Source organism: Argopecten irradians, chromosome 11 (assembly GCF_041381155.1).
Source record: "Argopecten irradians isolate NY chromosome 11, Ai_NY, whole genome shotgun sequence".
In the NCBI taxonomy this organism is placed as follows: Eukaryota; Metazoa; Mollusca; class Bivalvia; order Pectinida; family Pectinidae; genus Argopecten; species Argopecten irradians.
Window position 1 is genome coordinate 10,071,784 of NC_091144.1, and position 135,744 is coordinate 10,207,527.

Sequence of the window (135,744 nt, forward strand, 5' to 3'; positions counted from 1 at the left end):
TGTCCTGGCCTTGTACCAAACATATGGTAGGTAATTGTCCTGGCCTTGTACCAAACGTATGGTAGGTAATTGTCCTGGCCTTGTACCAAACGTACGGTAGATAATGGTCCTGGCCTTGTACCAAACGTACGGTAGATAATGGCCCTGGCCTTGTACCAAACATATGGTAGGTAATTGTCCTGGCCTTGTACCAAACATATGGTAGGTAATTGTCCTGGCCTTGTACCAAACATATGGTAGGTAATTGTCCCGGCCTTGTACCAAACATATGGTAGGTAATTGTCCTGGCCTTGTACCAAACATATGGTAGGTAATTGTCCTGGCCTTGTACCAAACATATGGTAGGTAATTGTTCCGGCCTTATACCAAACATATGGCAGGTAATTGGCCCGGCCTTGTACCAAAGATATGGTAGGTAATTGTAATGGCCTTGTACCAAACATATGGTAGGTAATTGTCCTGGCCTTGTACCAAACATATGGCAGGTAATTGTCCCGGCCTTGTACCAAACATATGGCAGGTAATTGTCCTGGCCTTGTACCAAACATATGGTAGGTAATTGTCCTGGCCTTGTACCAAACATATGGTAGGTAATTGTCCTGGCCTTGTACCAAACGTATGTTAGGTAATTGTCCCGGCCTTGTACCAAACATATGCTAGGTAATTGGCCCGGTATTGTACCAAACATATGCTAGGTAATTGTCCCGGTATTGTACCAAATGTATGGTAGGTATTTGTCCTGGCATTGTACCGAACATATGGTAGGTAATTGTCCTGGTCTTGTACCAAACATATGGTAGGTAATTTTCCCGGTATTGTACCAAACATATTGTAGGTAATTGTCCCGGTATTGTTCCAAACATATGGTAGGTAATTGTCCCGGTATTGTACCAAACATATAGTAGGTAATTGTCCCGGTATTGTACCAAACATATTGTAGGTAATTGTCCCGGTATTGTTCCAAACATATGGTAGGTAATTGTCCCGGCCTTTTACCAAACATATGGTAGGTAATTGTCCCGGCCTTGTACCAAACATATGATAGGTAATTGTCCCGGCCTTGTACCAAACGTATGCTAGGTAATTGTCCTGGTCTTGTACCAAACGTATGCTAGGTAATTGTCCTGGTCTTGTATCAACGTATGCTAGGTAATTGTCCCGGTCTTGTACCAAACGTATGCTAGGTAATTGTACTGGTCTTGTATCAACGTATGCTAGGTAATTGTTCCGGTATTGTACCAAACGTACGGTAGATAATGGCCATGTCCTTGTACCAAACGTATGGTAGGTAATTGCCCTGGCCTTGTACTAATCGTATGGCAGGTTACCTATCTCCAAACCATGTTCATACTATTATGCCGTCTTTGGTAAGGATTTTGTTTTATCATTGGTAAAAACGATGTCCTGTGATATAAAGTTAAAAGATGCACGTATTCGTTTTTGTTTTTGCTCCTAGAATTAACAAGATGGCGGACAAAAATGTTTCGCTCAGACTAAACTCCAGAGAGACGGAAACAAACTTTAACGCTTAACCAATGGGAAATCGGCAAAATGTTTAATTATCTTTCTGGTAATGTAAAATGGTTAAATTTTCATAATTATAACGTTATAAAGTTGTATGAGTGTTACCTCTTAGGGAACTAATACGATAGTGTCTTTTCGACCTAACAGTTATCGTTTTAGGTCAAACTGTTACTCATATTATCACTGAACGCAACGGCATCAATAATGACGTCATGAATAGATAATAATGTAAATCTCATCTGCTTTGACATACGATTTTAATTTACGTGATACAAAATTGTAAATGCCATGTGCATTTGACATTTTCTTGTATATTTGATATTTGGTAGATAAATCAACTTAAATGATATTTATCTAAGGGGCTTAGATGTAATCATCCCAACGGACGCGAATATTGGTAGTATAAGACAGGCATTTACAACAGTGTATAGAACGTATAACATATCCACAAGTTTATTTTATGTGTGTTAGGTTTCCTGGACAGTAGTTGTGGTCTACAATTTTATTTTACATTTAATAGTCATATTAGTTATTATGAAGTGACTTCTTCAGATATAGTTTCATCTAACTATACTTAATGCTAAAAAAACTATCACAGTGCATAAATAGTCTTTTTGCAAATGCTCATAAAGCAAAACAATATAAAATAAAATAGATAAGTAAACAAGAGTTGTATCACAATGCGTTTATGAAAGAAATAGTAAGAAGAGTGGAGTTTGTCACTACAAAGGAATATAGCCATCAACCTATACAAGAAACTATTCACTATATAAACCTACCTTAGTTCCAAATTGCAAAATAAAAACCTATACATAACGGTGCTGTTAATGTCAAATAACGCAACAGAAGACGTAAGCATGAATCTGCACGTCACCTAATGTAATCAGCTGGGCGTTGCCGACTCGTTAAACAGTCTGACAGGCCAAATTATTCATACACTGGGGACAGGAAACTAATTTTATAATAGTTATCATTGTAATCGTAGCACACGTGATCAACCTTAATAGCACACAAGAGACAATAGCCAATCACGATCGTAGTGTTGAGAGAACAGTCTGGTCTCGGCCAGTGCATCGCCTCATGACACGTAATATCAGACTTTTTATGTGCTATAGTTTTCGCTAGATGTCCTTTCATACCAATATCATGTGTTCTCCGGGACCCTACCTAGAATGCAATAGCGTAAATATGGCAGTCTTACGAGCAACTCAGACATTATTCGACAGTTGTAAATTTGTAGCTAGTACAGAGAACAATTATATGGTGCTATACATATATATGACAGTTAACTATATTTCCGTTCAGTCGACGATGGCTAAGTGTTGAAGTTTGAAGAAGAAGGTAGTATTGCATTATCATTGTTTTTGTTTATGATTAAAGATGCTCCACCGCTGACAAATGGTATTTTTTCTCTATCAAAAACAGTAGCAGACGATTTAGTATTTTTCTTCGGTTACCAAAGTTGTTATTTTACGTAATTACAACCATTGAAAAGTTTGAGTTAAAAAAAAAAGTTAAAAAGTTAAAAACATTAAAAATAATTAATTGCATCCGGAAAATTTATTGGCACTATATCCAATATGGAATGAAGTACTGATTGCGCTAGCACAAAAGGCGAAATAAATTATTTTGTATTATTTTTGGTCTTAATTAGACATATATATACATGATTTAAAACCAATTATTGTTCAAAAAATGAATATCATTTATGCTCTGTCGGCGGTGGAGCATCTTTAAAGGCCCATTTAGGCTCCAAATAATTAAGATTAAAACACAGTTGTAGAATTGATTAAACAGTAAAGAAAAATAATATTAAGATTCCAAATACAAATAACAATACGGTAAAATAAAACATATATCGATTTATATCAGTCTAATATAACGAGGCAAAAACTCAAATTATCTTTCTGTTACTTTGACGAACGGACTGTGAAATACTAAATACACGTACAAGCCTGTATAAGATATGATTTTCTAAGTGGTCGTTCCAAGAAATGATGTAGTTTGAGCAAATATTATCGGAATTAAATTACGTTTTGTGTTCAGCTTAATATCTATCAGGTATTCGACGAGTTCGAATTTATTTTTCGACATAAAATTAAGGCTTTGTTTTCCATGATAACTTGAGTAAATATTTACTGAACCTCATAGCATTTTGTAGGTAGGGCGTTAGAATTGTACCTGCTGCCCCTATTGCATCATCGTAAAAGGCGACTAAATTTAGGATCTTATCTTTTCTCTTCATCCTAATTGACTTTATCTTTCCTAATGCCTACCTTGGCACCGCCGCCTCACTTTTGGCCTTGAGTTGAGCGTTCGCCCCTGTGAGGAAGGCTCTTGGTTCTGTCCCCTGGCCGAGACGCACCAAAGTCTATAAAAGTGGCAGTTTCTGCTCCTGCTTAGCGTTCAGCACACAGGGAGTGGGACGACTGGTTCGCCCGTTGTCAGTATAATGTGACCGGGTGGGGTGTGTTGCTTGGTGTCTTCGGCGACATGCTTCAGTGATATAGCACTATAAAAAGGGCAACAGTTCCACTATACAAGAAGACACAACACGAACATACCGCAGTCTCCCAGTACACTCACCTCGCACAACATACACACCGCATACATGGGAGGCCGTCCTTACACATGACCATAGCTGTTAATAGGACGTTGATAAATCAAAGAAAAAGTATGTACGTTATTTGTAGCCTTGCAACCGTCACATCTTTGGGGAGTTGGATCATCAAACTTCTTTTCAACATTCGTTCAAGGAGTTATTTTTGTCCTTTAAAACAATAATACTTTTTGAATTTGTGAACTCAATATTTAAAGTACATATTCACGAACATGAATGTTAATGAGTCTGTTTGCAGCCTAATAACAATAAGATCTTCGGTGACTTTAAACATTGAAATATTCGATTGAATTATGGAGTTATTTCCCTTTGCAATAAACCGTTTATATACAATATTTTACTTCATGAAACTTGGTTTGCAGTCTAAGGAATCGGACCAGGTTGAACAAAGGGATTTTCTAACTAACTAAAGTATTGCCTTTGGTGATGATCATTTTGCTGGACTTATTAACACATTGACTTCAGTAAATGTTCATTATGATCCATGTAGCGCCATTTTGTTACGTATGTCATAATCATGGGTCCAAAGGCCTCTTGTTCACACCCATACATATATCAAATTTTTAAACGATTTATATTCGATACCTGTGAGATCTAGCAGAATGCTGGAATGGAAGGCGTTCTTTTAAAAGGTCACAGGGAGGTCGGATATATGAATGGCCTTTTACAACTTCTAGTATGAAAGCAAAGAAAACAATTAAAAGTTTGTTTTGAACCAATTTTATATGTATATTCAGAGTTTATCTTTTAAACAACTCTAGAAGCAAAATGGATTTTGACACGGTAATAAATGCGATATCTGACTGATAATGCGATAATAATAAGAGTAGTCTTCCCAAAGTGTTTATGACACATTTGTACACTTAGAGTAGGCTGATGTATATTTACATTTCTTCTAATACAAACAAATTGTATAGTATTACAGTGTTACAGCCCATTATACATGTATATAGCAAATGTATCATCCAACATTTACCTTACTTTTTGTAAGGGAGGTAACTCGTACGGATATTATCACATTCAAGTAAAATAGGATTATCTGACCTCAACTTATTTTGATGAGGTTATTTTAATATCAAATCACTTTGATGTCGTTGTCTGTCATCCTAGAAGTTTTAAAGATTGCGGATGGTAAACTAGTTTTATATCATCATATCTACGTGTTGTTTACTAAAACCCAGTATCCGTATATCTGTTGGCTATAGTTTACATTGCATGTCTTATTTTACAGCGCTTTTAATGTGATTAAGATAAAGGTTCTTATTAACACTGTTTGATACAGGATATGAATATATCTCATGGAGATTACGGTCTTGTGATTTTTTTTAATCTGCGAATCAAATTTTAGTTTCCAGAATTATCCAGATATGAATTTCAGGAAACGAAATACTTTGAAAACTGTAGTCATCTCGACAAAATGGCACAATATAGCTACATGTACATGTATACTTGGACGAAATGTTGTTTTCAATTAATGTTGGTGGAACCTCTCCACCGTGACAAGTGTGAGAGAATTAGGTGAATAAGCGTAGGCAGGATACAATTTGGGTGCAAAATCAAAATTCACTATATACAAAAGGCAATAAATATATTATAGTACCATATAATATTTCTCTCCGAGAATATGAACCCTTAGCATTATTAAACATCTAGTTCATTTTTATTTCTCATAAATTATTATGTCGCAAAATGTAATATGTCATCATTTTTTTTTATTTTGTGGTGTATTTTTACAAACAATATTGCTACATACATCTCATTTTCGTTTTGATTGAAAAACGTTTCTGCGTGGGATTTGTTTATTTTTGGTTTTCTTTTCAATCAAACGTATTTAAAATACTACCGATTAAGACCACAATATGCAAAATACAAGGTTAGACAATGCATAACAAATACTTAACGGTGTGATTAAGTTCATAGAAATATGTCAAAGAAACTGCTATCTTACACAAAATGTAGGTATTTTTTTCTGAATTGTATGATATCCAAGGTTTGCATATATGTCATGTTTTTAGTCACTAATGATGCTAAAACTATAATAAAAATGCGTAGAAAACTTGTGTTTTACATGTAATTCCAATTACTAGACAAAGAAAAGAGAAGTGAAGCCCTCCACAGCTCCATTGTAATTTGTCTACAGGAGACAGCCTGGGTATGCCATTAAAGAAAGAGATGCATTCCAAACACCAGTCATCGCCCGAAGGCTATTCACACAATGAGGCCAGCTCATAGAGAAATTTCCCCCTAGTTTGTTAACATACATAACAAGTGTAGTTTCCATTTCATACGTCTTACCAGGGCAACACATAACTTCCTGTTATGTTATTTACTTTTTAGTTACATCGTCTGACTGTAGAGTGTATTTATGTACGATGGAGCATTTCTTTCTCTTTCTTTCTTTATTTTTTTCTTTGATTAGATTAACGTCCTATTAACAGGCAGGGTGTTGTATATGAAGTACGAGGTGCGTTGTTTTTGGAGACTGTGGTAAATTCGTGCTTTGCCTCTGTATGTAGTGGAATGTATATATAATATAGGATAAGAAACTATAGGAACCATCATCAAGAGAGACTATTTAGACAGTGTTCCGTGATGGGATCATAAAATCCGGCTCTGTCAGAAACTCATTTTTCATGTAAATTAATGAATGTGCGCAATTAGGAACAATTCGATTGTAAACTGGTGTGTGACTGTAATTGGTTAATCAAATACAAGCACGATCATACTGTATGTAGAACGCGTTGTTAGTAAAGTCTGAAAAAATCATATGGGTTACATTCTTTGTCAAAGGACAGTACATATCGATGTGGTGCGATTTGTTTGCAAAGCAAGTACGCTTATTTGTTTGGGAGTGTTCTCTGTTGGCTATGTTGATTCTTTTGCAAGTTAAGGTAGTTTTGAGGATGGTTCAAGTTTCATTTCACTAGAAAAGTCCAAACAGCTTGTGATTTCTCACAGTAAAATTCCTCTCTGGAGACGATAGAACCTTTATTTATATATCCCAATACGGTCGTGCTGTCGTGTCATATCTGGTGTGAACGTGTATCTAACTGGTTTATGTTACCTATAGGTAATATTTGTATGTAGCTGTTTCTCGAAAAGGACGCGACTCTTCTGTCGGCGGCGAAGGTAATGGGTTTGAGGATAATAAAAGATCTATTTCAGTAGAAATAGAGCTTTGTTCAAAGCCTAATGAAAGTAGGGCCTACTCTATTCTGTCAATTATCTCGTTAACAACAACTATAATTTGTTATCTTGATAAACTGTGAATGTGTTCGCGGAATGGAATGCTGTTTGAATGTAATATAACTCAAAGTAAATATTTTGTTTCTATTTATAAGTCTAACTTGGTATCTCTAAATAATTACACTAAAAAATGAAATTATAATCAAAGTATATTTGGTTTTATAAATTATTTTAACATACATAACCTAACCCAAACCTATATCCTTATGAATGTGACCACCTTACAATCTCTATTATAGCTTGAGCAATGTTTGTAAGCCTGCATTTCCCATTCCGTTCAGATGACATTCAAATATATATATAGAAATCGTTCGTAAGTTGACATGAATGATTAAGTCAAAGTAATCTCGTTGTAGAAGGAAAACCTCATGAATATGTACAATGTATTTATATGGCTCTTTGATTGAAGCCATAGAAGGGTTTTCGGTATAACAACTACCGTTTGAATAAATATTGAACCATGACAACTGGATATGTAACAGCAAAGATAATGATACACCACATGTAAAATCCACCTCAGAATTACATTTAATATGGAACCGGAACCTCAATTGGAAAGCCGGATAAAAACACTGTCAACAGACCATCAAAGGTTTCGGGATGGCAGGGTCGTATTTTATTTGATCGTCAATCAGTTACAACGTAAAAATACAAATAATGAAATAAAACAACACATTTTAATGGTTTGAGAAAATTCCATGTACAGAGCGAAGGTCACATAAAATAGAAATGTGACGAAGGACACTCGGTGCGTTGACCGATGAATGTATTCGCGTAACAGCAAATGCAATTGTATAAGACATATCATCTTCACATGTCAAGGCAAGATTATAAGACTCTTTCATATGTGGATATGAAGGATAGGGAGGTCACAAAATGTAGTGAAACCTGAGGCTTGCAGAGGGTTTTGCAACAATTTGTGATCCCGAGGGTAGAATATCCCTATCCTTCATATTCACTTTTGAAAGAGTATTTTTTCTTTCATACCTCGACGTTTTATTGCAATTTTACAACTATAATCTACCGCAATTTTGAAATAAATTCGAAGAAATCCACGGCTGAAAAAACAATTTTTCATATAACGTGATATTTTCAACAAAAATTACGTCGTTTGCATCTTTGATAGTAAACCATTCAAGATTGTGAAAAAATGTTAAAATTTTACCGAAGAAATATGATTTTTGTTGACGTCACGAGGCTTTATTGCATGGGTAGCCATGCAATAAAGCCTCAGGCGGCATGAGTGTATTGCCCTAGACCAGCCAGTATTACACCCGTAGGTATGAAAGAAAATATATTACATTCCTTTAATAGCCTTGACAGAATCTAGCGCTTTTACGGTGCTTTACTACTGCTGCCAATACGATGGCAAAACAATTCACTACAGTCCCGTTACTGGTCGATGGCGTAAATTCTGACGAAACAGAACGATCGTTTCTTTCTGGGTTTCGGTCGACACACCACAACATTAAAACAAGATGGCGGTTAGCAGTTGATTGAATACTCGAAAGGTCCCTGCAAAAATCATTTTCCTGTTCTTTTTGTCCAAAATCGAATGGCAACATCTACAAACCTCGCACGCCATTTCTGCGTGTTCTTGTTTTTGTATCTTTACGCGGTATTCGATGATGGCTATCGAAGTATTCCGGATATTTTCGCTAATTTTAGCGCTACTTTCGTTTTTTTGAGCATTGTAAAAATTAACAAGAGGCCCATGGGCCTTAACGGTCACCTGAGTTAGAATATGTAATGAAACAAATAATGAAACAAATTAAAGACATATAAACACTATATGCTGGGCCTTGAAGTTGGTTAGTGATTTATAAATTTGACTTTTTAGACTATGAAGAGTATTTGCTTCCATCAAACCTGTGAACTTAGAGGTATTTTGTTTTTTTTAATTTTAATCATTTTGACCCTGTTTGGTCCTGCCCCTCTGGTCCACCAGGGGGTTATAGAGGACGGATATGGATGTTAAAATGCTATATCTTAGGCTAATAATTCTAATCAAGTTTGACTAATTTCCTATGAAAATTGGGCAGATAATGTTCACAAATATGTTTTTCCTAAACTAAAGTAAACTTGACCGGTACCCCTCCCTAGGGGGTAACGTGAGACCCCAAGGTCATATAATTCACAATTTTTTAAAACACCTTAAGACCTTTCCATCTATAATTATTTGATTCTACTATTTCCAGAATTTTAGAAGATTTTTGAGGTTTTAGCCTATTTGACCCTTTTTTAGCCCCGCCCCTCTGCCCCCAGGATGTCGGCCAGGACCAATGTGGATATGATTTTAAAATGCTATCTCAGGCTAATAATTCTAACCAAGTTTGACTCATTTCTTATGAAAATTAAGCAAAAAATGCTCATTAATGTGTTTTTTCCTATATAAACTATAGTAAACTTGACCCCCTCCCCAAGGGGAAACATGAGACCCCATGGTCATATAATTTACAATTTTTATAAAAAAAACTTTAAGACCTTTTCATCTATAAAGCGTATTTGATTCTACCATTTCCAGAATTTTAGAAGAACATTTTTGAAGTTTTAGCCTATTTGACCTTTTTTGGCCCTGCCCCTCTCCCCCCAAGGGGTCGGCCTGGACCAATATGGATATGATGTTAAAATGCTATCTCAGGCTAATAATTCTAACCAAGTTTGACTCGTTTCCAATGAAAATTGAGCAAAAAATTCTCATAAATGTTTTCCCTATATAAACTATAGTAAATTTGACCCCCTCCCCAGGGGGAAACGTGTGACCCCAGGGTCATATAATTCACAAGATTTGTAAAGGACCTTAAGATCTTTCTATTTATGAAAAGTATTTGATTCTACCATTTCCAGAATTTCAGAAGAAGATTTTTGAAGTTTTAGCCTATTTGACCCCTTTTGACCCCGCCCCTAAGGCCCCTGGGGGTCAGTTATAGAAAATTTAATAATAGGATTAAATGGCCATCTCATACTGATAATTCTGACAACTTTTGACTCATTTCCTATTACAAATGACCAAATAATGCTCAAAAATGTGTTTTCCCAATATAAACTATAGTAAACTTAACCTCCTCCCCAGAGGGAAACTAGAGACCCCAGGGTCATATAATTCACAATTTTTGTAAAGGACCTTAAGACCTTTCTATCTATGAAGAGTATTTGATTCTACCACATCTGTGAGTAGAGAAGAAGATTTTTGAAATTTTACTCAATTTTACCCCTTTTGGCCCCTCCCACAGCCCCCTGGGGGGTGGGGACCATATAATTCACAATTTTGATTGGCCTTATGCCTTAGAAGGTTTCAGCAAAATTTCATTGAAATTGCTTCAGCAGTTTTGGAGAAGAAGTCGAAAATGTAAATTGTTTACGGACATACGACGCGCGACGGACGACGCACGACGGACGACGACGGACAAAAGGCAATTAGAATAGGTCACTTGAGACTTCGTCTCAGGTGACCTAAAAATCTTTAGTTTTATAAGATATCATATGAAATTAATATATTTTTGTTTGATCCATTGATTAATACGCGTCCTGTTAACAGACAGTGTCCTGTGAGGACGGCCTGACATGTATGCTTTTTCAGCGTGTAAGAAGTGTGTGGTGTGTATTTCGGGAGACAACGGTATATTGGCGTTGTGTCTTCTTGTATAGTGGTACTCTTGCCCTTTTATATCACTGAAGCATTCCGCCGAAGACACCAAGCAAAACATCCCACCCAGTCACATTATACTGACAACAGACGAACCAGTCGTCCCACTCTCTTAATGCTTAGCGCTAAGTAGGGGCAGAAACTACCATATTTGTAGAATTTGTTGTGTCTCGTTCAGGAGACAGAACCCAGAGTCTATTTCACAGGGACGTGCGTTCAACAGAAAGCCAAAACGCGAAGCGGTGTCATGGATCATGCAATAGGGAAAACAGGTACAATTGTCACGCCCTACATGCAAGGCAGAAGTTGACGTACAGTGAAGGCACGTTTGAGTTGCATAAATACATCCTACATTTCAAAGAATTCTAAAATATGCTGCAAAATGCCCGCGGAGGCAGCAATTTTTTCTGTCGTTCTCGAAATCCTGGCATAATCTTATTGTTTCCGTCATGACATAACAATATACTCCCTACCCGCCACAACCAATTAAATCGCTCCAGATTAAACAAAATACTTCATTATGTCGTCACATTAATTTATATGTATACACATAATTCCCTTAAATGTCCTTATATCAAATTATTCATTACATTTTATATATCCATTTTAGCAACGTCCTCAATAAATGGTGTCATGTGACTCATGTCACCATACAATATTTGAATATTATATCTTATATACTACTGAATTGGAATGTAGTTAAAGTTTCAAAGGTATACAATTTAGGATCTCTATGTATAGTTTTAACTTGGAGATATCTACGTTTGTGCCTCGCTTTCGATGCCATTTTCTAGCGGCTTCAACTCTCCGATCGATATATATTATGTTCTGCAAATATATTGAATTTGTTTTTAATCATAGAAAGTACCTTGAGAATAAATGTAAGACTAATAGGTATTGCTGTTTGTTGTAATGTGACACCTGACAGGGCTAACGTTAATTGCGGTGTGGATCTGACCAGATGGGGTCCGCCGTTTAGACGATTAGACGCCGTAATGCAATACTCCAAGATCACGTTTGCATTGTTCGCTTATACTCTTCCCTCTATTCCATTTCAGTTCTGATCAATTCTTACCTCGTATATCCATTTTCAAGTAGATATCGGTATGCGAACCTTATTCTAAGCAATCAAGTCAGTTGGTATACTATTGGATCGTTAGAATGCCCTACATAAAGTCATTTATTCAAGGCATGATCCGTGTCTTATACTCTGACCCCAATGAAAACATGCGCGTTTTAAAGCATTTTCACATCTGATAAATGGATGACGACCCCAAAACAACAATAATTGAGGTTCGGTATCATATCTCAGCACAATGTATGTTAATACCATATTTACCTACATTTAATTGATAGTCCGCGTTATTATACCAGACACAAGTCAAACTCATCCCTACATCTATATTACAAAATTGTGTGACAATTGAATTCGTAAAACGTGATTTTATTATTATTTTTACCAAACACAAGTCATGCGAACTCATAATTACACAAAGCATATGTCTAGTTGATAAGCTCCGAAAACAAACTCCAAATCATTTTTCTTTTTCCTCTTGACAATGTCTTCGTTCGTAATCTCGGATCAGAATTGCTAGTAGACAAACGTGTCTAGTTCACTTGCATCAATTCAATCGTATCTTTTATAACAAGATAATGTCAGATTTCTTGAATTATTCCTATTTTGAGGTTTATGGGGATAAACACAGTTTTTATTTATTTACGCGTATGTTCAAAGCAAGGTTACATTCATCATTCTAACTCATCTACTAATTTAATATTCGTCCGTTTTTCCTTTCTAGCTTCATATTGTGAACGATATACAATACCACTGATCTCCAAACCATATTTTAGCAGCGTTGATTTTACATACGGAAATATTTGAACTACTTATTGGTAAGGATATTAAAGTCACGTCTCAACACTCCAAACTTATCACAATTCATTCATGATATTTTAAATGACTCTTGTGTGTTGTATGTTTACTATACCGGGGATGCAAACAACTTCATATTCGCGATTACATTATTATTAAATGTATGTAAACACACTACGTACATTGCCATTCAATGTGAATGTTTGAATTACTTCCTATGATGTGTTTAGTGCATGTTAAGTTTTGGAGAGCTGTGGTATGCTGTGTTGGCCTTATAGTGAAGTGATAGTTTTATGGAGAGCCTTATATCTCTTTGGTTCACGACAGAAAGCAATGGCTGTGAATATTACAGTAATTCGACATATCATCGCTACAAAACACATATATTCATATAATATAGGTTTTGTAAATAGTTTCATATTGCATTCCGAAAATTAATTTACCTGCATTAATGGATAGGGGAATATACTTCTACCGCTGCAGGGTCATCTGATGTTTCATCAAAAATTATATACAGTAAAATAGCAGACGTTTTCCCTTTAGCCATAATATTTATATTCATATTTCAAAATTCCGAGAGACAAATTAAACTTCCCGATGGCTATGAATTGGGTTTCATAAATTTTGCGTCAGGCATTTGACATTTTCAATGTAATTTTACAGTCTAGAGTGATATTACTGAATAGACAACGTATTGTGTTCCTTGGGCCATACATGGCCTTCGTCTCAAGAAGCAATTACATGCCGGATGTCCACTCAATGTAGTCAGCATGACTATTCTATAGAAAAAGCTCATCCGCTTGGATTTGACGCGTTAGTGAATATTGCGTTTCTTTGTGTATTCAGACAACTTCCTCTTACAATTAGAAACCAGACCCCGGTTTCACAAACATTCCTCAAAGAAACTAAAACATTAAAATGCTCCACCGCCGACAGAACATAAATAATATTTACCCTTTGAACAATAATTGATGTTTAATCGCGCATATATATATATATATATATATATTAAAAGAAAAAATACACATAAAATAATTTTTTGACTTTTGTTGCCTGTGCAATCAGTACCTCTTTTCTTGAAGAGCATAATGTCATGGACTTTTTTGAGATGCAATTAATTATTTTGAATACTGTTATATAAAAGTCTAAACTTTTTATATTAAATTGCGTGCTACTTTATGTGCCTAATATACACAAAGATACGTATCAAATAATTTATTTTGCTTTTGGTGCAAGTGCAATCAGTACCAAATTCCATCTAGGACATAGTTCCACGGTGTATTTTGGATGCAATTAATTATTTTGATATTTCGTCTACTGCTGTTTTTGATAATAAAAATAGCATTCGTCAGCTTTGTAGAATCATTAAGTATCAATAAAGTTGTTCAATTAGTGTTAATTTTTGCATAATGAAATGTGCATTTGACATGTTATTGTAAATATGAAAACATATAAAAAGGAAACGACCTAGTAGAAACAATTCTCTTGACCATGTGCTTTGCCGGGAAAAGTCCGACACAAGTGAAATGTGATAGCAGTCTAATTTTAAAACGGGAACACTGGTAAAAATGAATTAAAAAGCTACTCTGTTAAAGCAATTCGCATATCTGAATTCGACGGTATGCATCAATGATCAGGACCTTAACGGTCATCTGACTAACTTGACAGTAGTCGTATAGGAAATTAATTAGATATAGTATCACGGTAGCAATTTACGATTTGGGATCAACCAAAGATGTAACAACATTTTGTAAAGATCATATCAGGATCTTTTCAACCAGGTTTCAGCCAAATCCCAGAGTTAGAATTTGAGAAGAATTTCAAAATGTGTAATCAAGGTGGCGACTGTGGTAGCCATCTTTGAATCGGATCTACTCGAAAAATAAAACTTTGTTGGAATCATGAAAGAATCATCTCATGCACGTTTTCAGCCCAATCGCAATGGTAGATTTTTAGAAGAATTTTAAAATGTGTTTTCAAAATGGCAGCCATCTTGGATTTCGGATAGTCCCGAAAGATAACATTTTTTATTTGGTCAAATGAAGTAAAGTAAGCAGTGTATTCAATAGCAAAGTTCAGCACTGTTTTCATTGCAGTTTATCATAGATGTATACCTAAACTTATGAATCAAGCGATAATGATAATTATTTCAATCTTATGTTCTACAAAAATAACGTAATAATGTAATTTCATTTCCGTACATACATATACATACATGTATGTAATTTGTCCCGAAGAATTCATATGCGTGAAATATCATCTATTTTTACATTGAAGATGAATATCGATTCCTTTAAATTCAGAGCAGTGTTAACCAAGCAAGCATCTCGCATACGGATGATAATTTGTTTATGTTTGAAAAAATAGCTCTCTGTAGAGATAAATGTGCCTACATGTTTCCCTAGTAAATTGGTTAGTCTTACGTTCATATACATAACGAGTGTCCTCCCTTAAATGAGAGCAATAGAACAATATTCAAACATACGTCTTTGCCTACTTTCATGTGGTCATGTGGCATGTATGTGTATTTGGAATCTTTTAATGGCAACGTTAAAGTTATTTGCACCATAACTGCTTTTCTGAAATGTGTTGAACCTTAAGATTGAATTAGATCTGATGTAAAATAGTTTCATTTTAACGCATTTCATATACGGTATGGTCCAACGTGTTATGAATTTCAATAGCATGTATACTTAACCAAATAAGGTATCTCTTCAACCTACATTGTAGTGAAACCTATGTCAATATGTTAATTTCAATTGTTTTGCGACTAAAGGTATATATTTATATCACTTTCTTAACAACTATTCAATACGGTTTTAATATTATACTGCCTGTGGGGAATTTGATTATTTAGTAAAGTTATTCTTGGCTCTTTGAAGTAAGGATAATACTCTACCACAACATGCCGAAGAATCTCTTTAGTGATTACGAACTATATATATATGTTAGCGTTAGGATTGCCAGCAATCTAATATCAACGTTGACACAGAATAGTTTGTATTTATAGACGACTTTCTTCAAAGACACGAGTTGTGGCTGAAATAACCTGCTTCAATTGAAAGGAAGTGTTATGAATTTACTCCAGATAGATAATGATTTAGAGCAAACGAATTACATTCAACAAAAGTGCTTTAGAAATGCAATTGTTCTACGTAACGGAAGGTCAAGATATCTTGTCGTTCTCAGTGGATAACACGCCTTATCTCGCTGATGAAAGGAATTATTGTCAATGTTTTTCAAATCTTATGGAGAGAGACCATGGGTCATCTTACAAATAAGTTAAACAATGTGTTTATATCGTAAATAAGAAAGAGATCCCCAAGCCAGTAAGGATACTCTCCCATACGTGCAATGTGATAGGGAGTCTAAATATCTGTATATGTTTTGTGTCCTTTTATATACAATATGTATAATAGTGAAACGAACTCTAGCTCGTTTTATAGTGCTACCTCACTATCGCCAATCACACTGAACAAGCACACCCTACGTGTTCATATTATACTGACCAGACGTCCCGTCCCTTTATGCTGAGCACTAATTTTCGCTAAGCAGCTGCGAGCGGTCAATTCCAGACCAAAAGTAAGAAGACGCCAAGGAAAACGTTAAGAAAAGACAAGAAAAATAAGATATTTATGTTAGAGATAATATTTGTGTGTACACCGCTCTTCTAGAGACACTTTAATGTTGAAGTAAAGACTGATTCTTTGGAGATAACGTTGATCGTGGTAAGCGCTCCCTAATAGTAATAATCGTAAACGTTATCGTATACTATAACCATATTGTGATTTTACATATGTTTTGTACTTTTTAAAATTGTTAAATGTACATGAATTCCTTTGCTTTCACTCAGGTCTGTAAAAGCACTACTAACCAAGTGAAGATATCGGGGGGAAAAAAGAATTCCACAAATTTGTAACAAAAACATCCTATTATTAAGAGAGGCAGCAGGTGCAGTCATAGCACCCTCCTTTGGGGGTGTAGATACCGTTATGTTATACGACTTCCCAAAGGGCAATATTCTTACCATTACAAGGGGACACAATTCAAATATACCGCAGGATAACGAAACCCATATCCACAGACCACAACACATTGCACACATTGGAGGCCGTCCTTAAATGACACTGGCTGTTAATATAACGTTAATCAAATTAACCTAGCCAAGACCATTCCCAAAATCCTGCACGCTAAGCACAATCCGCCACTGTTACTGTTAGACACTGGTCTACCTCGGACAAAGAACACTTCCGAGGCGAACATTCAATAGAAGACAGACACAGGCAGTTTCAATAGAGTTAAAGAGAACGGAAGCGAAGGGAAAATCCAGATTTAGCCGTCTTTATAATTTTGAGAGGCAATCTTTTATTTTTGGAATACGTCATTCAAACGATATATAACATTTATCGACAAACCTGACACTGTAGGTCAGGCAACCTATATTAATCGAATCCCGGTCCACTGAACCCTGTCTGCTATAGATGGCAATAGATTCGTGTTATAAATTTGATACACTGGTTTTTTTTTACCTTTTTTATGTTTTGATATTACCCTGAAACAACGATACAGACAGGTGCTTTTGAAAAGATTATATTACTACACCAATAAAATGTATTCTATGAGAACCGATTTGACATTTAAAACACACTTCAGCTACCGGTTGACGTCTGGAGTGAAAGCAAAGGGCAGTTTACCTTTCGGTTTGATGAGGGAATAATGTTCCCAGGCTTAATCGACAGGCAATTCTCTTCTGTCTGAGATACAAATAGCATTCTCCTTCGAGGCAAATGTATAAAATATAGAAAAATACATCTTATTATCAAAATTACAGCTTGGACAGGTGTTTCCCTCTCTTTTTGAGATATTTTGGATGATTTTTCCCAATATAAAAATGTGTTTGAGACGAAAATGATCGTGTGTCGATTTTTCACTTACTGACACACAGCTGGTTCTCCTATTCAGGTCAGCATACTAGACCATCTGCATCAGATATTGGTAAGAAAAATAAAAACCTCATATTCAGGTCATCACACAAGACCAGCTGCATCAGATATAGGTAAGGGAAATAAAAACCTCACATTCAGGTCAGCACACTAGACCAGCGGCATCAGATATAGGTAAGGGAAATAAAAACCTCACATTCAGGTCAGCACACTAGACCAGCTACATCAGATATAGGTAAGGGAAATAAAAACCTCACATTCAGGTCAGCACACTAGACCAGCTACATCAGATATAGGTAAGGGAAATAAAAACCTCACATTCAGGTCAGCACACTAGACCAGCTGCATCAGATATAGGTAAGGGAAATAAAAACCTCACATTTAGGTCAGCACACTAGACCAGCTGCATCAGATATAGGTAAGGGAAATAAAAACCTCACATTCAGGTCAGCACACTAGACCAGCTACATCAGATATAGGTAAGGGAAATAAAAACCTCACATTCAGGTCAGCACACTAGACCAGCTGCATCAGATATAGGTAAGGGAAATAAAAACCTCACATTCAGGTCAGCACACTAGACCAGCGGCATCAGATATAGGTAAGGGAAATAAAAACCTCACATTCAGGTCAGCACACTAGACCAGCTACATCAGATATAGGTAAGGGAAATAAAAACCTCACATTTAGGTCAGCACACTAGACCAGCTACATCAGATAAGGTAAGGGAAATAAAAACCTCACATTCAGGTCAGCACACTAGTACAGCTACATCAGATATAGGTAAGGGAAATAAAAACCTCACATTCAGGTCAGCACACTAGACCAGCTGCATCAGATATAGGTAAGGGAAATAAAAACCTCACATTCAGGTCAGCACACTAGACCAGCGGCATCAGATATAGGTAAGGGAAATAAAAACCTCACATTCAGGTCAGCACACTAGACCAGCGGCATCAGATATAGGTAAGGGAAATAAAAACCTCACATTCAGGTCAGCACACTAGACCAGCGGCATCAGATATAGGTAAGGGAAATAAAAACATCACATTTAGGTCAGCACACTAGAACAGCTACATCAGATATAGGTAAGGGAAATAAAAACCACACATTCAGGTCAGCACACTAGACCAGCTACATCAGATATAGGTAAGGGAAATAAAAACCTCACATTCAGGTCAGCACACTAGACCAGCTACATCAGATATAGGTAAGGGAAATAAAAACCTCACATTCAGGTCAGCACACTAGACCAGCTGCATCAGATATGTAAGGAATAAACACATTAGGTCAGCACACTAGACAGCTCATCAGATAAAGGAAATAAAAACCTCACATTCAGGTCAGCACACTAACCAGCTACATCAGATATAGGTAAGGGAAATAAAAACCTCACATTCAGGTCAGCACACTAGACCAGCTACATCAGATATAGGTAAGGGAAATAAAAACCTCACATTCAGGTCAGCACACTAGACCAGCGGCATCAGATATAGGTAAGGGAAATAAAAACCTCACATTCAGGTCAGCACACTAGACCAGCTGCATCAGATATAGGTAAGGGAAATAAAAACCTCACATTCAGGTCAGCACACTAGACCAGCTGCATCAGATATAGGTAAGGGAAATAAAAACCTCACATTCAGGTCAGCACACTAGACCAGCTGCATCAGATATAGGTAAGGGAAATAAAAACCTCACATTCAGGTCAGCACACTAGACCAGCTACATCAGATATAGGTAATGGAAATAAAAAACCTCACATTCAGGTCAGCACACTAGACCAGCTGCATCAGATATAGGTAAGGGAAATAAAAACCTCACATTCAGGTCAGCACACTAGACCAGCTGCATCAGATATAGGTAAGGGAAATAAAAACCTCACATTCAGGTCAGCACACTAGACCAGCTGCATCAGATATAGGTAAGGGAAATAAAACCTCTTGCTTAAGCATGCTTCAGTGATATAGCACTATAAACAGGCCAAAGTTCGCGAAATTAGCTATAGTAAATCGTATGCGAATGAAAAGTGGTGTAAAATAATCATAGGACTCCTTTAAATACCTTTATCCGAGACTTCATTGCACAAAACACATGTACGATCCGTAATGTTAACCAGAAACAAACGGTAATTCGTGACTTTATCTTGAATAGGTCTTTACGATTGGATCATATTGGCTGTCTGCCATTTTGTTCACATTTGGCCATCTTTAGAGGATCTGTATCAACGTTTTTGAGTGAAGAACGGTAATAGATTTGGCACGGCCCTGGAGCAAATGCTTTTTTGTAGTATCGTGATATGACAATAGTCTGAAGTTTTGTTTCATGTTAAATTGATTCAATGTAGTTTTGCATTAGTTAGGTACATATCAGACATGCTTGGATAATCTTCTCTCAGAACATTTGTCACAGGTCTTACCGCCCTAATATATTATATTATGTATACATTAATTCTTTTGTAAACTGTTTTACGTTCGCCATGGCTATCGTGATTGTACCATTTCTATGAAATCACAAAACAAATCTATCACAACTGTTCTAATAAAATATATTCGACATGACAACGGAAGGAGTGCCAATGCAGAACAGACCTTATACAGCATAGCATAGTATGTTTTCTGAAGAAATTCCAGACTGAGACATTGTACAGAGAGGTACATAATTGAATTTATTCCATAAACATATAGTTCAATGGCGTTGTGCAGAGTTCGGTATTCATTATAAGTCATGATGTTACTTACAGGCTGTGATTTTGTCTCCAAAATCGTTACTCAGCGGATAACATTGGGTATGATGTTGTGAAGCAACGGGTTTGATGATATGTACGATGTTGTAGACTGGTTTGATGATATGTACGATGATGTAGACTGGTTTGATAATATGTACAATGTTGTAGACGGGTTTGATGATATGTACGATGTTGTAGTTTACGGGTTTGGTGATATGTACGATGATGTAGACAGGTTTGGTGATATGAACGATGATGTAGACAGGTTTGATGATATGTACAATGATGTAGACAGGTTTGATGATATGTACAATGATGTAGACAGGTTTGATGATATGTAAGATAATGTGGACAGGTTTGATGATATGTACGATGATGTAGACAGGTTTGATGATATGTTAGATGATGTAGACGGGTTTGATGATATGTAAGATGATGTAGACGGGGTTGATGAAATGTACGATAATGTAGACAGGTTTGATGATATGTACGATGATGTAGACAGGTTTGATGATATGTACAATGATGTAGACAGGTTTGATGATATGTAAGATAATGTGGACAGGTTTGATGATATGTACGATGATGTAGACAGGTTTGATGATATGTATGATGATGTACGATGATATGTGATGATGTAGACAGGTTTGATGATATGTACGATGATGTAGACGGGTTTGATGATATGTAAGATGATGTAGACGGGTTGATGATATGTACGAAATGTAGACGGTTTGATGATATGTACGATGATGTAGACAGGTTTGATGATATGTACGATGATGTAGACAGGTTTGATGATATGTACGATGATGTAGACAGGTTTGATGATATGTACGATGATGTAGACAGGTTTGATGATATGTACGATGATGTAGACAGGTTGATGATGTAGTAGATGATGTAGACAGGTTTGATGATATGTACGATGATGTAGACAGGTTTGATGATATGTACAATGATGTAGACAGGTTTGATGATATGTACGATGATGTAGACAGGTTTGATGATATGTACGATGATGTAGACAGGTTTGATGATATGTACAATGATGTAGACAGGTTTGATGATATGTACGATGATGTAGACAGGTTTGATGATATGTACAATGATGTAGACAGGTTTGATGATATGTACGATGATGTAGACAGGTTTGATGATATGTACGATGATGTAGAGGTTGATATGAATGGATATGAATACGATGATGTAGACAGGTTTGATGATATGACGATGATGATGTAGACTGGTTTGGTGATATGTACGATGATGTAGACAGGTTTGATGATATGTACGATGATGTAGACAGGTTTGATGATATGTACGATGATGTAGACAGGTTTGATGATATGTACAATGATGTAGACAGGTTTGATGATATGTACGATGATGTAGACAGGTTTGATGATATGTACGATGATGTAGACAGGTTTTGATGATATGTTGTGATGATGTAGACAGGTTTGATGATATGTACAATGATGTAGACAGGTTTGATGATATGTACGATGATGTAGACGGGTTTGATGATATGTACAATGATGTAGACAGGTTTGATGATATGTACGATGATGTAGACAGGTTTGATGATATGTACGATGATGTAGACAGGTTTGATGATATGTACGATGATGTAGACAGGTTTGATGATATGTACGATGATGTAGACAGGTTTGATGATATGTACGATGATGTAGACAGGTTTGATGATATGTGATGATGTAGACAGTTTGATGATATGTACGATGATGTAGACAGGTTTGATGATATGTACGATGATGTAGACAGGTTTGATGATATGTACGATGATGTAGACAGGTTTGATGATATGTACGATGATGTAGACAGGTTTGATGATATGTACGATGATGTAGACAGGTTTGATGATATGTACGATGATGTAGACAGGTTTGATGATATGTACGATGATGTAGACAGGTTTGATGATATGTACGATGATGTAGACAGGTTTGATGATATTAGATGATGTACAGGTTTGATGATGTAGATACGATGATGTAGACAGGTTTGATGATATGTACGATGATGTAGACAGGTTTGATGATATGTACGATGATGTAGACAGGTTTGATGATATGTACGATGATGTATGACAGACGGGTTTGATGATATGTACGATGATGTAGACGGGTTTGATGATATGTAAGATGATGTAGACGGGTTTGATGATATGTACAATGATGTAGACAGGTTTGATGATATGTAAGATGATGTAGACAGGTTTGATGATATGTACAATGATGTAGACAGGTTTGATGATATGTACAATGATGTAGACAGGTTTTGATGATATGTTAGATGATGTAGACGGGTTTGATGATATGTAAGATGATGTAGACAGGTTTGATGATATGTACAATGATGTAGACAGGTTTGATGATATGTACAATGATGTAGACAGGTTTGATGATATGTACAATGATGTAGACGGGGTTGATGAAATGTACGATAATGTAGACTGGTTTGATGATATGTATGATATGATGTAGACGGGTTTGATGATATATACAATGATGTAGACAGGTTTGGTGATATGTATGATGATGTAGACTGGTTTGATGATATGTACAATGATGTTGGCTGTCAGTGTGTACATAATAACTGAGAGTGGTATCTGACCAATCATTAGACACTTGTGTTAGAAAGGTTTGGTAGTGTTATTTTCTCCGCCGTGACACTCAAATAGTTTGTTGTTAGTTCCCGGGACTTTAATCTGTTGTGAAATGTTTATCTTGTGTCTGAATCTGAAGTAGTAATGGTAGTTTAAGCCGTTACATTTCTCTCGCTTTCTCAGCATGTAATTCTTTCTCTGCACGGCAATGGGCAATAAAGAATCTTTTGGGTATTAATTTTGAATCATTGTTTGTAATGTCGTCAACACCATGATTCCATAGAGAGAACATTCAAACACAGACATTTTATTGCCGTCACGAATGCCTACTTAGTTTTGTGAAGTAGAAACTCTTTGATCATTTCGTTCTCATAAACCTTCAAATAAGATACTGTAACAGTTCCAATAGCATGTTTTGATTCACCATCGAGTCATTTCCCTCATTAAACGTTATTTTATGTCTTAATTGATCTTCCCTGGTTTATAACATAACCACTTTTTATAATTATTACTGAGAAAATATTCTATCAAAAACACTTTCGATTAGAATGCGGTCGGTTATTCGGTCACATTTCAAATGGAGAGTAAGCACGCGGCTAAATATGAGTAATAACCAAATTTTATCTTTGTGCTAAATTCACCAGGACACTCAATTTTGATCATATTTTATCAGCGATACGTGTAATCAAATTCTGTAATGTGTGTAATGTGCTATGCCCTTAACTGACCCTTCTTTGACTGTTACTGCATGACCGTACATCTAAATATATTTGCATATTCAGGTCATGCAATTTGAATACAATGTTGCTCGAATGTGCGACATTTGTCGCGCCCTGCAGACATGCTGTCTGTTGCTTAGTCGCTCGGTGAAATAGAGCAATATTCCAATGTGGACTATGTAATTAAAGAGGGTGGGGTCAGTCATGGATCAGGTTGTATCATTCTATCCTTCAATATATTTTCCTTGTATATCGATAATTATAGTAGTATTAAGAAAACTATATAGTAATTTTAGTTTCTTATATTAAAGGCATAAAATACAGAATTAAATTTATTCCAATGCATTTCGATGTTGTATAAACTGTTGTTTTATTACAAGCTAGACCCTGGCTGTTAATAAGACGTTCATCTAATCAAACAAACATTTACATATGTTTGAAAGCAAAATCTTTACTATGATTATCGAATTCGTTCAAAGCCACCAAAAGGGAGATAACTCTAGTATCTGCGAGTCGGTGCAGAACATGATTTTACTGCTATATTTAACTTATAAATTGCCACTGTATAGTTTGTATTTCATTTGCATGAGTTGGTGTCTGCTGTAATGAATACTATTTTTAAATCTGGACCAGCCTCAATCTCTCATCGGTTAACACCTGCCAGCTTTGTTAAAGATGTCGAAGTCTAACATCATGGACATTAACACAAATCTTTACTCTTCTGTTGGTGCCACGCTGCACGCGCGACTTTAGATAATTATATCCACGTAGAGATGTGGACAAGTAGAGACTATACAGGATGAATATATCAGACATTCCGCTGGCACAGTACACTAAGAAACCCCCAATGTCCTCCTCACCAGACGCTTTGATGGTTTCCCATGTATATATAGGTTTAACCAAGCAGAAATTTATCCTGATTGGAATAAATTGTCTGAAAGACTACATGACATGAGAGGAGTCTTTGATTGACATTTCCGTGTCCAGGAACGCATGACAATGCACGAGCTGGTCTCAATATATCACAGGCATCATTAGAAAGCATCTGCTGGAGGCCTATCGCTCGTCCTGAGCTGTGCTATGCCACGGTAAAATGTAGGCTTAGCGCTCTGCTGTTCTTTATTGAGTAAGGAATTTACAATGCCGAATCACAATAAGTTCTTTTTGCTCCGAATATTTGGATGTTGTGGTCTGATGCTACAGTATGATCTTACAGCACTGAGCAAATGGTTCGTGGTACGACAGCTAACGTAAATGAAATCAACAACCATGAATTAACGATGTTTGTGTTCTAGTAAAGTTCATAAAATATTGATATTTTTCAAAGTTCATTTTTGTACGTAACATGAAATTAAGAACATTTTCAGAAATTGTCTTATATCTATCATTGAGAACGTTTATCCTGAGATAGTTGTATAACTATTTTCTCTCTAGGATATTAAGATTTAATTTAGATATTCATACAAGTTTTTAGCCATACCAGGGCTGTCTGATCTGGTGTTGTGCCATCATCTTGCACGCTCATGCGTCTTGCACAAACACTAGACTCTTTATAATTAATCCTAATGACTTGTAAACAAGTTTGTGAGAAATGCTTTGTTCAATAACTGTTACAACTAGGTCAGTAGCAACCTGATTTGGTAAACGTGCATGTTGCTTATGGCAAAGTGATTGATTTTTCATTTTTATTTCATTATGACTGTTTTTACTGTCATACTACCCTTCATCAGTATGATGGTTTCTTCTATCTCATAGCAACAATGAAATGTCAATTGTTCTGACAATCTTTCTCAGAACTTCAGATTCACAACATTTCTATATAGTACAAAGCAATACCGGGTACAGAATGAATCGTTTAAAGAGGTTTGTTTAATGTATTTGTAGAAGGAAACGTATCTCAAGTGGCTTCTTAATACTTCCTTTGACGATAATGACACAAACTGGCTGAAATAGACAACGATATATTCCTCTTTTGTAACAACAATATGGCGGTTTTATTCCTTCCTTATACCATTAACAGTATATATATACAATTCTCAAAATACTCATAACCATTATTTAAAAGAAATATAAAATACTGATGCCAAGTTATATACATATATGATTCCAATAATTTATATTTTACACCCAGAAAAGGAGCGGTTGTTTCTATACTGACAGACGAAATAGCCTATATTTACTTGTCAAACGCGACATGACCTTTTACAAGGCGATCGATACACGGCTTCGTGGTGATGAAGATTTCAAACATGAACAAAAAACGAATAAAGTTGTCAATATTTCTGTCAATTTGGTAGTCTTGGGGTCTTGTAAATGTCAATCCCAAGGTCATTTTCCGAATCATTCTTTACCGCTTGAGAGTTCAAGGCTCGCAACACTAAATAAATAAGTATAATAATGTTGCTTGAATGTATAACAAATCATACTTCATTTTCAACTAGGAATGAACAGCTAAACTACTTGTGTATCTTAATTAATTCTTAATTGGCAGAATTAATTACATCTATATAATGTAACGCCCTCTGGAGGACGATTTGTTTTAAAATAATCTAAATAGTTGTGATGTCGTATGTGTCATCATCAATACCTTAGTGCTAAGATTCCAGAAAAATCCCATTAATCATTTTATGAATACTATTATACGGAATACAATTCGAACAAAACAACACTAGATTTCATAACCAAAAACAGCACCTGGTGCATGTTTCTTCAAAGTATTTTACTGGTTCAGGGATAATGGCGTGCCAGAATAACATGACGCCTGCTTCCTTGAGGCAAAGGGAGCAGACGGGCTATACATCACTAACCATCACGAGAAGCTGTATCCAGGGAATCGGTCAATGTAAAAATCTCGTCACTCCCAGTCGTGAAGGGATAAATCATATGTTCCATAAATGAGATAGTAATGAGGTAGACCCTGTATGGCTATGTTAAAAATGTGTGACCCCTTCTAGCGCTGTTGAACATCTCTGCATTGTTAGTGTTGCAAGAAGGTTTTGAAGACCATCTGCCATACCGGATGGCGATGGAAGACAGATGAAAGGCGCTAACTAGCTTTATCCATACAACTTATAGGAAATATTAAGTGCAGAATATATTTAAAGACACCGTTTTATACCATATATTAAATCAAAGCCACATAGGCAAAAGTGTCCGACTGTATTATTAGATGTTTTGTACGCTTAGAGCTGAACTGTGATTAGATTCATGACAGCTACAATAGGTACAAACATCTAATAGACATTTCAGATATGACAAAATATATTGCAACAACAAATAACATCCGTAACGACTTACAATAGACATATACAATGAAGGTTTCATGTACCAGACATATCTGATCACTTACAAAAAATTATTCTGAAGATATACAAACAAATAAAAAACTACAAAAAATAAATCATTCTTTTGTGCATCACACACAGAGCAGACTAACCCCTACTTCCATCCTCTCATGGAGTATCCACGTAACTAGACTTCTGATTTCTCAATCTGACCCGCTTTAATCAATCTTTATAGTCAAAGTTTACGTTAGGGGTTGACTGACGGTTTGGTTTAAGCTAGTATTTATTTAACTATTATCCCCGCGAAACGCGTTTGCTGTAGATATTTTTTGGCTCCGTCCGTCCGTCCCTCTCCGAGATCATTTCCGGGCTATCACTCATAAACCGTTCAACGCAACTCCTTGAAACTTTCTGTATACATCAGACAAGTACCTTAGTTGTACCTTTGCTGCTGGGGACCTTCAATTTTTGAATTTTTTTTCACAGTTTTTCATTACTCGCATACATTTAAAGTTATACTTGAATAATTGTTACTTTGACCTTGATGTATTTGGGTTTTATTCCAACTGCGGGGCGCGAGGAATTATACCATGCTTTGCGGCTCCTTGTTTTTGTTTGTTTGTTTGTTTCGAGATATCGAGGTCTACGATAATACATTGTTCATTTGACGGAGCTACACATCGGCTATCTTTGACTCACCATAACCCCTCTTATTAGTCTAAATGGAGACCTCAAACGTGCCTCTATGTCACTTAGTTCCAATACTAAGACTTAACTAGAAAATAATACCTTATAATGGCGGCAATTTTGGATTTTTAATCCAAAATAATATTTTTCTATAGAGAGATCCGGTTGGACTTTTTCATGTGACAAGAGGTATCAGTTTCAGTTGAGAAACTTTTGTTTACATTTTTGTCAACGTCTAATGGGAAACATATTCATTTCCTGGCCTACTTGTGTGTGTGTTCAAAGCAACGGTGAATCCATTATGATTTCTGAAAACATTGATAACATCGGGAATAACACAAAAATAATGTTGGTTTCGGGATTTTGTTAATCGTAACGTGACGCTACCCAGTAGAGAGCTTTGAAGCCTCTCCGGTACAGTGTTTCGGCAGGTTAGAGTACCCAAAATGGTACATCTGCTACATATGGTTTGATTTATAAATTTCTAGACAGGAAAAAAATTGTTTGAATTCATTTCAAAAAAGTTTTTAAAGTCACGTTTTTTTATCAAAAGTATCCCATTCAGCAATTATTTTCCTTGTTTTGAAATATGTGGTTGTTTTAGGGTTTGCGCATCACGTAGTTTCCCGAGTTTTTTTCACCATTTCAATATTTTCATGTTTATATTGAGAAACATAATTGAAACAATATGACACCTTTATTTTTGTTCGAGACAGTTTCTGCAAGTTTAGATTGTGAATTGAAATTCTGCTTTACATATATTGTAAGTGTACCATTGTGAATTGAAATTCTGCTTTACATATATTGTAAGTGTACCATTGTGAATTGAAATTCTGCTTTACTTTTATTGTAAGTGTACCATTGTGAATTGAAATTCTGCTTTACTTATTATTGTAAGTGTACCATTGTGAATTGAAATTCTGCTTTACTTTTATTGTAAGTGTACCATTGTGAATTGAAATTCTGCTTTACTTTTATTGTAAGTGTACCATTGTGAATTGAAATTCTGCTTTACTTTTATTGTAAGTGTACCATTGTGAATTGAAATTCTGCTTTACTTTTATTGTAAGTGTACCATTGTGAATTGAAATTCTGCTTTACTTATATTGTAAGTGTACCATTGTGAATTGAAATTCTGCTTTACTAATATTGTAAGTGTAATAAAACACGTGGTATTTCAGTGTATGACATTTTTATTAAAAAGTTAGCTGTTAAAAAGAATTATCAAGAAAAATGGTCATATGATCTTGATCTTCAGGCGGATCATTCCTGGTGGAAGAAGGCATGCTCCATTTTACTTAAATCTTCCTCTGATTCTAAACTTCGGTGGTTTCAATACCGAATTGTACATAGAATAATATCTACAAATAAATATTTATATACAATAAAAATAATAAACTCTCCTCTTTGTTCCTTCTGCAAAGGAATTTCTGAAACTTTAATGCATCTTTTTTGTGAATGCCGTATTGTCTCAAACTTTTGGGAAGTCTTTTCCTTGTGGGTTGAGACCAAGACAGGAATTGCTTTAGGACTTACCAATATCGGAATAATATTGGGTTTTCAAAGTCACAAATTTACAAATGTAATTTTTTTAGTTCTTTTAGCCAAATTTCATATATATAAGCTCAAATATACTAATGATCCCCCATCTGTCATAAGTTTTAAAAGAGATCTTGAATATTATTTCAGGTAAGATGAGTATACCAATAAAAAAAATCTAACTCTAAATGTTTTCAATAAAAGGTGGGAACACTTAAAATTACTTATTTCATGACTATCATAGCACTTTAATTCGATGCAGCTCATGTGTGGAAGTGTGAGTGAATGTTGTACATTCAGATTTTATATTTTCTCCTTTATAACTCAACAATTTGTTGTTTTTTTTTCATAAAGAAATATATAATTATAATATCTTTTATGAATGACTGTACATTCCATCCATTCATATGTTTTCTTCACTGTTAAATTTGTGTATTGTTTCTAATGATGTTTTTGGAGAATAAAAAAATTTGAAAGAGAAAAAAAAAATATTGTAAGTGTACCATTGTGAATTGAAATTCTGCTTTACTAATATTGTAAGTGTACCATTGTGAATTGAAATTCTGCTTTACTAATATTGTAAGTGTACCATTGTGAATTGAAATTCTGAAAAAACTAATATTGTAAGTGTACCATTGTGAATTGAAATTCTGCTTTACTAATATTGTAAGTGTACCATTGTGAATTGAAATTCTGCTTTACTAATATTGTAAGTGTACCATTGTGAATTGAAATTCTGCTTTACTAATATTGTAAGTGTACCATTGTGAATTGAAATTCTGCTTTACTAATATTGTAAGTGTACCATTGTGAATTGAAATTCTGCTTTACTAATATTGTAAGTGTACCATTGTGAATTGAAATTCTGCTTTACTTTTATTGTAAGTGTACCATTGTGAATTGAAATTCTGCTTTACTTTTATTGTAAGTGTACCATTGTGAATTGAAATTCTGCTTTACTTTTATTGTAAGTGTACCATTGTGAATTGAAATTCTGCTTTACTAATATTGTAAGTGTACCATTGTGAATTGAAATTCTGCTTTACTAATATTGTAAGTGTACCATTGTGAATTGAAATTCTGCTTTACATATATTGTAAGTGTACCATTGTGAATTGATATTCTGCTTTACTTTTATTGTAAGTGTACCATTGTGAATTGAAATTCTGCTTTACTTTTATTGTAAGTGTACCATTGTGAATTGAAATTCTGCTTTACTAATATTGTAAGTGTACCATTGTGAATTGAAATTCTGCTTTACTTTTATTGTAAGTGTACCATTGTGAATTGAAATTCTGCTTTACTTTTATTGTAAGTGTACCATTGTGAATTGAAATTCTGCTTTACTTTTATTGTAAGTGTACCATTGTGAATTGAAATTCTGCTTTACTAATATTGTAAGTGTACCATTGTGAATTGAAATTCTGCTTTACTAATATTGTAAGTGTACCATTGTGAATTGAAATTCTGCTTTACATATATTGTAAGTGTACCATTGTGAATTGAAATTCTGCTTTACTAATATTGTAAGTGTACCATTGTGAATTGAAATTCTGCTTTACATATATTGTAAGTGTACCATTGTGAATTGAAATTCTGCTTTACATATATTGTAAGTGTACCATTGTGAATTGAAATTCTGCTTTACTTATATTGTAAGTGTACCATTGTGAATTGAAATTCTGCTTTATATATATTGTAAGTGTACCATTGTGAACTGAAATTCTGCTTTACATATATTGTAAGTGTACCATTGTGAACTGAAATTCTGCTTTACTTATATTGTAAGTGTACCATTGTGAATTGAAATTCTGCTTTACTTATATTGTAAGTGTACCATTTTGGGTACCGCCATGCCATGTTAACCTTTTCTAGACTGACCTCTATAAAGACTGATGTACAGGTTTCATATCACTAAATGTTGGCTAGAAACAACTGTTTTACTGCAGTTCATTTTATAGAGTTACAGCTACGAGATAAACAGCGAATAACCGTTACATGTGTTTATCTAAACTCTCGCATTTAATTTTAAAATCTTTCGATTGACTAGCTCGAGTATAATGAAAACCTGTTGCAGATCCTCCATTTTACCAGGAAACGGGATCGATACATTGCAAAAGCTACATATACAGATTCATTTCTTTGGAATATACTTTTTTACACAAAGAGTTGTATATTACTTTTAATATGTTACCTGATTTTTTAAAACTTAGCCAATGTTTTCATCTCTGTTAGGTCAATTTTTTTAAACTTTTGAAAGCTCATCTGTGTCAACAGTAATGGCTGCCACATTGGTAGCATTTAACTTTGACCTGGCGGTCTAAAAAAAGTTTTACTTTTGTGTTTGATAACTCCTGCATTGTTTTTGTGATCCAAATTCAACACAATAAACATAGGTCATTGTTTATGGAAACAAAGGAAGAGAGCACAATGGCTACGACATTATTCAGATAACCCCATGAATAAATCCAATACTGAAATCCAGCCTACTAGTGCATACTGTATATGGTACATAGTGTTTCATGCTATTCGCGGCGAAATCTTAAAGGATTAGTCGGAATTGTTTGGCAGCGTAACGATCTAAGGCTCATTTATCACTGTCCATACTTTGCTCAAACTGACCAGGTTCATTAGTTCAGAGTTATGCCTGCCAATGGTACAACCAGCCAAACGTACATCATATTCTATAATAGGGCTTCCTGTCGAGGGGTACACAGTGTGCTTATCAATGGACTGATGGACATAAGTAATGAACAAAAAAGACCACCGTCGGTCATATGTTAATATAGGTTATGATGCTGCCCTAGTTTCATAACTATCTCGGTTGGGAATGTCCCGTTAACTTTTTGTACAATGTGGAATTTCAAGCCTTTTTGCAAAGACATTCTTGAAAAGACTAGGTCTGTTGGGTTGACCAGTTGCTAAAAGTATTAAGTGGTGGTTGCACCCCTAAATATTGTTCATTTGTTCTTGCATTCATTTTATTTGTTTGAGTGTGTGTGACAGTTTAGTGGTATTACCTCGATTCGTTTTGATCATTTTGTCGGGAGTGTATTTATGCGACAGTTTTGATCAATGATTAAAGGAACGACTGCAGACATAGTGAAATCTGATGTTTTGCAACTCCATAAATACGCAGCAAAATTATAGCACTTGTGTTTTTGACGACCGCTAGCGAGGATTGTGGGTATCACGCCGTTGACATACAGACGTGTTGAATGACAAGTTGAGCACCATCAATCTCCATCTACCTCGGGCCCGAGTCTAGGTAATTACTCCATCAGCACTAATCTCCCTTTGTTACCATCACGTGATTAGGTGGTTTACGTGGATCTAGCAGATTATTACGTATCTTCAGTAGAGTAATTATATTTAATCAGAGAAATCAGCATTATCGTCTTTCAATTGAATAAAAACAAGGATACTGAACACGGATGTTAATACAATGTTTGCCCCGTCCCGATAGTTATAAATAGTTAAAAACGCTTTGGGCTTTCTGGAGCCTTAAATTGAAGTATTGGTTCTCGTGTGTAGAAATTGTTATATTGGAATATTTAAAATGGTGTTTATCACAATTTGACATCTAATGATAGCTAAAACCATCTTGTGGAATGGTCTAATTCAAAAAGTATTCGAGTTCATCAGATAATACCACCTATTTACATCTAATGGGAGGCTCTGAAGTGTACTTCTTCCTCCAAAGCTAAACCCATTTTCACCTTTTCCGGTTGCCCTGTACCTATATTATGTTTCACTAACAAGTTTTATCCATAGATTCATATGGGGATATAAACCTGATAAAATAAAACGTAACACTCTGATTCTGGATTATGAGGAGGGTGAATTAAGGATGATTCACATTGAAAGTTTTATGAAATATTTAAAAATTAAGTGGATTAAAAGAATTTATAATGAAGATGGGGATTGGCAATCTCTAGCCAAGAGAACTTTTAATAAGTTTGGAGGTGAAAGGATGTGGAACTTAGGGAAAGAGAAACTTGAAGAAATAGCAAAGAATATTACAAATAAGTTTTGGAAAGATGTTACACTAGCATGGGCAGAATACAAAGGTAATGATTTATCCCCTATTCTTGAAACTGATCTTCTTAACTATGTTCCTGTGCCACTCTTTAGACAATTTATTTTATATGAAAGAGAAGGGATTACAACAGTGAAAGATATTTTAAATAACAACTTAGAATTCCTATCTTTTAATGATATTAAAATAAAATGTAATCAGCTAAATTTTTTTGCAGTATTTCTCATTAGTGGGTAAGATACCTAAAGATAAATTAGATAAGGTGAGAAGAGAAAATGCAACAGGTAACAATGTAATTATAAACTTATTTCAGAATATTTTAAATTAACAGATTTGAAATATGTATATAAATCTCTTCTGAGAAGTTATAAACACTTCCCTATTGAAAAGCAACACAAATGGATTGGAAAACTTCATATAGACCCAAATGAGGAATTAGACTGGAGGAAAATTTATACACTTAGTTTTAATATGACTATGGATACAAGAATTCAAAATCTACAATATAAAATTCTCCATAGAATTCTAACTACAAATACTTTTTTACACCAAATTAATGTAATTGATAATGATTTATGTACCTTCTGTAAGAACTCTCCAGAGACTATTGAACACTTACTGTTTTATTGTGGCAAAGTAGACAAAATATGGAAAGAATTCAAAAGTTGGTTAAATAATATAAGCCAAAACAACATTCATACGGTAGGTGAAGATTTGGGAATAAGAGATATACTATTTATTTGTGAAAACGGACCACCTGTTATTAATCATTTGATATTAATAATCAAATACCATATTTATAACTGTCGCTTCAGGAAGACCCAACCAAATTTTGAGAGCTGTAAGAAACAGTTTTGTAAAATAAAACAAATTGAAAAAATAGTGGCCACTGAAAATAACACTGTTAATGAATTTAACCAAAAATGGTTCCCCTTAACTATTTAACTACTTTATTATTATTTTTTAAAATTTTTTTTAAATAAAAAATATCTGAAAAACAAACATTTTTTTTTTTTTATATTATGGGCAACTAGATATTTTTCTTGTGCTAAAAAAGGTGTTGTTTATGTTTGTGTTATTTTTGTTGTTGTTTTGTTGTCTCCTATACATGTGACATATGTGGAACTATCTATGTACCAATTATGATTACAACAAAATTAACTCTTCAAGAAGGTCAATATCTCATACTACCCTAGCCAACAAATTGTAAAAAAATATCTAAATAAATATAAATATAAATATCTAAATATCTAATATCTAAAGAAAATGTGCTTATGATATATATGAACCTTCTTATGTATGAAATCTTATAAGGATTAATTCATTGGCTTTTATTAAAATTACACATATACAATGCATGTATGTATATATGGTATGTGTGAATATATGTATATGAGTTAATTTAATTTCCCAAGATTGCATATGCAGGATTGTTTTACTTCTTATTTTTTATTAACCAGTTTCAACTGACCCTTGTGGAAACACAATGGACTTTTATGGGTCATGTTGCTGCTGAAGATAAATAATGAGTTACTGCTATTGTGAAAAATTTATACATGTATGTGTTAAGTCTGTATTAGGGCACAACAGTGCGAACAAGTATATGTATAAATACATGTAATATATGTGTGCTGGTATAGGAAAATGAGAAATGGAACAATTGTTTTAGTTGCACATATGTCGAGTGCTATGGATATATATGTAGTGTTTGTTTTTTGGCTACTTTTTGTTTGTTTTTCGTAATGTCTAAAGTCATGTAGTTCATAATGTAAGTGTGCCATACATATATGTATTTTTGAGGTTCCCAATTGATGATTGATACTGTACCTAGCGTCTCTTGTACACATACATGTAAGCAGTTGTATCAATTGATCCTATCTACAAATGTTACAAACTTGTCTGATTCTTTTTCAGTGCTCAGTTCTATGTCACTAAAATTTTAACAATTGTGATATCAAAATCAAGGAATATGTGACATAGCATATATATAAATGATTACCTGTATGAATAACAGAGAAATCTCTCACTTATTTTAAATTTGTAGATATATATTTGTGCTCAACTTTATGCCACAAGAATTTTAAAAAATATGATGTCATAATTAACAAATAGGTGACATAACATAAATAATATAAATGATTACATGTATGAATACAAGAGAAACCCTTTCACTTAATTTAAAGTTATATATCTACTGTATATTTGTATTTGTATGAATGAGTTTGGAGAATGAATGGAGCAAATCAAATGTGATGAATGAAAGCGATCGAGTAAAAGGAGTGAAAGAGACCTCCTGTGAGAGGCTATATGTTGTAAGAGGGATGAACCCAGGGTCCCAACCCTGGCATCCCTCAAATTTGCTGGGGAATAAAATCGATTTTGAAACCTTAAAAAAAAAAAAAAAAAAAAAAACAAGTTTTATCCAGATCGAACTAGAAATATGACAAAGTTCAAACAACTTAACATCCTAAAGCAATTCCTTTGCCTACATTGAGAGCCATATCACAATGCATGACCAGAACATAATAAGAACAAACCGTACGTGTACTATTTATTAAAACCTTTATTGACCTTCATGGTTAGGTAGATCACGCAGATTCGATAAACAGATTATATGAAACAACAAACAAGGGAGATAACACATTGGATACTTGAGCAAAGTCGTGTCCTAGATGTAATAGCATGGAAATCAAAAACGATCTTAAAAAACGCATTGTTCTTTAATCCAAAATGTTACATATGAATATATCCTTTTAAATTAAAAAATGGAAAATAATAATTTCAAAGCATCCATTTTGTTCTCAGTTCTTTTCGGGTTTTTTTTAAAGGGACATGAACCTAAATAAACCATGTAAATTTAAATGAAATACATATTTAAGACGTGTCAGATACCTTACTAAGTAATATATATCAGTTATTGTGCAAATGTGTCAAATAACATTATTATAATGGAAATTCCATCTTTTTGTATTTTGAACCGGCCCCGTCGAATTTTGTAACGATAGTGTAGTTGTGTTGAACTTTAGTGACCTCCCACAATGCTCTGCATATGGAAACCAAATGGTGTGTCAAAAACGTGGGTGAAGCGAACACAAACGAATTCCTATAGAAAATAGTGTACGTCAAGAGTCAGTAACGTGCGCGATTGGGAAAGTAGGAAAATATAAATGGATCGCTGAAATGCAAGAGACGGGAGCAACTCCCCACATTATACTTGCGTGATGTACATACAATGTATGTGCAATAAGTCAGGAAACTCCCTTCACTTTGCCCTGTCGAATGAAAAGTCTCGTTTGATTTTTGACTTATCATTCTTACGCTAAATAAAAAAAAATTTATAACAAATATGTCTTAAACATTTGTCAACCATCGTAAATTAGAAAATAATCTTAAGATGTGGAAAACTAATATTCCTTGTCATGTCAGCAAGTTTGTTGTTCATTATAACCTCGATTTCGGTCAGCTTTCGTTTTGTGTTCCAAAAATAGAATATGACTGTCTATTTTTATCATTTTTGAGGTAGGTATTCCCCATGTTTTCCTGTCGTTTTAGATAAACAATCTTTGTAATAAAATATTCAATAAACATCTGTTAACCATATCTAAGCATACAGAACAAATTATATAAGGTTCATGTCCCTCTAACATTTTTTTCTTTCGTCCAATTTGTCCATTTTGGCCAGAATATAAAGAAATATTTGTAACTAATTACTATACAGTTAGTATCACGTTTTAGTAGAAAAGTTAACTTTAAAAAAATTAATTCCGAAAGATAATTTTTTTTTTCTGAAAATAAATCTGAAGACAAAAAAATGGCATCAAATCAGCATTCTTAATAAAATCAATAAGTATAAAAATTAATAATAAACATGGTAAACAAAATAATACAAAACACTAAATAAATAGATATATTTACATTACAATGTTAGGCTAACAAATCAATGTTAGGGAAAATAAAAAAATGTAATTTGAATTATAATATTTGAATATAAACAATCAACGTGAAAATATCTTAACAAATTTGATAATTAAAAAGAATACAATAGTTAATGAAAATATTGTCAACAAAAAACATCAGCAGTTGATGTGTTGCAGCTATACAAAATCCTTACATCAAACGGAGATTTAATGAAAGACTGGATATAAGATCAGGTGAAATACTGTCAAGTGAGATACAGTTACATATCTGGTATCATCATCGTGAGGAAAGAATAACCGACTGCCGAGTACAAAGATGCTAATTCTCGTTTAGTCTAATTTTCGTCGAAAGCTTCAAGACAAACCTACTGATAGTATTGGCAACTATTAAAACCGTGCCATATTTTTACTGACACATTACATTAGTCTTTATTATATTGTTATAAACTTTGGTACAGCAAGCAGGCATGTCATGTATTCATTTTAAACATTTAATTTGTTGGTAAGACTTGTATATTTTACCCAGGCCCAATGGTTTTACCAAGTAGTCGTATTTCGGCAGTCAGCGTGTGACAGTAATTGAATTGAAATAATATATTGTTTGTCGTTAACATTAATGTGAAGGATGCTATGTGGAAGACTCTGACTGTCTGGTCCTTTGATGGTGCAGGTTGACAGATATTGGTAATCATGTAACCGGGGTGAAAAATTCCCTCTTCACCTGTCAGTCTGATGTTTCTTTTAAAGCCATGTTCAGAGAACATTACGTAGTCTAATATACCAAATATCACTCAAACACTTTCTTATTATATAAGTGGTAATTGTTAGCGTTTAATGTAAAAAGGTCGAGTGAGTGAGATTCGGAAGCCTATCGGCTCATTTTAGTAAAGCTAACAAGTGTTTTTCGACCAAAGATTAGACCCCCGACATAATGAAGAACTCTTGTCTCATATACCTATCGGAAGAAGGGGTAATCCCGTTGTGACAGGGGTAATGGTTTGCTGTACAGAAACGTCGGTGAAACGAATACTAATACATCCCCATTTGTAGCTGACAGGAGAGACAGGTATTTTGGTTTTCAATAAAGCTGTCACTTACTGAGAGACGTAACAGTTACAAAGCACAAGAAATCCAATTTCAAAACGTCGAAGAATACCGACTATAGCATGTTGTCTACCTAATAGGATCTTTGATAAATGTCAGGAGAATATCGAACTGTTAACGCCGCCTCGCCTGTCTGGTCATTAGTTGTGTTTCACTTCAAAAGACATTGGCGTTACGTTTGAACAATCTGCATGGGTCCCAAAAGGAAGTGTTTTTATAATGTGGGGAAGTGTTTTCATTTTGTCAAGCCATGCATGTGATCGAGGAGTTAAAATACTACTACAAACTTCTTAGCAGTGCATCAATTACTAAGTATCTAGCAAAACAATGTGCAACGTTCTATCTTGAAAAATTTAGTAGAAATTTCTTTCAGTAGAACATTTTTCAAATTATAAAATATACATGTTGGTTTAATAACGTATACATTTTAAAATGGCATGCATATCACAGATTTTGGCTTTGAAAACCTCAGCGGTATGTAGAAGACAAATGCATAAACACAAACAATTTATGTAAAACCTCGTAGAAGAAAATGTGAGGTTCGCTTTCTTTATATTCACATTTTGTCATTTCTTTTTTGAAAAAGAAGTATCGTACAATCGCGTCAAGGGACAGTGACAAACGTCTTTTGAAAAATTAAACTTAGAAATGTAACCATTGTAATTTGCTATTCAGTATTCTATTCCACATCGTTCTCGAATCGAAATACATGTTCCAACACCCATGATTATAAACATTAATATGTCCCTTTACTGTAAGTTAACTTTATTTCATCAGTGTAATTAAAAACCTTCTAAAGAGTTTGTATTGAAATGAAAGGCTAGTAACAAAACTGGAAAATGGCAAGACGTGCAAGAAGGTCAGGCACTTGGAATGTTTATCACAGTATAATAATTATATATGATATACCTATTCAGTATGTCATAGGAAGGACCTAAGATTACCAAATACCACCTGGTGAAGAATTGTATATAACATACATAGTCGTCTTAGCAAATTCGCAATGTAAAATCACAAATTCAAATATTCCATTTGTTATAGAACTGTTAAAACTACAAAGTACTGAACAGATGAAGGACCAACGTTAGTATTCTGATAATAGATTTATGCACAATACAATAAAAAGGAAACAATAAACTCAATAAAATGTAATACTTGTTTCCAATCACAATATTGTATAAAAACACTCTTTTTTAAAGCTTAGCTGTTTGGTTAATTTACATATAATAAATAAAAAAAATAGTCTAATTACAACCAAGAACCGAGTATCTTAACTGGTAAAAAAATCTTTTTTTTTCAAATGATATAAATGTAAACCAAGATGAAATAATAAAATAATGATCTTTCTATATCCTCTAATACTTCTAAAAGGACTTAATCAACACAATTGTTTTAACATGTATAAAATAAATATATTTTACTTAACAAATTAACAATAGAATGGACAACACGGCAAAACATCGACATAATTATATTTCTCTGCACGATCGTCCATCACGAAATGAATAATACAGCAACAGCAGTCAATGTGTTTCTATATTACTGACGTTTTGTTTGATTGTTTATCTCGCTTCGTAAATTTGTGTTCACAATACCACAAGGAATGTGTATGAAGCATGCATATACATATATAGCTGCAAATATTGAAAATCCGCTACCATGTAGGTACAGTATATCAAACAGACCTTAACAAACAAGACTTGTAATGACTTCATTGCGATTCTACTCATGTTGCAGAATCTGACGCATCTTTTCGTTCCTATGGTTACGATGCAGGGAAGAAGATAGAAAACACCACGTAAGCAGGCTTGTCCAATTTTTCAAGCTTAATTACCTGGAACAAATACGAAGACATATAGGTACAGTCTAAAATCAAAGTTAACGCTATTTTATACATACGATATAATGTTTAATTAGTCTGGACTAAATCAAGCTATATAATGACTTGTCGGCTTTACTCTGAAAACACAATTTACATTACAGTTGATTTGATTACAATGACAGTTGTTAGTTATTGTGGGTTGTCTTAGTGTACTCCTATGACAATCGAACGGTATATTCTGGTCACCCAATCAATAGGCAATTAACTCGAATGTTTAATACTACAAGGTAGCAAGCGATAACAAGCTTCTATCTCCAAGCTCATCACACCATACATGACACATGGGAGGTTTACTTTCCCATGAAAAGGCAAAGACTATATCACGACTAGCCTGGATTTTCCGTTTGATCCCGACATGTTTCTCTGCATTGAAGTATTGAACACGACGGATTTGTCTGGGTTTAATGATGGTATGAATCTAAACACGTCTAGAAATATACATGTCTGGCTTGGAAACATTTAACGTAATAATAAATCACATTCAGGTTCTGTGGTGAGTCTAATGTATGGGTAAGGTGATGTTTGAAATGCTGAAATAAAAGGCTTAACTGTCTTTCCATGATAAATGTAATTGAACTACAGTTTAAATCAACGTCTATTGAACTTTCACCATTCAATGAGTAGGAAGCGATGTCGAGTAAAATTACACAAATGTAATAATGTAGCAAACGGATGTACTGATCACTTGTAAGTAGATAGTCTATCATGACATTATATGTTTAAGCAAGCATACGGCTTCCAGAAACTATGATATCAGTTTCGTGCCATATCAGTTTCGTCAAAATACCTATGTTAAACAAATTAACTTTACAAAATGATACGTAACTGCGGTGTCATCTGATTTCAAATAAAAACCTATTTAGAAAGCGTCAACAAAAGTGATTCCGTTAAAATAGCAGGTGATGGATAAAACTGATAGAAAAAGTAGAGCAGATATGCAGTCTCAAACTTCATTAGTTGTATTGGACTTCCAAATGTTTTAAATTGCTATCACTTCCATGTCGTTAAACTACAGTATCATTTGCCCTGTCACCAATTGTATAGCTATATATTTTACAGATAAGAGTATGGGCTGTTCATCATTACTATCAACTCAAGAGTTAAAATGACTCAACAGGATAGTGAATTCATTTAGTTTCAGTTCATTTCCGCAATTGAAAATGAAATGTCAAAAGCGTTTTCTAAAATTCGATAATAACATAGATTGCTAAACAAGTAAGCTTCATTGATATACTTTTATACACTCGTGCGACTGGTTCCAAATCTAAAACTGATCGTATCAATTAGAGTTATTGAGGTTTACGAAAGGTTTTTGATGTTTATTTGTTTTCATATTGATATAAAAATAAATGGAAAATTGTGGAAGATATTATACTAAAGTTATGGCAACGTATTACTGAAATGAAAAGACAAATAACTTTAGACCCATTAAACATCTGCCATCAGGTGCCAAATGGCTTATTACCAATTAATGTATAATTATGGCGATTTTCCCAGATTAACAAAAGAAGTAATTTAGAAAAGTTACACGGTCAGACGGTAATTGGAACCTATAAATCGAACAATTATCTAAGGAAAGCTAAGACATTATTTCCAGTTCCAGTGTTGCTAATAAAACTAGCACTAGATCGCAGTTTCTTCATGCGTTTCCTCCATAACAGTACTGAACAAGTCAGCTTGTGATATCAAATGGATAACATTCAACGATTTCACTAATGGTCGAATTTGTTCAATTATAATTCAACAACTAGTGACAGGATGCACACTTTTTAAAAAATCAATCATAACCGCACAGCTTTCATATTAAATACAATATTGATTACGGCATAAGTGTTCATACAATGTAAATATGCAATGTTTGAGATATCGCTCTGACCCAAATAATGTTCTTTTAATTACTACCCTAGAGCATAGAATTTTGATTTGTTATTTTTTCATTGTTTTTTTTTTTTTTTTTTTTGTAATATTCATATAAAGATTCTTTCTTTTGTCACGTATGCAAACCAACCCTTACGAGTTATTTGTGTGCTTAAGTGATAAAGATAAAATGAATCGATAGTATTGACACGCACGAAATCAACCTAGGTCAAAATGCCACTACCTAAATACCGATACTGGGGCAGATGTACTAAACAACATTGCTTATTAAAAATATGTTAGAAGAAGACATATTATGTTGCCGTTTTAAATACGCTTATTGATATGTAAAAAAGTTCCAACTTCATAAGCCACCTAATGATGATGAAAAAGAGCACGTAAATGGTGAACGAGTATTTGTGTCACTATTAAAGCGAATAGTCGGGTAACAAACCAGTCTAAATCCGTTTGTTGGCCTTCCAAAAGTCCTAACATTGTTCAGATTTGACCATTAAAATTTTGGTGTTGTATTCTTAAGCATGGACGTAAACTGTCTTGCTGTTTAACATGATAACATGGACGATATGTCTTTTAGTTCAGTGAAGTTTACCTTTAAAATCCACTAATTATATTAATTTTATCATGTGCGCTTTTGCAGGTAGTTCATTTGTAACAACAACCTGTAAACTATGAAACCTTATATGATAATTTGCCCTTGCCGGTCATAATAGATAAGAATGTACTCGGAACAATATGAATGTCCTACTTTATCGGTGACTTAATTGCAAATCTATAATCTTTTAGAAAGCGGTTGTCACACTTTTGCTTATTTGTGTACATGTTGCCAACTGTCGGACCACATTATGTAACAAAGCAAACGCAGGTTTGATTACGTCTGGTCATAAACATCATAGAGCTACCTACATGTACAATGTAAGCTTAATGAGATCGTGTAGATCTAAAAGGAAATGTATCCTGTCATTTGTTTTGCGCTTTAAACTAATTTTACAGTCTACCATTGGTGGAAATGGCCGACCAGGAAGAAGTTTCTGCAAGCAATCTGATAGGCCTAGACGCAGTAGTTAAGTAATAGTCGCCGGACACAAAGATTACTTTATTTTTTTAATCCATACAATGATCTTGCGAACAGGTAATTTCCGGTCTGCTATCAAAGCTCATTACTGTTTTCAAAGCATCGCTTAGCAAACCACTTTGGATTAAGAATTTGTCAGAGATGCTCTTCTCTTTATGTTATTACATCACTGAAGCATGTCGCCGAGGACATCAAGCAACACACACCAACCCGGCCACATTATACTGACAATGGGCGAACCAGTCGTTCCACTCCTTTCATGCTGAGCGCTAAGTATGAGCAGAAGCTACCACTTTTATAGACTATAGTGTGTCTCAGCCAGGTGATAGAACCCAGAGCCTACCTCTCAGGAGTGAGCGCTCAACAGAAGGCTAAATGAGAAGCGGTGTCAAGAGAGACGTTAAGAACAATACAATTAGTTAGAGAAAGGATACTATCCTTTAGTCACCTTTTACAAGATATTTTAATGTAGTGCAATACGTGCTATAAGGGGCCCTACCTGCACGACCTAGAAATTAACAATATATGTTACTATACAAGCTATAGCACGTGAATGTTTTCTTGACATAAAAAAAAAAAAAATATATATTTGCAAAAGAACATGAAAACTTTTATCCCGTTTTCATTTTTAAATAACGAGCTTATTCAAAAGAATGGCAGTAGAAATGAAATCCAATCCATCTGTTTTAAGTCCAAAATAAAGACGTAGCAATACAAATAAAATCTATTACCGTGGGGCCTTAGTGGAAGAATGGCGGGAAATGTTCCAATATTTAAAAATCCTTGTGGGGCCTTAGTGGAAGAATGGCGGGAAATGTTCCAATATTTAAAAATCCTTGTAAATATTTCTGACAGACCTTGGTATTTAAATGGTTAGTTAGATAAAATTGATACTATAATTTATATTATTATTTCCGATATGAAACAGATAATTTAATCTTAATATATTGCAAATTGATAAGTCATTGCAATTTCAAGTATTTTCTATCAGTCGTTTATTTATAGACAATGACATGTTTCTGTGCGTGGGAAATGAAGACTTTGATACTTATATAAATCCAGTGTATCTAGCTGTATTGCTGTCTTTTTCCTTTTTGTTTTCTAAGCATTTGACAAATAGATTTTTTTTATTTAACAAGATAAATCTTTCTTGTAACCATTTATTCAGTTTATCGATTTTCAATTATTTTGACACAGAACTCAACAATGGTAATGAGACGTCGAAAGAATGCCGTTCCTCACTCTGGAAGATAGTCACAGTTAGCCGGCGCCCTCATTAATGGTAAACTAGTTTTATGTGAATGTTGGCCTAGGTTATCCAAATCGAGGTGATTTGACCACGATTTGGGTGAAATATGGTATTAAGCTTGTTCTTTATGGTATTACATGGGTATTATTATTAGTTCGTGCTCATTTTACCTTACATGATACTGTGCGTTTACGAGTTGTGATTATTTGCCAATTTAGGTACATGTATTTCTGCGGTAAAGAATCCATTTTGACTCACCAATTAACCGACAATTTACCACAAAATATCATCAAACAACATCTACCTCGCTTCTGCTGGTCTTTTCGCCAAGGCCAAATTTCTGAGTGACCACTCCGGTGGTCTTCATGTTATGATCGCCACTGTCAAGTTGCTGTACCGTGATACAGTACCGGACCTCCCTGTCAGCACGCATGGAAAATGTGTGGCGCTCACACTGTCGGAAACTCAGGATAGGGTCTCCAGGCCGTAGGCGCTATAAACAAAAGGATATAACTCAACTTATGGAAACAATATCACGACTGTTTTTGAAAAATGTTTAAAAAATGTAGTTTAAGCTTGCGTACTTGCTAAACGATGCGTTACAATATATATAATGTATACAATTATATGCCTTTAAAGTAAATTTTTTCATTTTCATTAATTTCAAGTCATAATAGCAAGATATCTTACAAAAGTATTTCCATGTATAACAAAATGTATATGAAACATGTTCTTTCTACAAAATTGCGAAAATCCGACTATGCATACGAAACAAATTAAGGAACGCCAAGCAAAATCAAAGCGTGCTAATGAACCAATGCAATTTTTCTTCATTTCAACTATATCATTGTTTAATTGAAAATATTAAATACAATATGTCATCAATTGATATTGATATACTACATGTCTTTATACTTAATTATTTTCGCATTAAGATACAAGATTTAACGCAGCAAAATAAAAGTAAAATGTTTAAAAAAAATCATAATTTATTAAGTTTGTCTTCCGCTTCGATCGTGCCTAGAACAGCGGACGACACTGGACCAAAACCACAGCGACTGGAGTACATTAGTGCCATAGCCAATGTGGACATAACAGTAATGTCAGAGACACAGTTCGGCAACAAGATATCACGCGGTCTTGGAGTTGTTGCCAAAATTAGCTGTACTTTTAGACGACGCGTTTGCATGCTAACAAATAGAAAGTTTAACGGATTTTTTTTCAATACAATGCAATTTCTGGTGTTGTAGTTCTGTTGAAACATGCCATGCAGAGTTTCACTGTTGGAAGATTCCATTGCAATGTTCTATCTCAATTATCGCCATAACTTTTAATAGGTACATTTAGAATCAAATGCATATTTCAACGTGATTTAATGAGTATTTTATGGGTTGCAAGGCTAATAAATCGCTATAAATACGGCATGCAGCAAATCATGAAAAAGATTGAAACCTACGATCTACAACTTCAGTTGAACCATCTTACGTCCTATGTGTGAAAGATTGCTTTATCTTCGAAGTATTTTTAATATTGTTTCTCACTGTTCGACACAAGTTCATATGGATGTTCGGCTTTAAACCTCTCTCATAACCTCATCCACGTCGTCTTGTATACAAGTGTGTATGTTATAATAGATATTGTCAAAATAATTAACTTGACAGTAAAAGAACATGTTTTTTAATCTACCAATGATTCTATATACAAACCATACCTGCATAAAGACGGCAATCTGGTCTTTATTATTTCTTACAGCTTTCAACTCGAAATGGAATCCGTGAAGTGAGAACACTTCGGAATGGTAGTGGGGCTCCTGTAAAAGAATTAAATACATTCTATGACTTTAACGCATGTTACATGCAATTATTATCTAAAGTGAACTTTGACGCAATACTGGTATTTTTTTCAAATCTACATTATATATCTTTTGGGGAACTACGTGTATGTGCTAAATGTATTTTCTATCAAACCTAAGGAAACGATATTATTAAATTAAATCCACATAATTTTCATAGTGTATAACATGTATTATGTCAGTGGTAAATTCGATTCGAATCTTTAACTAATTTCTTGAATACAAATGACCATCATTAACCACTGGCTCAACCATTTACTGTGAAAGCGGAAATTTCCGTTAACTACGCAAATGCTGCTTTTTCGCGAAATTCTACCCACACTTTGTTTGTTTGTTTGATTATTTTAACGTCCTATTAACAGCAAGGGTCATGTAAGGACGGCCTTCCATGTATGCAGTGTGTAGCGTGTGTGAAGTGCGAGTACGTGTTTTTGGAGACTGCGGTATGTTCGTTTTGTGTCTTCTTGTATAATGGAACTGTTGCCCTTTTTATAGTGCTATATCACTGAAGCATGCCACCGAAGACACCTACAAAATGCAGCAACACACCCCACCCGGTCACATTATACTGACAACGATCGAACCAGTCGTTCCACTCCCTGTTTGCTGAGCGCTAAGCAGGAGCAGAAACTACCACTATTATAGACTTTGGTGGGTCTCGGCCAGAGGACAGAATCCAGAGCCTTCCTCACAGGGGCGAACGCTCAACTTAAGGCCAAAAGTGAGCCGGTGCCAAGGGAGGTATTTGGAAACATAAAGTCAGTAAAGAAGAAGAGAAAAGATAAGATCCTAAATATAGTCGCCTTTTATGATCATTCAATAGGGGAAGTAGGCACAATTAAATTCTAGCGTTATATTTTTGGATACATGATATCAGTAACGTTTATGCGCGAAAATGTCCATTTTTATAATGAATAATGCATAAAACAAATTTTGATGTATTTCTGACATTCTTCATCGATCACGACAACGGACAATTTATGATACAAAATGGCTAAGTAAAATATTTTAAGTTTAAACTCCTATCCTGAAGTTTTTACACGGCCTATACTTCTGTGACATGACGTGAACTTTGAGGACGCTTGGCTGTGTCAGTTTCTTTATTGATAAACGGACTTTGAGTGAAACGCTAAATTACTTTATCTATAATTAGGCTAGAAATGTTGTTTCTAGCTCCTACAAAATACTGCTCCTACAAAATACTGCCTACAAAATACTGCTCCTACAAAATACTGCTATGTAAAGTTGATACCAATCACTGCATCTGTAAACAATAACCAAACCAGAAGTCAGTATTTCTGTACAGATTGGATTGCACTGGTGTATCTTACACTTGTTTACGATATATAGAATGGCAATCAGTGGTTTAATTTCTCATAGTAATTAGGTGAACACGTGTGAAACTATATTTCGACTTCTTTCCGCTCAAGGTTATCCGACGAGCTGTATATATGAGCTGTTATTCTCGACTTTTTTCTTTCAAAGAGCTAACTCCCATATATCTTGCGTTGCTGTTTCTGTCTCCTCTCAGATATCCATGGTGGTATTTATTGACGGAAGAAATAATTAACTGTGTACGATGTCATTACTCAACTCCAGCAGAACGGTGTCGCCAAGTGCATGCAACAAAATGGTGCATTATAACAACTTTGTGTAACACTAGTTCCCTAGAGTAAATAGCTACTACGCGCATGTAGTGAAATTAAACACGATTTATGGAAGTTATCTTTTATATTTGAATCTTCAACTCTTATTTCTTTCATAAACCATTTGGAATCACGCTATCAACTGAAGAGGAAATTTAGGAAACTAGATGATGCGTGAACACGTCTGATGTATAATTGTGCGAACAGAAGGTATGGAGTCTCAATGACCCTCTCCCTTTCAGTGGCAAATGAAACCTGCATAGCTATTAAAGCAAACAAAGTGATGAAGTCACTAACGTTTAAAAAATACAAACAATCATCTAGGATATAGCTTAATACAGATCAAATTCCTGATATATAGCTGTCTATATTTTTACACAAGTCATAAACTCATTACGCCTCTTGAACATTTGCGATTGTTTTCATTACCATGAGCCTAGGTGCAATCATGCACGTATTACACGAAAATAATCTAAAAATGCATCTACATAAATGCACAATGCATAGTTCATTAACTAGATATAACTAAATGTAACCGGGGACAGTTTCGCGTGCGTGTATTCATTGCTGTTCATGACTTGAATTTATGATAATTGGTCATATAAAATTTGATATGTCATCATCTAAGATATTCAATATCAGACAATATTTGCTTCATTGGTATGTCAAACAAAAGAAAAGCTCTACGTGCAACGACAATACATTAAAGAGGTTTGTAACAAAGTGTGCAAGCGTTACCGTAGGTTACCATGGCTATACTCTATAACAATCACTGTTGTTATAACATCAATCATGGCCGAACATACCTCTAATCCCAGCAGTACGATTACATGTATGACGAATACAGATTTATCGTATTCGGGCTGGTGAGCTTCCAATATGGAATTGGATGTGTCAGCATTTTAATATTTCTCGGCATTAATCATTGTGAAACAGTAAAAACAAGTTTTCACTCTATTTCTCCCCTTCCATATTTTATTTTTTTATAATAGGTCCCATGAAATCACACCGAAGAAGTATTGCATGCATACATGTATGCTAGGAGTTGCTTTTTGGAGGTTAACTATCAATTTGAAGGTTGTCTTTGTTAACATCAAGTCAAATCCTTTTCTATATAATGCAAATGTGACTTGACAGCTGGATTCGTATAGGACACAAAAGCGCAGTTTGAGTGTCTGATCTAAATTCTAGTCAATAGCAAAAGGAAAAAAATAGCTTCATTTTCTAGACCAAAATGCATCCATTCAACAGCTCATGTGTCTGCTAAGTCAATATAATCTTTCACAAGAACGAGCGTGTTAAGAGTATTGCCAATAAACAATGTGATGGATGTATATACATATACTGTGTCAAATGTACTGTAAATACGAGTTCCTGATGCTGTCTCTCAGAAATGAATATGAATAACCTACGAATATGAAATGATATTCCATTACCGCATCCGATACCGACAACAATACACGGACTAATACACTCCATCAGTATGATATTAGATGAAATACATTTTTAGACTATTACGGGTTTTTTTTTTGTAATCAATGGACGATAAGTTGGAAACAGGAGAGAGATGAAAAGGGCAAAATCTCCAGTGGTGCTTTTTCATTTCGCTGGTCACTAGAAGAAGTGAAGTGTGAAAACGAAATAGCCATGTACAGTACTTACGTCATCCACGACAAAGCCTTGTCTGATGGCTCCGGTGGTAAAATGTCGGAGAGCTGCCATGTCTCCGCCTCCTTGTAGCTACAATGACAAATATATCATGTTGGTATACAAATTGTGTAATAATTTTAACCAAAGAGATTTTAGGAGTTCCAGACTCATAATGAATCATATGTATAAAATACTGTTCAGTTCACTGATAAATTAAATATAAATGTGTGACTTCTATGAAATAGGAATATAATGCGACAGATAAGTGCAGCCTTATTACATGCAATCCATAGAGGTGACATTCATATCATGATTGTACACTTGCGTTGCAATGTAAACACAAACTAGATGTAATGAAAATAATATCTTTTGGCATATCTACAGGGATTTGTACCCATGAAAGCAAGGAACACTAAACAATTTTAAGTACATTGACGCGAAGTAAAGGCGAGAGGTTATTTTTTTAACAGAATCGTGTTGAACTTGAAAGACATTATGACAATATCGTTTGAAACAGTATGATAATTCACTCGTCCACATCGTTTGATATTACTGACTTTATCTACTAATTCACCTATTCATAGTATACACGGTAAGCTAGGTGTGGTGAACGGAAAGCAAACCAAACTGAGAAAACCAATACCACTCCTTGTCTTCTCTCAAAGATTACAATTAGTATGACATCAAAATTGCGATATATGGTAAGTGGGGAAAACACAAAGAAAAATACATCTAATATCACAGGGAAAAATCGAGGAAATCCATCTAAATGTCAAATTAATTTGTATGTAAAGTTGCGTCAGACGTATTGTTCTATGGATGGGGTGAACAACCTCTGGAACTTGACTTCAGAGACAGACTATTAGATTTATTGGTTGTGTTGTTCGTCATTTTAACGGTTATGGTGCCGGAGTACTAATGTGGATGAAACTGAAACCAATAAGCGGACCGAAAAGTAGGTAGGCCGTATTCCGGTAAGCCTCAAGAGTCGCTCAATATACAGGAGGTTTGTGAATATTTCACAAATCTTAATCAAATTTTGAAAAAAAAATCCGCTGGCATTTCACAAATCTTAATCAAATTTTGAAAAAAAAATCCGCTGGCATTCCGTATAGCACTGATAGGAATATCCATAAAAAGTAACCATACCACAATTATACAGTGAATGATTAAAGATTAAGACATATTGTTTTACACTTAATATATTGAACACTTTCTAAGTTTGTGCTCAGTCTAATGTAGAGAGAAGATATGTTTTCGTGCTGATTGTTGAACCTTAAAGGTGATTAAGCACATTCGAATTTCTCTTAGTTTATTTCAATAAACCGTTCTGCACTTTTCATTTGTTTTCATGGAGTGAAACCATTCGAATCCAAAGTTGATGCTTGGAAAGCAACAAAACCATTTCTTAAATTTCTACGTCACTAAGTAGATTTAATCTGTGTTCAACGACCTCGATTAACACTGTCCATCTTTTTGAGTGCAAATAAAAATGGTTAGTACAAACCTTCTTTCCATAAAATAACTCAATGACATGTTAAAGAATTATTTGACGTTTAAATATACCTTCAGAATTACCAAAATTCTACTCATATGATCCATTTTATAATTGTCTCTTGATGAAGATAATATCAGCATATTGTACACTGTTCTTCTACCAAACATCTATATATTTCTATTACTAAAGCGGTTGGAAGAAATTACCAATAACATAACTCCGCCGTAGCCGGTCTTAAGCCTGAGTTGAAAAGGGAGGAGATCACATGGTTATGAACAAGTTTCCATAAGAAGCTGGAACGTAAACTTTGACTTAACCACAATAAGCCAACATTTGTTTGTTTGCTTATCTTAACGTCCTATTAACAGCCAGGGTCATGTAAGGACGGCCTCCCATGTATGCAGTGTGTAGCGTGTGTGAAGTGCGAGGTGCGTGTTTTGGAAGACTGCATTGTTCGTGTTGTGTCTTGTATAGTGGAACTGTTGCCCTTTTTATAGTACTTTATCACTGAAGCATGACACCGAAGACACCAAGCAACACACCCCACCCGGTCACATTATACTGATAACGGGCGAACCAGTCGTCCCACTCCCTGTTTGCTGAGCGCTAAACAGGAGCAGAAACTATCACTTTTTATAGACTTTAGTGTGTCTCGGCCAGAGGACAAAACCCAGAGCCTTCATCACAGGGGCGAACGCTCAACTCAAGGCCAAAAGTGTGGCGGTGCCAAGGGAGGCATTAGGAAAAACCAAATACTCTCCATAGATTGGAAGGTCTTAAAGCCCTTTACAAAAATTGTGAATAGTCAGTTATGAAGAAGAGAAAAGATAAGATCCTAAATTTAGTCGCCTTTCACAATTATGCAATAGGGGCAGCAGGTACAATTCTAACGCCCTACCTGCAGGGCCAGCATCGCCTTTTTTCCCCTTCATCGGCAAAAAGAAAGGTTTTGGCCGAACGCAACTAGTACCAGACAAAGCCACTTTTTTGTTCTTAAAAATATTTTCATACTCCTCTACATATTCCTCCCTATTTTTCATGGCCATAACAAGGTTATTATTTTTTCAGTGTAACACTTGAAATGAGAAATGTACATATGGTTTTGATAGCTCAGATCTTAAAGGGACAATTCAGTCTAAGAGAACATTAAAATTTGTATATATATCAGATAAAACAAGTTCTAATGGAAATTAGATCAGTCAGTTTTACTGTGATATGCCTGAAACGCCTATGGTGGTGACACGTGTGTGAAATATTCAAACTTGCTCGCTGTCCGCCATTACACACTGTGGTCGAACTTCTTGTATGCCGAACCCTGTCCCTTGCTCGTAAAGTAATACAACTTTTGTCTAGAACTGCTCAAATCGCTCTGACAGTAGTGTGTTTACCTTATTATGTGAATTGTCTTGCCTAAAAATCATTTTATCACCTTCTCAGTGGTTATGTAGTTCATTTGTTTAACGTGTGTGACTTTGGCTCGTGTATGGGTACAGAGTTAATATTGTACCTGCTTAATCGTATTGATCAACGATTTGATATTTCAATGATATTAATTAAAATACTTAACAATGTCGTGGAATTTGTCAATGTTTTACGTTATATGTTTCATAAGAAATGTAGAACAATACATTTATGCTATATTTTGCTTATTGGTTATGTAAAAGAATTTGCCTGAGTGAATTGTCTCTTTAAGAATGGACTAAAAATAAAATTACAAATATATTCTTTCTAAAGAAAAAAATGCATAAATAATAATTTTTAATTCAGCAATTAGTGTCTAATATTTTCCAAATGCCAAAAATGCAGTCCATAGAGTGAGCAAAGATTTGGGATTCCAATCAAAAGTAAAATTAATTGGTAAGAGTTTTTGGGCTTTGTATGATGAATGTCTCTACCTCCTTATTCCAGATTTGATTTTTGATTTTTTGATTTGTTGATTTTTCGCCCTGTTCATCATACGACATATATTACAGTTAATTTCATATAATCTTTCGTAAAGATTTACATTCTGTCATCGATCTACCTATCTTCTTAGCGAAATTGTATTTCTGTTTTTATCAGTAAGTTAATCCAGATGTAATTTAAACCTTCATTCACAATATCCCAAGGCTGTTGCAATATTCAATGACAACATTAAGCAATTATTTATCTTTCAGTCGCCCCACAGGTACGCTTCAAATGTGCCAAAAGACATAGCAAATCCATTTTTTTCAAATTAAAAATACGTAATTCGGTATAGCATTAACCCTAAAGAAACCCTATAGCTGCAAAATGGTATTAAGCCTTTGAACATTATTAAGAGTTATTATCAAGTATCCCAGATCAATTCTTAAAACCATAAATATCTTCTTCGCCCACGGGAAATATGAATTTTCGGGAGCTGACAACCATATATATACAACTCAGTAAAAATGAAATTAATTGCGTATCATTCAAAAAATACCAAGCCAATAAAGTAAAGGTTTTGATAAAAAAAAAAAACATTTTAAAAAGATTTTTGATTATAAAACATTTCACAGCTGTGGTTTTCTTCATGTTCTCTGAATGTTTTGCAATGTTTTGAGCTATTTCGAAAACAATAACAATGTCAAAGCAATGGTTTCCCGCGCATTGCTACTTGCATTGTGCGTGAGGTTTTAAGAATGGCAAAGCGAGAATGTTTTCTGAACGGCAATATACACTAGTTTTAAGACCGACAATGTGCACCATAGTTTTAAAGGAAAGCAATGTGCGCGAACTTTTTTTTAAACGGCAATGTGCGCGAATGTTTTTAAGAATGGCGATGTGCACGAGTTTCCCGAAGAATGGCAATGTGCGCGAGTTTCCCAAAGAACGGCAATGTGCGCGAGTTCCCGAGGATATGGCAGAGACACAACATTTTGTTCCTGATCACATGATCTGATGAACCAATGAAACTTGTGGGTAAATAGAATGAGACATAATAATGACCATACAATCTCAAAATTGTTCTTTTTAGAGGAATATCAAGCAGTATTGAAGGAAAACATTTTATCAACGGAAAACTTTTTTATCTCCGTCCTTAAGTTGTATTGTCTACCAGTGGTGGAGTATTGTTTTTTTCTTATTGATTAAAAGTTATTATCCATTGCGGCAGTACATTAATTTTGATGACATTTGTTTCAGAATAGGGACACTACAAACGCGTGACGGTCATAATCACTGGTCAGTGAATAAAATGACCATAAATCTGAAGCAACGAAGACAGGTTGCTTTCGCCTTTCAAATACACTCAAACTTTCGTTATTATGACCGTATGTTTTTAATTCTATGCAGGCTGAGGAAATGATGTTTAAATAACAGCGTTTCATTCTTAAATAAAGACTCATTTGAAAGCAATTAGGAAAATCAGGAGTTTGTTTAATACACTTCCAAATTTCATGAAGACGATAAAGATTAATTAAACGTTATGCATTTACAAATATTTTCCGATGATTATGCAAACAATATTTTTAAAAAATATCTCGAAGATATACAGGATGGAGTGCCCAAGCTTTAATTAGTTGAATGAATGCCCAGGGCAAAGATAGCCTGAATTTATGTTCCACTGTCGTTTGTATTAATTTTTTATTGCTATTATAATGTATTTTATTTGTATTTATTTTTTATTGTGATTCAATTACTTTTATTTTAATTTTATTTTCTGTTGCTTTTCAAGTTGTAAATATTGCTGACGTCTAAATTAGTACTTGACGGTTACTACTCTATAAAATGTTGCCTTTACTTCCCCAATGTTTCTACGTCCTATCTTCTCTAGTGTGTAAGTGGCACTCATAAATCTTCACTTGTTTTTCCACGCTTCAACCTTTCAGTAACATCAAGTGAACTTTAAATCTCATTTGAGCCATTTCCAATGTCAAAACTTTCCGTTGGTAATTTCATTTGAATTTCAAAATGTAACAAACTTTCAATTAAAAGTGATATGACCATTAATCATGAGATGACATTCTAGATTGGAAGAGAAACAAATTAAATAAAAGACAATTAACAGCATGACAATTATAACAGACGTAGAAAACATCAAACAATATTGATAAAGTGATAAAACACACCACTCACAATTTCAGACAATAACACAATACGACTCAAATTGTCAAACTGACCTGTTATAACCACTGTAAAATGCTTATTGTCAAACTCAACAGTTTTTGGTATCTGAGGGACTACGTGTGTTGATACAAAACATTTCATCTGTATAAAAGTCATCATTGCATGCTATATTTTCCACAAGATCACTCCTAAACTTTCGTGGAAGTACATACAGGTTGAGGATAAAATAAAATTACAGTTTTTGGATAAAGTTTTTTCATACCACCCAAAACGAAGACATGGCAGAGAATTAACTAACAGCTTGTCGTAATCGATGTGCATTGAAGCAAAGGAACAAGGAAACTATAATCTAGATTATAACGCACATAAGACAAATATACGAAAAATATATTTGTCAGTCGGTCTACTTGCAACTCATCGCTGTAGTGATCCATTAGAAATACTGATGCATAACATTGTTTCTCCTTATCATTTTATTTGTCCCTTTTTTGGTATATACTAGATTGATTTGTCACCAGAATGTGAATTACGTTTAGAAAAATTATATAATTTTGAGGTTTGAATTAAATTGATTTGTCACCAGAATGTGAATTACGTTTAGAAAAATTATATAATTTTGAGGCTTGAATTTATTGAATTGTAGAAAAGATGTTGAGCAAACTGCTACATTCTGACATCAAACACACAGATATATTTAAGCTCTAAACTCTTCATGTTTTTATTCTGATAGCTAGGGACTTATAATGCTAGATCGAGTCAGCTTCAGTGCATTTCTAACCTAGGGCAATGAAATACCAGCTCTCTGTAGAAATGAGAGACTGCAAAATCAATTTAAAGATGGCAGGCGACCATGAGAAATAATTCAACAGGACTGTGTCTTTCAATGAAAAATGCCCCTAAAAAGCAAAATAGATTACATTTGTCAAAATAGCATGACAGTTCCCGGTCATTGATTTCTTCCATCATACTAAACAAGGACCGAAAGAAGCCATCCTACATGATTGGGCTTTCAAATTTCTTTCTTGATTTTTTAAACATTTAAAACGTGAGTGTCATGAATACCAACATGGGAATAGAAGATATTGCATGCTTGAGACTAGCGGTGCATACATCACCTTCATGTTTGTGCAGGAATAGAGACCAATTGTTGTGTTTCAGCATGTTATGACCCAATATTTATGGATTCCTTTCTGCCAGACCTGATTCCATGAATGGAAGCATGTGCCACATGACTTGCCAGTGATGATCTTCCCAATTAATTATATAGATAAATATCTATACAGAACAGGCAAAATCTAGTGCAATGGACAATATTTGACACCAAGATCAGTTTTCATTCTTACTAGCATCAACGATCGACCAAATTGATAATGATTTTCCCCATGATCAGTTCTAATCCGCTTTATTTTCTACAAATAAAAATGCTGCTCATGAAGCCAATTTGTTTGATTCTATTACATGTCTCATTAGCATTAATCCAGAATCCATGATTGTGTCAAGAGAAGGACTCCTTCTATATCAAAATTGTAAAATGCTAATTACGGCCATTAATGAATAAAAAAAAAATGGCATTATTCTCATAAATCAATTAAGAAGCCAATGGATTTCACAACAAAATCAGCCAGGTTACAAATGACAGTTGTGAGATGGTTTGTTTGAAGAGTTCCTGCGCCATCATGCACATATTCTAGTCTTTTGACTACAGAAAATGATTGATTTCATTCAGACATGGTAAAATTGCAATATCTATTAAAAGATTCCAGTCATCGGTTAGAAAGTGCACATAGTGATAGTGCTTTTAAATGTTAAAGGTTTATTGATGTCATACCTTATAATGAGGGTATTTACTGATATCAGGGTCACTTATTACAGTGAATGGTTACCTGTTATACCTACATTAAGGTAATGTTGTGATTCAGATTACAGTGAGAGAGTTGTTATATTTACACCAAGGTAATGTTGTGATACAGATTACAGTGAGTGGGTTGTTATACTTACAGCGAGGTAATGTTGTGATACAGATTACAGTGAGTGAGTTGTTATATTTACAGCAAGGTAATGTTGTGATACAGATTACAGTGAGTGGGCTGTTATACTTACATTAAGGTAATGTTGTGATTCAGAGTACAGTGAGTGAGTTGTTATACTTACATTTAGGTAATGTTGTGATTCAGAGTACAGTGAGTGAGTTGTTATACTTACATTTAGGTAATGTTGTGATACAGATTACAGTGAGTGAGTTGTTATATTTACACCAAGGTAATGTTGTGATACAGATTACAGTGAGAGGGTTGTTATACTTACAGGAAGGTAATTTTGTGATACAGATTACAGTGAGTGAGTTGTTATATTTACAGCAAGGTAATGCTGTGATACAGATTACATTCAGTGAGTGGTTTTGCTTACATCAAGGCAATGTTGTGATACAGATTGCAGTGAGTGGGTTGTTATACTTACAGCGTGGCAATGTTGTGATACAGATTACAGTGAGCAAGTTGTTATACTTACAGCGAGGTAATGTTGTGATACAGATTACAGTGAGTGGGTTGTTATACTTACAGCAAGGTAATGTTGTGATACAGATTACAGTGAGTGGGTTGTTATACTTACATAAAGGTAATGTTGTGATACAGATTACAGTGAGTGGGTTGTTATACTTACATTAAGGTAATGTTGTGATACAGATTACAGTGAGTGAGTTGTTGTTTATACTTACAGCAAGGTAATGCTGTGATACAGATTACAGTCAGTTAGTGGTTTTGCTTACGGCAAGGTAATGTTGTGATACAGATTGCAGTGAGTGGGTTGTTGTATACTTACAGTGTGGTAATGTTGTGATACAGATTACAGTGAGTGAGTTGTTATACTTACACCAAGGTAATGTTGTGATACAGATTACAGTGAGTGAGTTGTTATACTTACAGCAAGGTAATGTTGTGATACAGATTACAGTGAGTGAGTTGTTATACTTACAGCAAGGTAATGTTGTGATACAGATTACAGTGAGTGGGTTGTTATACTTACAGCAAGGTAATGTTGTGATACAGATTACAGTGAGTGGGTTGTTATACTTACATTAAGGTACTGTTGTGATACAGATTACAGTGAGTGGGTTGTTATACTTACAGCAAGGTAATGTTGTGATACAGATTACAGTGAGTGGTTTGTTATACTTACACAGGTAATGTTGTGATACAGATTACAGTGAGTGGTTGTTATACTTACACAAGGTAATGTTGTGATACAGATTACAGTGAGTGGTTGTTATACTTACAGCAGGTAATGTGTGATACAGATTAGTAACTCAGCAGTGTGTTATACAGTGAGTGGTTGTTATACTTACGCAAGGTAATGTTGTGATACAGATTACAGTGAGTGAGTTGTTATACTTACAGCAAGGTAATGTTGTGATACAGATTACAGTGAGTGAGTTGTTATACTTACAGCAAGGTAATGTTGTGATACAGATTACAGTGAGTGAGTTGTTATACTTACAGCAAGGTAATGTTGTGATACAGATTACAGTGAGTGAGTTGTTATACTTACAGCAAGGTAATGTTGTGATACAGATTACAGTGAGTGAGTTGTTATACTTACAGCAAGGTAATGTTGTGATACAGATTACAGTGAGTGAGTTGTTATACTTACAGCAAGGTAATGTTGTGATACAGATTACAGTGAGTGAGTTGTTATACTTACAGCAAGGTAATGTTGTGATACAGATTACAGTGAGTGGGTTGTTATACTTACAGCAAGGTAATGTTGTGATACAGATTACAGTGAGTGGGTTGTTAACTTACAGCAAGGTAATGTTGATACAGATTACAGTGAGTGGGTTGTTATACTTACAGCAAGGTAATGTTGTGATTCAGGTTACAGTGAGTGGGTTGTTATACTTACAGCCAGGTAATGTTGTAATACAGATTACAGTGAGTGAGTTGTTATATTTACAGCAAGGTAATGTTGTAATACAGATTACAGTGAGTGAGTGGTTATTATTACAGCCAGGTAATGTTGTGATACAGATTATAGTGAGTGAGTTGTTATACTTACAGCCAGGTAATGTTGTGATACAGATTACAGTGAGTGAGTTGTTATACTTACAGCCAGGTAATGTTGTGATACAGATTACAGTGAGTGAGTTGTTATACTTACAGCAAGGTAATTTTGTGATACAGATTACAGTGAGTTGTTATACTTACAGCAGGTAATTTGTGATACAGATTCAGTGAGTGGTTGTTATACTTACAGCTGGTAATGTTGTGATACAGATTACAGTGAGTGGGTTGTTATACTTACAGCATGGTAATGTTGTGATACAGATTACAGTGAAGTTGTTATACTTACAGCAAGGTAATGTTGTGATACAGATTACAGTGAGTGGGTTGTTATACTTACAGCAAGGTAATGTTGTGATACAGATTACAGTGAGTGAGTTGTTATACTTACAGCAAGGTAATGTTGTGATACAGATTACAGTGAGTGAGTTGTTATACTTACAGCAAGGTAATGTTGTGATACAGATTACAGTGAGTGAGTTGTTATACTTACAGCAAGGTAATGTTGTGATACAGATTACAGTGAGTGAGTTGTTATACTTACAGCAAGGTAATGTTGTGATACAGATTACAGTGAGTGAGTTGTTTTACTTACAGCATGATAATGTTGTGACAGTAGATCTATCAGTGTAGACTGAGGTAAGATGTTCATTAACTGCATGTCCTGGATGTTGTTGGCTGAAAAAAAAAACCAGTTTAAATAACATAAATATCAGCGATTTTTAGTCACAAATGCTTAGAAATCACATATAAAACTCAACAACTCATTCCAAACTTTAGATTTATATATTTATTCTCTAATCTGAAGTTATAGCTTTATATCTACCCAATATGGTTCAGGTAAATTGGAATAATTTGTCTCTGCTGAAATAAGCTTGATACAGTCTTGCTGACTTGGATGCCTATCAATCCAGTGTAAATTTGACATTTAGAATAACATTGATTCCAGTGGGCTGTCACACTAACAGCAGATCTACACAGTCTCGTGCTATCTCTCCACACCCAATACAATCTTCACAAATTGAAAACGACATCCTGGTATAAAAAGGCTGGAATTGAAATGGAACTGGCTATAGATGTGAAAATCATTCAAGTTTCATCGCCTCAGGAAAATGATTGAAAATACAATATTGTGGCTTAAAAAATCAATTGTTAGCCTGATGCTTTATTAGATGGCTACTGTAGAAAATGCCTCTTTGAAGATTGCCAATAAAGTGTAGAGTATATTGCACATAATTTGAGATTTCTCTTTATATATAAATATGTACAATACTGTGCTTTATATACTTCATGGACTCCACAAACATGACAAATGTCATACAGAGTTACATAAAATATTGATTCAGTCTGCAACTTAATTAATTAACCTTAAGAAAAAACCTCATTTTAATTTGCAAGGCATTTGTTTACCAGAGAAAGATATTACTTTATCCGTAGCCTTCATTTGCTGTTGGCATTTTCCTGTATGCGAAGCGTTATTAATGCTACCAGCATTTTACTATCAAAAACACAAACTAGGTTAGTGTGTCAGCTAAATGTCGTTTATTTCAGTGGCAAAATTTTTATAAAAAAAAAAAACACAAAATATTTGCCGACAAGAACATGCATTGCAAAGGTATAGACTGACAAATCAATGTAAGGCAGTCTGCATTGCCTAAGGTAATCAGAATATGAAAATAATGATTGACAAAAACGTAAATGATTAGAAATAATTCCAAACCAGCGTGTAGGAATACCATCCAACATCGCAACCAAACAAAGCTCAGAAGAATCCACAGTCCAATTTTCAACTCTGGAAGAGTTGATATTTTTGGAGAACCTCAGAAACCAACTTTGGTAATATATGAATAAAAGTTCTAAAACTCATGCTTAGCTACATATGTAGCTGTCAAGGATTTTTACCGTTGTCTTAATTATGCAAAACGTGAATCTTGAATCCCAATTTTATATATACACTCACCACAGTGTAGTATATAAACAATTGATTGATAGTCATATAAAGGCATGAAATCAACTTATAAATCAAAACGTTACCTACAATGACTATTGTCTTAATAAATAATGGTTCCTTACCAATCATGTTTAAAATATCCAAGAATAAAATCAGCGTTTCATAAAAATCAATTTGACAGGCTAGGATTACAACATATACATCTCCCTTTGATACAATAAACTAAGGGTTCAGTATGCTGAAAAATTCTCTGAAATGTCTGTTTCCATGGTAATGTGATGTTACACAGACAAACCCTAAGGAAAAGTACATCTGCACTTCTCTATACAAGGGCAGGTAGTCTAATATTGCCAGAAATATTTTGTTAAAATTCAATTTGCTTCCCCCAAAATGCAATAAAATTTGTATGTAATATTTAAATCAGTATGCTGCAGAATCCTTATTATATTATGATATTGCAGACTTTGAAGTTCCAGTGTACTCAGAGTGAAACCACACATAGTTCCAGTGTGCACATGCACCTATACAACAAAGGTAGTTCCGACAGGATGGAAAATTGAATTTAGGATGTTCAGTTGAAAAATTATTTGAACTTATATAGCCTTCAAATAGACCTAAAGTTGTTTACAGGAAAAGGGATATGTAAAATCTAATTTGGAAAGGGGAAAGGCTTTAAATGTGAGAGCAGTTTTATATTGTGGAATGGGGAACAGGTTCTAAGTGCAGTTATTTTGTTGCTGAATGCTATCTCATGGTTTTAAACGAGACCTTAGAATACTGCACTAATGGCATATGGACTGGAAAAGTTCTACATAGCACTAGCTTTCATTAGTTTCATAGCTAATCAAGAGACTAACAAGAACTCCATGGCATTAGATTCAGTTCTGCCTGCATGCTGTTTCAGTGTTAATTATGTTTTTTTTACATATATTCGTGTGTGTACAGATATTGTCGTTTGAAGATAGTTTTTCCTGTTTAAAAGTACATTTACTACGTAAACGTTGTGGTTTAGCAAACCCAATATACTGCAAAACCTGTTATAATGCCAAAACTGCAGAAAACTGATGGTGTTGCACTGTATTATATAACAGGGTTTTACTCTTTTTCTGTTTACAGTAAAAGGTGACCTTAGCTTGGCCTTTGACCTTTGGATCAAGAACACAATCTAAATCAAGATTTTTTCCCTAAGAAAGATTTCCATGAGGTATGAAAATTTGTCAAGGAACTTGATTAATGGAATAGCAACCAAAATTCTATTTTAGTAATAGTGACCTTGAAAGCTATAGATACAATCCAAATGAAGCACTTTCCCTAAAGCATTTTTGCAAAGGAGTGATGTCTATAGAAAGGTCAAAAATTCTTTAAAGAACAGCTAGTGAACAACCGTGAGCAGTTAGAGAAGAAAGTGCTGTATCAAAAACACTGTGAACAGCCATGAGCAATTGGCGCCCTAATGAAAGTGTCCAAGTTTGAGTTTGATTTCTAAAAAGGAAACCTATTCCTAGACAACACCAATGTCGCCGAAGTCTATAGTGTTATCTATATGTGACCTTAACACACAGCACTATAAAAAGTAAACATTAATTAGTGACAGGGAATTGTTAAAGCATGTTAGAACCAAGTTGTGAGATTTTTTAATCCAAAAACTTAAATACCAGCAGAAAATATTGTGCAAACAATGTGTGCCTTATAAGAATACCTATGTTCTTTTACTTTTAAATGAGAATTCCTTAATCACAGTAACCAGTAATTGCTGTAACATGTAAGTGGTATGAGCTCCAAACATTATCCTTAGTAACATGGCCGGTCCAGGATTTACTGACAACAGCGAATGGTTTAAGTTGATGTTAAAATTTCAACATTGATGACACATCCGTTTCTCTCACAACCTTTCCCTCATCACCAAGTAAAAACATGTGTGCTTTTAACAACTTATGAATAATACTGGCTGTTGACCTTGCAAATGACATTTTCAATAAAGATTATTTCATTTCGTCACTTTTTTTTTTAACAGACATCAGATCAGCGCTGCCTGGCAGCAGTTTCTGTAGGAAGATTCTCTAATATAACAGCAATCAATTAATAAATTAATTTCAATCCTTAATTTCTTAAAGTTTTAACAAATTAAATCATGGTGCCTGACACCTTCATCACAAATGAATCTCTCTATAAACAAAACAGTAATCTGTGTTACTCAGTGAGATGTTGTGACTTCTGATGTTATCTCCATTAGTAAACAAATTTGAGTTTGTCGTCCGATCTACAACACAAATTACTACAAAATAGCTACTATCTCAATAATATGAACAATTTGGGGATATGCAATGGGACGGCAAGTCAAACAAACCAAAAACAGACTTTTTTTTTAATGTCATGAGATGACACCCACACAAAACCTAAATTAGCACAGCTGTCAAGGTATCAGTGATACCAAACAATACTCGCTTAATAGTTTCAAATCTAATTATTTTAGAATGTTTATTTCTAACACACAACAAAAGAAAAATAAATTGATCCCAGAAAATATTGCATTCAGTGCAAGTATAATTAGGTTTTACCTGGAGAACTAAATGTTGCATCCAATGAAAGTTTAATTGAGGTTTGCCTGGAGAACTTCCTTGTGAACATTTACAATGTACTGAATTAGATCAGCACATGTACCAGCCTTAGCACAATTGATATTAGGAAAATCTGGTTAGAGCTGAGGCAGGAGACATAAACCTTTATAAAAACAGGTATATTACACTCAAATTAGATTTGGATTGGCAATCCCTGTCCTGGACAGAGCCATAAAATGTACTCCTGGTAAACAGGGTGTGAAAATGGCAGTAGTACAACTGGATTATAGATCTGACAGCTATCTACTAGGGTGTGAAAATGGCAGTAGTACAACTGGATTATAGATCTGACAGCTATCTACTAGGGTGTGAAAATGGCAGTAGTACAACTGGATTATAGATCTGACAGCTATCTACTAGGGTGTGAAAATGGCAGTAGTACAACTGGATTATAGATCTGACAGCTATCTACTAGGGTGTGAAAATGGCAGTAGTACAACTGGACTATATATCCAACATCTATCTACTAGGGTGTGAAAATGGCAGTATAACAACTGGATTATAGATCTGACAGCTATATACTAGGGTGTAAAAATGGCAGTAGTACAACTGGACGATATATCCAACATCTATCTACTAGGGTGTGAAAATGGCAGTATAACAACTGGATTATAGATCTGACAGCTATCTATTAGGGTGTGAAAATGACAGTAGTACAACTGGATTATATATCTGAAAGCTATCTACTAGGGTGTGAAAATGGCAGTATTACAACTGGATTATAGATCTGACAGCTATCTATTAGGGTGAGAAAATGACAGTAGTACAACTGGACTATATATCTGACAGCTATCTACTAGGGTGTGAAAATAGCAGGAGTACAACTGGATTATAGATCTGACAGCTATCTATTAGGGTGTGAAAATAGCAGGAGTACAACTGGATTATAGATCTGACAGCTATCTATTAGGGTGTGAAAATAGCAGGAGTACAACTGGATTAAAGGTCTGACAGCTATCTATTAGGGTGTGAAAATGGCAGGAGTACAACTGGATTATAGATCTGACAGCTATCTACTAGGGTGTGAAAATGGCAGGAGTACAACTGGATTATAGATCTGACAGCTATCTATTAGGGTGTGAAAATAGCAGGAGTACAACTGGATTATAGATCTGACAGCTATCTATTAGGGTGTGAAAATGACAGTAGTACAACTGGATTATAGATCTGACAGCTATCTATCTATTATGGTGTGAAAATAGCAGTAGTACAACTGGATTATAGATCTGACAGCTATCTACTAGGGTGTGAAAATGACAGTAGTACAACTGGATTATAGATCTGACAGCTATCTATTAGGGTGAGAAAATGGCAGTTGAACAACTGGATTATATATCTGACAGCTATCTACTGAGTGATCAGTGTAATCTTAATTATCATAGTCTGGCAATAGTTGATAAAGAACACATATTGGTTATTAAAGAAATCATGACTTTTGAGCCTGATTGAGGTAGCCTAAAGGATGCAGTACAAAATGTTGACATTGGAGTAAGCACCCAACATAAGATTTTTGTACATAAATGTATGATAATGATGTTTTGACTTCTGAAGCTATTTTCATTTGAGTCTAATCAAAGGTCCAATTAACACTAGTTTTGTACCGAGTGACCTTGGGTATAACTAAGCATGACACACCCAGTTCAGATTATCAATAAATCATATCTCATCAATTCTTCAAATTTCATTTCAACAAATTTTATTTTGAATAACGAAAAAGGATTAAACAACAGGCATTGCCTATATTAGTTTTCTCCTAGTAACAATGAGTATATACATATGATTCAACAAAATTCTAATTTTAAACATATTCATGAACATATACTGTAGCAATTGTATTGATGAATAATGTTGGGATAAGGATAGTATTTAAGATATCATCTCCAATATACTTATGTGCGAAATTTATTGTTTTTCAAAATACATATAATCATAATTTAGAGATTAGAATATAATATAAATGACTGGATCTATCCACACATAGGATACAGACCTAAAAAGCCATTGACAAACTACTCCTTCCAATTCCATTTTTCACAAGTTGTTTAAAACAACTCTTGAATTCTTAAAGTGAAGAATCTGAATACCTCTGCCAATTTCAAATTGGCAGACTGCAGCCAATTTTAAAATAACCAGTACGCAAAAACAAGAAATTTTTTATCTTTTTGGTTGAGCACATCTTTCAAGCAAATATTGCAAAAGTTGTAATTGGATGTAAAATTCTATTTAGGGCAAATATAGTTTAATTTCTATGATCTGCAGACAAAAAATAAGCAGTAAGCTTTTACTAGCATTGTGATATCATTCTGGTAGCTGGTCACATTTATATATATCTTGGCATCAAGCCTGTTTCCTTAAAAAGCAATGTTGCCATGTTTCCAGGGTATACATTATGGTAAATACGGTGCAGACAAGGTTCTACTTACTGTCTACGATTCCATGTAACCTGACTGCCGCAAACAACGGAGCATAAATCTGACCATCATCGTTGTCCAAGAAACTGGCAGATTTAGGTTGACTGTCAGAAAGAAACAGAAGAAGCGCAATCAGTTTTGACAGAAGTTATTATTAAATTTGCAGGAGTCAACCAAGGTTAACACAAATGTCTACTTACAGAAATAAAAACTTTCAAGTAAAGGAAAAATCCTAAAGAAAAACTTATTACAAAAGGCATGCATACACTTGATTATAGTACCACATGGTACACAAATCTAATTAGCCAGTATGTAAAGTAGGCGAGGTCATACTGTTGACCAGCGGACCAAGAATTTAGCTTCAATCTTGGAAACTGCCAATAAAGTCTGAACAAGGTTGTAAATCAACAAGGCATGCATCAGTGTTCTGTCTGACAAGGAAATAACCTTATTCTGAGTTCATAACAACAGTAACGTGATTTACGACCTTCAAGATTTAAACAGAATGTTTTGGAATGGAAAAGGCAATTCTCATCAATCAAGATGGATTCAATCTGCTGCATATATGTATTTTTCCCTAACATGTTTTGTTTTACAATTATTATACAATATTGGATTGCATTCTCTGGTGATTTTTATAAGAATTGAGTTTGAATTCTCAATGTATCTCCTATATGCATGCTCATCAAATTTAATTTTAATTGTTACATGTATTTGATGATTGTTTTTATCATTTTACAACTTCTAAATAAGTCATATTCATCTCACTTATAGCCTACTTTGTTTGTAAGTAGATTCAATAGGTAATTCAAATGTCCCCCAGTAATTTAAAAAAAAGATGTATTTAAAAACTAAAACTGTTGTCTGGGAGACCGACTTTTTTTTTAGATGCCTGTTTTGTACTTGAATATATTGAAATGTTGGAAGTATAACACCATGACACTATCCCTAACTATAGTGAAGTGATAAATACCCCTCTCCCTCCCCCCCACCCCCGAGGTAAAATAAGGTGAGTACAGTACTGTGTGACAGTATTAGTTGGACACCCTATCCCCCCACCCCCGGGGTATACCGACCTGTTAAATAAGGTGAGTACAGTACTGTGTGACAGTATCAGTTGGACACCCTATCCCCCCACCCCCCGGGGTATACCGACCTGTTAAATAAGGTGAGTACAGTACTGTGTGACAGTATCAGTTGGATACCCTATCCCCCCACCCCCCGGGGTATACCGACCTGTTAAATAAGGTGAGTACAGTACTGTGTGACAGTATCAGTTGGATACCCTATCCCCCCACCCCCAGGGTATACTGACCTGTTAAATAAGGTGAGTTCAGTACTGTGTGACAGCATCAGTTGGACACATTATCCCCCCACCCCCGGGGTATACTGACCTGTTAAAAAAGGTGAGTATATCAGTTGGACACCCTATCCCCCCACCCCCGGGGTATTCGGACCTGTTAAATAAGTTGAGTACAGTACTGTGTGACAGTATCAGTTGGATACCCTATCCCCCAAACCCCGGGGTATACTGACCTGTTAAATAAGGTGAGTACTGTAGTACTGTGTGACAGTATCAGTTGGACACCCTCTCCCCCCACCCCCGGGGTATACCGACCTGTTAAATAAGGTGAGTACAGTAGTACTGTGTGACAGTATCAGTTGGACACCCTCTCCCCCCACCCCCGGGGTATACCGACCTGTTAAATAAGGTGAGTACTGTAGTACTGTGTGACAGTATCAGTTGGACACCCTCTCCCCCCACCCCCGGGGTATACCGACCTGTTAAATAAGGTGAGTACTGTAGTACTGTGTGACAGTATCAGTTGGACACCCTCTCCCCCCACCCCCGGGGTATACCGACCTGTTAAATAAGGTGAGTACAGTACTGTGTGACAGTATCAGTTGGATATCCTATCCCCCCACCCCCGGGGGATACTGACCTGTTAAATAAGGTGAGTATAGTACTGTGTGATAGTATCAGTTGGACACCCTATCCCCCCACCCCCGGGGTATACCGACCTGTTAAATAAGGTGAGTACAGTACTGTGTGACAGTATCAGTTGGATATCCTATCCCCCCACCCCCGGGGTATACCGACCTGTTAAATAAGGTGAGTACAGTACTGTGTGACAGTATCAGTTGGATATCCTATCCCCCCACCCCCGGGGGATACTGACCTGTTAAATAAGGTGAGTACAGTACTGTGTGACAGTATCAGTTGGATATCCTATCCCCCCACCCCCGGGGGATACTGACCTGTTAAATAAGTTGAGTACTGTAGTACTGTGTGACAGTATCAGTTGGACACCCTCTCCCCCCACCCCCGGGGTATACTGACCTGTTAAATAAGGTGAGTACAGTACTGTGTGACAGTATCAGTTAGACACCCTATCCCCCCACCCCCAGGGTATACTGACCTGTTAAATAAGGTGAGTACAGTACTGTGTGACAGTATCAGTTGGATATCCTATCCCCCCACCCCCGGGGTATACTGACCTGTTAAATAAGGTGAGTACAGTACTGTGTGACAGTATCAGTTGGATATCCTATCCCCCCACCCCCGGGGTATACTGACCTGTTAAATAAGGTGAGTACAGTACTGTGTGACAGTATCAGTTGGATATCCTATCCCCCCACCCCCAGGTTATACCAACCTGTTAAATAAGGTGAGTACAGTACTGTGTGACAGTATCAGTTGGACACCCTATCCCCCACCCCCAGGGTATAACGACCTGTTAAATAAGGTGAGTACAGTACTGTGAGACAGTATCAGTTGGACACCCTATCCCCCACCCCCAGTGTATACTGACCTGTTAAATAAAGTGAGTACAGTACTGTGTGACAGTATCAGTTGGACACCCTATCCCCCCACCCCCAGGGTATACTGACCTGTTAAATAAGGTGAGTTCAGTACTGTGTGACAGCATCAGTTGGACACATTATCCCCCCACCCCCGGGGTATACTGACCTGTTAAAAAAGGTGAGTACAGTACTGTGTGACAGTATTAGTTGGACACCCTATCCCCCCACCCCCGGGGTATACTAACCTGTTCAATAAGGTGAGTACAGTACTGTGTGACAGTATCAGTTGGACACATTCCCCCACCCCCCGGGGTATACCGACCTGTTAAATAAAGTGAGTACAGTACTGTGTGACAGTATTAGTTGGACACCCTATCCCCCCACCCCCGGGGTATTCGGACCTGTTAAATAAGGTGAGTACAGTACTGTGTGACAGTATCAATTGGATACCCTATCCCCCACCCCCAGGGTATACTGACCTGTTAAATAAGGTGAGTACAGTACTGTGTGACAGTATTAGTTGGACACCCTATCCCCCCACCCCCGGGGTATACTGACCTGTTAAATAAAGTGAGTACAGTACTGTGTGACAGTATTAGTTGGACACCCTATCCCCCCACCCCCGGGCTCACCCTATCCCCCCACCCCCGGGCTATACTAACCTGTTCAATAAGGTGAGTACAGTACTGTGTGACAGTATCAGTTGGACACATTCCCCCACCCAAGGGGTATACTGACCTGTTGAAGAATGTGAGTACAGTACTGTGTGACGGCATTAGTTGGATGTGTGGGTTCAGCTGGAGGAACAGCCAGTATGCCAATGTCTTGTATACACTGTACTCATTGTATACAAATAGTCTGTAAACAGAAACATGTGTTTATAAACAACAGTATAAGCCTAATTCTGTAAACAATTAGCAATTTGTAAAATATTAACATTTAATTTACTTATTGGATACAAACAGTTTGAAAGTCATTAAATATCCATTTCTAAACAAATTAACACTAACAGTTACACTGATACACTACATTAATTGTATACAAACATCTACAAAAAAAATTGTTTTTTTCTTACTCCAGACAAGGATATCCACAGTTTTACCAGTGTGAGAACTTTCCATCTCACCCTACCTAGGGTAAAGACATATAGCTACACAAGATTTTTGCATGTGCTAAACAATGGTATGACGTCATAACAACAGTATCATGACGTCGTGGTAATAGAATCATAACCTCACAATATAAACAACAATGAAAACCCCCCTCGGGTTGAGATTCTTCTGTCCCACCCCAAAGGGGCCCTGTTGAAAGATTCTATTAATCTCCATAAACAACACAAAAAATAATTCTATAAATCGCAGTCATCAATCATGTAACCCAATGGATGAAAGTCACCTTAATGTTAACAAAATTGCTTAGTATCCCTAACCATCCTAGCATGCTTATACATACAGGCCTTGGGGTTTCATAGTTACTGACAAGAAACAGTTTAAAGCCTGTTTGACCCCCATTACTTACAATGAATTTAGTCAAAATATCTACTTGAACAATTTTGGTAGTGCTTCATCCAAGTAAGTTACAGAGCTAATGAAGCGGACCTCAAGTCTCTAAATTAATTGAAACATGAGGGTGAGCAAAAACTGGACCATGGCAAAATATGAGGCAACACATATCCCCGCTGTATCATGGAGGAGTATGGAGAAACACATATCCCCCCTGTATCATGGAGGAGTATGGAGTAACACATATCCCCCTGTATCATGGAGGAGTATGGAGTAACACATATCCCCCTGTATCATGGAGGAGTATGGAGTAACACATATCCCCCCTGTATCATGGAGGAGTATGGAGTACACTAACACATATCCCCCTGTATAATATGGAGAGAGTATGGAGTAACACATATCCCCTGTAATGAGGATATGGAGTAACACATATCCCCCTGTATCATGGAGGAGTATGGAGTAACACATATCCCCCTGTATCATGGAGGAGTATGGAGTAACACATATCTCCCTGTATCATGGAGGAGTATGGAGTAACACATATCCCCCCTGTATCATGGAGGAGTATGGAGTAACACATATCCCCCCTGTATCATGGAGGAGTATGGAGTAACACATATCCCCCCTGTATCATGGAGGAGTATGGAGTAACACATATCCCCTGTATCATGGAGGAGTATGGAGTAACACATATCTCCCTGTATCATGGAGGAGTATGGAGTAACACATATCTCCCTTATCATGGAGGAGTATGGAGTAACACATATCTCCCGTATCATGGAGGAGTATGGAGTAACACATATCCCCCCTGTATCATGTAGAAGTATGGAGTAACACATATCCCCCCTGTGTCATGGAGGAGTATGGAGTAACACATATCCCTCTGTATTATGGAGGAGTATGGAGTAACACATATCCCCTCTGTATCATGGAGGAGTATGGAGTAACACATATCCCCCTGTATCATGGAGGAGTATGGAGTAACACATATCCCCCTGTATCATGGAGAGAGTATATGGAGTAACACATATCCCCCCTGTATCATGGAGGAGTATGGAGTAACACATATCCCCCTGTATCATGGAGGAGTATGGAGTAACACATATCCCCTCTGTATCATGGAGGAGTATGGAGTAACACATATCCCCCCTGTATCATGGAGGAGTATGGAGTAACACATATCCCCCTGTATCATGGAGGAGTATGGAGTAACACATATCCCCCCTGTATCATGGAGGTATGGAGTAACACATATCCCCCTGTATCATGGAGGAGTATGGAGTAACACATATCCCCCTGTATCATGGAGGAGTATGGAGTAACACATATCCCCTGTATCATGGAGGAGTATGGAGTAACACATATCCCCTGTATCATGGAGGAGTATGGAGTAACACATATCCCCCTGTATCATGGAGGAGTATGGAGTAACACATATCCCCTGTATCATGGAGGAGTATGGAGTAACACATATCCCCCTGTATCATGGAGGAGTATGGAGTAACACATATCCCCCTGTATCATGGAGGAGTATGGAGTAACACATATCCCCCCTGTATCATTGGAGGAGTATGGAGTAACACATATCCCCCTGTATCATGGAGGAGTATGGAGTAACACATATCCCCCCTGTATCATGGAGGAGTATGGAGTAACACATATCCCCCTGTATCATGGAGGAGTATGGAGTAACACATATCCCCCCTGTATCATGGAGGAGTATGGAGTAACACATATCTCCCTGTATCATGGAGGAGTATGGAGTAACACATATCCCCCTGTATCATGGAGGAGTATGGAGTAACACATATCCCCCTGTATCATGGAGGAGTATGGAGTAACACATATCCCCCCTGTATCATGGAGGAGTATGGAGTAACACATATCCCCCTGTATCATGGAGGAGTATGGAGTAACACATATCCCCCTGTATCATGGAGGAGTATGGAGTAACACATATCCCCCTGTATCATGGAGGAGTATGGAGTAACACATATCCCCCCTGTATCATGGAGGAGTATGGAGTAACACATATCCCCCCTGTATCATGGAGGAGTATGGAGTAACACATATCCCCCCTGTATCATGGAGGAGTATGGAGTAACACATATCCCCCCTGTATCATGGAGGAGTATGGAGTAACACATATCCCCCCTGTATCATGGAGGAGTATGGAGTAACACATATCCCCCTGTATCATGGAGGAGTATGGAGTAACACATATCCCCCCTGTATCATTGGAGGAGTATGGAGTAACACATATCCCCCCTGTATCATGGAGGAGTATGGAGTAACACATATCCCCCCTGTATCATGGAGGAGTATGGAGTAACACATATCCCCCCTGTATCATGGAGGAGTATGGAGTAACACATATCCCCCCTGTATCATGGAGGAGTATGGAGTAACACATATCCCCCTGTATCATGGAGGAGTATGGAGTAACACATATCCCCCTGTATCATGGAGGAGTATGGAGTAACACATATCCCCCTGTATCATGGAGGAGTATGGAGTAACACATATCCCCCTGTATCATGGAGGAGTATGGAGTAACACATATCCCCCTGTATCATGGAGGAGTATGGAGTAACACATATCCCCCCTGTATCATGGAGGAGTATGGAGTAACACATATCCCCCCTGTGTCATGGAGGAGTATGGAGTAACACATATCCCCCCTGTATCATGGTATGGAGAAGTATGGAGTAACACATATCCCCCCTGTGTCATGGAGGAGTATGGAGTAACACATATCCCCCCTGTATCATGGAGGAGTATGGAGTAACACATATCCCCTCTGTATCATGGAGGAGTATGGAGTAACACATATCCCCCCTGTATCATGGAGGAGTATGGAGTAACACATATCCCCCTGTATCATGGAGGAGTATGGAGTAACACATATCCCCCCTGTATCATGAAGGAGTATGGAGTAACACATATCCCTCCTGTATCATGGAGGAGTATGGAGTAACACATATCACCCCTGTATCATGGAGGAATATGGAGTAACACATATCCCCCCTGTATCATGGAGGAGTATGGAGTAACACATATCACCCCTGTATCATGGAGGAGTATGGAGTAACACATATCACCCCTGTATCATGGAGGAGTATGGAGTAACACATACCACCCCTGTATCATGGAGGAGTATGGAGTAACACATATCACCCCTGTATCATGGAAGAGTATGTACGTAACACATATCCCTCTGTATTATGGAGGGGTGTGGACAAGATTTCATAGAGAGGTGAATGTTTCGGAGCCTGGTGATTGGGTATTCAAGGCGCATCAGTTTCAAATGTTTAATGTGTGGGTTGAGCACCACATCTAGATATAAGACATGTAAAGAACTTTTAAAATTCTGTCAAGTGTTTTTCTGACAGGGGGAGGTATTCAATATTGGAATTTCATGAATATTTTGGTAAATTTTTGGTGCGGAATTCAACATAAGATTGCACCCCCCCCCATCCCCCCCCCCAATATAAAAGTTAAACAAGATGGTAGATCTTCAAAAGTAGTGACAGGGTGACAGGTGACCAGACTTAAAAATTCCATTTAATCTGGACATTGGCAAACGTTAACATATCATATATAGCAAAATCATTTGGTTCTGCGGTCTCTGGAGGGGTAAACTTACCTGTTAGATTTGAGGATTTTCTGTAACACTTCCATGGGTACTTCTCTAAGTTGGACTTGTGTTGATAGCTGAAAGACACAGAACAGAATCACATCAACAAGGACTTTAAGAACTGATAAAAAAAATTGAAAATTGTTTTAATTGAACTTTAAAAAATAGATTTTTGATGAGCTTAACTGATGGAATTTTTAGATTTGTTAATCCCTTATTAGTAGTGACAAGAGTCTTATAACGTTGAGTTACTTATTTCACATGGGTAGGGATCGCAATTTATAATTATCCATACAAAACAGATTAATCAATAGACAAGTGATATTAACATAGACTATGACTTTGTTACAGACCTGAGCTATCAGATTAAGTTCAAGCCACCTCTCACAGCTCAATACCACATGTTCCTGCTGGTACTGAAAGGTCATGTAAAGAATAATATCATTATGGAATTGTAAACAATTAAATGATCTAATGAAATATAGCAATGAACATAAAAAGAAAAACAATAACAAAATACATGTAATATAAAGTATGCATTACTTATAGACATTAAAGAGCTGACTAAAATTGGTCATTAACATGAAATTTGAAACGCTTTCAATAGACGTCATGTCTTCGATTGTTAACAGAACTGTCCCTGTTTAGAGACATGATAGGAAATCAAAATTAACAAGTGAGAAAACAAGGATAGTCCTGGCTCATTATTAGAGTTTTTCTGTATATCAAATAGCTATCACAGGAAAGTTAGATGACGTTTGTAACACACTGTCTGGGAGATGATTAGGGGCCCCTGATTACCTTAGACGCGGCCTGGTGGTACTGACACACCGTTCTGTAGCTAATTGTCTTCAACATCAGCTTGGCGCACCTGTAAACAGGTATATATCTATATATCATTTCGCATGTTTATATGACTGGACTTAATTCAAATTTGTAAGTACTGAAAGGTTAAATAACTTGTTAACACAAAAGTTAGGTGCATAAAAGTAAAACCAGATATGTTTGTTTGGAAGCTAGATAGACAATAGAAATGGTGGAGAACATGGTAAAATCCTAGAAAATCAATACCACACTAGCTGTGACAAATATAACGGCACCTCTGTGATCATAATACCAGATAGTAGCAATATTATTATGAATGATTATATATAAAACAACAATTAAAGCAAACTGAAATCTTGGCATTCGAAACACTTTATTGATCAGAAGACATTAACACTTCCTCTAAGTGAGAAGTGAGTGAGAAAGTGATGTCCTCTGTAATCTGTATCTGTACTACATGTATAAATACAATAGTAAGTGTACAAGGAGGAGTAACTCTTACATTTACCACAGCTCAGATGACTGTTCAAAGTGAGGCAACCGTCACAGTGACAGAGAATAGGAGCGGTGCCTTCACCATCATGTCTTAATTAGATTACGCTATTTCTTTAATGTTATAGTAAAGAACAGAGAATAAATCCCTTATAACATGGAAAGAAATACATTTGTAATTATCTTTCTAAATTTATCACTTCATCATAAGAATGACACACTAATGGTTTTAATGATTTGTGATAGCTATTAGATCCATGTATACCTCTCGTAATAAAGTGCTTAAACCTAACAGGACTATCAGATACATGTAGCACCCAAACTTCATCCTCTCTGATATATACTTACCCATCCATGAGTGATTTACACCCAAGGTAACACACACAACCTAACACCCCGGCTACATCCTCTCTGATATATACTTACCCATCCATGATAGATTTACACCCGAGTTAACACACACCAGCTAACACTGGGACTACATCCTCTCTGATATATACTTACCCATCCATGAGTGATTTACACCCGAGTTAACACACACCTCTAACACCCAGACTACATCCTCTCTGATATATACTTACCCATCCATGAGTGATTTACACCCGAGTTAACACACACCTTTAACACCCAGACTACATCCTCTCTGATATATACTTACCCGTCCATGAGTGATTTACAACCTAGTTAACACACACCTCTAACACCCGGACTACATCCTCTCTGATATATACTTACCCATCCATGAGTGATTTACACCCGAGTTAACACACACCAGCTAACACTGGGACTACATCCTCTCTGATATATACTTACCCATCCATGAGTGATTTACACCCGAGTTAACACACACCTCTAACACCAGGACTACATCCTCTCTGATATATACTTACCCATCCATGAGAGATTCACACCCGAGTTAACACACACCAGCTAACACTGGGACTACATCCTCTCTGATATATACTTACCCATCCATGAGTGATTTACACTTGAGTTAACACACACCTCTAACACCAGGACTACATCCTCTCTGATATATACTTACCCATCCATGAGTGATTTACACCCGAGTTAACACACACCAGCTAACACTGGGACTACATCCTCTCTGATATATACTTACCCATCCATGAGTGATTTACACCCGAGTTAACACACACCTCTAACACCAGGACTACATCCTCTCTGATATATACTTACCCATCCATGAGAGATTCACACCCGAGTTAACACACACCAGCTAACACTGGGACTACATCCTCTCTGATATATACTTACCCATCCATGAGTGATTTACACCCGAGTTAACACACACCTCTAACACCCGGACTACATCCTCTCTGATATATACTTACCCATCCATGAGTGATTTACACCCGAGTTAACACACACCTCTAACACCCGGACTACATCCTCTCTGATATATACTTACCCATCCATGAGTGATTTACACCCGAGTTAACACACACCTCTAACACCCGGACTACATCCTCTCTGATATATACTTACCGGCATCCATGAGTGATTTACACCCGAGGTAACACACACCTCTAACACCCAAACTTCATCCTCTCTGATATATACTTACCCATCCATGAGTGATTTACACCCGAGTTAACACACACCTCTAACACCTGGACCGAGTTAACACACACCTCTAACACCTGGACTACATCCTCTCTGATATATACTTACCCATCCATGAGTGATTTACACCCGAGTTAACACACACAACCTAACACTCAGACTACATCCTCTCTGATATATACTTACCCATCCATGAGTGATTTACACCCGAGTTACACACACCTCTAACACCCGGACTACATCCTCTCTGATATATATTTACCCATCCATGAGAATTTTACACCTGAGGTAACACACACCAGCTAACACTGGGACTACATCCTCTCTGACATATACTTACCCATCCATGAGTGATTTACACCCAAGTTAACACACACCAGCTAACACTGGGACTACATCCTCTCTGATATATACTTACCCATCCATGAGTGATTTACACCCGAGTTAACACACACCTCTAACACCCAGACTACATCCTCTCTGATATATACTTACCCATCCATGAGAGATTCACACCCGAGTTAACACACACCAGCTAACACTGGGACTACATCCTCTCTGATATATACTTACCCATCCATGAGTGATTTACACTTGAGTTAACACACACCTCTAACACCCGGACTACATCCTCTCTGATATATACTTACCCATCCATGAGTGATTTACACCCGAGGTAACAAACACCTCTAACACCCAAACTTCATCCTCTCTGATATATACTTACCCATCCATGAGTGATTTACACCCGAGTTAACACACACCTCTAACACCCGGACTACATCCTCTCTGATATATACTTACCCATCCATAAGTGATTTACACCCGAGTTAACACACACCTCTTACATCCGGACTACATCCTCTCTGATATATACTTACCCATCCATGAGTGATTTACACCCGAGTTAACACACACCTCTAACACCCGGACTACATCCTCTCTATTATATACTTACCCATCCATGAGTGATTTGCACCCGAGTTAACACACACCAGCTAACACCCGGACTACATCCTCTCTGATATATACTTACCCATCCATGAGAATTTTACACCCGAGTTAACACACACCTCTAACACCCAGACTACATCCTCTCTGATATATACTTACCCATCCATGAGAATTTTACACCCGAGTTAACACACACCCCTAACACCCAAACTTCATCCTCTCTGATATATACTTACCCATCCATGAGAATTTTACACCCGAGTTAACACACACCTACACCCGGACTACATCCTCTCTGATATATACTTACCCATCCATGAGAATTTTAAACCTGAGGTAACACACACCAGAATTTTAAACCTGAGGTAACACACACCAGCTAACACCCGGACTACATCCTCTCTGATATATACTTACCCATCCATGAGAATTTTACACCCGAGTTAACACACACCAGCTAACACCCGGACTACATCCTCTCTGATATATACTTATCCATCCATGAGAGATTTACACCTGAGGTAACACACACCAGCTAAAACCTGAACTATATTCTCTCTATTATATACTTACCCATCCATGAGAGATTTACACCCAAGATAAGATGCTGCAGCTAACACTCCGACTACATCCTCTCTATTTACTTCTTGTTCGTCATGGTATAGATTTCCTAGGGTAACTGCCATTGCTAAAATTAGAAAGCAATAAAACTATTTTGAAATGGTTGTACTCCCAACAATGCACATACATTATAATGTTACATAAATTTCCAACAGAAATTCCATTGAACTTTTGATTCTCTTCACATTTTTAGTAGCTTTATATTCATAAATCAAACTTTACTGTAAACTGTATCTCTACAACATAGATACCTCGTTTGGATACAAGAGGGTCTCGTATATCTAGTTTGATGATCGTGACATTGTTAGATCGTTTTTGGGAGATGTGAGCGGGATGGTCGACTCCTTTAGCTTCTTCTTCTTCCTGGATCTCTTCCCCATCAACCATACTCAACCTGTAGTAGAATCTAAGTATAACAGCTGGACTGTATCACAGTGTCAAACAGAGCTACACTCAGCTAATCATCCGCTAATCAGAATTAGTGTAACAGGAATCACTCAGCTAATCAGAATAAGTGTAACAGGATTCACTCAGCTAATCAGAATGAGTGTAACAGGAATCACTCAGCTAATCAGAATTAGTGTAACAGGAATCACTCAGCTAATCAGAATGAGTGTAGCAGGAATCACTCAGCTAATCAGAATTAGTGTAACAGGAATCACTCAGCTAATCAGAACGAGTGTAGCAGGAATCACTCAGCTAAATCAGAACGAGTGTAGCAGGAATCACTCAGCTAATCAGAAATAGTGTGACAGGAATCACTCAGCTAATTAGAACGAGTGTAACAGAAATCACTCAGCTAATCAAAATGAGTGTAACAGGAATCACTTAGCTTATCAGAATAACTGTAACAGATATCACTCAGCTTATCAAAATGAGTGTAACAGGAATCATTCAGCTAATCAGAATGAGTGTAACAGGAATCACTCAGCTTATCAGAATAACTGTAACAGGAATCACTCAGCTAATCTCAATGACTGTAACAGGAATCACTCAGCTAATCAGAAGGAGTGTAACAGGAATCACTCAGCTAATCAGAATTAGTGTAACAGGATTCACTCAGCTAATCAGAATGAGTGTAACAGGAATCACTCAGCTAATCACAATGACTGTAACAGGAATCACTCAGCTAATCAGAATGAGTGTAACAGGATTCACTCAGCTAATCAGAATGAGTGTAACAGGAATCACTCAGCTAATCAGAAGGAGTGTAACAGGAATCACTCAGCTAATCAGAAGGAGTGTAACATGAATCACTCAGCTAATCAGAATGAGTGTAACAGGAATCACTCAGCTTATCAGAATAACTGTAACAAGAATCACTCAGCTAATCAGAATAACTGTAACAAGAATCACTCAGCTAATCAGAAGGAGTGTAACAGGAATCACTCAGCTAATCAGAATAACTGTAACAAGAATCACTCAGCTAATCAGAAGGAGTGTAACAAGAATCACTCAGCTAATCAGAAGGAGTGTAACAGGAATCACTCAGCTAATAAGAAAGGTCCTTCTTTAAACATTAGCAGCAATCAGTATAAGTTTAAGAAATTGTCTTTAATGATTGATGTACTTTACCTGTGACTAATATCACGGTACTCATTGCTATAGAAGTTACTCTTCTTTATGTAGTTGTCGAGTGTTTCCGAGGCAGGGCTACGATAGTACTTCTGGATACGTGGATCATCAGCTTCCCTAAGGAGCTGGGCCAGAACCTCAGATTTCTGTAGGTAGGGTCGATGTAACTCCCAGTCCATACCCAGGCACTTCAGCAAGACATCTGATGGTACAACAACATTATAGATAGGTTTATCTAGTGGCATAAATAATATGATATCATTGAAACAGCTTCTACAAAAAAAGAAATATATATTGTATGGTAGATGAGAAAAAGGACAAAGTACTTACAAATCTAGAACTGCTATCTATTCATTTGTTTTCTTTAAAGATTTCATCTTATTTTACAGGTATGTGATTGACTGCAATGCACTCTATATGGCAAAACAAACGGCTATAAAATAAATAATCAGGGTATATCATATGTACAGCCTGATATTCCTGTAGCAGTTGATTATGTGTGTAAAGAAAATTATTCTAATAAGACTCAACAAAATCAGTCCCAGCAATTTGCATTATGAAGGCTAAAGAACTGCTAAAAGAACTGCTTTTTAATTCAGTAAACTGTGAAGGCTTAAAAACTGTTAAAGAACTGCCTTCATCTTTGTCATGGGTATGTTTGGATGTAATACAAACAGAAATAAAAACCTCATGCAGTTAACATGTAGCTGTAGTAAACATCCACCAACCCATCGTAACAAGAAATGGTCCAGATAAATATAATCATGGGAATACTTCAACTTGGAAATTGTACAGCAGAATACAATCATTTGTAAATCTATATCATATAATATAAATAAAGTCTATCAATGCAATCTAAACCATGAAGTCATCATGATTCTTAGACCCAATACTATAATGTTTTGAAAATCAATGACGAAAGTCATGAATAAGGAGTATACATGCATGTATATAGAGATCTCTGGTATAAATCTTTACAATAACATAATCTGTAGATGGTAGTCTGTCTGTGTAAAGGCTACAATGGATTGATGTTTACTCACCAAGTGGTCATAACACAGGGCAACTTGTGTTGAAAATGATCATTGAGGACCCAAGTTGTCTTATTAATCATGCAAGTTGTTATACAAAGGTGGTCACTAAGTCAGTAATACAACTGTCTGTAACTTATCACCATCTTTTTAGTGCTTATATCTGTCTGTAACTGCAGACTTTAATAAATGCATGCAGTCATAATCATGCAAACATGCATTTTATTTACTGTAACTGCAGATGTCAGGCTTATTATGTATTCAAGAACAAACTTATAATATGTCACACAGTCACAAATATATGTAAATGTTTGTTTACCGTGATTGAAAACTGAAAGCAAGGGAAAGAGAAAGCTATGAAAAATTTTTTACAATGAAACTTATTATACAATGTACATGTTAATGTGACTAACAGATGAAATATATGATTTCTGGGATTGAGTTTAAAATCTCTTGCAAGCATTATTAATTAGTAAAGATTTTTTTAGATCTATTTTATCTCCAAATAATATTTACAGCCAAATATATCAAATTTAAGTTTTAAAATAATTATATTCATATAGTTTGACAAAACTAAATTTTCAGTAAGAAAGACTTCTTTACTATTCCATCTTTTGCATATTACAGAGTTAGCTCCCTTGTGGGAAGGTATCGATTGTTACGTCATTATTTTGTGAGCGCAATTCACATCGTTTTTGGAAAAGTATGACGTTACGCTCGCAAACAAATGACGTCACCATCAATACCTACTCGCAAGGTAAGGTAACTCTGTAATATGCAAATACAGAATAAATACCCCTGTTATAATCCAGTTATATGGTTGAGCAGGATGCAATGCAACCATGCATACTAATCAAGACAAAGGACATGCAGATATGGTGATACATAGCACACATCATACTGCCTTAACACATACCCTCCCTCTCAACTGCTGACAGGAACATTAATAAAGGTGAAATTATAATTTTCAGGTTAATTTCTGTCATTTGAGATTCAAAATAAATCTCTTCAGACAACAGGAAAATAACACATACCCTCCCTCTCAACTGCTGACAGGAACATTAATAAAGGTGAAATTATAATTTTCAGGTTAATTTCTGTCATTTGAGATTCAAAATAAATCTCTTCAGACAACAGGAAAATGACAGGATTAATTAATTTAAGTCATACCAGGCACCAGGTAACTGCATGTATTAACATTATATCAGGAATGTATAGGTACAGCATATTATAATTTGAGGATAATAAAATATTTTGTGGTACTGTTGTCGTACTAGCTTATCTTCAGTGTGGTGCTTTATGCTTTAATTGAAATATGAATTATGAAATGAAAGTTAAATAAAAATAAATATGATTCAGCGTTAATTTTGACAGCCTACAAACCCACTGCATGTATTCCAATTCACATCATATAACAATCCAATCTACTTTAGATACAAACAGGTTAATATACAAATGTTTATAGCTCTCAGACCAACCATGTCTAGACAATGGACCCAAATAGCCTGTAAATGAAGCAGATACAATGGCTAGGTATTGTAAACAAGTTTATAGAGAGGTGAAGTATACAGGTACATGTATAACATTATTAATCCAAGGGGGACAGCTTTATCATACTGTCTCAATTTAGGTAAAAGTCTCAAACTAAATCACTTCCATTCACTGCTTACTATATGGGATATTTATGATTAAGTAAATCGTAAAGAATATTGGCATACAATCAAACCTGTCTTTAAAGACCACACATGGAACAAAGAAAATATGGTCTCTATATAGTCATGTGGTCTTTGATTGGTCCTATTAGAAGCAGGTGGTCTTAATACAGAGGTTGTCACTTAGGCAGGTTCGACTGTACACCATTAACTAAGGGAGGGTGGTCTGATTGAAGGAGACCCTTAATATTTTTATACCTTGCGGAAAAGTTCATTGTAATCAATGGTTCCTACCTACTAAAACAATCTGATGTCATTATCAACTACAGTATAGATCACTTAATTTTCCTCGGATTTTAAAAAATAAATTTTTCAAAATTATGTTTAAGAAGCTTCATAGTTCTTTGATGTATTAAGTTCACATATGCTTGGTGAAGAGTTGGGATACATTATAGATATGCAGAGAACAAGATGGTGACTACTGAAAATGGTTGTTTCATTTCATTTTAATTGACCCATCCCCGACTCCGCCCCTTTTTATTTTTTGACCAATGAAAATAATTCACCCCTTCACCTCGGTCCTGTCGTCACGCCCCCCCGCCATTAGGTCGGACAAACACGGCGCTTGACCGGCCTGCCTTGGACTTTACATTTACGACCGTTTCTGATACTATAACGGTGAAAGGATGCACATTTGGTCTATGAAACTTTGACATTCGGTATCCGGACCATGTGAGAGATGTAAGAGCAACATTTATCGATGTTGAGGTGGATTCGCACATGTAACAGACTCCACGATTAGCTGGATGTTGACAAAATCGACAAACACGTTTTGTTCAAAGGTACGTTTTCGTAAGTTTTTTTTTAAAATTATTTTTAAATATTTCAAAGTTAGAATAAGAATAGTGATATAGCTTATTTAGATATGTGTACGAAACGATATAAACGTAGTGAATCAATGCAAAACGTGACCATTCGGTGAACGAGCAGACGACAGGTAGCTTGATCAGTGAGTAGGCGTACTACTGTACGGAAGCATTCATGCAGATCAATCAACAGTGACACTAGTGGCCTACGTGCGATTTCGATTTCAAGCAGGTATAGAGAATATGAAGTTATGGTTGAGGAATTAATGCACATGTAACTTGAAATAGACTTCAGCAATCAATGATCACATGGCACATTTAAATTTACTTCCCCGTGAAAATGTATTTAGTTTAAGGGGGGGGGGGGGGGGTTGGGTTGGCTGATATATGCGGGTAATAATCAATATTGAAACACGTTTTGAGAAAAATTGTAGGAAAAATTAACAACAAGGATTTTACAAGAGTATCTTTCAGCAGAAACGTACTTGCTATCACGTCTCCTAGCTAGACTGTCAAAAGTCATAACAGCAACATTCACTAAAGGCTACATAACAGTACTTGACACAGGGACATGTAAATTCAGACAACACAGCGCATGTATTTTATATTTATATAGGGGTTTTAGGTATATAAGATGACCTGACCCCGATTTCACGAAACATTGACCCAGTCACATAAAGAGAAAAACTTAGGTTTTGACTGAAGTCTGCATTTTTGTTTCTTAATTTAGGATTACAAATTAAAAATGGGTCTATATACAACTAAGAGAATGTACCGTACATCTTCTATACATGTAAGCGTGAGTTTGGACCAAATATTTTGTGATTTTTTTTTTATTATTATTTTATACTATACACCGATACTCCAACTCGGGGTCGCTGTTACAAAGATCTAACAACATGTGGGACAAGGTTTTTAAGTATGCATATTTATTGACTCCATTAATTTAAAGTAATATTAATTATTGTAATACATTTTGTTTCATATCAGCACTTCCATGGCGGGCATGGGCCTAATAGCAGAGACACAAAAGGTTCACACCCTGTGCGTCAACCACCTCAGAGGAAAAAATCATTTTTCCACCATCAGTAAACAGGAAAGGTAAATTGATTACAATGCATTACAAAGTATCAGTTATTATGTGTACAGGCTACAACACATTCACATCAGTGAGAGTTGTACCTCCATTGTAGTATTTGTACATGTCCGAGTGATTGAAGATGTCCCAATATATTCCACAATCCCTTCGTCTCTGGGTCACAAGTTCGAATACCATGAGGGGCAGTTGTGAGGTACTTTTCTCCGGGTACTCCAGCTTTCATCCACCAACAAACTGGCACGGCCCCAAATTACGCTATAATTATACTTGTATTATTACTTGAAATCAAGATTTGAAGGGCTAAAGTGTCTGTAGAGGTCATACAATTATACATGTATGTAATAATTTAATATGTCAAATTATTTAACGAGTTTATCAAATTTCATATTAAGTACTGCAGCCGCAAGTGTATGGATGCATAGAAAACAAATCAATTTCGTTTCTATATAGGAGTAACGTGACGCTACCCAACATTGGAACACTTTTTGAAGATAATTGTAAAAATTTTCTTACTTGTGCTTGAATCCAGATTGTTTTCTTAATATTCCACAAATAGATGCCTTTATTTTAAATTTCATGATATGTTTACTTGTCAGCAGTGCATATGTTAATAAAGTTTTGAGATAAAATTATATATGAGAGTCTGAAATTAAAGAATGTCAAGGCTCAAATGAAGCGACCCCATCCCAACTTCCTTTGGAGAGGCTGAGACTGTTAACGAATAAATATCAATGTTTGAAAAAGAAATGAAAACAAGGGTTTACAGGATAATTTTATGTTAATAAGTCTTTTAAATTATTTAAACTAATTATTTGTATTGACCAAACAGACTTTCAAGGCTTTAATATAAACTAACCAATGCAAAATGTTATATAATATATACAATGTCTTGATTTTCAAAAGGTCTATATGAGAGATTAGTGTCAAGAACTAAGAAGCATTGTTTGAGTTTATGGAATTATTTATATATATATATGATATGTCTCTTCATTTGATTTCAGGGGTGTTCCGATGGACGTTTTGTAATTTGGCAATTAAGAGAACATCCAACATAGACAGGAAAAATCTTCTTTGACACTCTATGCAGATACCAAACATTACAGAGAAAATTTTCCAGCTCTTCAGTTCAAACTGACAAGCAATAACATCATTTTAATGTTCATGAACTTGAGACAAATGAGGAGCAGTTCAGATACTACACTGGATTTACAACACAACAGTATGATTATATTGTGAACTTTTTTGTACTGTACCAGATGTTGCAGAATATCCTATCAACTTGCCTACCAATGGACAGAAAGAAGTTATGTCACTGTCTGTTGAAAATCAACTGTTATTACATGTAGTTATATTGAAAGTCTGTCACGACTTTGATTATGTGAATCTTGGTTACAGATTTGGCTTTAGAAACCAAACTGCAAGTGTATTGTTCCCAACTGGATGGATTACTTGTATTTATGATGTGGAGAATTTTCTATCTGGCCATCAAGAGATGTTATATATGAACACATGCCCAAAGTTCATCAGCTGGAGTTTCCAACCACATTTGCTGTATTTGATTGCACAGAAATAAAGATTTCTAAACCAACATCATTGTCTGCGTATTCCAAACCCACTCGGATTATAAGTCTACAAACACATTGAACTTCAGAGTCTTGTGGCATGTGATCCAAGAGGTTCAATTATTTTTATACCTGTGTTATTTGATGAATTTATGTCTAACAAGGAAATATTCAAGCAGTCAGGGTGTCGGGAAATGCTGAAAAAGCTTGTGGAGAGATACCTACATGATATGGATGGCATCATGACCGACAAAGGATTTAACATTCATTCGGAGATTGAGGAGTGTAATCTCAAGTTCATCTCTGGAATTCATTACACAATTTTGGTATAATTTTGTTCATTTTATGTACACGTAAAATTTTGATATCAAAAGTAAATGTAGAAAAGGCATAACAATGATAACATGCCATTTTCCCTGCTGTAAGAAGACATTTAATGAACATAAATTTGCAGGTCTGAGGTTACAATCATGTGCTCATGATGCTTTTACTTAAAAGCATATTTTATGAAAATGATTTCAAAATTACAACACAGTATAAACTGTATACATGTTGACATAATACTGTAACTTCTGTAATTTCTTTACATTCTAAACAGAGAATTCTTTAAACTGATGTTGTACATCAGTTCAAAACATTTCTCAAAATCAAAACACCTATCTTCTCATCATCACAGGTTATAAGTATTATTTAAACTGATGTGTTATATGATATATTATACCATTATTGGACATTCTATATTCTTTATTGCAAGATTTCAAGAAAAGTTTAAGGCTGCAAAATAAAGCTATTTATGGTGTATTATTAGAGTTGGTTTCATTGTTTTTATCTGATCATGAGATGTATGAGCACTGTCGCTAAGACTACATTGTAAGACTGCAGTTGCTATCAGAACTTGTGCTTGAGACAAGCTCAAGAATTTACGAGAGAAATAACATAGGAGCTAATACAAGCAGCTGTGACCCGAGTTAGTTATACATATGTATCACGAGGTAACTCCTGTGACTCAACTGACGAGTACTACGTCAAGAGTAAATAAACCACGGTTATAACGAACATTTACCAGTAGATCAAGTGAGTTTTTTATTTTCATTTCGACTGCCTTGTGTTTGCAGTAATAATGAACCTGATAGCTATCCTTTATGATAATATTTCCTTGATTCGTTAAAGCCGTGTTTACTGTAGACGAAGTACTTCCTGACGGCTACGTATCGCTGAGTAGTTGCGTTCGGAACTGTCTGTCATTCGAGCTACTATAGGGGGCGGAGCCAAAGGTAAGGTAATATTTGTAAACATTTATAAATACACATGGAAAGCCTGCATATACAGTTAAAGTTTTTTTTACTTTGCCTGCAACACATGGGCAAATAGATAAAGATATTCTCACTGTATTTATGTCGAGATGCAGCAGATGCGGCTGGTCATTTGTTTCGTTGGCTCCGAAACTGACAGTTTATCGATGCTGGTTTTGTTAGTTTAACTTTCCCAAGATACGCCTCAATAAAATATTTGAAACCCCAATGGAGCCTGTTGTGTTGATTTTAAACTGATGGATTCTTTTGAATACTTTTAAAGAATAGTCGTGCGGAAGATCCTTCAAGTTGCTGCACGGATTATCGCAGCATCCGCCATCTTTCCTCAGTGTTTGTCCGACCTAGCAACAGTAACCATGCTTCGGGAAAGTGGGCGGAGCTTAGCTCCGATTGGGGATGGGTCAATTACCAAGTATTTTAAAATTTACAAATGATCAGAATATAACAATGGTACAACGAGAAAATAGATACATGGAGAAGAAGTGAAATATTGAATGGCCTTGTTTATTAAAGCCACACTATACGTAACTATCATCAAAAATTAAAGTAAAATTTGACTCCGATATTGTTAGTATTTGTAGATATAGTTGAAATTAAGATATATTAAAGAATATTTATAATGTGTTTTTATAACTTTGGTACAGCAGTTGTTGAAAGTCTATATATGCCTTCATTTAAACTGGTCGCCATAGAAGTTACGATTATTGCCGAACAGAAGTCTACAAGATCATGACCCGTTTTCGGAAGAGTTCGGAAAGACGTTACGTAGTTACGGTAGTCACATGACGTTCTTGGCAATGACGTTACAATGTCGGCTAACTTCCGCTTGTTTGACTAATTATAAGTGGGACCCACCTAGCAATATTTATTTGATTTTTTTCAAAATATTCCGCATCATAATCGCTCATCTTGACTTCGATTTAGTCCTGTCTCTGCATGATTTACAACAGGATTTTTTTTCAATATTCCTCCAAGTCATGAAAAAAAAATTCAGATATTGGGCCTTTAAGTAACAGTTATGGTTTTTTTTTTTTTTAAATTTCATTTAGGGGAAGGGGGTGTTTTTGTCAATGAAATGATTTTATTAATATCTCTATAATACATTCTAAAAAACAACAAATATCACTTTTCTCATAACATTGCAAACATGAATTAATTTGATACTGAAAATTAATAAGCACAATATTTATCCAAATATTGACATCAAAACCTTTCAGTATTAAAACCCATCACCCTGACAACAAACATGTGACAACGAACACAAACATGGACCGTACCACTGAGCCCCAGGGGACTGATATAAAACGACCGCCCGTTATCTCCTGTAAGGCAGACACAAAGGATTAATTATCTAATTCTACAGAAAACTCCACTAAAACTATAATCAATCAGATACTATCAGAGGACTTTTATGTCTTAAGACTTTTTTTTTAAGATTTGAACTACAGTAAAGCGCTTCAGTTTCGACACATACCAATATCCCCATAACTTGAACACCAATAATTGTTGCCTATTTGGGTTGGCTCCCCTAGAGCTGATTACAGTTTTAGTAGAGCTATCTCAGTCTATATCTATCGAAGCCTGATTTCTGTAAGCTTTATTTAAAAAAGTCAATAACAATGTTACTAATGGCTTAAAGTAGCTTTATACATCAGTATATGTTTTACCACTACTGGTAAACAGACATGCATGCAGTTAATGGATCCATTTAAAAAGACCGTAACAATCAAATAGCATTACAATATATACACAAGAAAATATCATGTATAGTACATATTTCTAATGGTTTAGAGAATTAAGTTAACTTTGAACCTTATAAATGTAAGAACTGAAACAACAAAAGAATATATATGTCATTTTATAGCTTTAAAAAGAAAATTAATAGCAATGCACACATAATTTGTGAGAGAGAATGGATATGAGATCAAAAAAATAATTAGTATTATTATACCTCACTTTCATTTAGAATGTTCTTATTGGATATAACTTGATCACATGACATTGGATAAGTAAGATATCTCCCTGGAATTGGAAGCCGAAAAAAAACCTCAGGGAAATAACCCCAGAGGGAAATAACCCCGGGAAATATAACTCTTTGGAAGCTCTACATGTGACCGGAAGTTGACGTCATCTGCAACATCAACCAACAATGGCAATGCTGTTGCTTATTATTTAGCAACGTTGTTGGGAAATATCTTCATTACGGGGGTACTTCTTTTATCAGAGACTTAGATAGCATGTTCATGAAACAAATTTATGGATTACTTTTAATTCTGTTAGGTATAATGAAATAATTATGGCCCTCAGTGGAAGGATACATCTAGAATTGTCTCCCTTTGACCTGAACTACTCTAAATATATATTGTATTCAACCCAATAAGCGCCCCGGGGTTTAAAAAATTGAAAAATTAAAAGGTGCTAATCAGAAGAAAATATTGTAAATCCATACAGTTTTGTGTAGTCTTTATTTATGCCTGGGCAATTGAAATTGAAGCCTCAAAAGGGTGAGGGGCACTTATAGGGGCGTGGATGCTAATTATTGGGTCAAATACTTTATATAGACATCTAGCTCATTAATACAATAACAACTACTTTATCCATACAAAGTTAGCAATAAAGATAAAAGTCCAAAAAGCAACCTGGCCATTGATGGATCGCCAGTTGTAAATTAAACTGTTCAGGTACGCAGCATGTGACTTTGCATTTTAATGTATTGTGCATGAATTTTTATAACATTTGCTTCAATAATGAATAGGTACACGTGTATTTGCGATTGTGATCGAGGCCTGACTATATATTGTGTGGCGATCAGTCAACTGCTTCCTCTTGCTGTTCCAACAAGGATACATACACATAAAATTAAATAAAAAAAAACAACAATTATAGGCGAAATTTATAAAATAAAAAAAAAATGATTAAAATGTACATGAAACTATGAAGCTAAGTTTAAATTGCAAGCAACAAAACAGAACACAAAGCATTAGATTTGACATTAATCTGCTACATGTATAATAAACATATACTTTGTTTTCCTGATTAATAACTAGACAATATTAACTACACATTCTAATTGATATCAATAATTAGGTATTAATTACTTGTAAATCATAGCTAGTATAATTAAATTGGCAGACAATAAAAACTACAGCTGTTTATTTATTAGCTGATAGAACACTCACCATGATCTCGTACTTTCCCTCCTATGATTGTAAATGTTTAATTATTGAATTTATCTTCCAAAATAAGATATATATTTATATTCTACTGATCCTATAAATTTCTTTCTGAAAAGACAGAAATCTGTTACAAGTAAGAGTTGTGTCCCTTCTATCAGAACTTTGAAATAATTTCAACTTGTTCAAGTAGTACTGAAAATAGTCAAAATATGCCTAAACTTGAACTTTAAGTCATTATAATGGCTAATTGATATCACAAAAAATGTCACTTGATTCTTCTTGAAAAAAAGGTTCATATGAAATACAAATTGATATATATATCTAACTGAAACCCAGTATAGATCTTAAAGATGCTCCACCGCTGACAAATGGTAGGACAGGAGCAGACCATTTAGTATTTTTCTTCAGTTACAAAAGTTAATTACTTTACAACATAACCACCATTGAAAAGTTTGAGCTTCTAATTTTACTTCAAGTTACAAATATGAAAAATAACCAATTGCATCCCAAAAATTTCCGTGGCACCATATCCTATATGAAATGAAGTACTGATTGCTTATGCATCAAAGGCAAAGTAAATTATCTTATATTATTTTTTGTGTTAATTAGACATATATATACAAGATTAAACACCAATTATTGTTCTAATGATGAATGCCATTTTTGCTCTGTCGGCGGTGGAGCATCATGTGTTTAAGAGCATTTGAACATTTTTTTTCCCCGGCAAAATAACATGATATCAAGTTTCACTCACAAAATCATGAGATCACAATCCATATGCTATAGACATATGGGTAGATAACTCTGTACATGAATTATGCAAATTAGACAGGATATTTTTAAACATCTTTAACTCACCTGGCCCAACATAGTTTTTGTTTTTCTTGGAATGGTACAGGAAAATATCCTTTGGTGTTGTTGGTCGGGCACAAGATGGCACATACTTGTTCAATGGTCCAGCAGGGACTCTTCAAAAACAAAATGATATGTAGCAACTTCAAAAAGCAAAATTCATACTCAATATCAACTTTCCACTCGTTCTGAAAACATTAGGATCAAATCAAACTTATAGAGTGAATTTCGTATATATCCAAAGTTATCATGCATTTCTATAGTTACCTAGAGGGTGCTGAAGCAGGAACAGGAGCAGGCTTTGGTACGAGGAAACTACTACTCCTGGGCGCAGCCTCGGGACGTGACTCCATCATAGGCTGTGTGTATGGTCTGTCCATGGTCTGGCGGAAGGTGTACGGCACGCTGGTGTCCAGGTTCATGTTTAACTGGGGGCTCTCCGCTAAAGCACACACAGTATGGTCAGTGATTATTGGCTCTTGGATGAGATAAGTAAAGATTCAATCAAACGATTTAGGTGAACACATATGAAGTATTGATCTGGTGCCTTACAATATTTGTTTGTTTGTTTGATTGATTAATTAACGTCCTATTAACAGCTTTGGTCATGTAAGGACGGCCTCCCATGTATGCAGTGTGTTGCGTGTATGCTGTGCGAGGTGCATGTTTTGGGAGACTGTGGTTTATTCATGTTGTGTCTTCTTGTTTAGTGGAACTGTTGCCCTTTTTATAGTGCTATATCACTGAAGCATGCCGCCGAAGACACCAAACAACACACCCTTATAATATAGGAAACAAAGTCAAGAACACTGAGATTGGGCTTAGCAGGTCAAAAGTTCAAGAAGTACGACATGTATATGCAAAGGTTCACAATACAATAATTAAAATGTTTAAAAAAACAACACCAAATCGGAGATCCCCTTTAGGAAAGGTGATTAAATTTCTATGTGAAGCTTTAGCTGTTTAATCTTTATTGTAAGGACAAACCTGTGATGATGTTGATAAGACTCTGGTTGAATGGCATCGCCACAGATTTAATGGCCTGGCGACTCCCTAACAGATCACTCCCGAGGGATTCCGGGAGGCGCCACCGATTTGTGCTTCCGACCAGCTTCCTCATACGGCATCGTGGGGTAATAGGATGCTGGAACACACAGGGAAAACATTGATATTCATTCTTTCTTACTTCAAAGTTTTTTTAAAAACTTTTTTAAACTAAAAATTCTATAACCCTAAGACATCACTGGCATTGGGATAACTGCGATAGTGTAGCTCAAACTAAAAACAGATAATGGTGTCATCTTTAGCCTAGTAGGCTGGGTATGTATATTTTTGTTCTAGGATTGGGATATTGAAGGAAATAAAAGAATAATTTAAAGGGGATTAAAAGATCCTTAAAATGTAAAAGAATGAGAACACAATTTTCAGAAAAGGAAGATTATTACTAGCACTCAAGGTACAGGCCGGGTGACCACTTCTCAATGATTGGCCACAGGTTTATGTATTAATTATAAAACAATAGCCTGAAAAAAGGAGGTGGCACAGTTATGTATTACTTGAACATGATTGAGATTCTGTGCCAAGGAATAAAAAGATATCTACAAGGTGAGCTTATGTGAAACCGCGCCATCTGTCATACAGTGACAGTCTGTCCATCAAGAATCAAATTCTTCCTAACTGCTGATCAATTTGAACAAAATTTGACTGCATGTAGCATCATAAGGTGATGACTCAAAATTGTGCATATGATCGGCTGACACCCTGTGGGCCTGTCAGGCAGGGCCATTAAAGGGGCCAATTTTTGTATTTCCAAATGTAAAAGTTTCTATGATACTAAATAATATTTGGCCTTTCGTTTTATATTCCATCTTGCTTTTATACTTAAGCATGTAGTTTGTGAAAATTACATCACTGACACATCAGGAGACGTGTAACCTAGCTACTGCCCTAGGAACTATAACCCCCCGGGGACGTATTTGTAACCTAGCTACTGCCCTGGGAACTACACGCCCTGGGGGACGTACATGTAACCTAGCTACTGCCCAAGGAACTACAAACCCTGGGGAATGTATGTGTAACCTAGCTACTGCCCTAGGAACTACAGCCTCCAGTGGACGTATGTGTAACCTAGCTACTGCCCTAGGAACTACACGCCCTGGAGGACGTATGTGTAATCTAACTACTGCCCTAGGAACTACAGCCCCGGCTACTGCTCTATATAGTACAGCCCCCAGGGGACGCATGTGTTACCCAATGCCCTATAAAATACAGCCCCCGGGGGACATATGTGTAACCCAATGCCCTATAAAATACAGCCCCTGGAGTACGTATGTGTAACCCAATGCCCTATAAAATACAGCCCCTGGGGTATGTAACCTACTGTCCTACATAGTACAGCCCCCTGGGGTTGTATGTGTAACGTAGCTATTACGAGGAATGTATATGTAACCCACTGCCCTATAACGTACAACCCCTTGGGGAAAGGGGACGTATGTTTAACCTACTGCCCTATAACGTACAGCCCCCGGGAGGTTGTATGTTTAACCTACTGCTCTATATAGTACAGCCCCGGGGGACATATGTGTAACAGACTGCCCTATAATCTACAGTGTCGCCTACATGTATAACGTCATGCTGTAAAATTTGTATAACACCATCAATAAAATCTTATGGATGAGGCTTCAACTGGCAAATCGGATTGACACTCAACTCTATTTTTAGTGGAATTCTCGCCATTCCTCGAAACAACTGCTTTATTTCCTAATTTAAAATGTAACACTACATTATAAAAAGGAGTGTTCTTTTGAAAATTGATTAGATTTTGAACACCCACTGACAAAATGAGTACTTTAAGCACATTTACAACGAAAATTGTGGTTGTTTTGTTGTTAAGGCAAAGCTATATAGCAACAGAATTAAATAGTTCTCGTCTGATTTGATTTCCATGAGGTAGTGATGAGACATATAAAGACATAAGAAGTGAGTAATCAAAAACATACAGGGCCATTACCAAAATACATGGTAATCAAAACCATACAGGGCCATTACCAAAATATATGGTAATCAAAACCATACAGGGCCCTGTACAAAATACATGGTAATCAAAACCATACAGGGCCATTACCAAAATACATGGTAATCAAAACCATACAGAGCCATTACCAAAATACATGGTAATCAAAACCATACAGGGCCATTACCAAAATACATGGTAATCAAAACCATACAGGGCCATTACCAAAATATACGGTAATCATAACCATACAGGGCCATTACCAAAATACATGGTAATCAAAACCATACAGGGCCCTGTACAAAATATACGGTAATCAAAACCATACCGGGCCATTACCAAAATACATGGTAATCAAAACCATACAGGGACCTGTACAAAATACATGGTAATCAAAACCATACAGGGCCATTACCAAAATACATGGTAATCAAAACCATACAGGGACCTGTACAAAATACATGGTAATCAAAACCATACAGGGCCATTACAAAAATACATGGTAATCAAAACCATATAGGGCCCTGTACAAAATACATGGTAATCAAAACCATACAGGGCCATTACAAAAATACATGGTAATCAAAACCATACAGGGCCATTACCAAAATACATGGTAATCAAAACCATACAGGGCCATTACCAAAATACATGGTAATCAAAACCATACAGGGACCTGTACAAAATACATGGTAATCAAAACCATACAGGGCCATTACAAAAATACATGGTAATCAAAACCATATAGGGCCCTGTACAAAATACATGGTAATCAAAACCATACAGGGCCATTACAAAAATACACAGGCCATTACAAAAATACACAGTAACCAACACCATACAGGGCCGTGTACAAAATACATGGTAATCAAAACCATACAGAGCCATTACCAAAATACATGGTAACCAAAACCATACAGGGCCATGTACAAAATACAAGGTAATCAAAACCATACAGGGTCGTGCACAAAATACATGGTAATCAAAACCATACAGGGCCATTACAAAAATACACAGTAACCAACACCATACAGGGCCGTGTACAAAATACATGGTAATCAAAACCATACAGGGCCATTACAAAAATACACAGTAACCAACACCATACAGGGCCCTGTACAAAATACATCGTAATCAAAACCATATAGGGCCGTGTACAAAATACATGGTAATCAAAACCATACAGGGCCATTACCAAAATATACGGTAATCAAAACCATACAGGGGTATTACCAAAATATACGGTAATCAAAACCATACAGGGCCATGCACAAAATACATGGTAATCAAAACCATACAGGGCCGTGTACAAAATACATGGTAATCAAAACCATATAGGGCCATGTACAAAATACATGGTAATCAAAACCATACAGGGCCATTACCAAAATATACGGTAATCAAAACCATACATGGCCGTGTACAAAATACATGGTAATCAAAACCATATAGAGCCCTGTACAAAATACAAGGTAATCAAAACCATACAGGGCCATTACCAAAATATTCGGTAATCAAAACCATACAGGGCCGTGCACAAAATACATGGTAATCAAAACCATATAGGGCCCTGTTCAAAATATACGGTAATCTAAACCATACAGGGCCATAATCAAAACCATACAGGGCCATTACCAAAATATACGGTAATCAAAACCATACAGGGCCGTGTACAAAATACATGGTAATCAAAACCATACAGGGCCATTACCAAAATATACGGTAATCAAAACCATACAGGGCCATGTACAAAATACATGGTAATCAAAACCATATAGGGCCCTGTACAAAATACATGGTAATCAAAACCATACAGGGCCATTACCAAAATATACGGTAAACAAAACCATACAGGGCCATTACCAAAATATACGGTAATCAAAACCATACATGGCCATTACCAAAATATACGGTAATCAAAACCATACAGGGTCGTGCACAAAATATATGGTAATCAAAACTATATAGGGCCCTGTACAAAATACATGTTAATCAAAACCATACAGGGCCATTACCAAAATATACGGAAATCAAAACCATACAGGGCCATTACCAAAATATATGGTAATCAAAACCATACAGGGCTATTACCAAAATATACGGTAATCAAAACCAGACAGGGCCGTGCACAAAATACATGGTAATCAAAACCATATTGGGCCCTGTACAAAATACATGTTTATCAAAACCATACAGGGCCTTAATCAAAACCATACAGGGCCATTACCAAAATATACGGTAATCTAAACCATACAGGGCCGTGTACAAAATACATGCTAATCACAGCCATACAGGGCCGTGTACAAAATAAATGCTAATCAAAATTTGTTTTCTTTCCATTTTTCAGAAAAAATGAAGCCATTTTCTAAACATATTCTATCCTTTATTCATGTTTAATCCCATAAGCACCATCATAATTATATTTAAATAAATTTGATAGATTCAAAACTTGTCCAGGTTATATTAACAAGAATTCATTTATCCATCTGATAAAATAGGCTCTTGACATGAATATTAATTTTAACACGGTGATATTTCTCAATAATATCAACATATGATATAGCGTACGTAATTTGAAGCGTACAATCATATTGTGAAACTCAGCCAATTTTTGTTTAAATGTTAACCAAGAGAATCATTCTATTTAAATAGTATTGTTAATATAGATGATCCTAATCGAGGGATCATGTGAATGAGGTATTGACAGGTTTCCGATGGGAACAGCCAGGTTAACATCCATTATACTTTGACTAGGGTCTGGTTAGCTTTACACAATGCTGTAGAACATGTATGGGGTACACAAAATTCCAGCCCCTAGATCTGTAGGTACCCGGACACATACTTATTCAATAGTTAGTATAAAATAACTAACTGCTATAGTTACGAAACATTAATAGTATAAAATTACTTACTGCTATATGATATATATATAGTATAAAATTACTTACTGCTATAGTTATGATATATTTATAGTATAAAATTACTTACTGCTATAGTTATGATATATTTTATAGTATAAAATTACTTACTGCTATAGTTATGATATATTTATAGTATAAAATTACTTACTGCTATAGTTATGATATATTTATAGTATAAAATTACTAACAGCTAGAGTTATGATATATTTATAGCATAAAATTACTAACTGCTATAGTTATGATATATTTATAGTATAAAATTACTTACTGCTATAGCTATGATATATTTATAGTATAAAATTACTTACTGCTATAGTTATGATATATTTATAGCATAAAATTACTTACTGCTATAGTTATGATATATTTATAGTATAAAATTACTTAATGCTATAGTTATGATATATTTATAGTATAAAATTACTTACTGCTATAGTTATGATATATTTATAGTATAAAATTACTTACTGCTATAGTTATGATATATTTATAGTATAAAATTACTTACTGCTATAGTTATGATATATTTATAGTATAAAATTACTAACTGCTATAGTTATGATATATTTATAGCATAAAATTACTTACTGCTATAGTTATGATATATTTATAGTATAAAATTACTTACTGCTATAGTTATGATATATTTATAGTATAAAATTACTTACTGCTATAGTTATGATATATTTATAGTATAAAATTACTTACTGCTATAGTTATGATATATTTATAGTATAAAATTACTTACAGCTAGAGTTATGATATATTTATAGCATAAAATTACTAACTGCTATTGTTTATATATATTTATAGTATAAAATTACTTACTGCTATAGCTATGATATATTTATAGTATAAAATTACTTACTCCTATAGTTATGATATATTTATACTAGATTTTCACCAATTATCTGTCCTTGCTTACAAATCATTCCAATTTGGTGTATGTCGGACTATCTATGTACCACCAGGTACATATTTTTTGAAGTAGTCCTCTGGATAATTCAAAAAATAAATCTATATGTATACATGGCTTTCCAATTCTACCAAGAGATATGGCATCCAAATACCAACTCTCACTATAGCTATCCAATCAAAATTATGTAGAACCTGTAATTGTCATGCATTCCAAAAGCTGGTTGCAAGCATGTCACATACAGCTCTTTTTTTTTGCCTGATGTCAGATTATCTCCCCTATAGTTTTATATATATATTCAAATCAAAATGCTGAAGCCATATTTGTATTATTGTCAAATTATATTTCATACTCTAAAGACCTGAGTGAATTGGTGTAATCAAAACCTATCCTCACATGACATAAAATGGACAGTATTATAGTTTGTATCAATTTTACAATGAATTTAGAAGTGGGGCCCGGGAGACAACCGCTATTTGAATATAAAACATTTTTGCTTATATAATCCTAAAGGAGCTGAGATTACTTGACTTAAAGTCCCAACGTATTATGAGAAGAATTATATCATTTCTAATACATTATATATCCCCTTTCTCAAATCTAAATCCAGAGTATACGTATGAATCATTTACATCAAATCGTAAAATGGAACCGTTGCACTACGTATGTGTATCAACTGACTTTTTATGTAAGCATGTGAACTCTTACAACTAGTACAATGGAAGCATTTTAATACTATTTGATACCGTTACAACACAGAGAAGGCATTAGCTTTCCCTTCAGACATCAGACTTTTTATCAGACATTCTATAGTGAGTATGTACAAAATACAGGTAAATTGATATCCAATCACCTACAAGTCTACCTGTATAACCCATTTCAAATCAATTTCAATCCTGTGTTACATTTCAAAAACACATTCAAAAGTTTAAAATCTAAATGTGAAGTGAATACAGAAGAGTTTAATAGTTCTATTGGATTGATATAATTTTATCAAAAATCGTTCAATAGGAGATAAATGATTGTATAGAAATCACATCTTTAACATTACAAATTAATTAGTTAACTGAATGTATAATGTGTTAGATTTGAATACCTTGTAACATCAATTCAAAGTCACCTCCCAACATGTATTACACTGTAATTCTTTCCACAGGATGAATTCAGATTGAGTAATACATGTACAATTTAAATGTTGAGTATATAACAAAATAAGATGGGTTTTTAATTTCACAATTTTAATTTATTCAAAGCGTATTTCATTTTGATAAAAACAAATCCATGAATATATTTGTGATTTAAGAATAAAAACAAGAGGCACATGGGCCTAAACGGTCACCTGAGTTAGAATATATAATGAAACAAATAATGAAACAAATTAAAGACATATATAAACACTATATGCTGGGCTTTGAAGTTGGTCAGTGATTTATAAATTTGACTTTTTAGACTATGAAGAGTATTTGCTTCCATCAAACCTGTGAACTCAGAGGTATTTTTTGAAATTTTAATCATTTTTACACTGTTTGGTCCGGCCCCTCTGGTCCCCCAGGGGGTCATCGAGGACGGATATGGATGTTAAAATGCTATATCTTAGGCTAATAATTCTAATCAAGTTTGACTAATTTCCTACGAAAATTGGGCAAATAATGTTCACAAAAATGTTTTTCCTATATAAACTAAAGTAAACTTGACCCCTCCCCAGGGGGTAACGTGAGACCCCAAGGTCATATAATTCACAATTTTTATAACACACCTTAAGACCTTTCCATCTATAATTATTTGATTCTACTATATCCAGAATTTTAGAAGATTTTTGAAGTTTTAGCCTATTTGACCCTTTTTTTGCCCCGCCCCTCTGCCCCCAGGGAGTCGGCCAGGACCAATGTGGATATGATATTAAAATGCTATCTCAGGCAAATAATTCTAACCAAGTTTGACTCATTTCCTATGAAAAATGAGCAAAAACTGCTCATTAATGTGTTTTTCTTATATAAACTATTGTAAACTTGACCCACTCCCCAAGGGGAAACGTGAGACCCCAGGGTCATATGATTTATAATTTTCATAAACAAACTTTAAGACCTTTTCATCTATAAAGTGTATTTGAATATACCATTTCCAGAATTTTAAAAGAATATTTTTTGAAGTTTTAGCCTATTTGACCTTTTTTGCCCCGCCCCTCTGCCCCCAGTGAGTTGGCCTGGACCAATATGGATATGATATTAAAATGCTATCTCAGGCTAATAATTCTAACCAAGTTTGACTCATTTCCAATGAAAATTGAGCAAAAAATGCTCATAAATGTGTTTTCCCTATATAAACTATAGTAAACTTGGCCCCCTCCCCAGGGGGGAAACGTGAGACCCCAAGGTCATATAATTCACAATTTTTGTAAAGGACCTTAAGACCTTTCTATTTATGAAAAGTATTTGATTCTACCATTTCCAGAATTTCAGAAGAAGATTTTTGAAGTTTTAGCCTATTTGACCCTTTTTTAGCCCCACCCTTCTAACCCCAGGGGGTCGGCCAGGACCAATGTGGATATGATATTAAAATGCTATCTCAGGCTAATAATTCTAACCAAGTTTGACTCGTTTGCAATGAAAATTGAGCAAAACATGCTCATAAATGTGTTTTCCCTATATAAACTATAGTAAACTTGACCCCCTCCCCAGGGGGAAACGTGAGACCCATGGGTCATGTAATTCACAATTTTTGTAAAGGACCTTAAGACCTTTTTATTTATGAAAAATATTTGATTCTACCATTTCCAGAATTTCAGAAGAAGATTTTTGAAGTTTTAGCCTATTTGACCCCTTTTGACCCTGCCCCTAAGGCCCCTGGGGGTCAGTCATAGAAAATTTGTTAATAGGATTAAATGGCCATCTCATACTGATAATTCTGACAACATTTGACTCATTTCCTATTACAAATGACCAAATAATGCGCAAAAATATGTTTTCCCAATATAAACTATAGTAAACTTAACCCCCTCCCCAGGGGCAAACTTGAGACCCCAGGGTCATATAATTCACAATTTTTGTAAAGGACCTTAAGACCTTTCTATCTATGAAGAGTATTTGATTCTACCACATCTGTGAGTAGAGAAGAAGATTTTTGAAATTTTACTCAATTTTACCCCTTTTGGCCCCTCCCACAGCCCCCTGGGGGGTGGGGACCATATGATTCACTATTTTAATTGGCCTTATTCCTTAGAAGGTTTGTGCAATATTTCATTGAAATTGCTTCAGCAGTTTTGGAGAAGAAGACGAAAATGTAAATTGTTTACGGACATACGACGGACGACGCACGACGCATGACGCATGACGACGGACAAAAGGCGATTAGAATAGGTCACTTGAGACTTCGTCTCAGATGACCTAATAAAAATCAACATTTAAAAAAGTTATGTGTACAGAAGGTGGGAGTTGAATGAGTGGCCTGACTACAATATAGGACAAAAGTGCATGTCTTTATCGGTAGTTAAAATGAATTTCTGTGTGGAAAAAAAGAAGAAAATGAATGATGGAAGAAATCTAACATTCTTTTTAAATTTCATAAACTATTAAAATTAAAGATTTTGCATAAAATATATATATTTATATAAATGTATGTAAATGTGGTCTCAGAATCAGGAAAAAAAGGAAACTCGAGCAATCTACTCAGAGAAAATATGAATTAATTACTAGTCTCTCAGTTAAAATAAGAAAGTCTCTCAGTGAAGATAGGAAAGCCTCCCAGAGAAAATAAGAAAGTCTATTCAGTGAAAATAGGAAAGTCTCCTATAGAAAATAAGAAAGTCTCTCAGTGAAAATAGGAAAGTCTACTCAGTGAAAATAGGAAAGTCTCTCAGTAAAAATGAGAAAATCTTTCAGAGAAAATAGGAAAAGCTCTCAGAGATAATAGGAAAGTTTTTTTAGAGATAAAAGGAAAGTCTCTCAGTGAAAGTAGGAAAGTCTCTCAGTAAAAATAGGAAAGTATCTCAGTGAAAATAGGAAAGATAAAAGGAAAGTCTCTCAGTGAAAGTAGGAAAGTCTCTCAGTAAAAATAGGAAAGTATCTCAGTGAAAATAGGAAAGTCTCTCAGTGACAATAAGAAAGTCTCTCAGTGAAAATAGGAAAGTCTCTCAGTGACGATAGGAAAGTCTCTCAGAGAAAATAGAAAGTCTCTCAGAGATAATAGGAAAGTCTCTCATTGGAAAGTCTCTTAGTGAAAATAGGAAAGTCTCTCATTGAAAATAGGAAAGTCTCTCAGTGAAAATAGAAAAGTCTCTCACTGAAAATAAGAAAGTCTCTCAGTGAAAATAGGAAAGTCTCTCAGTGAAAATAAGAAAGTCTCTCAGTGAAAATAGGAAAGTCTCTCAGTGAAAATAGGAAAGTCTCTCAGTGAAAATAGGAAAGTCTCTCAGTGAAAATAGGAAAGTCTCTCAGAGAAAATAGGAAAGTCTCTCAGTGAAAATAGGAAAGTCTCTCAGTGAAAATGGGAAAGTCTCTCAGAGAAAATAGGAAAGTCTCTCAGTGAAAATAGGAAATTAAATTCAAGTCCTCAGAGAAAATAGGAACCTCAAATTTAAGTCTCTCAGAGAAAGTAGGAAAGTCTCTCGATAGGAAAGTTTCTTGGTAAACTTGTGAACTATAATACTACTGACAGTGTCTATGGTAACAGAGAGGTTAAAAGAATGACATGAAAACCTCTAGCCCTCCATTAGTGGTTCCTATCTCTCGATAGGAAAGTTTCTTGGTAAACTTGTGAACTATAATACTACTGACAGTGTCTATGGTAACAGAGAGGTTAAAAGAATGACATGAAAACCTCTAGCCCTCCATTAGTGGTTCCTATGCAAGCTGCATGTTATCAGATAAATATATGTATCACCATTTTTAGCCATAATGAGAGATTTCTCTGTCAAACCCTAGAGTACGATATATTGAGCATTCTAAACGTTTAAATCCATTAAATTAAATGCAAACCAAAATTTTCATATCATGACATTTCATGACAATCTCAAGTTATATTTATACCATAATCACTGTAATTAGCGCCCAGGGTGTTAGGAACATTGTAAGGAGTGGTGCTTATTGGGGAACCAAAGTGTAAGTTGTGGACGAAAAAACTCCCAAAAAAAAAGTGAGCTTTATTTTAACTCTTTGCATACTTATATGGCTCATTACTCTGTCACAGTAAGTAACTTACAGATTACTTCCTGTCATTTGAGAACATTATTACGTCATAATTCACATGTGAAAGGCTGAAATGTACTATGGAATACAATGCTGATGTTTAGTGATAAGCATCACACAATTGTAACACATTGTCTTCTATATGGGAGGACTGTGTGTTTATATAACGCCATAAAAAGGAATGGGAGCTAAGTGAGGGGCGCTATAATTACAGCAAATGTGGTAGATCTATTTTTCTTCATTTTCCAATTTAGCCATAAGATTCCTATGTTAAATGTTGAATTAAGGATTTAAAAAGCAAACTACAAAATGAACTGATACCCAAGTCTGACTTACTGATATTGACTTGTTACAAAACCTGACATAAATATTTCATAGATATAATTCAGTGAAATCAATCCCAGTCTAGGTGATAACACACCATTAAAACTATTTCCTGTTTTATCAATAAATGCCAGTTCAAAAGGTTATTCTCTCAGTCCATGAATCTTTAACTCCGGAATTTTAATACACTGTAAAGTCAGAAAGCATTCACAGTGTTAGGAGTAAAGTAATGGTGCACTAGTTTGTGTTAGGTCATTCAGGATGGAGTGGTTTGTAGTAGGACACTAACAATTGAGTGGTTTATGGTAGGACACTAAGGATGAAGTGGTTTGTGGTAGGACACTAAGGATGGAGTTGTTTGTGGTAGGACACTAAGGATGGAGTGGTTTGTGGTAGGACACTAAGGATTGAGTGGTTTGTGGTAGGACACTAAGGATGAAGTGGTTTGTGGTGGGACACTAAGGATGGAGTGGTTTGTGGTGGGACACTTAGGATGGAGTGGTTTGTGGTAGGACACTTAGGATGAAGTGGTTTGTGGACACTAAGATTGAAGTGGTTTGTGGTTGGACTCTAAGGATGGAGTGGTTTGTGGTAGGACAATAAGGATGAAGTGGTTTTGTGGTGAGACACTAAGGATTGAGTGATTTGTGGTAGGACACTAAGGATGAAGTGGTTTGTGGAAGGACACTAAGGATGGAGTGGTTTGTGGTAGGACACTAAGGATGGGGTGGTTTGTGGAAGGACACTAAGGATGGAGTGGTTTGTGGTAGGACACTAAGGATGGGGTGGTTTGTGGAAGGACACTAAGGATGGAGTGGTTTGTGGTAGGACACTATGGATGGAGTGGTTTGTGGTAGGACACTAAAGATGGAGTGGTTTGTGGTAGGACACTATGGATGGAGTGGTTTGTGGAAGGACACTAAGGATGAAGTGGTTTGTAGTAGGACACTATGGATAGAGTGGTTTGTGGTAGGACACTAAGGATGAAGAGGTTTGTGGACACTAAGGAAGGAGTGGTTTGTGGTTGGACTCTAAGGATGGAGTGGTTAGTGGTAGGACACTAAGGATGAAGTGGTTTGTAGTTAGGATACTAAGGATGGAGTGGTTTGTGGTAGGACACTAAGGATGAAGTGGTTTGTAGTAGGACACTATGGTTGGGGTGTTTTGTGGTAGGACACTAAGGATGAAGAGGTTTGTGGACACTAAGGATGAAGTGGTTTGTGGGTGGACTCTAAGGATGGAGTGGTTAGTGGTAGGACACTAAGTTTTAGTGGTTTGTGGTTGGACACTACGAATGGATTGGTTTGTGGTAGGACACTATGGTTGGGGTGTTTTGTGGTAGGACATTAAGGATGGAGTGGTTTGTGGACACTAAGGATGAAGTGGTTTGTGGTTGGACTCTAAGGATGGAGTTGTTTGTGGTAGTTCTCTAAGGATGAAGAGGTTTGTGGTAGGACACTAAGGATAGAGTGATTTGTGGTTGAACTTTAAGGATGAGTAATTTGTGGATGGACTCTTAGGGTAGAGTGGTTTGTTGTAGGACACTAATTATGGAGTTGTTTGTGGTAGGACACTAATTATGGAGTGGTTTGTGGTAGGACACTTAGGATGGAGTGGTTTGTGGTAGGACACTAAGGATGAAGAGGTTTGTGGTAGGACAATAAGAATGCAATAAGGATGGGGTGTTTTGCGATTGGGAATTTACTAGGGATGAAGTGGTTTGTGGTTAGGATACTAGGAATTGAGTGGTTTGTAGTAGGACACTAAGGATAGAGTGGTTTGTTGTAGGACACTAAGAATGGAGTGGTTTGTGGTAGGACACTATGGATGGAGTGGTTTGTGGTAGGACACTATGGATGGGGTGGTTTGTGGTAGGACACTAAGGATGGAGTGGTTTGTAGTTAGGATACTAAGGATGGAGTGGTTTGTGGGAAGGACACTATGGATGGAGTGGTTTGTGGTAGGACACTAAGTATGGAGTGGTTTGTGGTAGGACACTTAGGATGGAGTTGTTGTAGGACACTAAAATGGAGTGGTTTGTGGTAGGTCACTAAAAATGGAGTGGTTTGTGGTAGGACACTAAGGATGGAGTGGTTTGTGGTAGGACACTAAGGATGGAGTGGTTTGTGGTAGGACACTAAGGATGGAGTGGTTTGTGGTAGGACACTAAGGATGGAGTGGTTTGTGGTAAGACACTATTGATGGAGTGGTTTATGGTAGGACTCTAAGGATGGAGTGGTTTGTGGTAGGACACTAAGGATAGAGTGGTTTGTGGTAGGACACTTAGGATGGAGTGGTTTGTGGTAGGACACTAAGGATGGAGTGGTTTGTGGTAGAACACTAAAAATGGAGTGGTTTGTGGTAGGACCCTAAAGATGGAGTGGTTTGTGGTAGAACACTAAGGATCGAGTGGTTTGTGGTAGGACACTAAGGATGGAGTGGTTTGTGGTAGGACACTAAGGATGGAGTGGTTTGTGGTAGAACACTAAGGATGGAGTGGTTTGTGGTAGGACACTAAAGATGGAGTGGTTTGTGGTAGAACACTAAGGATGGAGTGGTTTGTGGTAGAACACTAAGGATGGAGTGGTTTGTGGTTAGGATACTAAGGATGAAGTGATTTGTGGTAGAACCCTAAGAGCTATCATAGTGGAGTGCCACAGTAGGATCAATTTTTTTAATTGAAGATAAAAATAGTACTCTCAGCTCTCTGATCCTGCCTTACTGCTTTCAACCCTTCTCTCTCTACCCTGAAATAGTATAAACACCCTCTACCTCCCAGGATCAGGCCTTGTCAGCCTACACAAGTGTACTCCAAGCTGAAGTATAATCAATATTTCTAACATACCAAGTTTGTCCCACACATGAGCCTGTAAGCTCCAAGTCAAAACTATAGTTATAAGATATCTAGGTTCTTTACCAAAAAGCTTCAAGTTTTACTACACCATTGAAATAGAGCCAATTTACCGTTGTACGTTGTAACTTTGTGTTTAAAAGAACCTTTAGAAAATATCCCCAATAAATGACTACCAGCATTATGTGTAGTACCCATATTACTTTAATGCAGTAACTTAGATTACGTTAGATTTTGTTTGTTGTCAGCTTGACTCATTTTTAATGAAATTTGTAACACATTCATGAATCATGTATGATTCTGCATTTCTTCTTTTTTACAAAACACACTTCTTTTCTATTTTAGAAGTTTCCATGGACTATGTTATCAACATGTCAAAAAGAGTAATGTAATGTTGACAATAGCAGCCGTAAGTACTCGAGAGCGTTGATAAGACTTTGAGCACACAGGACCAACACAATACACAGAAGACTGGTGACTTATCCACCCAGCTACAATTTTCTTTAGTGTCAAGTCTTTTTTACGGTAACATTCTCAAAAGCCCTTGGTCAATAAGTGTATCTTTGAGTTGTGTAAACTCCTGGCCACTTAAAACTATTAACCGAACAAACAGACACCAGAAGACTCCAGCTAACTGTACACTTGTTCGTGTTTACGGTGTTGACCTCTCTCTATATTTATCATTTTGATTGTTAAGTGCTTCCAGAAGAAATATTGATACAGTTGAATAAGTCATACTAGTGTTAAATTAAAACCTAGGCTAAAATAAACTATTTGGTTTTTCTCGTTCCATTTCATTCAGACAGATCATTATTACACTGTAACAATTCAAATTACAAAATGTCACCAAGGTTGGCTAATATGGTGTCATGGTACAACTTAACTTCCTCAATTTTAGAAACTTTTTCTGACACATGTTTCTATATTAAGAAATTTTAAATCTTTATTAGCATACAAACATATATTTATATTTTTATCACAGATTTACCTCAAAATCTATACTAGTTGAGATATTTACAACTGTACTGGGACCCAACCAGAAGTCGGTACAGAACTGTGGTTGTGATTGTCTGGGCTCACGCTTCCCATTTGCATTTTCGTTAATAATGAATCAATCTGGCTGATTGCTAAAATAAATTCAGCCTAATTCGCAAAAAAAGCTTAAGTTTTTCTTCACACACCCGATATCCAATCACACGGATACAAGCTTTTTTTCAGTCGCACTACTTTCATAGCAAGTCTAAAATAATTGATAAATTAATCAGTTACAGTACCAAATATATTTTAATGTTGAAGGGATGTAAAGTAACAATACGCAAAACAGAGTATAGTTTAATGATGATCAGGATCTTTTGTATGTGTGTACTTTTCACCATCCTCGATACTCCAGGGGTTCTGATCACTTTTGATCTCTACACCCCTGGACTATCTCATCTAAAACTGGAGGCAACAGAACAGAACAGGTAATTTAGTCCTTTGATGTACATCAAAAGAGCCGTATAAGGGTACACTGTGGTTGACTGTGTGGCTTTGAAGTTGGGCGTCGCTCTCTCTCTGTAGTCTTCAAAGGAAATCTTTGCTGCTCTGTGATTGGTCAAATGTTTTCTGCTGAGCTGCCTTCAATTTCACTATGAGATAGTCCAGGGGTGTAGAGATCGTAAGTGATCGGAACCACTGGAGTATCGAGGATGACTTTTCACTTGATGTATAAAATACATTATTTGATGCTGACCTTAGCATTGAATTTAATGTTTTTTTCATTATGGAAAGCTTTGAATGCACAATTTGCTAAATGAAATTCTTATGTGCTAAAGAGAAAAAAAATAACTTTCGCAACTTTTGCTTAGCCAACTGGAAAGTTAGTGTGAGCCCAGATTGTGTGCATATTTTACTGTGAGTCCAGATTTCCGAATGTCTGGAGCTAATTAAGTAATGAATACTTCATGATGGTGTTAAATTGTTTTGTTTATGTGGAAATAATGTGTTTCATGAGATGCAAACTATTAGTTTTTCCCACATCACGACTACTGTTCCTTCATGACTACTGGTAGAGTCCCAGTATTGATGAATTAAATGCCTGCAAGTGACATGAAGCTATACTAAAGGAATCTGACAAACGTGAAAACTAATGAGATCATATACCGTAGACAGATTACACACTGAGTGCAATATATTATGAATGCATCTTGAAGACACATTCTTCTTGTAACACCATGGCACATAATTAAAACTTTCTTTACATAAACACTTTAAAATGGTCACACAGATTCCCACAATATCAAGGTTTACTCCTGTAGATCAATGTATACCCAAACATTGAAATCTTTACACCCAAACAATGGTAGAAAGGTTTAGCATTCTTCTGGCGCTGGTATAAGTCTAATATATACCATGGATCAATTTCCTCCACAATGTCATTGTACGCAAAGCTCCAAACATCTAAAGGCTTTCTCACTAATAGATTTTTAAGAAAATCTATAGATACACTTTGGGCCATTTCTTTTTCTTTAAGGAGTGAAGCGTTGATTGCGGGTTAATTATCCTAAACCTTACTCATTAGCCTATAGCAGACTTCGGTCAATAAACAGCAGGATAATTATAACGATATCATACACAAGTCTGTGGCCTTATCAAGTTTCAACATTTATTTACTTTTCTACAAAGGTTTTCCTAATCTTTTTTTTTCAATTTGAAAAAAATTTGGATGTATATTTCAATACATGCCATGAAATCTTAGCCATTTTAATTATATATATATCATCAGCCTACTTTTATATTTCTTCATTACATGGTTTACAATGTATATATGCTTTTTATTGAGATTGAATAAATAAAAAAAAAGTACCTTGGTATCATGTCAACAGGTCAGTCTAGTGCTACAATCTGAGAATTTCATTTATACATGAGAATATCTACACTGTAATTATTTGAGAATATGATTTACTGGTTTGGTCTATTATTGATATGTCCTATTAACAGCCAATAATATATTGACAGTGCTGGTTGTAGGCCGAGAAAATCTGGAGTACATGGAGAAAAATTTATGCCATCAATAATTTCTTGAGGAATTTGCTATTTTAGTGAAAATGCTGATGAGTTCAGGATCATGGCTTCAGTACCTGACATTTGCCCCATGCATGTCTCGATCAATCTGGTATATCCCAGAGATTGTACAGTTAAAATGTCACAGATCAGTGTTTGCTTATGTACATTTTGGGCCTAATAAAATAGGCCCATTCAACTAAAGAAATTTTGCTGTATTTTCCATTTTTTATATCAATTTTTTTTATTAATAAAGAAAAAATCTCTAAAATATACATGTTTCAAGAAAAATTAAATGTAGTATTTTCCCAATTCAAAATGTACATGCCCTTGAAATCATTGAATAAGAAAATCACTCCAGCTACATTATATACAAATGTAGGTATTTGAAACTTTAAGAACAAAAGTAAATCATCAAATTTGACCTGTTTTACATGAGGAACTGATAAAATGATAAACCGTTTGTATGATTTATGACCATTCAGTCATAATCCCTTTACCACAGGTGTATATCACCTTCAGAAAGGTGCATATTTCAAAAGGTAAACATCAAGACAAATTAGAAACTGCCTTATCTCCAAAACTCTATGAAATACTTTATATCAATAACGAGCGAGGACTGATTCCTCACCAGGAGTAGCCAAATCGCATTTGTGTAATAACAGTAAGGGACTTGATCGTATAACTGAGCTTAACAGTTTATTGAAAATCCTTCAGCACTATTTAAACACCAATTCAAGTCCAGTGTCAATATTGTTGATTATAATCCTCTTACAAGATGGAATTATACACTACATGGTCATATATCAATGGCGGATTCATATACAGACATATGTACAGGTCAACTTTAATCTTTCTCCAAAAAGGTGTGAATATGTTATTTATTTTTTCTCAATTCGTATTGTCAAAGTTCCTGAATATCCACAATGATATCCAATATATGTTCACCCAAATTTCCACTTGAAAGTAACAGTTCATGGATGGAATCTGTGTACATGTACCGTTATTATCTACCCTAAGCCTACCCAACTTATAGTTATATAGGCTGGACTAACAACATGTTGAGAAGTATAAGCTTCTGTGAAATCTATTATATCTGAACAGTGTGGTATAAGCTAAGTGCTTCCAGTCTTTTCTCTGTATTGTATCTAATTCTGTTTACAAAGCCAACCCTCTATTGAGCTAACAATGATATTTTCAAAAAGCAACACACTTGAAAACAAAAAAATCAAAATTAAGTGAGCTGTTGATATTTCTATAGGAGACAGGTTTAAGATAATTAAACAGTCATTATTTAATCCCAGCATTTTAATTAGCAGCTGATGAGTGAATCTAGACACTTCAGAGAAAATGTTACAGATGGGTAAATTTAGATAAAACTTTTAGCTCAATCTGTTGAGCCAGTCAGAAAAGTAATCCGTAGGTCCTAAGTTTGATCCCTCGCAGTTATTAAATTTATATAAAACTCTGTTACAATGGCACCCATGTAAACTTGTGAATGACATTCAGAGCTCCACCACCATTGCTGTGAACCACTGGAGTTCTTTCCTTGAAGGTGAGTATATGTATATCCCTGGTGAATACTAGCCGAAATATCTCAAGTTTGATCTAGCTGTTAAGTGTCAGACTAGTAATCCAGAGGTCCTGAGTTTGATCCCTATAGCGAAGACAGTCACTAAATTAATTTAAAATACTGTGCTCTGTAACAGTTGTCTTCAGCTGGATTCTTTTGCCAAACTTAAGCTAAATCTCATACCAATTTAGATTCAAATAAAAAGTGAAAAATAGGTAATTAAAGGAAAAATGCAACAAAATAAACAAGATAGGTGTATTCCGACCGACAATGTCAATGCAAGTTGCAATATTTTATCCTGCAACTTGCATTGACATTGTCGGCCAGCAAAAACCATGTTTATTGTTTTGGCTGTATTCAGACCTGATGGAAAACAACAATATCTTAGAATTTCAGCACAAGTGTGCCATATGCATTATTCAGTCTGTAAACTTACCCGTTCAGGCTGCCTGGCATCCACCACCACTCCCATTAAGGCTGTGTAGGGCGCATCATTGACCGACCTGTATATTCAGGAAAAAAAACAACATTAATGTCAACAAATTAAAGAACCTGTAATGAAATCTACATAGCCGTGTCATAAAATAAAATACCAAATAATAGATTATTTTAATAGTTCTGGTTTCATTATTCATTATCTACTTTATCAATCAAAGTTACTTGATGCGTGATAAATAACATTGAGCATGTATACCAGGTATGGTAGCCAGAAAAGCTAGCTTAAAATAAGGGAAATCAAAATAGTCATGCTGTCAGCTAATTATTTTTTTAATCGTTTCACAGAAAACATAATTATATCAAAAAAATTTTAAGGCAGTTTCGAGATACAAAATGACGTAAGAAATTACAGTTTATTGTCGATTACTGACATATATTTATAACTATTAACTACAACAATTCTTCATATTTCACAGAACAAAATTTTGCAGCCAAATCCATGACCTGCAAAAGGGTGACAATATCATCCCCACAAAGCCAGCCCGTCTAGCCATGTCTTATGGCCATGTCATAAATATCTTAAGACACATATGTAATAACACTATTGTGACGTACGTCACATGCAGTTTTGATGTCATAATCTATATATATGACGTCGCATGATTTTTTCAGTAAATGAGAACGTTACATCCGAGCCATATTTCTACTATTTTATATAGAGACGAAATCTTAAGTTTTACTGATATTTCTATTATCAGTTATGTGATAAATAGAATCTTACACTCGTGACCATGTGATATGAAATTTATCAAACTTGTTAAATAATCTGATATGCCACTCGCCTAAAGGCTTGTGGCATATCAAATTATTGAACTTGTTTGGTAAATTTCATATCATGTATATATATAGCCACTCATGTAAAATCCTCTATATACATTTGAAAACTTTTAGTATCTAGCTAGACCAAGTGTATAAATTGGCTCAAACCAACCTTAGATTATAACCTTGTGTTCCATAAATTCCTAAACTTAAAATCCTACTTAAAAATAAATTTGATACACTGGTAACAGGAGAGGAGAAAATGAAGCAGCCAGACCAAGATTCGTACATGGGCCCCAAACAGTAAACACTAGCCAGTACTTAGTGTATTTGTATGTCAATATGGATAAAACTAAAGCTCGTAATCATTACCTTAGTTGTGTTCTTTTTTTATAAAGAAATTTAATGTTCCACCATCATATGAATCAAACTCATTGAGTGTTATCGTGTTCCATAGACCATTCCCGTTTACATATTCCGGAGTATATGAGGATGAACATGATGACACACATGGTGCTGTAGCCAAACCACGGACATCGCCAAGTTTGATGGTGGAGGGAAACCAGTGTCCCATGGAGAAAAACCACCAACCAGTGGTCATACATATGGGATTCAAACTCACAACCCTGAGGTAGATGGCTTCGGTTCTATAACTAGACCTATACAGTGTTATATGTTGGGGCATGATCTTAACCACTCAGTCACTGCTGCCCAAGAACTGAAGAGTTTGAGTCCATGATTATTACAATTTCATTAACATGCTTGGTGTAAAAATGCTAATATTAATATTCAAAATTGGAAAATGTAACAGGTATAAAAGTTAGAACTTACATAAAATGTAGATCTACTTCAGACTATATGTATACACTACACTGTATATTATTGTACATTATTATGTATTAACAATTAAAGGCCCACTACCTTTCCGAAGCAAAATAAAAAGGTTTCTTAAAAACATAAGAAAATATACACTGATGGCCTAAGATCAGGCTACAACACCAGACATATGCAAGATTCCCAGCGTAACCTATGATAACGGTGGAGAGTCATTTCTCTATTTTGCTGTCCGGTGCAGTGATACCGCATGGTATTTTAAATATGACGTTCACAGGCAACTGCATGCATATAATTATATAAGACGCGTCGACCCGCCTTATAAAAATTAACATTTTTTTTAGTGTAAACAAATTATTCAGAAGGTGATGATATGTGTAGTATTAACGGCTAGTTAATAATTTTTTCGACTGTACAAAATTATCGTTTTACATTCCCATTTAAAATCCATTTCGGAAAGGTAGTGGGCCTTTAAGTGAAAAATGTTTGAGACAATGTATATTAAATCTATCAATGATTCAGCACTCTTGCTCGGATTGTTATTACGACAAGAAGTCTTCGGCCAATGCCATGACTTCTCTAGATCTGCCATCTGCGGATGATAAGCAGACACATCAAAAATCAATGTTGTACGAGACCTCTACCCGAGACCAAAGACTATTTAAAACGACCCGGACATTGATCATTAGCTTTACTATATCGACCCATTTAACCAACGTCTTTATGGCATGATAAAACAATAGAAAAATAAACCAATCGTATTTGAAGAATTACTGTAAGGCCCTAAAGCAAAATGCATTTCTAAAGCAAAATGCATTTCTAAACCGACTTTGTTTTGAATTGTTGATCTAAGGCCTATCTCGAGTATTTTTTTTCAGACCCGTGTCGTCTGCATTTTAGTGGGTAGGCCTAGTTACTGTTAAATGATGAATGACACATGTCAGTAAAATATGGTTCTAACATCTTCTTACTTGCAATATGAAATAGCAGCCTTGGGTGCAGACGGTGGAATATTTGGGAAGTATGAAGTCGACAAGCGCGACTTCAAAGGATGCGAGCCCATCGTTGATACATCCGCCATGCTTGATCTCCCGGACTGGACCAAATCACTCAGTTTGTATATCCCTTCGCTTAAATAGGCCACTAAGTAAACAATTGGCGATTCTTTTTCACAAATTAAATTTACATATTTTTACATCAAAAACGTTAGTAATGCTTATATTATCATTTTAAATGCTATAAAATGTATCCGTTATGGCGTGTGTACACAGTAATCCGTTGAACCAACGTAACTATGGACGCAATTTAAAGTCCGCGAATTAATTCGCGTAATCTACTTCCGGAGTAAACATTGCCACGTGCTTTTGTGTATATGAATTCCGACAAGCATGTTGGTCTGATCACATGAGTTTGATGTTCTATAAATTATATAAACTGTACCCTATGGTATATTTATATTCTATTTATTAAAGACAGAATGTCAAACTTGTATAGTTTGATACATGTAACATACACATGCATACGTGTATGTACTGTACATGTAAACAGAAACATATATCAGAATTTTTTTATTTTTTTTTGTTTTGTTTTAGTTTTACGTCCTATGAACAGCCAGGGTCATATAAGGACGTGCCAGGTTTGTTGGTGGAGGGAAGCCGGAGTACCCGGAGAAAAACCACCGGTCAGCGGTCAGTACCTGGCAACTGCCCCACATGGGATTCGAACCCGCATCCCAGAGGTGGAGGGCTTGTGGTAATATGTCGGGACATCTTAACCACTCGGCCACCGCGACCCCTCATATATCAGAAACATATATATATATGTATTCATATCTGTTTCTGAACATATGTCAGAAACAGATATGAATACATATATATGTTTCTGCATATATACACTTGTTTCTAATGTAAATGTACCAATACATGTACAGTACATTGTATGTGCAAATGTACAATACAAAATGTACATGTACATGTAAGTGTGAGTAGTTTTCATTGCTCTAGGCATTCCTCATCGAATTGATGAAGATTGCCATCCTCGATATCCCACTATTGTGATACATGTATCTACGGTATGGGATAGTACACTTAACATTTGGAATGGAGTATGGTAAGAACTACACACGTGCATGTATTAATATAAAGTTCTACGCACAATACCATTTAACAGAAAGTAATTGAGAAAGAAATTGATAATTCCATTTTCAATATATATTAAAAAATGCTATGTAGTAATGTAAGTGTCTTAGAAAGCATTCTGTCTCAATATCAACACTTATTTTGTAGGTGAAACATTTTTGATTACTTTTCAATGTAAGTTATTTTTTCCAGTCAATGTAAAATTTGTTGCTTTATGCATATCATGTAGGTATTCAGGCTTACTGTTTGTCGAAGTGCAAGATCTAAAATGGAGCTTACCTTTGCCCGTTCATACTATTTGATGGCAAATTGATTTAGAGTCCGTCTTCGGCCAATGCCATGACTTCTCTAGATCTGCCATCTGCGGATGATAAGCAGACACATCAAAAATCAATGTTGTACGAGACCTCTACCCGAGACCAAAGACTATTTAAAACGACCCGGACATTGATCATTAGCTTTACTATATCGACCCATTTAACCAACGTCTTTATGGCATGATAAAACAATAGAAAAATAAACCAATCGTATTTGAAGAATTACTGTAAGGCCCTAAAGCAAAATGCATTTCTAAACCGACTTTGTTTTGAATTGTTGATCTAAGGCCTATCTCGAGTATTTTTTTTCAGACCCGTGTCGTCTGCATTTTAGTGGGTAGGCCTAGTTACTGTTAAATGATGAATGACACATGTCAGTAAAATATGGTTCTAACATCTTCTTACTTGCAATATGAAATAGCAGCCTTGGGTGCAGACGGTGGAATATTTGGGAAGTATGAAGTCGACAAGCGCGACTTCAAAGGATGCGAGCCCATCGTTGATACATCCGCCATGCTTGATCTCCCGGACTGGACCAAATCACTCAGTTTGTATATCCCTTCGCTTAAATAGGCCACTAAGTAAACAATTGGCGATTCTTTTTCACAAATTAAATTTACATATTTTTACATCAAAAACGTTAGTAATGCTTATATTATCATTTTAAATGCTATAAAATGTATCCGTTATGGCGTGTGTACACAGTAATCCGTTGAACCAACGTAACTATGGACGCAATTTAAAGTCCGCGAATTAATTCGCGTAATCTACTTCCGGAGTAAACATTGCCACGTGCTTTTGTGTATATGAATTCCGACAAGCATGTTGGTCTGATCACATGAGTTTGATGTTCTATAAATTATATAAACTGTACCCTATGGTATATTTATATTCTATTTATTAAAGACAGAATGTCAAACTTGTATAGTTTGATACATGTAACATACACATGCATACGTGTATGTACTGTACATGTAAACAGAAACATATATCAGAATTTTTTTTTTTTTTTTTTTTTTTGTTTTAGTTTTACGTCCTATGAACAGCCAGGGTCATATAAGGACGTGCCAGGTTTGTTGGTGGAGGGAAGCCGGAGTACCCGGAGAAAAACCACCGGTCAGCGGTCAGTACCTGGCAACTGCCCCACATGGGATTCGAACCCGCATCCCAGAGGTGGAGGGCTTGTGGTAATATGTCGGGACATCTTAACCACTCGGCCACCGCGACCCCTCATATATCAGAAACATATATATATATGTATTCATATCTGTTTCTGAACATATGTCAGAAACAGATATGAATACATATATATGTTTCTGCATATATACACTTGTTTCTAATGTAAATGTACCAATACATGTACAGTACATTGTATGTGCAAATGTACAATACAAAATGTACATGTACATGTAAGTGTGAGTAGTTTTCATTGCTCTAGGCATTCCTCATCGAATTGATGAAGATTGCCATCCTCGATATCCCACTATTGTGATACATGTATCTACGGTATGGGATAGTACACTTAACATTTGGAATGGAGTATGGTAAGAACTACACACGTGCATGTATTAATATAAAGTTCTACGCACAATACCATTTAACAGAAAGTAATTGAGAAAGAAATTGATAATTCCATTTTCAATATATATTGATAAAATAATGTCCTTGCTATGTAGTAAGAGTAAGTGTCTTAGAAAGCATTCTGTCTCAATATCAACACTTATTTTGTAGGTGAAACATTTTTGATTACTTTTCAATGTAAGTTATTTTTTCCAGTCAATGTAAAATTTGTTGCTTTATGCATATCATGTAGGTATTCAGGCTACGCATATAACTGTTTGTCGAAGTGCAAGATCTAAAATGGAGCTTACCTTTGCCCGTTCATACTATTTGATGGCAAATTGATTTAGAGTCCGTTAATACATGTACATGTATCATGTAAATAGAGGGCCAGACTTGATAAACTATTCGAACTTTCTTCTATCTTATATCGTTCTTGCGTTCTTGCCATAAAGTGCTATGACACATGTACGTGTATTCATTTTAACTCTCAATTTCCGAAAATATGCAAGATTCACAAATGAAAAGACATATATGTTTCTGGTATTACAATTGGTTTATAAAGGTTTATACCGATGTACACTTCTCTTTGCGTTTTGATATGCTGTGATAAACTTTATTTTCTGATCTCATGTCATTTTAAGCAAGGACTTATTGTGCGGGCACGTTAGAGTATCGCCCCTTGCAATTGGTTACAGATGTTTAAGCGCCTAACAAATTCGAGTTACTTCCCTTCCTTCCGATCTATCTGTACCACAAGAGATTTAGATATTTTCTAATTAAGACCCGAGTAGCATGTAGCTTAATATGTATTTTTGGAACTACATTTGTATTACAATATTGGTATATTTGTTAAAGATTTTTTTCCCCAAACCTTCAATTTCTCTCATACACATTATGTGTAACTTCCTGACGTTAACCGACCAGTTACTTGATCTGATTATTTACCATCTTAATGAGCCTCAGAATATTTTAGGCCTACTGCAAATGTTCTACACTTAACACATTTATCATTTTATCTCCACTTAAATAGTTATCTCCATTTGCGTATCTGGGAAGCTGTAAGAAAACACTTAAGCTTAAATATACACATAATGTATTTTTTGGAAAATAATATTTAGCAAAGCAAAATATTACCTGTTTTGTTATATCAATAAAATATAAATCTAAAGGTGACAGAAACCACGTTAGGCAAAAAACAAATACATGTCTGTTTAGGGTTACCCGACCGACCCTAATTTTGTTCTGTATCACCTCTTAATAGTTTTACTCTAGGGCAATTTGAGCTGTTAATACCTTAATTCTTTGTCAAATCTCCATTTATTCATTGTTAAATAAAGAGTGTAAGACACTAATGTTTCATCTTTTTTATATAAATATGAGCCATATATCTGTTTAGTAAACAGCTCGCTATTGTATCTGAAATTGACAAAAATAATAATAATAAATCCTTACCTATCGACCCTATTTTTATTGCCAATGTAGCCCTAAATTAACAATAAAAAATCCTTACCTATCGACCCTATTTGTATTGCCAATGTAGCCTTAAACTGACATACTTTTTGGTCTTATATCACTATCAAAAGCTAAATAGCCGGGCAAAGACAGAAAAAATTTGAAGGCCAACGAACGCATTTAAACTGATTTTCTTTGTCCGACATTCAAATATTTTAATGGGAGTTACCTTTTTTGTTTCATTTCATAAATACCTGTAAAAGTATTTACGATACGATTGTCGATTTTTTTTAGTTTTTTTAGTCTTACAGATTCTATCAGTCTTAAGAACGTAGCTGCTTCGACGCGTTTATCTAAATTGTGATGGAGATCCATTAACGGGAGTATTGTATTCTTTTTAATATATGATAAAACTTACAGCTCCCTGGCATACTGGACTACAATCACCCTTCCACGAAGCGAACATTCTCATCACCACATACGATTCACATAAAAATACGCAGCATCCCAGGCCTGTATAACTGCATGGAAACGCATGAATCTGAGAATTATATCATTTCGGATCCACCAGATAGTCCATAGATAGTTTGTGGGGTTTTTTTTAGACATTTTAGGGATCTAGAAAAAAAATCGCTAAAATCGTATTATACATGTTATGGTATAATATACTGAAAATGGTGGAAAGCTCAAAGAGACAAAAAATCTACCCCGCCTGTTTTGAGCGGCCAGATATCATATTTGTAGTAAGTCTTCACAAAAACGGTTACTTCCGTTGGAAAGTGTTGTTATACCGTCAGTGGTAGTAACCCCTTGAGTATCGAGGATACTACAATTTATCCTGCAACTAGCATTTGTATTGATGGAATACATACTGCAGGCAAAATATCAGGTCTCAAAGGCTCTAAGTTATTCACAAGAAGTCGTTTTAAATGTCGTTTTAGCATTTTTTTACCCCTGTGACCTTGAATGAACAAAATTGGAGCCCATCATGCCAGCATATTACAAACCCAATATGACATCAAGTCGTTTAAAGTCATTCATTTAAATAAACTTGGTTATGGTGGCTGATATGTGCCATTACGTTATTTCGCCTCGTAAAAGCGATAATCATCGTATTTCGGGTAAAATGACCTAAGACAAACCTTTTTACCGTTCATCATTACGGACGCATGACCTCTATTGGCTTCAATATTGGTTACAACATATATGTATCATACAAGTTTTTCATGATTGACCCCCAAGGGCCTTAGAGGCGGGGTCAAAAGGGGTAAAATTGACTAAAATTTCAAAAATCTTCTTCTCTACTCACAATGTGGTAGAATCAAATAGTCTTCATAGACATAAAGGTCTTACGGACCTTTACAAAAATTGTGAATTACATGTATACATGTATGACCTTGGTCGTTTCCCCCTGGGGAGGGGGGTCAAGTTTACTATAGTTTATATAGAGAAAACACATTTATGGTGCATTTTTTGCTCAATTTTCATTGGAAATGAGTCAAACTTGATAGAATTATTAGCCTGTACACACCGATAATTGATCATTACAAACATTGTGTTGTGTGTTGCTAACCGAATAAATCGAGATACATTTATTACAATACCGTAAAACATTTCAACATGTGGTAAAAAGAATTTACTTTTGATATTATAAAAGATCAAATAATTGAGATATTAAAGGGACAATTCAGTCTAAGAGAACATTAAAATTTGTATATATATCAGATAAAACAACTTCTAATGGAAATTGCATCAGTCAGTGTTGCTGTGATATGCCTGAAACGCCTATGGTGGTGACACGTGTGTGAAATATTCAAACTTGCTCGCTGTCCGCCATTACACACTGTGGTCGAACTTCTTGTATGCCGAACCCTGTCCCTTGCTCGTAAAGTAATGCAACTTTTGGCTAGAACTGCTCAAATCGCTCTGACAGTAGTGTGTTTACCTTATTAGGTGAATTGTCTTGCCTAAAAATCATTTTATCACCTTCTCAGTGGTTATGTAGTTCATTTGTTTAACGTGCGTGACTTTGGCTCGGGTATGGGTATAGAGTTAATATTGTACCTGCTTAATCGTATTGATCAACGATTTGATATTTCAACGATATTAATTAAAATACTTAACAATGTTGTGGAATTTGTCAATGTTTTACGTTATATGTTTCATAAGAAATGTAGAACAATACATTTATGCTATAGTTTGCTTATTGGTTATGTAAAAGAATTTGCCTGAGTGAATTGTCTCTTTAAGCAAAACAAACTATTTTTTCTGACCGTGCGGTCGCTTTCAATTTTTAATTGATATACGAGTAGATACGCCGATATTATAGATATATAATTAGCCATGCCTTTGGTTTGATGGTTATGTAATACCTTGACATGTAATACCTAGACCAGGATGTTGTTTACCTGTACACAACGCCATTCATCGAACTCACCTGTAATTACCTGGCCGCGGGCAATTTGCTATTCGGTGGACTATATCGGGTATTTGCTATTGTCTTACTGTCAATCAGGTTAGGACATCCGTTAATTGGATTGTGATTTGAATTACGGAAACCCCGTACATCTATGCTCTAAGTTTTTTATTGTCACCTCCATTTTTAAAATGATGACGTAAAAGCAAATGGAAATAAAATATACCTGATCATACCTAGGAATATATATTACATACACATATATATATGTTGTACACAGGTAAAACAAAAATGGAAGGTGACTTATTCAGAAACAAAAATGGTTCTAAGAACTATTTCAACTAAAGGTTTGACCTTAAAAATTATTCCAGTCTAGTACTGTAATTAGGGAATCGTGGCATATAGCAATCTTCCGTTATTTCTAAGGCATTAGTAAAAATTATAAGCATGTATTTTCACCGTTTCGAATCTAAATGTACATGTATAGTCATACAAGAAGGGTTACAACATTATCACACTAAATATACTTATTTAAATATCACTTAGTATATTTTTAAAAAGGTACAAAATATTATATCTATTTATAATGCCTGTATACAAGTAATTTCAATTTTCATTTGAACACTTTATGTGGTTATTTTTTGGATAATACGATAAATGTTCTTATTATATGACTGGTGTTTTTGCTGTATTTTGATTGGCCGATACGTTTCTCAGAAGTATTCATAAACTGCGATATCAACCCCGAAATCGGCGGCGAAAAGCACGCGAGGTTACTGGACTCAGTAAATGATATATCACTTACTCGGGTTGATAACCCATGTGGTCGTAACAATTCACCTGAAAATAGGTCGATAATTGTATAATATATCATACTATCAAATCTCGGTATACAAAAAGGTCGACAATGAATATACCATTTTAAAGGATATAGTATAATTTTGAAATAATGAATTTAAATCTACACTTAAACTGTGATTTAGGAACATATATCAGAAATACCATTGATGTATTTCTGCTCTTAAGTAAACGTTATGGATAAAGTTTCAAAGGCAACAATATAGATATACATATTATTTTCGATATAAGTTCGGTACTGTTACTCCAATATCACATAACTGATAACCGTCCACATTTTATTTTTACTCAAAAACTGTGCCGTGTTTGCATCCTTATAGCAGAAGTTTGAAATAAAAACTCGGATTCTATAGATATATTCATGCTAAATTTTGGGATTTTACTCGTAAAAAATTAGTGTTACATTATACTGGGTTTTTTTTATAACACTGAAATTTACATCATATGCTATCTAAATCTCAGTCCAGACTGATCCGAACATCATTTTGATATCGCTATCAAATTGGACTGATTATCTAATCTATTAGATATATGCTTGTTTGAATTTTTGAAGTGGTGTAAATGGAATGTTTTGAAACTGAAAATATCTACATCATAAAGCTAGAATAACCATTTACTCGAAAAACTCAAATTGTAGATCTAACGTATACGTATATTTGCTGTATACATGTACACATGTACATGTGCCGCGGACTACTCTGACATCACATGACTACGTGACCACCTAGCTCATTATCTCTGAACCGTAGTCGACACTACCCGTAAATCACGACAAAAACCAACCGATATCGCTAAAAGCTAGGCGATTCGTTGGGTGGGACTTAATTTTTTCATTCATCCAAAGCAATATCCTGACGTACAAATCCTTTAGTAACATCATATCAATATTGGTCCTTGCCGACCCCCTGGGAGCAGAGGGGCGGGGCCAAAATGGGTCAAATAGGCTAAAACTTCAAAAATCTTCTTCTAAAATTCTGGAAATTTTACATGATATAGAATCAAATTCTCTTTATAGATGGAAAGGTCTTAAGGTGTTTTATAAAAATTGTGAATTATATGATCTTGGGGTCTCACGTTTCCTCCTGGGGAGGGGGTCACGTTTATTTTAGTCTATATAGGAAAAACATATTATGAACATTTTTTGCTCAATTTTCATATATAGGAAATGAGTCAAACTTTATTAGAATTATTAGCCTAAGATATAGCATTTTAACATCCAGATCGGTCCTCGCTAACCCCCTGGGGGACCAGAGGGGCGGGGCTAAACAGAGTCAAAATGACTAAAATTTCAAAAAATCTTCTTCTGAGTTCACTGGTTTGATGGAAGCAGATACTCTTCATAGATTAAAAAGTCAAATTTATAAAATCACTGACTGACTTCAAGGGCCAGTATATAGTGTTTATATGTCTATGTTTCAGTCTATATCCGAACTCAGCTCATGGGCCTTGTTGTTATTAGAGGTTTGAACATTACGTGCTTGAACGTTTTAGGAAATGCGTTGCGCAGCGGAAAAGTACGAAAATTTGCAGGAGGACCCTTTCAAATGTGCATTTTTTGAACTTTTCAGTCGTCGAATATGGGGTTGGGGCCAATAAGCCATGTTTGGAACATGTCCTAGGGAATGGTGGGGGGGGGGGGGGGAGGGTTGCCCTAGGGTTGCCCTATGCTACCTACGCCCCTGATATTTTAACGTCATGATTTGATTTTAGTCCGGGAATCAATTTTCCAGTTATTGACACTTACATCCTTGCATGTTTGATTAGATTAACGCCCTATTAACAGCCAGGGCCATGTAAGGACGGTCTCCAATGTATGTGTGTGAATTGCGGGTGTGTATTTTGGGAGACTGCGGAATATTCGTTGTGTCTTCTTGTGTAGTGGAACTCTTGCCATATTTTAAGTGCTATATCATGCCGCCGAAGACACCAATCGACACGCCCACCTAGTCACATTATACTGACAACAGGCGAACCAGTCGTCCCACTCTCTTAATGCTAAGCTCTAAGCAGGAGCAGAAACTACCACTTTTATTGACTTTGGTGTGTCTCGACCAGGGTACAACAGGGAGACGTTAGGAAGAGTAAAATCAGTTTGGAAGAAGGGAAAGAATTATAATATCCTAAGCTTAGGTGCCTTTTACGATCATTTCAATAGGGGCATGATGAACGGCTTGATTGTGGGTTCGAAATAAGATACTTGCTAAAATTTCATACTTTTTTTATCAAAACCTTCTGTTGCTAGCTTGTTATATGTTTACGATATATTGCGATTGTTTTTCGTCCTTTCTTTAAAGGCCCATTACCTTTCCGGAGCAAAACATAAACGGTTTCTAAAGATATTAATAATATCAGAAAATATCTACTGATAGGCTAAGGGGAGATTACAACACCAAATATATGCATGTTTTCCTGCATAATTTATGATAACAGTGGAGAGTCATTTGCCATCTGGCGCAGTGATGCGGTATATAGGACGACGGCGGGAAACATAAGACGACCCACATTATGAAAATTTACAATTATATTCGTTTCAATCAAATTGTTAGGTGACGATACGTGTAGTATTAAAACGGTCAGTTAATAACTTTGGCGACTGTACAAAACTATCGATCTCGTTTTACAATCCCATTTTAAAAATAAAAAGTCGTTTCGGAAAGGTAGAGAGCCTTTAAGTAATTTGATAAATTTTTTTCACGTTTGATGTTAGATATAAAAGTTTCTCGATCGCATTCCGCGAGGCCAACCATTCCACTACCAACCCTGGATCAGGAACATTCTTGTTATCGTCAGATAACGATGTATTCTCCAGCCGCCGCTATTGTGCAGGGATATAAGACTGTATCGCACCAATAAGTAAAATCTTTTTGTCAATAAACCGATTACTAGCGTTAATGAAATATTCCCGTGCAATATTTACAAACCCGGACGTTCCAGGCCGTAGATAAGATAAAGCTTGAGTGATTGAGCTGAGACTATTACAGTAGCAGGCGGCGTAAGATGAGAGCCTTTAGTAGTCAGGATGGTACAGTGTAGCTGGTGCGTGGGCGGTGTCGAGATGTTTACCACTCATTCACACACTGGGAGCTCATACAGCAAACTTAAACCATGAAGAGTAATACAGCCCCGTTTTTGTTTTAAGTTGTAATTATTAGCAGCTGTTAGGATTCAAGGAAGGAATCCTGAGCCCACAGTGAAAGACAAGCGATGCATTGGGGCACACATATCGGGATCACCTTTATAACATATTATTCTTTCGACTAAATATTCACTTTATATATAAGATATTGTTTAGGGTAACACCGTTTTGAGTATTTTTTAAGTTTTAACCACCCAATACACACTCATTTGGAACATATAGTTGGTATAATTTACATAAGTTGAAAGTCCACTACCTTTCCGAAACGGATATTGATTTTTTATGGGAATGTAAAACGAGGTTGATAATTTTGTAGTGCCGCAAAGGTTACTTACTTAACCTTAATGCTACACTTATCATCACCTTCAAAGCAATTTAATTAAAATCGTTAAATAAAATTGATTAAAGTTGACCATCACTGCGCTAGACGGCAAAACAACGACAACAATCTTCACTGTTAATTAACATACCTATATAACGCAAAGAAAAGTGTTGTAACCTCATCTTAGGTTATCGATATAAATTGTCTTACATGTATACTAATATTGTTTTAATATACTTTTTATTATATTTTTTGTTTCGGAAAGGTAGTGGGCCTTTAAGGAGAAACACTTTCGTTATCACATTTTAGAGTAAACAGGAAAGATGACTTTTAGACGGAGTCGTCGGAGCCAGTCATAAAATACCGCAGCGACCTTCAGGGAGTATTCTGATAGAAACAACCACCGATTAAAATGATGAATGTGATATTATGCTTGTGTTATTTTTCTGTACAATTATATTCCACGCAGTTGAAGTATCAAGATAATAAAACAATGTCTCTATTTGTAAACGTTGCTTCTAATTTTAGAGCAAAAATGTCGTTTCCCTAACTCATTCTTTATTTTAATAGCTACACTGGAGGCTCGGATGAGATGACACATATTTTGTGTGCATACCATGTTAAATATAGCGACTCTAATTCTGGCGCCTGCCCTTATGACGACTATCCATTTCTTTCAGTGAGGTTGTGGTCAGCTGATGGTCAACTGTTGTACATATTGTGTTAAATGCTATATACACAAATAACGTCACAAAACTGCGAAGGAATATTGAAACACAAAATTCAGTATGTATTACTTGTCTTTTGAAACTACATGTATACCTTTTGATGAAAAGTAAATAAATGTATTTGAAATCTCGAATTGTTATGAAGTTTAACTTTTGACCTTCTGACGTGTTTTTGTATCAAGTTTTAAATGTCATCCATGCTATATAATTGACGTACATGTAGATATACAATATACTTGTATATGTGATATTTATCACTTTCCAGACCTCCTCTGTATGATAGCGTCACATACTTTACGTGTGGAATGTACATTGTTGACATTCTTAGTCCGAAGCGATTTTATTTACTTTTCTAATGAAATTTGTCTAGGTCACTGGTCTCACAAACATCATACACATATCATAAACAAAATTTCACCGTGCAAATCCAAATTCAGATATTTGACATCAGGTTTTCTTTGTTCATAATTCATAAATGGAAATTTTGGTCATCGTAATGTGAGCTACGGACGTATTGCTCCTGAATCCGACAACTGTGTGGTGAATTTTACTAATAAATCATGTAGTTAACCTTTAAATAATTTAACAATTTTTCAAGATGTCATTTTGAAAACAACTTTCAAAATAAAAATGCATTTGGTTCAACACATCGGTGATGGCCACCACGTAGCTGTTAATTGACACTTCTAGTTAGAACTCGTTAGTGATGGTCACCTACAAACAACTACATGGTGACATCACTGACGAGTTCTAGAAGGATCAAACCACTACATGGTGACCATCACTGACGAGTTCTAGAAGGATCAAACAACTACATGGTGACCATCACTGACGAGTTCTAGAAGGATCAAACCAATACATGGTGACCATCACTGACGAGTTCTAGAAGGATCAAACAACTACATGGTGACCATCACTGACGAGTTCTAGAAGGATCAAACCAATACATGGTCACCATCACTGACGAGTTCTAGAAGGATCAAACAACTATATGTTGACCATTACTGACGAGTTCTAGAAGGATCAAACAACTACATGGTGACCGTCACTGACATGTTCTAGAAGGATCAAACAACTATATGTTGACCATTACTGATGAGTTCTAGAAGGATCAAACAACTACATGGTGACCATCACTGACGAGTTCTTGAAGGTTCAAACAACTACATGGTGACCATCACTGACGAGTTCTAGAAGGATCAAACAACTACATGGTGACCATCACTGACATGTTCTAGAAGGATCAAACAACTACATGGTGACCATCACTGACGAGTTCTAGAAGGATCAAACAACTATATGTTGACCATTACTGACGAGTTCTAGAAGGATCAAACAACTACATGGTGACCGTCACTGACATGTTCTAGAAGGATCAAACCAATACATGGTGACCATCACTGACGAGTTCTAGAAGGATCAAACAACTATATGTTGACCATTACTGATGAGTTCTAGAAGGATCAAACAACTACATGGTGACCATCACTGACGAGTTCTAGAAGGATCAAACCAATACATGGTGACCATCACTGACGAGTTCTAGAAGGATCAAACAACTATATGTTGACCATTACTGATGAGTTCTAGAAGGATCAAACAACTACATGGTGACCATCACTGACGAGTTCTTGAAGGATCAAACAACTACATGGTGACCATCACTGACGAGTTCTAGAAGGATCAAACAACTACATGGTGACCATCACTGATATATTCTAGAAGGATCAAACAACTATATGTTGACCATTACTGATGAGTTCTAGAAGGATCAAACAACTACATGGTGACCATCACTGACGAGTTCTAGAAGGATCAAACAACTACATGGTGACCATCACTGATGAGTTCTAGAAGGATCAAACCAATACATGGTGACCATCACTGACGAGTTCTAGAAGGATCAAACAACTATATGTTGACCATTACTGACGAGTTCTAGAAGGATCAAACAACTACATGGTGACCGTCACTGACATGTTCTAGAAGGATCAAACAACTATATGTTGACCATTACTGATGAGTTCTAGAAGGATCAAACAGCTACATGGTGACCATCACTGACGAGTTCTTGAAGGATCAAACAACTACATGGTGACCATCACTGACGAGTTCTAGAAGGATCAAACAACTACATGGTGACCATCACTGATATGTTCTAGAAGGATCAAACAACTATATGTTGACCATTACTGATGAGTTCTAGAAGGATCAAACAACTACATGGTGACCATCACTGACATGTTCTAGAATGATCAAACAACTATATGTTGACCATTACTGATGAGTTCTAGAAGGATCAAACAACTACATGGTGACCATCACTGACATGTTCTAGAAGGATCAAACAACTATATGTTGACCATTACTGATGAGTTCTAGAAGGATCAAACAACTACATGGTGACCATCACTGACGAGTTCTAGAAGGATCAAACAACTACATGTTGACCATTACTGATGAGTTCTAGAAGGATCAAACAACTACATGGTGACCATTACTGACGAGTTCTAGAAGGATCAAACAACTTCATGGTGACCATTACTGATGAGTTATAGAAGGATCAAACAACTAAATGGTGACCATCACTGACGAGTTCTAGAAGTATCAAACAACTACATGGTGACTATCACTGACGAGTTCTAGAAGGATCAAACAACTACATGGTGACAATCACTGACGAGTTCTAGAATGATCAAAGAACTCCATGGTGACCATCAACGACGAGTTCTAGAAGTATCAAACAACTACAGGGTAACCATCACTGACGAGTTCTAGAAGGATCAAATAACCACATGGTGACCATTACTGACGAGTTCTAGAAGGATCAAACAACTACATGGTGACCATCACTATCGAGTTCTAGAAGGATCAAACAACTACAGGGTAACCATCGCCGACAAGTTCTAGAAGGATCAAATAACCACATGGTGACATTCACTGAGGAAATCTAGAAGGATCAAACAACTACAGGGTAACCATCACTGACGAGTTCTAGAATGATCAAATAACCACATGGTGACAATCACTGACGAGTTCTAGAAGGATCAAACAACTACATGTTGATCATTACTGATGAGTTCTAGAAGGATCAAACAACTACATGGTGACCATCAACGACGAGTTCTGGAAAGATCAAACAACTACATGGTGACCATCACTGACGAGTTCTAGAAGGATCAAACAAGTACACGGTGACCATCACTGACGAGTTCTAGAAGGATCAAACACCTACATGGTGACATCACTGACGAGTTCTAGAAGGATTAAACAACTATATGTTGACCATTACTGATGAGTTCTAGAAGGATCAAACAACTACATGGTGACCATCACTGACGAGTTCTAGAATGATCAAAGAACTACAGGGTAACCATCACTGATGAGTTTTAGAAGGATCAAATAACCACATGGTGACCATTACTGACGAGTTCTAGAAGGATCAAACAACTACAGGGTAACCATCACTGCCAAGTTCTAGGAGGATCAAATAACCACATGGTGACATTCACTGATGAAATCTAGAAGGATCAAACAACTACAGGGTAACCATCACTGACGAGTTCTAGAATGATCAAATAACCACATGGTGACAATCACTGACGAGTTCTAGAAGGATCAAACAACTACATGTTGACCATTACTGATGAGTTCTAGAAGGATGAAACCACTACATGGTGACCATCACTGACGAGTTCTAGAAGGATCAAACAACTACATGGTGACCATCACTGACATGTTCTAGAAGGATCAAACAACTATATGTTGACCATTACTGATGAGTTTTAGCAGGATCAAACAACTACATGGTGACCATCACTGACATGTTCTAGAAGGATCAAACAACTATATGTTGACCATTACTGATGAGTTCTAGAAGGATCAAACAACTACATGGTGACCATCACTGACGAGTTCTAGAAGGATCAAACAACTACATGTTGACCATTACTGATGAGTTCTAGAAGGATCAAACAACTACATGGTGACCATTACTGACGAGTTATAGAAGGACCAAACAACTAAATGGTGACCATCACTGACGAGTTCTAGAAGTATCAAACAACTACATGGTGACTATCACTGACGAGTTCTAGAAGGATCAAACAACTACATGGTGACCATCACTGACGAGTTCTAGAAGGATCAAACAACTACATGTTGACCATTACTGATGAGTTCTAGAAGGATCAAACAACTTCATGGTGACCATTACTGATGAGTTATAGAAGGACCAAACAACTAAATGGTGACCATCACTGACGAGTTCTAGAAGTATCAAACAACTACATGGTGACTATCACTGACGAGTTCTAGAAGGATCAAACAACTACATGGTGACAATCACTGACGAGTTCTAGAATGATCAAAGAACTCCATGGTGACCATCAACGACGAGTTCTAGAAGTATCAAACAACTACAGGGTAACCATCACTGACGAGTTCTAGAAGGATCAAATAACCACATGGTGACCATTACTGACGAGTTCTAGAAGGATCAAACAACTACATGGTGACCATCACTATCGAGTTCTAGAAGGATCAAACAACTACAGGGTAACCATCGCCGACAAGTTCTAGAAGGATCAAATAACCACATGGTGACATTCACTGAGGAAATCTAGAAGGATCAAACAACTACAGGGTAACCATCACTGACGAGTTCTAGAATGATCAAATAACTACATGGTGACAATCACTGACGAGTTCTAGAAGGATCAAACAACTACATGGTGACCATCACTGACGAGTTCTAGAATGATCAAAGAACTACATGGTGACCATCACTAACGAGTTCTAGAATGATCAAAGAACTACAGGGTAACCATCACTGATGAGTTTTAGAAGGATCAAATTACCACATGGTGACCATTACTGACGAGTTCTAGAAGGATCAAACAACTACAGGGTACCATCACTGCCAAGTTCTAGGAGGATCAAATAACCACATGGTGACATTCACTGAGGAAATCTAGAAGGATCAAACAACTACATGTTGACCATTACTGATGAGTTCTAGAAGGATCAAACAACTACATGGTGACCATCAACGACGAGTTCTAGAAGGATCAAACAACTACATGGTGACCATCACTGACGAGTTCTAGAATGATCAAAGAACTACAGGGTAACCATCACTGATGAGTTTTAGAAGGATCAAATAACCACATGGTGACCATTACTGACGAGTTCTAAAAGGATCAAACAACTACAGGGTAACCATCACTGCCAAGTTCTAGGAGGATCAAATAACCACATGGTGACATTCACTGATGAAATCTAGAAGGATCAAACAACTACAGGGTAACCATCACTGACGAGTTCTAGAATGATCAAATAACCACATGGTGACAATCACTGACGAGTTCTAGAAGGATCAAACAACTACATGTTGACCATTACTGATGAGTTCTAGAAGGATGAAACCACTACATGGTGACCATCACTGACGAGTTCTAGAAGGATCAAACAACTACATGGTGATCATTACTGACGAGTTCTAGAAGGATCAAACAACTACATGTTGACCATTACTGATGAGTTCTAGAAGGATCAAACAACTACATGGTGACCATCAACGACGAGTTCTAGAAGGATCAAACAACTACATGGTGACCATCAACGACGAGTTCTAGAAGGATCAAACAACTCCATGGTGACCATCACTGACGACTTCTAGACGGATCAAACAACTACATGGTGACCATCACTGACGAATTCTAGAAGTATCAAACACCTACATGGTGACCATCACTGACGAGTTTAGAAGGATCAAACAACTCCATGGTGACCATCACTGACGACTTCTAGAAGGATGAAACAACTACATGGTGACCATCACTGACGACTTCTAGAAGAATCAAATAACCACATGGTGACCATTACTGACGAGTTCTAGAAGGATCAAACAACTACATGTTGACCATCACTGACGACTTCTAGAAGGATCAAACAACTAAATGGTGAAAATTACTGACGAGTTCTAGAAGGATCAAACAACTACAGGGTGACCATTTCTGACGAGTTCTAGAAGGATCAAATAACCACATGGTGACAATCACTGACGAGTTCTAGAAGGATCAAACAACTACATGATGACCATCACTGACGAGTTCTAGAAGGATCAAATAACCACATGGTGACCATTACTGACGAGTTCTAGAAGTATCAAACAACTACATGGTGACTATCACTGACGAGTTCTAGAAGGATCAAACAACTACATGGTGACAATCACTGACGAGTTCTAGAATGATCAAAGAACTCCATGGTGACCATCAACGACGAGTTCTAGAAGTATCAAACAACTACAGGGTAACCATCACTGACGAGTTCTAGAAGGATCAAATAACCACATGGTGACCATTACTGACGAGTTCTAGAAGGATCAAACAACTACATGGTGACCATCACTATCGAGTTCTAGAAGGATCAAACAACTACAGGGTAACCATCGCCGACAAGTTCTAGAAGGATCAAATAACCACATGGTGACATTCACTGAGGAAATCTAGAAGGATCAAACAACTACAGGGTAACCATCACTGACGAGTTCTAGAATGATCAAATAACCACATGGTGACAATCACTGACGAGTTCTAGAAGGATCAAACAACTACATGTTGATCATTACTGATGAGTTCTAGAAGGATCAAACAACTACATGGTGACCATCAACGACGAGTTCTGGAAAGATCAAACAACTACATGGTGACCATCACTGACGAGTTCTAGAAGGATCAAACAATTACACGGTGACCATCACTGACGAGTTCTAGAAGGATCAAACACCTACATGGTGACATCACTGACGAGTTCTAGAAGGATTAAACAACTATATGTTGACCATTACTGATGAGTTCTAGAAGGATCAAACAACTACATGGTGACCATCACTGACGAGTTCTAGAATGATCAAAGAACTACTGTGAGTTTAGAAGGATCAATAACCATGACCACTGACGATTCTAGAAGATTCTAGGAGGATCAAATAACCACATGGTGACATTCACTGATGAAATCTAGAAGGATCAAACAACTACAGGGTAACCATCACTGACGAGTTCTAGAATGATCAAATAACCACATGGTGACAATCACTGACGAGTTCTAGAAGGATCAAACAACTACATGTTGACCATTACTGATGAGTTCTAGAAGGATGAAACCACTACATGGTGACCATCACTGACGAGTTCTAGAAGGATCAAACAACTACATGGTGATCATTACTGACGAGTTCTAGAAGGATCAAACAACTACATGTTGACCATTACTGATGAGTTCTAGAAGGATCAAACAACTACATGGTGACCATCACGACGAGTTCTAGAAGGATCAAACAACTACATGGTGACCATCAACGACGAGTTCTAGAAGGATCAAACAACTACATGGTGACCATCAACGACGAGTTCTAGAAGGATCAAACAACTCCATGGTGACATCATGACGACAACTACATGACCATCACTGACGAATTCTAGAAGTATCAAACACCTACATGGTGACCATCACTGACGAGTTTAGAAGGATCAAACAACTCCATGGTGACCATCACTGACGACTTCTAGAAGGATGAAACAACTACATGGTGACCATCACTGACGACTTCTAGAAGAATCAAATAACCACATGGTGACCATTACTGACGAGTTCTAGAAGGATCAAACAACTACATGTTGACCATCACTGACGACTTCTAGAAGGATCAAACAACTAAATGGTGAAAATTACTGACGAGTTCTAGAAGGATCAAACAACTACAGGGTGACCATTTCTGACGAGTTCTAGAAGGATCAAATAACCACATGGTGACAATCACTGACGAGTTCTAGAAGGATCAAACAACTACAGGGTGACCATCACTGACGAGTTCTAGAAGGATCAAATAACCACATGGTGACCATCACTGACGAGTTCTAGAAGTATCAAACAACTACATGGTGACTATCACTGACGAGTTCTAGAAGGATCAAACAACTACATGGTGACAATCACTGACGAGTTCTAGAATGATCAAAGAACTCCATGGTGACCATCAACGACGAGTTCTAGAAGTATCAAACAACTACAGGGTAACCATCACTGACGAGTTCTAGAAGGATCAAATAACCACATGGTGACCATTACTGACGAGTTCTAGAAGGATCAAACAACTACATGGTGACCATCACTATCGAGTTCTAGAAGGATCAAACAACTACAGGGTAACCATCGCCGACAAGTTCTAGAAGGATCAAATAACCACATGGTGACATTCACTGAGGAAATCTAGAAGGATCAAACAACTACAGGGTAACCATCACTGACGAGTTCTAGAATGATCAAATAACCACATGGTGACAATCACTGACGAGTTCTAGAAGGATCAAACAACTACATGGTGACCATCACTGACGAGTTCTAGAAGGATCAAACAACTACATGGTGACCATCACTGACGAGTTCTGGAAAGATCAAACAACTACATGGTGACCATCACTGACGAGTTCTAGAAGGATCAAACAACTGAGATTCTACACGGTGACCATCACTGACGAGTTCTAGAAGGATCAAACACCTACATGGTGACATCACTGACGAGTTCTAGAAGGATTAAACAACTATATGTTGACCATTACTGATGAGTTCTAGAAGGATCAAACAACTACATGATGACCATCACTGACGAGTTCTAGAAGGATCAAACAACTACATGGTGACCATCACTGATGAGTTCTAGAAGTATCAAACAACCACATGGTGACCATTACTGACGAGTTCTAGAAGGATCAAACAACTACAGGGTAACCATCACTGCCAAGTTCTAGGAGGATCAAATAACCACATGGTGACATTCACTGATGAAATCTAGAAGGATCAAACAACTACAGGGTAACCATCACTGACGAGTTCTAGAATGATCAAATAACCACATGGTGACAATCACTGACGAGTTCTAGAAGGATCAAACAACTACATGTTGACCATTACTGATGAGTTCTAGAAGGATGAAACCACTACATGGTGAC

General features: G+C 35.8%; 1 protein-coding gene and 1 long non-coding RNA gene across 4 annotated transcripts; one reads left to right on the plus strand and one right to left on the minus strand.

Annotated features, from left to right (window-relative positions):
* Positions 1–36,025: 36,025 nt before the first annotated feature.
* Positions 36,026–115,044, minus strand: LOC138334718 (BTB/POZ domain-containing protein 16-like). Of its 3 annotated transcripts, XM_069283403.1 has the most exons (20): positions 114,772–115,044; positions 112,146–112,212; positions 92,874–93,030; positions 92,154–92,328; positions 91,893–92,002; positions 91,038–91,058; positions 89,136–89,180; positions 80,336–80,537; positions 79,012–79,154; positions 78,713–78,827; positions 75,083–75,152; positions 74,635–74,697; positions 74,291–74,358; positions 69,878–69,997; positions 66,347–66,438; positions 59,950–60,032; positions 49,743–49,820; positions 46,294–46,392; positions 44,887–45,075; positions 36,026–40,335 (listed from the first exon to the last, which is right to left on the minus strand). In XM_069283403.1, exons 1-20 carry the CDS (start codon positions 114,879–114,881, stop codon positions 40,267–40,269), a joined length of 2,076 nt encoding a protein of 691 aa, XP_069139504.1. In that variant the 5' UTR covers positions 114,882–115,044; the 3' UTR covers positions 36,026–40,266. The 3 variants fall into 3 exon arrangements, with proteins under 3 accessions (XP_069139504.1, XP_069139506.1, XP_069139507.1); XM_069283405.1 differs by lacking the exon at positions 89,136–89,180 and having other exon boundaries at positions 114,772–115,041; XM_069283406.1 differs by lacking the exons at positions 89,136–89,180; positions 91,038–91,058 and having other exon boundaries at positions 114,772–115,039.
* LOC138334719 (uncharacterized) lies at positions 83,638–86,571 on the plus strand. Its single transcript, XR_011210147.1, has 3 exons — positions 83,638–83,860; positions 84,875–84,985; positions 85,985–86,571. It is a non-coding gene; the product is annotated as an uncharacterized lncRNA (long non-coding RNA).
* Positions 115,045–135,744: the final 20,700 nt, after the last annotated feature.

What these genes read in the sequence shown, in the direction of transcription:
- LOC138334718 (XM_069283403.1), bottom strand. Translation starts at nt 114,881, where the DNA reads ATGGCGGATGTATCAACGATGGGCTCGCATCCTTTGAAGTCGCGCTTG. An exon ending in CCTGCTTCAGCACCCTCTAG is followed by an intron (nt 92,003 to 92,153) that starts GTAACTATAGAA and finishes TTGTTTTTGAAG; the next exon opens with AGTCCCTGCTGGACCATTGA. An exon ending in CAAAAACTATGTTGGGCCAG is followed by an intron (nt 91,059 to 91,892) that starts GTGAGTTAAAGA and finishes TTACAATCATAG; the next exon opens with GAGGGAAAGTACGAGATCAT.